This window comes from Heterocephalus glaber, unplaced genomic scaffold (assembly GCF_053883595.1).
Source record: "Heterocephalus glaber isolate CG9 unplaced genomic scaffold, H.glaber_assembly_v1.0 deba00001537, whole genome shotgun sequence".
NCBI classification, from domain to species: Eukaryota; Metazoa; Chordata; class Mammalia; order Rodentia; family Bathyergidae; genus Heterocephalus; species Heterocephalus glaber.
The window spans coordinates 299,768-404,896 of record NW_028258332.1 but is presented as its reverse complement, the minus strand read 5'-3'; the positions used below and the strand labels follow the sequence as shown (position 1 = coordinate 404,896).

The 105,129-nt window shown below is 53.5% G+C and overlaps 2 protein-coding genes across 7 annotated transcripts; one reads left to right on the top strand and one right to left on the bottom strand.

The window, feature by feature from the left end:
• The first annotated feature begins 27,778 nt into the window (after positions 1-27,778).
• On the top strand, positions 27,779-63,648 carry Slc9a3 (solute carrier family 9 member A3). Of its 5 annotated transcripts, none has more exons than XM_087189146.1 (17): positions 27,780-28,049; positions 49,916-50,218; positions 51,778-51,938; positions 53,298-53,376; positions 54,294-54,471; positions 55,216-55,436; positions 55,654-55,856; positions 56,185-56,274; positions 56,401-56,471; positions 57,489-57,618; positions 58,442-58,557; positions 59,162-59,291; positions 59,405-59,581; positions 59,695-59,767; positions 60,062-60,175; positions 61,634-61,952; positions 61,996-63,648. In XM_087189146.1, exons 1-16 carry the CDS (start codon positions 27,863-27,865, stop codon positions 61,933-61,935), a joined length of 2,535 nt encoding a protein of 844 aa, XP_087045272.1. In that variant the 5' UTR covers positions 27,780-27,862; the 3' UTR covers positions 61,936-61,952; positions 61,996-63,648. The 5 variants fall into 5 exon arrangements, with proteins under 5 accessions (XP_087045273.1, XP_087045272.1, XP_012927835.1 ...); XM_013072382.3 differs by lacking the exon at positions 61,996-63,648 and adding an exon at positions 60,459-60,702 and having other exon boundaries at positions 27,786-28,049; positions 61,634-61,772; XM_087189147.1 differs by having other exon boundaries at positions 27,779-28,049; positions 49,936-50,218; positions 61,634-63,648.
• Positions 63,649-66,736: 3,088 nt separating this feature from the next.
• Positions 66,737-102,347, bottom strand: Exoc3 (exocyst complex component 3). Of its 2 annotated transcripts, none has more exons than XM_004845109.4 (13): positions 102,229-102,347; positions 100,220-100,409; positions 87,037-87,256; positions 82,469-83,150; positions 79,681-79,798; positions 78,765-78,890; positions 77,556-77,656; positions 75,894-76,004; positions 75,669-75,819; positions 74,150-74,272; positions 68,482-68,643; positions 67,766-67,893; positions 66,737-67,010 (listed from the first exon to the last, which is right to left on the bottom strand). In XM_004845109.4, exons 2-13 carry the CDS (start codon positions 100,361-100,363, stop codon positions 66,839-66,841), a joined length of 2,238 nt encoding a protein of 745 aa, XP_004845166.1. In that variant the 5' UTR covers positions 100,364-100,409; positions 102,229-102,347; the 3' UTR covers positions 66,737-66,838. The 2 variants fall into 2 exon arrangements, with proteins under 2 accessions (XP_004845166.1, XP_004845167.1); XM_004845110.4 differs by having other exon boundaries at positions 101,979-102,268.
• Positions 102,348-105,129: the final 2,782 nt, after the last annotated feature.

The following is a 105,129-nucleotide window of genomic DNA, read 5'->3' as shown; positions in this document are numbered from 1 at the left end:
CTCCCAGGAGGGATCCATGAGGAGGAAGAACAAGGGTTGATGTTGGAGCCCAGCTCCAGCTGCCACCCTCCACAGGGGCTCACTGAACTCGGCGTGGGCCCTCGTGCCAGGAGCAAAGCCTGGTTTACTGGCTTGGCCACAGCAGTCTGTGTCCTTCCCATGGGACAGGGGTGGCTGAGCTGTAGGAACCGGCTGGATGGGCAATGAGACATCACTTGCCATGTGAGCCTGCACAGAGCCCAAGGGCCTCAGTAGTGCGATTATCCCCACAACCTCGTGCAGGTAGAAAACGCCCCATGACCTTGTTCCTGCAGAGGACCTGGCTCATGGCAGTGGAGGGTGAGGACTGTCCTGGGGCCCTGGTTTACCGCTGACCCACAGGAAGGCAGGAGGCCCTGGAAGCTCCAAAGTCATCAGTCAAAATCAGGGGAACAAGAAAGGGCATTTCCCACACCAGAGCAGAAGAGCTCAGTCCTTAAATACAAATGAAATTTCCTTGTGAAGCTGAACTCAGCAGAGAATGTGGTAGAGCTTGGGGTGGGAGATTGTCCTCCATGCCGTCGTGCAGTGAACTTCTCCCCGCCAGCCCCTTCCTGCGCCCACCCAAACGCTCACAGCCATGCCGTGCGATGCCAGGCAGGTCTCGGGCAGCCCCCAGACCCAGAGCAGTTGGGGTCCAGGCTTCAGGTAAGGGCACTCAAGCTGTGATTAAGGAGGTGGCTCCTGGCCCAGGACACCCAAGGCAGGAAGACACAGGGTCCCAGGAGGGGTGCCAGGCAGGAGGACCCGGCCAGCCCAGCCTGTGACCTCTGGCTCCCAGAACAGACAGATGTCGGCAGGAGAGCAGAGCCCCATGGTGGTGGGCAGGGACAGCGCACCAGTGTCTGCAAGGCATGGGGCCTGGAGTCCCCTGAAAGGCAGTGCAGGGCCTCGGAAGCCGGCTTCACCTGTCCCCTGACTCATGGGCTGGAAGAGAAAAGTCCTGAGATGCTGGGCCTCCAGTCTGCTGTGGGACCTGGGGAGGGCCGGTGGGAAGCTGCAGGATGGGTCCCATGAGGGCTGGGACGATCCTGATGCAATCATGATGTGGACAGAAGCCTCCCACATTGGGGGAGCAAAGTCAGAAGTGAGGGGACCTGGAGAGACGCTGAGGCAGGGGAGGGAATCCCAGCATCCGCAGACAGGGCCATCACACAGGACGGTCGCCAGGGGCGGTGGGGTCACCAAGGGGCTGAACGTGGGCACAGTGCTGGGGCCACCTGGTTCCTGTGTCCCCGCTGCCACCCACTGCCAGCTCCATTACTCATTCACGCTCCTATTGGCTGACAGTCCGGTTGTGTCCAGTGTCTGCTTGCAGCCAATGCCACTGCAAGTACTTTCTTGTATCTCACGGTGTATGTGGGCACAGCTTTTTCTTGGCTGGTGGAGTGGGATGAATTGTGGCCCTCAAAACTTGTAGGCGGAGTCCTGACCTCAGACCTTGGGAATGGGGCAGTTTGGAAGCCAGGCCTTGAGAGGGGGCTGAATGAGGTCCCTGGGGCGAGTCCTCATCCGCTCCGACTGGGGTCCTTCAAGCAGAGCTCACAGAGAAACAAGACCCTGCAAGGACACTGGCTCTGGCCAGGCCCTCCCACCAGGGTGTGGAGCACCCCTCTTTGCAATTCTTCCACTGGGTCAGTACTTTAAGGCTTCAGATTTTCCCAGTGCTCTGAGTTATCCAGTGCCTTTGACAGTTTAGTACGCGATTACACAGGTACAGAAGCAGAGAGAGCAGGGACGACTCCTGCACAGTTGGCAGTTCACGTGGCATCTGGTCCCACTGAGTGCAGCGTGATTTTAGAGTACAGACAATATCGCTTGTCTAGTTGGTGCTTCTCTGCCAATTTCAGTTTCTGCTTCTGCCTGATGAATGCAATGCTCTTGTCTTATGACTGCGTCTTCCACTTCACAGCCGCCTCTGTCCCTTCATCCCTGCTGCTGCATCTGCTTCATGATGTAGTGCAAGGTGTCCTCCTGCTTTGTGCCACCCTGTCCAGGCTTCTTCATGTCCTCCTACCCTGCTCTCATCTGGGCTGTCTTCCTCTGCCTACAGAATACCCTGCCCCGTATTTGTGTGTAGGGCAGGGAGGTCGGCACCAGAAGCATCTCGATTTCATCTTCTCATCTGCAGGATATTTTCAGTAGGACAGGGTTCTGGGTTGGGGGTTTCTTTCCTCTTGCCAGTTTTCAGACGTCACTGGATTCTTCTCTGAAAGTCAGCTGTTAGCCTTGCTTTGCTCTTTTGGGGATGAAATTCCCCCAAAACTTGTAAATTTAGTGCAATTCCAGTCAGAATCCCAATGAGGCTTTTTAAATAGATATTAACCAAGTAGTCCTAAAATTTACAACCCTAAAGTACAAAGAAGAGCCAGGATAAAGGCAACGAAGAGCAAGGCTGGGGAGATGGCCCAGCAGACCAACACGGTTCCTGTAGAATCAACACAGCAGACCAACACGGTTACTGCAGAATCAACAGCACACAAGGTTGCATTGGCTTGGGAAAAGGCAAGTTACAATATCACGTCCTCAATTCCAGCAAACAATTTGGATTATCTTTTTTATATTGAGTTGCAGAGTTTTGTTTTCCTGGACATACAGTAAATCTTTGATCAGCTTTTCAGGCTGTAAAGGCCTTCTTTAGGGGCTTTACCTTTCTTTCTTCTTTTTCATTTTCACAGTGCATTTTCTGGAAAGGAAACATTGGAAACTTGACACTAATTGACGTGTAACCTGTCCTTTCAGTCTTTAAATGTCCTCCCACGTGTCTTGCAGCTTGCCAGTCTCCCCCGAAGAGCTTTGCATTTGGTCCCTCAATTATAACCTAGTGGTGAAGCGTCTGAGATCTTGCACTCCGGACCTCGGCCCCCAGCCACCAGGACACAGGCATCGCAGGAGCCTTGCCCAGGCATCACAGACCTGAGTCTCCTGCCCTGCAAGGCCTGTCACTGGTGTACTCAGAGGCAGTCACCTCGAAGGGTGCAGGGCTCAGACCACCCCAGGAGGCCACCATGGATGGGGCACTTGTGTGTGAGCAAGTGTCTCGGGACCCTGCAGGTGACACCCCAGGTCCAGCATGAGGGGAGGGAGTGGGCACATGTCCCCACGGGCCTGGGCTCTCCGGGGCGAGCACACCCAGGCTCCCTGCCCCTGGGCTTCCGCCCTGCAGGGGAGAATCCTGCCCTGGGGTTGACATCAAGGACAGAAGGGTCCCCTCCCTATCATTTCCTTGAAACTAGATGAATGCCAACATCACAGGCACATCCTGTAACGTCAGAAGAGACTCCAAGGACCATCATCTTACTAATGGGAAAACTGAGGCCCAGTGCTCCCCAGACCCCAGTGAGGCAGCATGGGGCTCAAGGACAGGGCTCTGACCCCACGTTGTTTACAGATCCTCTTTTCCTTGGGGTCCTCTACACATGCGTATAGCATGATGTTTCATACATGCATACAGTGTGCCACACACCTCCCCTGCCCATCTGCCCACTTCTCAGCTTCTAGTACTCCTAATTGAGTTTTCTTAGTTGCTACATGTGAGAGAGAACGTGCTTACTTGACTTTCTGCATCTGACTTAGTTCACTTAACAATGTCCTTCAGCTCTATTCCATTTGCTGAAAATGATGGCATTTCATTTCTTTTATGGCTGAATGATAATCCGCTGTGCATATGCACATTTTCTTTACCCATTCATCTGTTGACAGGCACCTCAGTTGACTCCATAATCTTGGCTGTTGTAAACAGAGCAGCAGTAAACATGGAGTGTAAGTGTCTTTGGGGTGCCAATTCCATTTCCTGAGGATACACTCAGGCAAGGGGTAGTTGGATCATGTGGAAGTTTTAATTTTAGTCTTTTGAGGAGCTTTCATGTGGTCCTCCATAATGGCTGTGCTAATTTACATTCCCACCCGTAGTAATGTTAGGAATTGCTTTTCTTTTGCATCCTAATCAGTAGCACTTTTATGCACCAATAATGAACTTGCTGAGAAAGATCATGAAAACAATCCCATTTCCACTGCCAGTAACTAAAATAAAATAAATAAGAATAAATATAACCAAGGAAATAAAAGCTTTCTACAGTGAAAATTACAGCACATGGATGAAAGTAGACACTGAAGTACACACACACACACATACACACACACGCATGAAGACCTTCCATCTTCCCATATTCATGGGTTGAAAAAACTAATACTGGTAAAATGTTCATACTACCCAAAGCAGCTTACAGGTTTAATGTAATCCCCATTAAAATATCAGTTAATTCTTCACAGAATTAGAAACAAAGTCCTAAAATTCAAATGGAAGCAAAAGTCTCAGAATACAGTGACCTTAGCAAAAAGAACAAAGCTGGAGGCATTGCAATGCCTGCAAGCTATGGTAACCAAAGTGTCATGGAATTGGCATAAAATCAGACACAGATCAGTGGAACAAAGTAGAGATCCCAGACCTAAAGCCATACATCTATAGCAAATTCATTCTCAGAAAAGTGAAAAAAACATACGGTAGAGAAGGAGCAGCCTCTTTAATAAATAGTGCTGGGCAAACTGGATATTCACATGCAGAAGGTTAAAATGTGACCCTGTCTCTCAGCCTCAACAAAACCCAACGCAAAATAGATCAAACACCTAAATATAAGTCCTGAAACTAAAATTACTTGAAGAAAATGTAAGGGAAACAATTCAAGACATTGAAATGGCCCATGATTTCCTGAAGAGGACTCCAAAAGCACAGGTGGGGGTAAATAAATATTGACAAATGTATTACATCAAACTGAAAAGCTTCTACACGGGAAAGGAAACAATCAACAGACGGAAGAGATGCCTGCACAGTGGCAGACAAGTTCGGCCAGCTCTTCATCTGGCAGAGGCTGCTACCCAGAATACACAGGAGGCTCAACACACTAACAACTTACACAAGTAATCCAACTAAGAGACAGCAAGTGATCTAAACAGACACTTCTCAAAAGAAGAAATAGGATCGGCCAACAAATATTTGAAGAAATGCTCAAATCATTTGTCATCAGAGAAACACAAATCAAAAGTATGATGAGCTACCATCTCACCCGAGTGAGAATGACTATTAACAGAACAATAAAGATTCCTTTTCTGGAATCTCAGGATTGACTAGAGAACACGTTTCTTCAGAGAGTTGTTGTTGTAACCCCTTTGAAAGAAGTCATGAAAACAAAGACGACAATGTTCTTTAAAGAGAAGTTTGGAGAGAAGAACACATGGTTTCCAAGTTGAGGATTTGCGAAGGAATCACCTACCACGGGGGCCCCCACTAACTTCCTCCTCCCCAGGCCTGCATGGGGTGGGCCTGGCCTGGGCCTGGGCCTCCCCACAGAGACAGCCTGGCATTCCTGCCGCAGGAAGACACAGCACCAAGAAGAGAAAGCAGTGGCCATGGTGGGGAGCTGGAAGCTGCTGCAGGGTCCACCGCAGGCCAAGGAGCGGTGAAGTGAGCTATAGTAGGTTCCAAAACATTCCCGACAGAAAGAGTTTGCAGCTGTTAGACAGACAGATGCCAGCTAGAGACAAAGGTAGGCAGAGAGAGATAGGAACCCAGAGAGAGGATAGGTAGAAATGCATGACAGGCAGGAAGGTAGATGTCAGCTAGAAAGAGACATGGGAAGATATAGAAACCCAGAGAAAGACAGAGACAGACAGACATAAAAATAGAGGTGACAGGTAGGAGATAGATAAATGATGCTTAGAAAGATGGGAGAGTGTGCAGATGGACGCAGACAGGTGATAGATAATACCTGATAGATGGTAGATGGATGGGCAGACAGGGATAGACGACAGATGGACATAGACAATGACAGCTGTATCTCTCACATGCAAAACTTCCCAAGACATCTTGGAAAGTGCACATTGCAGAAAAATATGTCCCCCCATACACATATGGATGCCCGTGTCCACAAAGAGCAGATGGCAGCCTGTGGCCCCCAAGGACGGGGTCCTCCCTCTGTCAACTCTTCCACATGGAATTCCTTCTCTGCTTCTTTTTAAAGCCCAGGAGAGAGGCCATAAACCAAGCCAGTATTTTCCTGTTTCCAAGACTTGATGCCTGGAAAATGTTCACTCATTCTTGAAACGTTGACTGGGCCATGGAACAAGCCTAGATGAGAGGGCTGGACCCACCCTGAGCAGGGCCTGGAAGGTCAGACCCCTGCCTCGGTGCCCCAAGGTTATGCAGTGACCAGCGGGACCCAGTGCCCTGGCAAGGGTGCTCATTGTCCTAATGATTCCATTGAGAAGCCAGGAGCTGAGTCTTAACAAAGAAAACCACCAGACAAAGGACAGGAAAGGAAACACAGAGGGAGAGAGAACACAGACCACCGAGAACAGAGCAGACAGCAGCATGTGGCTACCAAGAATGTAGGCGTCCCCAGATAATGACACCCCAGCCCTGCCCAGACCTCAGCCCTGTCCCGACCTTGTCCCAGCCCCAGCAGAGTGAGGAAGAGGAAGAGAGGAGAAAGCAAGAGGGTAGTGGGAAGAACAATAGAACCCAGAGTTGGCTCTTTGGAAGGTGGACCACACACGAGCATGAAAAAAAGGGAAGACACAGATAATCACTGTCACCGGGGAACACAGTGGGTCCAGCAGAATTTAGGGTTAGAGACATGTTAGATACAGATATAGATATGTCTGTTAGCACACACACACACACACACACACACACACACACACACACACACACACACACACACTTCCTAGCAACGCATAAGCCTTCAATTAAGAAGACATTTGGGGGCCGGGGATTTAGCTCAGTGGCACGGTGCTTGCCTCGCAAGCGCAAGGTCCTGAGTTCGATCCCCCGTACCAAAAAAAAAAAAAGACACTTGGAATCCCAATACTTCTATAGCCACCAAAGAGATGGGCTCAGCGTCAGAGCCCCTGTGCCCTCTACAAGGTCTGGCAGACTGGTTGCCGCTGCCTCTTCCCTGTGGTCACAGAACAGTGGACATTCGAGCAGTCAGAACTGCGTGCCAGCTATGGAGGATGTGGAGAGAGAAGGGAAGTGCCCACATGTATCTGGCCAGGGGCGTGGTTTGGGCCAGCTGGTGTCCGGGCAGGCTAGGGGTCTCATTTCAGGGCTGGGGTCCAGGCAGCAGGGGTCTCCTTCTGAGGGTGAGGTTGAGGTACAGTCACGGTCTGGGCAGTGCTGGGGTGTCGTTAGCCGGGATCCGGACAGGGTAGAGGCTGACTAGAGACGGGGAAGTCTGTGTGTACCCTTGGCAGGGCCGTGGTCACGGCTTGACCCCGCAGGTGTGTGTTGAGGTCAGTCGCAGTCCCAGCGCTGAGCGCTTTCCTGAAGCTTTGGCCACAGGGCAGCTGAGGAGGCAGTGGCTGGCCAGCAGGGGGCAGGCGGCACCGGCCAGAGCCACAGCAGTGTCTCTCCCTGCAGCAGAGGGCTCCACCGTCCTAATCACTCATTGTCCTGGGAAAGTGTGTGCTCATTTTGTCTTTTCCTCTTTTTAAACTTTATCAAACAAGGACAAGAGGTCAGAATCCATCCAGAACCTCCCAGGAGGGGGCAATGCAGGGGTCACAACCCCTCAGCCCATCCCCCACCGTGGGGCAGAGGGCCCCCCCATCCTCACCAGGCTGCCAGTGGAGACATAGCCCAGCTCCAAGCCAAACTGGTGCCTGCCCAGTATCTTCCTCTCATGTCCAACATGTCCTGCTCCATGCCCATGTCTCTCGCATTCCTGGGTGGGGAGGTCATTTCAGGAGCAAGGACGCAGGTCAGTTGTAAAGGGAAAGGTCAAAGGGCTCCTGCCTCTGTCCTCCAAGTCCCTGTGTGGCTCCTGTGCCCCAAGGTGGACACATATCAGCCTCCCTGGGTCTCTGTCCTGAGGTGGAGGCCTCACCCAGGGCATCAGTACATGGCAGGACAGGAGGTAAAGCCCACTGTGAGCAGCTCAGGGGAGCCACTGGACCTCCTGCTTTTTGTCACAGGGCCCTGCCAGCTCTGAGGTCAGAGGTTTAGGGGGGATTCCAGATGCTCCTAGGACAGAGGCCTGGTGCACCCTCTGGAGTTGGTGGGTGCAGGCTGCTCTCCTGAAGAAGAGGATGCTCCTGGGGCCACACCCTCCAGGGGCTGCTGGCCCCTGACCTCCCAGGTGTGGCCCCACACACCTCTGGGGTCCTGTGCTAATTCTTGTCGGGAAGGCAGTGGCTTTGCCCAGGGCTGTGGATGCGGAAGCTGACTTCACAAAGGCCAAGGTCGCACAGCGGCAGCGCCCATGCCCAGGCCATTTGGACACTTGTCTGTGGTGACCTCCTCGGCACCCAGGCCTGGCTCACAGCTATGTCTTTCCTATTTATAGTTGTCTCATACTGTGTTGAGGATAATTTTATAACCGTCCTGAAATTCCCCTGGGAATAGGTAGGGGTGTGCACCCTAAATAAATAAAATGCTGTGTGATTTGGTGAAAGGTGAAGACTGTTTTATTCCCCCATCATAAAAGTGCTGCTGCAATCTGAGCGGAGCTTGAGAAGGGCCACCTCGTGGGGAGTTCGTGGACTCACCCAGCCCACCACGTCAGGTCCCAAGTACAGCGCTCAGCTGATTTGCACCGAGGCCCAGAGGAGCAGGAAAGGGCTAGAAACAGGAGAGGGAGGCACTGACTCCCATTCCCACATTTCTGACTCCTCCTTTGGGTGTCTGGCCAGCTCTGAGCTCGGCCCTTAAGGCAAATGCTCAGTGCAGACTGCCAAGGGCGGCATCTGCCTCTGCCCACAGTGCTGACTCCCTGGAGGCCATGTCGATGTCCACCTTGCCAGAGCCCAGCCGCTGGGCCTGTTCGTGCCCTGGCCAGCACAGCTCAGGGAAGGCTAGGCCCGTGCCCTCGGGCAGAACGAGCCGCGCCCAGGCTGTTGAGGGTGTCCGCACTGCCCTCCACGTTTTAATAAGAACTAATATAAAGTTTCTCACTCATCCATTCTTTATTTAACAGTTTTACTGGGTTGCAATTGACATACAATAAACTCCATAAAGTGTCAACTCGATGTTTTGATTTGGCTTCACCAGAGAAGCCACCGCCGTAAACACAGGGAACATTTTGGCTCCGACCCCTCCCTGGCCGTGGCCACCACACCTGCTGGTGGGCAGGGCGCTGACTTCTCTAACTATTATAGAAATGCAGGGTGCACCAGGGGTTTTTTCCTGCCTTGCCTGCCCTCATTGAACCATCATGTTGAGATCCCGCCAGGCCGTACGCCGCTTCTGCCCGAGCTCAGCCAAATCCCTCCCCAGCCCACACACCTGAGTGCTCCCCATCTTGGCTGGCCGATCATGCTGCCCCTCCAGCTCTCTGATTAGGATGGGCTGCACCTTTGTGTTTAAAGTGTGTCTCCAAGGGCGTGGAGAGTGGCCCTTGGTGTTTCCGATCTGATCACCTTTGCTTTCTGGTCGGGGTGTTTAGACCGCTGGTAGTTAGTGTGTCTGGGGATCAGCCTAGGCCTAAATAGTCCATTTTCCTATTTGCTTTCCGTTTGTCCCACCTGCCCTTTCTTCCCTTTTGGAGCTTTCCTAAGGTTCCTTTTCTCCCCTTTGGGTCTGACTGCACTCTTCTCTGTGCACACTGTGCTAATGTCACTCTTGGCTTCTGATGCATGTCTGGTTCATCCTGGTCTGCCCTCAAGCGGCAGCACAGTTAACCTTGCGACCCCGACTTCTCTCTCTTCTCTGGGCCTCTGAGTCCCTGTGGCATGCTCTTTCCAGAGGCTGTAGTCCCACAGTATGAAGTTACTTTCTTTCTACATCTTAGGGACCACTGTCCTACGCTGACTGGGTCCAATGTCTTAAAAATGTTTGTTTCAAATATTATTTCCGAGTTTGGGTTGGTGGTAACTCTGGTCCTTGTTACTTATCTTAGCTAGAAGGGGACCCAGCCAAAATAATGTGCTAAATAAAGTTTTTTAATAGCCCACTTTAATAAACAACTCATTTTCATTTGCTTGTGTACCATATGTTTGCACTGTTCATAATAAAGGCAGCTATAGGAAAGCAAGCTAACCAAAGTAAAACCTGCTTTGAATCGTCCTGTCCAGAGCTCTGTTGTGGCCAGATGGCATCTCTTCCCAGGTGGTTTTGTGCTTGTCTGTGTGTAATATTCCTCTCTGATTTAGTGACCACCACAGTATGCATATAAGGGTCCTGATTTTTTCCTAACATCACAAAGTGAGCGTTCATTGTGTCATTAAAATTCACAGTTATAGATTTGCTGGTCGCTAGGTCCTCACTTACTGGGCTCACACGCTGACCGTCTGGTCAGCAGAGCCGGAGTCAGGACTGGACCAGTGTGAAAGCAGGACTGAGACCAAGGGCCAGAGGCCCAGAGCAGACTCCGGTGTGTGGGGGCTGCCCCTCATGGAGGTGGCCTTGCAGGTCTGGGGGAGTGAGCACATCTCTACCCACAGCCACGTGACTGCCACTGGGTGCCTAGGAGCCCTGGCCTGGGCCGAGGTTCACTTCCTCTGTGGCATGAACAGCGTGCAGGATCACTAATGGGTCGCTAGACGACCTCTCTCCTCTGCCCAACAGACTCCACCCTCAGGGCTCGGCATGAGTCACCTCCTCCAGGAAGCTGCCCCTCACCCATGCCAGGTGCCTCCCTTTGGGTCCTTCGGGCTGCCCACAGCCTGGGAAGGCCCTGTATCAAGCTGCCATGTTCTTGGACCATGGGACTCTGACCTATTCCATTCATCTCTGGTCCCTAGCTCTGTCAAATCAGGATCCTGGTTGCTGCTGACTCTTAGCCTGGCCTGGGGACAGCAGCCTTTGCAGGGTCCTTAGAATGAGGGTCCCAGAATGAGGCCTAACCACAGAGACCTTAAGTGCATGACAGCATCTGGAACTCAAGCATCTCATGGAAAGTATGGGGCCGGGGATTTAGCTCAGTGGTTCTGCTGCCTGCCTCGCAAGCCTAAGGTCCCAAGTTCCATCCCCAGTACCAAAACCAAACAACAACAACCACAAAAAAACTGGAAAGTAGCACTTTCTCCTGAAAAGATGGTCCTGGCTGCTCAGGATCCGCTCACTGGTTCTGAACACAGTTGGCCCTTGTGTCCATATCCACAAGTTCCCGAACTCAGATCCACCAGCCTCAGGTCATTTGAAAACAAATTGTGTCTGTACTGAACATGGACAGGCATATTTCCTCATCATGATTCCCTGAACAATGGTCTAGCAACTATGTATGTAGTCTTCTGCACTGCACCGGGGCTCCTGAAGTCTAGAGATGATCTAAGGTGTACGGAGCCCGTGCGCAGGTCATATACAATACTCCAGGTGATACAGCAGGGATGTGGTGTTTGTGGATGCTAGTATCTGGGGGTCCCGGCTGGCTGAAGTTGGGGCTGAACTCGCCAGAAATGCCAAGAGCCCTGACTGCAGTAAGGTGTCTCTGTAAACTCTGTCAGGTGTCTCTGACTTCAGTAAGGTGTCTCTGTAAGGTGTCATCCCAGGTGGAGCACCGTGAGGCGCACTAAAGTCGGCAGAGAAGGCATCCGTACCCTGGCATAAATGGAAAATGCTCCAAGGGCACCAGGAAACAGCTCGTGGCTGGAGTGTGGCTGGTCCCCAGCTGGCTCTGCTCCAGCACCTATGTGTTCTGTTGAGTGAGATGGGGTTCATCTGCCATGCTTGGCAGATGCAGCCTGAGCCACAGAGCTGGGCCTTGTGGGACTGGGCCCTGGCATTGTCCAGCACCCAGCATGTCCAGCCCTCTTATCCATAAGAAGGCTCCCCAGGAGGCAGGATATTGGTTTAGCCTGACTGGTGAGCAGGTTGGCACCAGTGTGCACCTGGGCCTGCGCCCTGGGCAAAGAGCCAAACCAATTCCAGGGAACCCTGAGCCAGCAGCCCCAGTGGGCAGCAGTAAAAGTGGGTACCCAGGCCCAACCACTCCGTGGCCAGCCCTGGGGTTGTGCAGCTGACCTGAGTGTGCCCAGGCTGCTAATCCATGTCATCCAGACCCGCTGCACCTCCAGGAAGAGGCCATCTGCCCACAAGGGTCCAGGCCAAGACCTCATGAGGGGCCAGGCCCACTGCTGCCTTCCTACACTCCAGTGCCCTCTGTGGCTGTCCTGCTCATCAACCTACCCTCTTGCCAAGTCCTCCTCTGGCCTGCTGATGACTGACAGCGACCTCCAGCCACCCCTCACTGCTGAGCTGGGAACATGGAGGAGCCGGTGTGCTGAGAGAGAGGGGCCCTGCCTTGGGAGGATAAGGTACACGAGAGCCCCAGGTCAGCGGTCCAAACGTTCAGTCCCCAGAAAGACCCACACTCCAGTTAAAGGTCGCTGTCTCCTCTCCCCAGCCAGGCAGGTCCTGCAGCCCCTGGATCACCCTGGACAGCACCTCCTCCTTCTGAGCCCACCCTGGGGCTTCCTTCTGTCCGGCACAACTTTGGATACAAGACCCCCACCCGCGCCTGACTCTGGACAGGGGTAGAAGCAGGGTTCCTGCTCCCAGGGCTGGTGGAAGTGGAGACTTTGTCAGGAAGTCAGCGTGCTGTCCAAGAGGCAGGAATAACCGGGTGTCACAAAGTCCAACCCTGGCAATTCTGCGGGCTTTATGAGTAGGTGTGGCTGCCTCCTGCCTGCTCACCTCATCCTAAACTTACTTGGCTTTGGCCCTACACAGTGTCCCAGCCCAGAGGACGATCCTGAGTTCGAGAGCACCTGCTCTAGCGTCCAGTGGGGAAAAGGGCAGGGATGGGAAGGGCTGGCTAGGAAGACCCCGTGGGCTGGCCCAGGTGGCCCAGCGAGGGCTGTCTGTCACAGTGTGGCCCACAGCCAGCCACACCCAGGAGCTGGCCCTTCTGACCAGGCTCCCTAATGTCACTGTGGCCTTAAGCCTGACTCTCCTGATAAGCCCCGGCCCGCTGCTCAGCATCTTGATGGGAACAAAGTCACTTCCCCAGCCTCCTCCTCCTCCTCGGTACCTCCTCAACCACGGGGCTGGCATGGCAGGACCAGAGGCCAGAAGAGGATCCAGCCCCACAGGTGACGGGGCTATCGGCTTTGGCCCCCGGGGCTCCGGAAGCCCATGTGGGGCAGGGCTGGGCCCTGAGGCCCCACATTCCATTGCATGCATGGTCTCCACGGAAGGGAGAAGCCTGGCTTCCCTCAGTGCTACAGTAGAACTCCACCTTGCACCTCTATTTTGCCCTCCTTCCCCAGCCGTGGTGTCCAAATCCAGCAGCTCCACACAGATGAGGGAACCTTCCCTGACCATGGACCCTCCCTGACTGGGTCTTCATGTAACTGAGGATACCTCAGGGCATCCCTTGCCAGCTGAGCCACTAGAGTGGCTATTAGAAGACAAGCCTGCTCCTCCCTCCAGCTGTGGGGTTTGGGCACCACAAACCTGAGGAAACACACAGCAGCATCCTTAGGACGTGAGTGGCAGGAGCCAGCAGGACTGCAGGCATGGGTATCGCCCAGCACCTGGCCCGAGTGACGGCCCCATGGGTATGTGCCCTGCAGGCTATGTGATGGCTGGGACGGACTCGGGGAAGGGCTGGACAGGGCCTGGAGAGGTCACTTGCTAGAGCCTTGACCAAAGAGCCCTTGGGTGGCCATCACTGCCTGTATCCTGCCAAGGATACAGTCCCTTTAGTGGTGCTGAGCAGCTAGGAGGCCAGGATGTGGGACACACAGGGACTTCAGAGCGCCGGCACTGTTTGCTCACTGCCAGCCGTGCGATGTGCTAGGCTCGGAGGGCCGGAAACCGTGTCTGACCTCAGGTCAGCTGCAGGGTGCACCACCCTGCCTTCGACCTGTGTCAGTCATTTTAAAGCTGGTAAAATCTGAACGAGGTGAGGAAGTGGAAGTGAGGGACGCCGCCCTGGCCTAGGCTGCAGCTTCCTTCCCAACCCTTCACCTGCTCCCAGTGTCAACCCTGGCTGAAGATTACGGCAGATCTGACTTCCGGGTCTCCGTGAATTCCCGGCAGGAGTCCTGCTGGCGGGGAAGGCTGGCAGAGTGGTGTCCTTTGAGAACAGGTCTGGTTCCTGGAAGTTCTCTCTTTTTGGGGGGAGGGAGGTCCCTGGGAGCCTGCATGGGAAGTGGGGGCTGATTTTCTCAGTCTGTCCCAGACCCTCCTTCCCACATGCCCGCCCATGCAGGGCCCAAGACCTTGTTCCTCATGTGCTCCTGGACCCACTGGCTGGGGTGGAGCCAGGAATGGTAGGCTGAGGCATGGCACAGCCAGAGGTGCCTCTCTCCTCCATTGGCAGGGCCAAGGCCCAGGATGGCGGCAGGAGGATGACCTGGTCCTCCTGTATAACCTCTCCGCCTCCCTTACCAGGTGGGACAAGAGTGAGCCAGCAGCCACCCAGAGCTCCTGAGGGGCTTTGTCCCCAGCGTCCTGGGAAGCCAGGGGCCCTGAAGAAGTCATGCTCCTGCCACCTCCTCCGAAGCCAGCTGCCTCTGGCCCCTCTGATGGATTCCTCACCCCGCTGTGGGTTCCAACCCAGCTCCATCCCCTGAGCACCTGTGCCCCTGCTTTTCTCATTCCGGAGCATAGGAGCCTCTGGTCCCTGAACCTGGTCACCCTCCACTGCCCACTGTCCCTTCTGTGTCGCTCAGTGAGACCACTCGAGGGCAGTGGGCCTGGCAGGACACCAAGTACCCTGCATTCTACACACACTGGCTTTGTGCTGAGGGTCCCCGCCCCACCCCCGGCCCCCAGCAACCACTACGGAGCCACATGTCCTGTCCTGGACTTCGCTCCTCAAAGGACCCTAGGGAAATGAGGTCTTCTGGTGACCTGGGCAGCATCTTCCCCAGGCCTCTATGCACCTGGCCACAGCCTCACTGGCCTGTCCGCTGTGGGGCCTGTGTCCTGCTGACCCTCCAGCCCTCCATACTGTCATGCACCATTGTCCCACGAAGCAGTTGGCTCCTCACACACCCATGAGCCCTCCCTCGTGCTGTCCATTGGCCTGAGCTCGGCCCACCTGGCACCTGCCTCTACTCCTGGCCAAGCTGCCCTACAGAACAGCAGGCTGCTGCAGTGCCCCAGGCCACCCCCGCAAGGTGCTCTGGGGGCCCAGGAGCAGCAAGGTCTCTTGAGGGGCTAGGGTCCACTCAGGCTTGTGACTGTACCCCAAGGCCCATGCTGCTCCACCTGCAGCAGGAGGGAGGGACAGCGGGCTTCCTGGTGAGAGGCAGGTACCTGGCAGGGGTGAGCAGACTTGGGGCCCTTCGCTCCTCTAGTGGAGAGACAAAGTCTGCTGTTGCTGTTCACCAAGCAAGTACGGTGAGGCCCCATGGACCCTCCTGGAGAGCCGCAGCCAGTGCTGTGCTCCCACTGGCAACACGGCCTGTGACTGTGCCCTCAGGTTCCCCCCAATAGTGCGCAGACACCATGAGGACCGAGTGGAGAGATGCCCTTGGCCCTGTGCTGGTGCCGTCTGCTCTCGCTGACACCAGGACCCCACTGTGTGGGGCAGTGTCGAGCTCCGCCCAGGCCTGGCCGCACCCCTCCAGGCCCCAGACCCTGGAGACCTGGCACAGGGGTCTTCACCCAGGCAGCCAGTGGACCGCTTATCTGGCCAGGCAGGCTGGGTGCTCGGGCCAGGAACTTTCTGTTCAGATGTCCCCACACTTCCTCCAAGCCAGGTAGTGTCAACCCAGCAGTGACAAGCGGGGACACTGGCCCGAGGCAGGTTCGGATACAGGGGATGAGGGCATCTGCCCTCCTCCAATTTCCACACTTGGTGTCCCTCCCCTGAGGCCCCTGGACACCATGGTGGTCACCTGGGCAGTGGGCTCCTCCTATCTTGGGTCAGCCAGCCTATCGGCTCCCACCCAAGCCCCAGGAGCCTCTGTAGCAGCCTGGGTCCCAGGAGCTATCCCATCAGGCCCTCGAGCCACAGCACCCCGCAGAGCCAGGGGTGGCTTGGTGCCAGTGGTCTCTCTGCTCCACCTTCTCTCCCAGGCCGGCTCTGCCAAGGGCCTGGCACTGTGGGCAGCGACTCTCTGCCACAGCAGGGCTGCCGTGCTTATGGCCACTATGCCTGGCAGCTCTGTTACATATAAGGGTGCTGGGATGACCACAGGAAGGAGGACCCCAGGCCTTCGTGCTGTGGCTGGAAGGCCAGGAGGACCAAGGGTGCCCTTCTGCAGGAGGAGAGGGCTGGGAAGGAGGTGGAGGGCTGAGGTCCCATCCCAGGCAGGGAAGCGGCAGCGTGGACCTTCTGGTGTCTCTGGCAGGTCAGGAAATGGCAAGTGGAGGTGGAGGTGGAGGTGCAGGCTGGATGGTGCTGGCTGGCAGGGAGGGGACAGCTGCAGGTGGCCGCTGAGGGACACAGGCCGGAGGCCCAGCGTGTCAGGGCTTCTCTACTCAGGCAGGGGATGGGCAGTGGGCAGTGGAGACCCAGCCTGACCCTGAGTGGGGTCCCCTTGCTCCATGGCCCTCGGAGGGGGCTCCCTGAGAGTGGAGGGCCGGGTTGAGGAGGCCAGGTCTTCGGGGAGGGGCCCAGGAGAGTGGCCAGGCCTGGGAGGCCACTGTGGTGGCTGTGGTTGGAGCCCGCAGAGCCTTGTGCCATAAACATTAATTAGTGGAGTTAATGTATAATTCCAGGCCCTCAGTATCTCACCACGCCAGGGCTATTGTTCGATAAGGGTTTAATGAGGAGGAGAAGCACCGATAAGAGCCTCCTCTCCTTGGAGATGCCAAGGTCGCAGGGAGTGGGCTGGGGACCCCATGTGCACACAGGAGCCCTGCTGCAGGGGCCCTGGCACTCAGTGCTGCACCTGCCCCTCTAGGGGGAGGTGAGGTGGTGCTTCAGTCCGCATTTCCTTTTTTCTGGGTTTTTTTGGGTGTGTGGTTCTGGGATTGACCCAGGACCTTTGCAATGACCTAAACCCTTAGAACTCCCCCTTTTGGGCCGGGGCCTCGCTAAGTCACAAAGCTGCCAAGCTGGGCTCAGACTTGTGATCTTCCTGCCTTGGCCTCCCAGAGCGCTGTGATGAGCAGTGTCCACCTCCTGGGAGCTCCTCTGTTGTCGGAGAGTGGGGGTTAGCCTGCGCCTTTGACCACCAGGCTCCAGCGTGGCAAGAGCCCCCCTGCCCCACAGCAGTCTGCTCCTGGCTCATGGACAGCCAGCCCCCGAGAGGCAAGGCCGTGCTTCAAGCCACTGGCAAGAGGGCTGGGAGTTTTCTTCCTATGGGCAGTTGCGGCAGGGAGGGAGCAGAGGCAGGAATCTGCCCTGCCATAAACCAGGCCCTCCCAGCCCATCCTGGGAGTGCAGGAGATTCCAGGGCGCTTGGTGTTTAGGGGGCTGGGAGGCCAGGGCTCCGAGTGGGCGTGGACCTTCTGAGGGTGGAAAGGAACCGTCTCAGGTGAAGGACTGGGGTCTCTCCAGCCCTGTCCTCCACCCTCTTTGCTCCATGTGCACAGTGGCTTAGTGTCAAGCAGGAATCCTTGACCTCCTTCCTGGGGTCATAGGTAGAACCAGGGTGTGGTGCCCAGTCCCCTGCCGGGCACAGAGCCTCCAGATGAGGTCGGGCAGGAGGGAAGGGGAGGCTACGCCATCACAGGCCCATAGATGGTGCAAAGGAAGGGGCACCGGGTGCCACAGGGCCAGCTTGTTCCCAAGGGCCTGATCCAAGAACAAGGCCACAAGGCTCATGTCCCTGCCCCAGGGAACTCATGCCTGACATGAACATGCACCGGGCCAGCTGTTCTCCAACATCTGGTCCTTTAAAGGGCGGTGGCTGAGCCTCCCAGCCCTACCCTGCCGTCTCCTGGGCTCAGCAAAGCCTGCTGGAGACCAGGTGCCCCAGGCCAGCTTCCCACTGCCCACCCTCCTCCAGCCAACTACAGTCAGGATCTAGTGCCCTGCATCCCCCAATCCACACTGTGGCCGATGCCCAAGAGCCTGGAGCTCTGGGCACCCGTAGCGTTCATGGAAAGTGGCCAGGCTCTTCTGTGGTGACTTGGCATCACTTAGGAGAGGCTGCCTCTCCCTGCATGGCCGCCTCTCACCAGGCTTCAAGGGAGCCCCAGGCATTGGGTGGGTGAGCAAGCAGCCAGGCAGGCATGGAGGGAGCTGGATGTCCTATGTGGGTCTGGGGATGCTGCTCCAGGACACGGGTTGCTGGGTGCTCCACTCCACACATCCCTGCCCTGCTCCACAGGCACCCCCCGCCCCGTCACTCTGGGCTCTGGGGTCACTCAGGCCACCCTGGGCCTGTGGGCATGGGGTGCTGAGTCTGGGAAGATGATGAGATCGGTGAGTGGCTGGCTGCTAGCAGAATGCTGTCCCCTGGCCATCAGGTAAACAAACTGGTTTGCTGTTGGCACCGATACCTGCCCCAGCTGGCCTCAAGACCATGTAAGGGGTTGAGGGTGCTTTCCGGCTGAGGCCACAAATACAAAGGGCCTTTTCGTGCACCTGTGGACCCCCGGCCCCTGTCAGCAGCTAGCAAGGTTGTCATTCCCTGCCTGACAGACATGCGTGGTGGATCCCCCGCCCCACTCAGGCCCTCCTCTTAGTGAGCCATCTGCAGATTGGGAGGCAGCAGGGCTGGGGTGGGTGCAGGGCCACGGCCCTGGGCCAGCACCAAGGCCTTCAGCTTCCTTGCTTTAAAATGGGATTAGCAGCACCTGTGAGCTGGGTGGCCTGCTGCCTGCTGCGCACGTTCCCAGGGCTATCAGGTGAAGCCTGGGTGGAGACGCGCAGGGCCGGCTGCTATTTTTCTGGGTGTCTAACACCCAGTCTTTGGGTGGGGTAACTCAGAGGCAGAACAAAGAATACATTCAAGTGCAGGTGCCGTGCAGGGCGGCCCACGAGGCAGTCAGGGGCCCACGGTGGCCCAAGGGGGACTCAGTGACAGGTGCAGCTGGTCCTTCTGGAGGAGGAGGAGAAGCCCTGCCTGAGCTGGGAGGACAGCCGTGGGGCCCAGGATGTGGGGACACCCTCAGCAGGCGAGGGGTGTGGAGGCTTATGCCACCCTGCTGCACATGCTCTGGCACTTGGGGATGGGGAGGGAGGGCTGGGCTGGGCCGGGTGAGGAGCACTGTGCCAGGAGGAGCCGAGTGTGTGTGTGGGGGGGGCACTGCACACCCACATCCGAGTAAAACACCCTTGTGTTCACAGCAGCAGCATGAGGTTGGGTTTTGCAGATATTATTCCTGAAACCTAAACTCTCGGCTAGTGTTCCTGGCCGCCGGGCTGCTGGGCCTTCAGCGCTCACCTGGGTCCCCCCGGGGCTTGGCTGCCTGCTCAGGGAAGCACTCCTGCCGGAGCACAGTCTTCCTTCCACCTGCTCCCAGACAGGGCTTGAGGCCAGGTGGGCTGCTGGCGGGAGCGGCTCCCACACCCTCTCTGGGCCACTAAAAGATGACTCAGGTGGCACTGGCATCCTGATCCTTCCTCAGGATTACCCTCCATAAACCAGAGGCAGCTGCTGCTGGGAATAGTCAGGGGTTATGCCCAGCACAACCACATCGCCTTTACAGCCCAATTGACCTCAGATGCAGGGCTGGCCCAGGACAGCCTGTACCCTTGGGAGCATGTGGGTTTGAGTCCTGGAGGTCTGGGGCAGGGGCACAGCAGCCTTGGGAGGGCCTCTCCAGCCCGGGTCCCCACACCCAGCGCAGAGGAGCCTGGCATGGGGCCCTGCGGTCCTCAGTGATGGGTACGTGCCGTGTGCCCTCTCTGGCTGGCTTGACCTGAGCCAGCCTGTGAGTCCCAGCACAGCTCCCTTCTGGCACTGGAGCCCACCCCAGGCCCACGATGCCTCCCGTCAAAGTCGAGAAGAGCAGGTGACCGCCCTTCCATCCCCGCTGTGGTCTCTGAGAGCGAGGGCAGGGTTAGGCCAGGGCTCTGAGGCCCAAGGCTGTGGTCAGGAGGGACACCGAGTCCTTCCCCGGAGCCTCTGTGTCAGGGTCTGGCATGAGTGACCTTCCCATCTGAAAGGCTAATTTGTGCAAATGTGTGTTGAGTTCTGGCTGTCCGGACTTCCCCTTAGACAAGGGCAGGCGTTCCTTACAGTGAAACTTTTCCACTCTCTGGAGGGTGCCCCAGCGTCCTGCCCCTGCCTGTAAGCTCTTTCCAGACAGTCAGAGCCCTGGGCGGGAGGCAGAGTCCTGGGGGCGTCTGCGCCCTGTGTGCTAGGCCAGGCTTCCGGTCAGAGATCCTGCCTGGGGAAGCCTCCATCCCCACCGGAGCCCCCAAAGGCCAGCACATTCCCCACCCTCAGTGCACCGGGCTTTGGGGTAACCAGGTGCTGGCTGCACTGCGGTGGTTCCCAGCACCCCCATCGGCAAGGCAGCACAGGACGGGCTGCAGCTGTCCCGCCCGCTGCAGGCAGCCCTGCTCTCCAGGTGCCCTGGCTGGGCCTGCTGGAGCGACGAAGGAGGCACAGTCCTACAGCTCTCCCCTTGCTCAGGGGCTCTGCTGAAACCTGGGGCCTGCGTCAGCCCCAAAACCCACGGCGGTAAGGCCTTCCCACCGGAGGGTGCCATCCTGGCCCTCCTCCAACTCTCCCACCCTAGGCCTCAGCGGGGACAGTGCCGACGTCTCCACAGTGCATTGGCAGGAGAGGGAGCTTGTGCTGAGAATAAAACTGCCACTCTTTATGAAAAGCCCTGGATTCTCTGGAGAAGAGACGCCATCAGGAGTGAGCATGAGAACAAAGCTGTGCCCGCCCACCATGGCTGGGGCACGTCCTGCCTTTGAGGCTCCTGGCTCAGCTCAGGAGCAGGGTCTCTCCTCACATTGTGCTCCCTCTTGGTGGCGCCTCCTTAAATCCTACACACACACTGTGTTAAGCTTCAGACAAAGTCCACCGGCCTCTTCTGCTGGCCCATTGTCCTGCAGCCCTCAACCTGAGACCATTGATCTGTAGGCGAGGCAGCCCTGCCCTGGGTCCAGCAGCCCGGGCAGCCATCCTGAGGCCCTGTGCTGGCTGTGAGGGCTGCCTGTTACTCCTGTAGGCAGCCTGGGCTTAGGGATAGGCTGGCACCTGTCTTTGGCCATGCCAGGGTCTTGAGGACTCCCCAAGATGCACAGCTGGTGGATGCAGAGCAAGGCATCTGGGTCCATTGGAGACACTCACACCGGAGCACCATAGCCACGTGGGGGAACTGAGGTTCATGGGCACAAACAGATCTCCGAAAGGAAGCTCTGGGATGGGTGGATGCCATGGCCTCAGCCCTGCTCCAAGAGGGGCAGTCTCCTGACCAGAATGGAGTTAGGACTGGAGGAACAATCACCCAATGGATGAACCCCATCCCGAGGACAGAGGCTGGTCCAAGGTGACCTGGGAGGGCTGTGTGTGTCTGCCCGCCTCAGTGAGTGCTGGCCTGTGGGTGAGATGTGCATGCACCGTGTTTCAGAGAGGGATGGGGGTCAGAGCCTGGGTGCTCCTGAGACCCCCAGCTGCAGCGCCACAGCTCACCGGCCGCTGGGTAGTTCCAGGGCCTCACTGGCACACAGGGGACCGCGGCTGTGTCTGCACTCCACCCCAAGGTGGCCAGTGGGCAGGCGAGGGTGAGGACAGGCCCTCTGGGACAAGGCCTTTGCAAAGGTGAGGCTGCCAAACAGGCTGGTCTGGGGGGCTGTGGGGCCTAGGAGGAGGCCTGGGTGCCTCCCCGAGGGTGAGTGACCGCGGAGGCAGCCCCTGCTGCAGACTCCATGTGAACAATGCCTGCAATGCAGCCGTGCGGGTGCAGCCAGCCCAGAGGGTGGGAAGAGATGCACACTCCCCACCATTCTCTGGCATCCTTGCACCCAAGGGCCCGTCCAGGGCCAGTGCTGCACACAGACCCCAACACAGTCTAAAAATATTTGTTCAAGGGAAACAAACTATGAAAAAAAAATGCTTAGGGAAGTTAACCAAGTCTGAAAGGCAGGAGAAAGCATCCAACAACAGAGCCATCAGATTGAGGGACAGAACCGAGGGAGCTGCATCCTGGGCAGGGACACAGTGGGTGACAAGAAAGACACGTGCCCACTGCTCCCGTGAACAGGAGAGAGACCAGTGGCCATGTCCAGTCTTGGCATGTACAGACTGGCCTTTGTATGCCAGCGGTCAGGAATACCTACTGGACCCAGATGCAGTGGTACGTGCCTGAAATCCTAGCTGGAGCAGTCAGCTTTTTGTCCCTGAGAAATGATTTCTGAGACCCAAGACTTAAAGGAGGAGAGGTTCATTTGGCTCACAGTTTTAAACGGTTCAGTCTATAGTTGGCTGCTCCAAGGCAGGAACATTATGGTAGAAAGGCATGGAAGAGCAGAGCTGGTCAGTTCAAGGCAGTCAGGAAGCGGAGCAGGGGACCAGTGCCAGAGAGGAAAGGACCAGGGATAGATATCATCCCCAAGGCCACATTTCCCCTTTATTCCACCCAAACACACTCAAAAGTGTGATCCACCAGTCCCCTACCCAGCTCCCAAGTCCATCAAGTTGACATTCCAGCTTTATCATCACAACCCCACTTGGGAGGCTGAAACAGGCAGATTATGAGTTCAAGGCAAGATACAGATTGTCAGACTCAATAAGAAAACAAAACTTACACTTTAAACACAAAGGTAGATATTGGTTGAAAATAAAAGAATGAAAACTGATATCCTTACATGCACTGACCACAAGACAGTGGGCATGGGGTATTCCTGTCATAGACTCAGGCGGGAGACGATGAGAGGTGCAGGGCACTGCACAGAGACAGGGCCAAGAGAGCTGTGACATCACAGTCTTGCAGTGACATGAGCCTGACAACACAGCTTAGAACACAGAAAGCACAAGTGACTGTGGCTCAAGACACAAACAAAGCCCCTACCTTGGGATGGGGATTTCAACCTCTCTCCACTACTGAAATTCCTAGAATTGCAGATTGGAACCACAGCACCAAGCGACGCATGGAAATGGACCTGTACAGATCCTGATCCTGTGCCTGCAGAGTGTACACTCTCCCCTGGGCCAGATTTACCAAAGCAGGCCGTGGTCTTAACCACAACAAGCTTTTAAACAACAAGAAGGGTTGAAATTACACAGCACATGATCTCTGGCCATGCTAGAGTTGTGTTTGCTCTAGTAACAGAGAGAATGGGAAAATCTCCAGAGATTTGGAAACAAGTGTAAATTAAGCAACAGATTTCTGAATAACATACATTAAAGAGAAATCATAATAGAAGTCAGAAAATATTTTGAGCAGCAGGCGACGAAACCACTGAGTTAAATCCCCGGCCCACAGAAAATATTTTGAGCTGAACAACATTAAAAAACTGGAATGCACAAAACGAGTTACCAAAGGGAAATTTATAGTTTACTGGAAAAGCCAGATTTTTAAAACGGAGAAATGCTGAAAATCAATGACCCAAAAGTCCAGTTGAAGAAGCTAGGAAAAGAATATCAAAATAAAGACAAAGAAAGTAGAAGAAAGAAATAATAATGAAGTTCATTAAACAAAAGACAGAAATAATGTAGAAAAATCCACATTAGTAGAAAAAATAACAGAGAAAATCAATAAGAACAAAATCTGATTCTATGAAAAGATTAATAAAATTGATAGACCTCCAGCAATATTGGCCTTAAAAAGAGAGAATTTTTACCAAGGTGCAGAATAGAGATCTAGAAGTCAAAGACATAAAAGGGTATTAAAAGAATACTCCACAGCTTATGTCAATAAACTGGACAGCTTTGGTGTGAGGAGTAAACTCCTTGAAAAATGCGATTTGTCAAATCTGACAAAAAGAATGTGAAGTCAGGCATGATGGTGTGTGCCTGCAGTCCTAGCTGAGGCAGAAGGGTCACAAACTGAGGCCCAGCCTGGGCAATTTAGGGCCTTAGTGAGACTCTGTCCCAAAACGAAAACTAGAAAAAGGGCTGGAGATACAGCTCAGCGTGAAGGCCCTGGGTCCAATCCCTAGTACCAAAAACAGAAGGAAGAGGAAAATGGAAGGAAGGAAGGAGGTAAGGAAGGAAAGCAGGCAGGCAGGCAGACAGGCAGGCCTGAGCACTCTGATCTTTATTAAAGATATTAAATCCACGACATCTTTCCCAAGAGTGGGATGTGAATACCCACAGATGGTCTCACTGATTAATTCTTCCATTAATATCTAGCACAACTTTTGGTAGATTTTTTCCTAGTTGCTTCATATTTTTGATGCTATGTTAAATGGAATTTGAAATTAACTTTATTTTCTCAAACATTCATTAATAGCATATAGAAATGCAGTTGTTTGCAGGTTGATGTTGTAGCCACAACCATGCTAAATTCTTTGCCACTCTAACACAGTGCTGCTGCTCCGTGACAGGACACATCCTGGGAAAGGGACCCTTTGGCAAGTCTGTCCTTGTGCGAGCACTGTCCTCATCCCAGACTAGGCAGAGGTCACCAGGGATAAAACGTCACAGGCTACTGTAGTGTGTTGGACCCACTGTTCACTGTTCAGGGGCAGCTGCTGTGCCTACTGGGTTGTACTTTGTCAGAAGTTCTTTTGAGTCCAACACAGAGGCGATCTTATGTGCTAACCATTACTGTTGCTACTTCCTTTCCAACCTGCACACCGTGTAGTCTTTTTCTGCCTTAGTGGGTACAGCGTGGGCAGCAGGCACCTTGACATCCACTTGGTGAGAAGCTTTACTGTACCCACCAGTGACAGGGCCACTGTGGGTTTTGTGGGCTGATGGAATCTGCTAGACTCTGTTTGCTGATCTGAGGGGTGACAAATCCCTGGGGTCTTAAGGTCAGCGAGGCCTTCCTTCTTGGGTCAGCCCAGCTGGAGCGAAGCCTGCTGTCCCTCTCCTGAGAGTCTGGACTGGTGTGGTGTCCTATGTCTCCAGGCTCTGTCCTTTCCAGGGCTGGCTTAGGTAGAGGGCAGGGGCCACACTGCCCCAAGTCACTGGACCAGTGGGTCCCATCTTCCACAAGGCCCTCAGGCAAGGCCTCCCACAGCAGAGTCCACACTAGGCACTGCTATGGCTGGGAGACCCAAGCTCTTGGAGCTCTGTCCCTGGAGGGATGATGCCAGTGGCCCAGTGAGGGGGTACATAGATGCTGGGCTGGGGGCTGCAGCCCATGGCCTGGGTTCCTCCAGGAAGAGGAGTCCAGAAAGGAGGGGAGCTTCTTCTCTCTGAGGAGGGAGAGGCGTGCTGGAGAGGGGACATCCTGGGAAGATGCAGCCGTGGGACGCAGGTGGAGAGAGGACAGGTTGCATGGGAGGAGAGGCACAGGCAGTCAGTGGAGTCGGAGGAGTTACAGCGCAGAGGTCCCTTGTCCCCAAGGGCAGAAGGGCCAACAGGTGTGACCCCTGCAGGGCCAGGCAGCTGTGGGCACAAGAGCAGCGAGGGGTGGGTGCAGGCACAGGCTGGTGCTGAGCGAGAGCACACTGCCCAGCCCCACCTGGCCACTCTCAGCTCATGCATGGTCCCTGCACAGCTCAGCCCTGGTCCTGACCCCGACCTCCAGGCCAGGACAAGCTGCTGCTCAGACCCAGCCAACAATTCTGCCAAGGGCCTCACTGCTGCCCCTAGTGCAGCCCCGGGCCTAGGTAAAGGTGCACACTTTGGGATCGGGGGAAAGGGTTCCTGGGGCAGCATGGGCCCTGTGCCACCAGGTCCTGCACAGCTGCCTGAACGCTGGGCTCCAGGGCATCAGCAGGCAGGTGTGGAAGCGCTGGGACTCCGATAAACCTGCCCTTGGTGTTGGGGCGAGTCTGGAAGTGCAGCTCCCAGGCCTGATTCCCACAGTGCCCACCCCAGTGGGCCCCGGTGACCAGGTAGGGAACAGGGTGCACCCCTACTCAGTGTTAGAAGCGCAGGCCACACCTCCCCAAGAGAGGCTGGCACTGACTCTGTGGTTTAAAGATAGGAGGGGTCCAAGCACCCTAAAGTATTAAAAACTGACTTTCGACTCTCATACCTGTCAGCAAATGCCTACCTGTCTAAACTTTTGCCTCTTTATTCACAAACCATGCAAATGAAACAGAGACTCAGAAGCAAAAGTGGTAGACTGCATTTTTCCACTTCTACTTCCTTTGACGCACAGGTGCCTGTGGCAGGTCAGGCAGATGACCAGCATTTGGGGGCTGTAGGCTGGCTCCCCAGGGATGGCAGGCAAACCGTGCAATCGCACGGTGCCCTTCCCAGCTCCAGGGGGCGCTGTCACAAATCGCCTGCCTGCATACACGGCCTGGAGAGGGAGCAGGCATGGGGCTTCCCACCCAGCCCTCCAGCCTGGCCATGATGGGGTGAGTTGCACACCCTAGGCAGACTGTGGCCTGAAAGGGTGTCCTCACTCAGCCCACGCCTCCAGCCACCTCGGGCCAGGGTGCACACTGTTCTCTAGCCCTTGCCAAACACCCCACGGGCCCCTCTTGCCCACAACCTCGTGGGGGCTCTTTGCCACCCCCTTGTTCAGGCCCCCAGCCTGTGTCTCACTCAAGGCAACACTCTGCTCCCTGCCCTTTGAACTCCTGTGGTTCCCAGGGGCCCTGGTGCAGGTCCCAGGCCAGCTGACTCTGGGTGAACTTCCAGGGCAGGGTGACCGGAGGCTCTGGGCACAGCACAGTCCCTTCTTGTGCCCAGGGGCAGCTTCGCCAAGAGGACACCCCTCCTCCCGGACCCCAGGAGTTCAGGGAAAGAGCAGGGAGGCCATCTGGGCTGGAGTCAGTCTGCTCTCATCCAGCAGGTCTTCCTCTGGACTCGGGACAAGCGGGACCAGCTTGGACAGATGAGTTGGCAGCAGCCCCACCACCCAGGGCCACCCTGGTGGCTGCTCACACACATGTGCTGTGTCTCAGACCCTGTGCGGGCTCAGTCCAGCCCCTCTGCCACACAGGCCACTTCCTGTTGCTAGGAAACGGGAGCCACGGGGGAAAGCCACACACGTCAGCACTGTCCTCCTCGGACTCCTGGGAGCGCCACTGTGTGCTGAGACATCAGCAGATGCCCCACCTGCCTTCTGCCCACTTGTGTTTCATGGGTGCCCCTGGCTGTGGGCACTGCCCCAGCTCCAGGACGAGCCGCTCTCTCTGAGAACAGGTTCTCTGGGGAGGGCAGGCACGGCCAGACCAATCCAGCAGACGGCCTGGGTTTCAGAGCCAAGCTGAATGCCAGGGGAGTTGGTGCTCAGTGTCACAGCTGTGAGCCCGGGGGTCTGGGACAGGACATGGACTAGACTAAAAGGAGGAAGTCTGAGAGCCCAGGATCCATCCAGGTTGGAAGCGCCAGCTGGGGCCGGTGGGGGAGGCCAGTGGGGGAGTGAGGCTGGGAGCTGGGTCTTTCTCTGGGCCACCCAGGCTCTGTGGTAGAGGGTGGATTTGGAGTAGGAGGGGTACTTGCCTTGGGAAACCCGGGGGCGCAGGGAAGCCCCCAGTTTGCAGCCCTGACTAGGAGGCTTGGCTGGCAGAGGACGGAGACCTCAGGGGGCCCTGGGAAGGACATTCCAGGCCTGGGCTGGAGGTCCAGGGTCCCTGTGCCCTCTGGGCGCGGTGCGGGATAGGCAGCAGGTGGCCAAGGCAGGAGAGGGGATCCTGCCTGACTGCTGTCGCCCTGCTGGATGTGTCCTGGGAATCCCTGGGCCAGGAGCAGCCATGCAAAACAGCCAAGATCAGCCCACCCACCTCCCCCTCAGGGGGGACCCAGCCGCCCGGCCAGGCAACGCCTAACCCTGTGGGCTCGGACTGGCTCGCGACAGCTGGGCAGCTGCGCTGGGGCAGGCGAGCCCGAGCTCACGTGTGCACGGGGAGGGAGGAGGCCCCGCCCCAGGGCGGAGGGCTCAGGATTAAAGGCCACAGGCGGAGGCTGGCCGCAGTTTGGAGTCCAGTGGGGACACAAGGGGGTGATGTCTCGGCACACAGGCCCCCTGTGGGCTGTGCTGGCAGCGCTGGTGCTGCCACGGGCTGGGGCCATCGAGGAGGAGCCGAGTGGTGCCAGCCAGGGCTTCCAGATTGTCACCTTCAAGTGGCACCACGTCCAGGACCCATACATCATCATGCTCTGGATCCTCGTGGCCAGCTTGGCCAAAATCGGTGAGTGGTCGCTGTGGTCTCCGGCTTGCCCAGCCCCTGCCTTCCTTTCCTGTCCTTGGGGAGGGAGCCGGGTAGGACAAGGAGCAGGGACCTGGGGGTGGGGGACTGAAGGAAAGTTCCTGTGGCCAGGCCAGGGCAGGACGATCTCGCATGCCCTCAGCGTTCCAGCTCCTTGTCTGGGCCTGGGTCCCTGCCTGGGGCTGCCCCGCTGCACAGCTCCAGGCTTTTCATGCCCGGAGAGGGATGCACCACGGGGCACCCTGGGGTGACGCTGGTTTCAGAGTGAAAAAGAAAAAGGATGCTGCTCACAGCAAAATCCAGCGAAACCCTGCACACACCCACAGTTTCCCCTGACTGCCACTTCTGGCCTCCTTGACCTGGGCCAGGGAGTCAGAAAGTGGGGTGACAGGTCCTCCTGGCAAGGTGAGAGGAAGGTCAGCTTCCTTGGAGCTCAGGAGGATCAAAGTCGCAGAGTGTCCCAGGAGGTGGCAGCTTAAGAAGGGGGAGCCTGGCCTGAGATGTAGGGCCTGGGGCGGGAGGGGTCCCTTGTGGGGGCCCTGTGTCTGCAGCGGGACTGGGGAGCAGGTCCAAGGAACTCGGACACAGCCGGGCGCACCTGTGCCTGGCAGAGGAGGTGGCTTCCTGCTGCACCTACCCACCGTGTGCGCTCACACCTCTGCCCCTCCATCCCTTTCCTTCTACTCTGAATCTCTCAAAAGCTGTTTTGGACCTGTGTGCCTCCTGGCTCTGGGGTCTGTGCACTCCCCGGCCTGGCAGCCAGGGTTCCTTGCTGGGTCCCACTGGGCTTTGCAATGGGGCTGTGAGGGAGTTCAGCTGGGCCTTTACTTAAGCACAGCCAGCTTGGTCCTGGGGTTCAGGGACCCTTTTGTACAGCTCCTTGGTGTACAGTGGGTGTCTCCAGGTCAGGGGCACTGCTCTGCATCCACACCGGGGTGATGGTTCAGAACCCAGTATCTGGAAACCCTTGCACAGCCCAGGCACTGGCCAGCAGGTCAGCTGCACTCTGCCCTGGAAGCTGCCAGGTGGGTGCTGACCAGGGCTCTGCCTGCCGAGCGGGTTATTTACCAGGAAGAGTCCAGCCCTGTGGGTCTCTGGGCGCTGGGACTAGTCCTGAGAGGGGTATTGGTGATGTGCTGGCCCTCTGCGCTCCAGCTGTCCCTCATGGGCAGGTCGGGACGGCTGCAGGGTGCTCCAAGGACAGCACGCTAGCCCACCAGCCTGCTTACCCTGGAGGAGGGGTGGGCTCCAAGGTCTCCTTCCCAGGAGGCCACTTGTGGATCTCTCCCACGAATGGCGGCTTGGATGGGGCGAGGCCTCCCCGTGCTAAACAGGAAGCCTCTGTCCCGTCCGGCCTCTCTCCACTCCTCATCCTCAGCCACTGCTTGCCTCTGGGTCAAGGCCTGCTGAGCTGGCCCAGGCCTGCTTCTGAGTGCCCCCTTCCCACCCTGTGTTGCAGGCCTCACACGAATCTGCAGCCCACTCCATGCCTGGGTCCTCCCCTCCACCCCCGAGGCCCCTGATGGACCTCAGTCCACAGGCCCAATGACCAACCCCTGCTCAGAGACAGCCCAGCTGCCCCTGCTCATGCTCAGTCCCTAGCAGGAGTCCGAGGGATGGTCACAGACTGAAAGGTGCAGATGCCACCACCCATGCCCCCTCAGTGGCCCAGGACAGGAAGAGGGAGAGCCACGGTCCAGCTGTGGAGGGCTGAGACCTCACACCCAGCCCCTCCTCGAAGCTCCTTCTCCCCGGGGAAGCCTGGACTTGTTCAGACCCCTGCTGACTCCACCTGTCCCTCGGAGACCCCGGACGCCTCCATACACAGCTGACCTCAGGCCCCACCCCTCGATCCCCACCTGAGCCTCTGCCTCCCTGCCCCACACTCTGCTTCCTGAGCACAGGGTGGGAGGCGCCCCCCGGCCCCAAGACACAGCCCCCACTGGTCACCCCATTTCTCCAGGCCCTTTCAGCTTCACAGTGCCCACTCAGAAACTCTCCCAGCAGAAGGTCAGATTCACGTGGTCTTTCTGAATGTGTTGAGTGTCCCTAATGCCCGTGCCCAGCCTGTGGTTAAGGCAACCGGGTGGGGTGATTCCAGCCCTGGACACAAGGCAGTGGGCAGGTGTCCTGGGGTTGGGGACAGCACGGGCCAGGGGTGAAGATCAGGACCTTTGGTGGAGTTAGGTGGTGAGAGCTGTGTCCTCTGGCCATCCCAGGGCCCTGGACCCTGGGGCTGAGCCTGCAGAGGCACCTATCAACCTTGGCCTTGGCCTGGAAGGGTCAAGGTCACAGAGCCCTGAGCCTCCTAAGGCTGAGGACCAGGCTGGTGCGCAGCTCTGCAGGCCACCTCATGCTACGGCCACCCTGGGCAGGAGTCTCTGGGGGAATCCAGCCCACTCCAGGGAAGGTTGTGCTGGAGGGAGAGGGAGGCTGGAGCCTGGAGCTGAGCTAGGCCAGGGAGGCTGCAGGGAGGCCAGGGTGGAGGCCCAGTCACATCCCATGCAGGCTGCCAGGTCTTTAGCCACTGTCAGTGCTGTTCAGAGGGTGGGAGCTGGCCAGGCCTGGGCTCTGACCATGGCTCCGGCCTCCAGACAAGACAGTCCAGAGGCCCTGAGGATGGCCGTAGGGCAGAGTGGTCTCTACAGCAGGGCAGGGATAAAGCTGCCGCCCCTGGGGTTCCTGGGGAGACTTAGTAGGACAGGCCCCGGAAGTGCCCGGGCCACTGAACTGTGGCCTGAGTCCCACATGCAGTGCTCACTTCCCAGGTGGCTGCCGAGGGGAGGCTCAAGTCCAGCACGTCCCTTTTGTCAGCAGTGTTCACGGAGCCCTGAGTCACCAGAAGGGAAGGGATGAGGTGTGAGATGGGACCAGGGGAGGCAGCCCTGGACTGAAGTCTCCATGGGTGAGGGTGCCGGTGGTCCTGGCACCACCTGACACTGCTCTGCACCCTGGGGGCCTTTCTGCCGTCCTTCTGGCTTTTGTGGGGTCTGGCTTTTGGGTTTTGGCCCCACCCTGGACCCCTAGAGGGGATGACACAGCAGGGTCAGCAGCCACGAGGGGTCACTGTCCCCTGACTCCGAACCCAGCAGCTTCCTCCTCGGGGTCTTTCCGTGTGCTGGCGAGGCTCCCAGGAGCACAGCTCTGACCCCCAGTCCTCTGCTCCTAGCCCCACACTCCAGGCACCTCCAAGGCACCATCGGCATTTCCTTCTTGTTCTAGTCAGGTGTGGGAGGTCATGGCTTCCCTTCCTTCTTAGACGTGGGGTGGGCTTGGTTCTCCATGGTGGCTTCCCCAGGGTGCCCTGTGTCGCAGGTGTGACCTCTGTCCAGGCCCCTGCCCGGGACAAGGTTTTCTTCCAAGAACAGCCTCTGGTCAGTGCTGGGCATCCTGTGCTTGTGTTGCTGGACCATGGCAGGTGTGTGGGGCTAGAAGCAGAGGGTCAAGGTTTCTATTTCATGTGCCCTGGCTCTGGGGACAGGAGTGCTGTGATGCTCTGGCCCTGTCCTGCATCTCTTCTGGGCTCCGGGCACCCTTGCCATGTGGCCCACACTCTCTGCTATCCGACTGTCCTTGGAGGGAGGTAGGAGAGGACCCGGGTAAGCATGGCTTGGGAAGACCAAGGTGAGCCCAAGGTCCCCAGCGGACCTGCCTTCCAGGAGGTTGAGTCAGTGGGCCCTAGTGGACTCCAGGCTCAGGGAAGATAAGGCAGTGGGCTTGGAGCCGGGATATGCATAGAAGCCTGGAAGCCAGGGCTCTTCTGGGTCTGCATGGCAGGTGTGGAAGGTAAGACTTCTCCTCTCAGAGCTGGACATGAGCACAGGCTGTGAAGCTGAGGGGACTCTCGGGCCGAGGTGTCCGGGAGACAGGGCACCGGCAGTGGCGCCCTGCCCAGGTGGGCACCAGCACTAGCAGCATTGCTACCTCCTAGGGCTGTGGACTTGCTCCATCCCCAGCCTCGGAGCTTGGGGTGCATTTAGAATGGGGGGCGTCTACTGGCTGTGCCGTCTCCGAGTGCACATGGGTTCTTGGTGTGTGACTGGTGGGGATGCTCCGTCCCCTTTGTGCTCGGCCCTGCCTCGGAGCTCAGTACTTCCTGGGCACTGGGATGCTCTGGGCCAAGGGCTCCAGGGCACTTGGTCTCAGGGTCACAGGCCTCCTTGTGCCAGGCGTGGGCACTAGGGCTCGGGCCCGCCCTTCTCAGCCCTGGGGCCTCACCCGCTCTAGCTAGAGCCAAACTCCATCTCCTCAGTCCTGTGCTAAGGCCCCTGCCTGTCCCGTCCTCCTCACCAGCTCCCCTCCTGCACACCGTGAGCTCAGCCTCTCCAGCCTCCCAGCTCCAGGTCCTTCGGGAGGCCAGAGCCCAACTCAGGCCTGTCTGTCTGGCTCTGCCAGTGACTCCAGGTCTGCAGGCTGCTGAGAGCTGAGAGTGCGAGGGCACACGTCGGGGGCGGAGGGCGAGTAGATACGGGTGTGCGCTCTCCGCTGGGAGAGCAGGAGGCGTGGGCTGCACGGCCACGCTGCTGCTGTCCTGGCTCTTGGCTCCAGGAAGCACCTGGACACTTGGCCGGGATGGGAGCTCTGCTGTTCCTGTGCAGAAGAAATCCCACAGTCACCTGAGGGTCACACCTGCCTGTCACCCCTTTGCCACATCCTGGGGTGCCTTTCAGAGAACGGATCCTCAAACGAGGATTGTGACCCTGGCTCGAGCATTGTGGGTGTTGGTTCTGGGAGCAGCCACTGCCCCCGGGCTGCCCGAGGGTCACCAGGTCCCCCACCTGAAACCTGCTACCGCCTTAGCTCTGCCTCGGGAATGACATGGAGGCCTCCAGGACCGTCCTCTGGCCTCGGAGCTTCAGACAGCCTGAGTGGTCCCACCTAGTGCTCCTCCTGCGACACAGAAGCACAGGGTGTCATTTGGGGCTGGAATGGTTGCATTTGCTCTATCGATGCAGCCCTGGGCCCTAGAGTTGAATTTTCATTCAATAAATGTTCAGTGCCCACCACATGTCAGCCCTGCCAGGTAGCTTCAGGCAAAATAAACTGCAGTCACTGTGGGCACAACTGTCCTGAGGGTATGTGGACAGACATGCTCAGTGAACAGCACGGGGAACAGAGGAGGGTGCAACCCACCAGCCCCATGGGGAGGGAGAAGCACCTTTCGGGTCAAGACTAGCAGTGCAAAGATCCCAGGGTAGCATTGTGGAAGCATTTGAGGGTTGGGGGGGTAAAGTCAGAGTGGCCAGCAAGGTCCCTGACCACCCGTGTCCCGAGGAAGAAGGCCCCAGGGCTTCTGAGCTGAGAAACGTTGGCCCAGGTGGCTCTTAGGTGGCTCTGGCCACTGTGTGATGAGCAGGGCTGCTGGGTGGAGGACAGAGCTCAGAGAGCGGTCCTGAGGATGCAGAGCACAGGGCTCACCCTGCAGGGAGGTGGGGGCTGGGCTGCTTGTTCATCCTGATGAGTCAGGAAACGCTGGATTCACCACCCGCAGAGTGTACGAGCAAAGTCCATGGGCTGTGCTCTTCTTGGGAAAGGGCGTCATGCAGGCCGAATGGGGAGGTCAAAATGCCTGTGCCAGGCGCCTTTGGAAACGTGCTGCGAACGGGCATCACCAACTTGATGAGGCTGCTGGGAGACCTCACTGATGTGTGGTGCTGCTAGGGCCTGTGCTGCTCTTACAACTGTGCCCTTGGGTGTGACCACTGGCTCTGTCCCTGCTCCATGGCCTGCCATCCACCTCTATCATAGCCAGGACCACCATGGGCATGAGGCAGGGTGGGGGCAGCAGGGCTCATCCTGGTCACACAGGACACAGGTGTGGAGCAGGGGTGCGGACCGGACGTGGAAGGAGCCTGTGAGGCAGGCGGAGGAGCTGCAGGCGTGGAGAAAGACATGTGCTGTGTGCAGGCGCTGCAGACATGTGCCACACACACGGCTGCAGCAGGTGCAACTGTGGGCTGCACAACTGCTGCTTGTATAGCAGGTGTGTGATCGTGCAGGCGCGCGTACATTTGCACACGTCTGTGGGGGAGGGTGCTGTGCGTTTCCAGATGTGATTGTGTGCGTGTGCGATCTTGCGTGCACGTGTGTGCCTGTGCATGCGCCCGTGACTGTCTGCACCGGTGTACGGTGAACTTTCGCTCACACTGCCCTTGAGTGGTGGCGCTGCTGTCTGAGCCCATGGGCCGAAGCCCTTTGCCTGTGAGCTGGTGGACTGGGCCTGGGTTCCGGTCCTGGCCCTGGCCCTTCCCACAGCAGCTGCTGCCTCTTGGAGAGCTGTGGGCGAGGGGGGATTGGGCCCAGGCTGGGTGTGTAGGGCCCTGTTGGACGCTCACGTCAGGCCACCCGCACACATTCGGGCAGTGAGTGGCGTGGGGCAGCTGCTGTTACAGCCCCTCCACCCGAGCTGTCCCTTAATCCCAAGGGATGGCAGAAGCTCTGCCCGGCTCCAGGAGCTGAGCAGCAGGCCTGGGATTAGGTCAGCCCTGGGACCCTGGGCCCTCAATCTCTCCAGAGGTGGCTGGTGTCTGCAGTGAGTGCAGGCCCTGACCCCCACATTGGGACCTTCCTCCTTTGGGATCCTGCGGTGACACCACCTGGATCCCATTCCAGGCTGGGCCAGGTGCCTTGAGCAGGGCACACAGGGTCTGTCTCCGGGCCTCCCCCTCACCTGCAGACTGGAGCTGGGAGACCTGGGGTTCTGTGCCCCTGGGGCTGCTCCATGTACTTAGAATCCCAGCGGCGGGCCGGGGCCAGGACCAGACCCCAGACTTCACCTGCCCGGAGTAGGCTGGCCTGTGTCACAGGATCTGACAAGCTGGGAGGCTGGGCAGAGGCCTGTGTCTCCCAGAGCCTCTGGCTCCTCCCAGGCTGCCAGCCAGACCTGCGTGTCCCCCAAGTGAGGTGGGGGGTAGCTTGCAGGAACCGCACTGAAGCGCTGGGGTCTGTAAGCGTGGGGCTGCCCACCGCACAGCTGCCTACTCCCACGCCCAGGCAGACACTGGTGGGAGCCCTTGGGAGAGCTGGTGCCCCACAAGGGCACTGCTGGGTCCTCCAGGCTGGGCCTGGGGCTGTGCCCTACCTGGTCCCGCCTTTTCTGTGAACTGTTCTGCAGGTGTCCTGGTCCAGCTTGGCCCCTTGGCCCCCACCTGGGAAAGCCCTCGGTGCTGGCCAGGGTCCCCATCCCTGGTAGTTTCTGGGTTTGATCCTGGTCTTTCAAGAGCTGAAGGATAATTTTAGCGCAGGGAGAGCTGACAGGATGTCATCTGTCCTGCACAGGACCCAGTGCCTTCTCAAAGCGGAAACTGAGCCCACGGCTACAGCCTGCATAGCCTGGGCTCTTGTTCAGGCCAGGCGACCCCAGTCTGGGCTGTGATGTCACCCACAGAGGCCTCCAGGGCACAGCCCAGCACCAGCCCGGGGACCGAATAGGTCACCCAAATCCACAACAGGTGCCCATGGGCCCCCTCGAGGGGTCGCACAAGGCAGACTCACCCACACACCAGGCCAGGCTCCTGCATCTCGAGCACCAGGCAGTGGCTGTTGTCTTGTCTCTGTCCCAGGAAAGGTGAGGGTGCCCTCCCACAGGGCGCACCCTAGCTGCCACCCGGCCGCCACGGCTTCGTGGATGACGGTGCTTTTGCCACAAGTTGTGTGGAGGGGATGCGCCAGCCATGAGTGGGTGTGCACACTCGTGTGAGAGCACTGTGGTGCGTGTGCACGCACGATGTGGGGCGTGCCCGGGTGGGAAGCCCCAGGGAGGGCATGCTGCAGTCATGGGTCCCTCCTAGCAGCAGTGGTGGCTGAGGGCTGGGGACTCCATGGTCAGGACCCACGAGGCTGGCTGTAAGCATGGGCAGGCATGCTACCCGGGGCACCTGGTGACTGACCCGCAGCATCGCCTCCACCTGGCACTCTGCTCCACTCTGTCCCCTGAGGGGCTTCACGTTTCCCAAGAGCCTGGGCCCTGTGGAAGCCGTAGGTCCCAAGGGGGACATGGACAGAGTGACTCAGGTGGTCACCATGCCTGGGCCAGGCAGTGGGCACTGACCGCAGAGGTGAAGCCCCTCCTTCCTGGTGCCTCTCTGAGGGAAGAGGGCTCTGGAGAGCCCTGGCTTTGCGTTCACTGGAGCCACTCCATCTGAATTCGTGGGATGGGGCTTTGCTCTGCCCACAGTATGCAGGCGTTTCCTGCATGCTCATGTCCATGCCCACTGGTGTCCACCTGCCCACTTCCGGCTCTGGCTCAGCCTAAAAGGAAGGCCCTGGACACAGCCCACGTCTACCAGGCCTGTGTCAGATTCCCAGCCCTCCTGTCCCCTGGCGGCATCTGGCAGACTTGAGTTCCTGCTCTCTGGTTTGATCGCAGAGCAAACCCTCACCATCTCCTCCTATTATTTTCTGGGGAAATGTGGACCTTTCAATTGCTCTACTTTTGCGAAATCTGAGGGCGCAGCCAGCAAATTGAATTGGTCAGCAGTTGGTGATGGCCTGCAATTCCATCCTCAGTTCACAAGAGGCATCGTCAGCTGGTGCCCTCCGCCCCATCCTAGCACCTCTGCCCTCGTTCCTACTCCGGCTGGCCCCTCATGGCCCACCCCAGGGGAGCACTGGCTGTCTCAGTGGTGCTGCTTCTGAAAACAATCAGCGGACAGGGCTGAGGTTGGGGCTCTGTGGTGAGAGCTCTTGCCTAGCCTGTGGAGGCCCTGGCTTCCATTCCCAGCTCTGCAAATCAGAACAAAACATTGGGCCTAATTTTTCAGTAAAGCCTTAGATGTACAGAATGCACAGAATTCCCTGTGGCCACCGTGTCCCCCTGGCGTAAACGACTGGCATCAAAATAAGCTTTGTCATGTTCACAAATGTCTGAAGTTTGCCTTGATTCACGCCTGGCACCCAGCTGTCACTGGGACAGATGCACAAGGCAGGTGGCTGCTGCTGTCATGTCCACTGCCATGAGTCCACTGGGCTCCACCTGTGGGTGCTGACTTGCCTAAGCCCTGGCAGCCATGTGTCTTTCTCCTGTCCCCATAGCTTTGCCTTTTCCAGAACACTGTGGCATTGGAAGCACAATGTGCAGCCCTTGCGCCTGGCTTCCTTCACCAGGAGCAGGGGTTGAGTTCCTTTGCAGCTGCTTCTGCCTGGCGAGTGTTTCTTCCTGGCTCTATCACACCCCATGGTCTGCAGGAGCATGGCCCCCACCTGATGCTTCCTTGCCCTGGTGATCATGAACAAAGCTACCGAGCATCTGTGTGTGCAAATTCTCAGCTCCTCTGGGAAAAGCCGAGGAAGGTGATCCTGGATCGTGAGGTGGGGTGCACAGCCAAAGAACCTCCGCTGTTCGCACCAGCTGCAGACGAACTCTGCTGCCCATGCTCGCCAGGGCACAGTGTGGTGGTGACTGGGCCCTGGGCGCTCCAGGAGGCACACGGCGGCTTCACTGCTGTTCCAGCTGCGGGCCCTGGTGACACATGGCCAGAGGTCCTTTCTCTGCCCATTTGTGAATCTTTGGTGGTGGGTCTGCTTTGACATTGGGACCATTTTTGATTGAGTTGTCGCTTATTGGGCTTCAAGAGTTCTTTGTATATTTTTGCCTTTCTCAGATACGTGTTTTGCATATAGTTCCTCCCAGTCTGGGTTGTTTTCTATTCCCTAGCAGTGCCTTCTAGCCAGGCGCGGTGGTGCCTGTAGTCCTGGCACTCTGCGATGCTGAGACAAGAACACTGTGAGTTCAAGCCCAGACTGGGAAATTTAGTGACTGAGCAAGACCCGTTGCTAAATAAATCAGTAAGCAGCTGGGGCTGCAGCTCAGGGCCCTGGGTCCACTCCCCAGTACCACCCTCTTCCCAAATGAAGAAATAATGCCTTGGTAAAAGTTTTTAATTTTAATGATGCCCAATTTATCAATTCTTTCTTTTATGGATCATGGTTTTGGTGCTGTATCTAAAAACTCGTCACCAAACCCAAGGTCATTTAGATTTTTTTCAGTGTCACCTTCTAGAAGTTTTATGGCTTGCACTTTCTATCTAGGTCTTTGGTCTGTCCTGAGTTATATTTTAAGGAGTGGTGTAAGGTGGTGTCCTGGTCCACTTTTACACATGTGGATGTACCTAAGTTGCTCTGGCACCACCTGTTGCAAACCCTCTTCTCTCTTGAGTTTCTGTTGCTCCTTTGGGAAAGGCAGGCCTGCTGTGTAGCACGGGTTTGTTTCTGGGTTCTGCGTGTGTGTTCTTCCCTACACTTCACTGTCCCGATTCCCATAGCTGTATGGTCAGGCTCCAGGTCCTCATATTGGTTCCCAGCTTCCTTTCCTCCAAAGTTCTGAGTCGCCTAATGGGAGCTGTCACATTTTAGCATCAGTCGGTCAATGTCCACAAGGTGATTTACTGGTAGGGACTGTGTTGGCTGCAGATCAAATGGGGAAGAACTGACTTTTTTTTTTGGTACCGGGGATCGAACTCGGGACCTTGCGTTTGCGCAGCAGGCGGCGGAACCACTGAGCTAAATCCCCGGCCCGGAACTGACATTTTGGTAATACGTGACTTCTTATCCACGCACACGGGCTCTCTCTCTGTTCCAGTTCTTCCGTTTACTTAGTCAGAGCTTTCCAGCTTCCCTCTCATTCTCTCGCATAAGTTTCACTGACTTAAGCCTTTGCCTAGCTGTGCTAGGTGGCATTGGTTTTCAGATGCTTTAGTCTTCAGATCCTGCAGCTCACTCTGCAACCTGCCACTGTGGCCTGTTAGACCCAGGAGTCCTCTTGCTGGTCCTCAGGGCACAAGGCTGGCAGGAGCTGAGAGCCGTGCTACAGTCCAGCCCTCTCCGGCACATTGGATAGTGCAGGATGTTGCCATCAGGATCTCACCCGAGAGTAGGCGAGCAGATGCCCTTTTGTGGTGAGGCTGAGGGGACTTTGCTGTGAGCTTGTGGGATTGAAGTGCTGCCCATAGGAATGGGGTCTCTGGTCAGGGAAGGCCCAGCTGACTGGGCACAGATCTGGGGTGTGGGAGCTATGCAGGTCCCGGGGCACTGCAGTGCCCAGAGGAAGTGCGTGCTGCTGATGACTCTTCCACTCATCCACCCCGCCTTTCCAAATGCTTGCTCCTCTACATTTGCATCCCTTGCCTTGGGCCTTGTCGGGCTCCACCAGGCCTGATATTCCTGGACTGTGTCTGTCCCACCCACGGACAGGGGCCTTTGCTGACCTCCTCGGCATGTCGTGTCCCAGCTGGCCCCGCCTGCCAGGTGAGCTTTTTGAGCATCGCTAGTGTCCACTTTTCCTTCTTCACCATTGGCATTCCCAGACTGAGACTCAGCACTGCTGGGTTCCTGTTGAAAGAGGCCCCACCGCTGTCCGTGTCCCGCTCCCAGAGTGGCTAGGGTGGACTTGGGGGTCCATCTGTGTGCCCACCAGCTCCCGCCCAGGATCTCCGGCCCTGCTCCGGCTGCTGGCCCCTACGCAGTCTGGTGTTTCCTGCCAACCCTGGGCTCTGTGTTCCCAGCCACACACTTTCCCTGCAGCCCTGATGGCCCACAATTCCCCTCCTCCCCTAATGTTAATGACGGCGAACGCCCAGACCCCACAGATGGCTGTGGCTGAGGTGCCCCTGTTCTTTTGGAGATTTGAAATCCCCTGCCTGCCACCTGGCCCCACTCTGCCCCTGGGTGACCTGTTCTTGGTCCCCAGCTGACTTAGGGTCTGTCTCTTTTTATTTATCCCTGTGGTCCCAGGGATTGAACCCAGGGACTTTACACTGAGCTACATCCAAGCCCTTTTTTATTTTGAGACAGGGTCCTGATAAGTTGCCCAGGCAGGACTTGAATTTGCAGGCCTCCTACCTCACCCTCCCAGAGTGCTGGGATTACCCTCCCAAGGCTCCCTTCCCCTGAGGATTCCAGGATAGGCCCATGCCCTGTATGTGGCAAGGCCCTGAGAGCCGTGGGAGGTACGGTGGCCACGCTCAGTGGTGTGCAGACCAGGTGCCTTTGCTCTGGCCTCTGCTGTGTGCTGTCTGACCTGGGCCCTCCCCAGCCAGGCACCTGGCTGTGTAGTCTGGAAGCCCTGTGCCTTTCTCTCAAGTTTTCCTCAGCTATGCTTGCTTCATGTTTTTGGTTTCCTGCCTTTCTGCTTCAGGTGTGCTTTGGGCCATCCCCTGAGACCCCAGGGCTAGACTAGGCTGGGCTAGGTACCGAGGGCACCAAGCCCCATGGGAACCAGGCTGGGTCGTGTACTGGCCATGATGCCCATGGGAGGCAGGGACCCTAGCGCCTTTCACCCGCCTCCTGCTGGCCCAGGACAGAGGCCCAAAGACAAGGACAACAAGTGCCGCCCCTTTTGTTTTCTTCCGGTTGGAGAACAAAAGCTTCCCACCTGGGAGCAGGGGCTGGTTTTCATCCTCACGGCAGCCCAGAAAAGCGAGATTATCATCTTACGTGGGGGACCGAGTCCAAGGCATGAAAACACCCACTCCGAAGTGGCCCGGCAGGTCCCTGGGAGCAGCGAGCCTTCTGCACAGGGACTGTGGACTTCTGGTCCCACTGAGAGGGGCTGCCTGTGCCCTGCTGGCCCCAGGGGAGCCCCCCAACAAGGGAGTGGCAGCGGGGACTTTAAGGTCCTGGAGCTTGACCTTGGTGCATCAGAAGCAAAGCTGCCCGAGGTGTCCCTGTGAGGGCCCTGGGGCTCTGGTGCCACATGCATGTCACATTACTGCTCTGTGCCTAGGACACAGCTGTTGACAAAGTCCTGGCAGCAGGGATAGGCCAGGAACTCCCTCATGGTGGTACGGGTGGCCATGTGAGTGACACAGACCCTTACACACGGCCACCGTCTATCTGCACCAAGTCCTGAGGCACAGCAGCTTTGCTGGGACTCTTCACATGAAGTTTCAAGGTCAGCAGGGTTGAGAACTCCTCCCCAGAAACCCCTGCGCAAACCCTGCAGCTCTCCGAGCTTTCCCTTCCGCCAGCCCAGCCTGAGTGTGGATTTCACATGACTGGTGTCCTGGTGTCCAGGCTGGCCTGCTCCGTCGTGGCTCCTCTTCTGGGGTGGACACCCCACGCCCCTGACACTCAGGGCCCCACAGCAGGTGCTGGTCACTGTTGCCCGGCCTGCTGCCCTTTCCATACCATGTCAGGGCCGGGCTCCACTGGGCAGCTGCTGGGCCCCACGCGTGGCAGTGGCACGGAGGCCCCACAGCCTCCGTCTCTGTGCTTTCCTCATGGCGAGCCCCTCCTTGGCTCAGCCGCCCTGGACTCCACTCTCTCGTGCACTGACCCTGGGAGCCTGGTCTGAACCTGGGATTGAGCCTTTCTCCGTCAGAGGCCCCAGCCCTGATGTCCAGGTGATGACCCTGGTAGGAGCACTGTGGACAGGGTGTGACCTGCATGTCCAGAGGACAGGAGCTTCCCTGAGGACCCTGCTCTCGGCCAGAGGGACGCTGGGCCCACTCTGGCCACACCCATGGGTCACACTTGTCTCTTAGACCCCACCAGTGTCTAGGCTTTGGGTGCCCATGGGGCCCAGCATGGGGACCGTGGTGGCCCATGTCATGGGCTTAGGGAGGCCCCGACTAGCCAGTTGCTAACTCTCAAGGGCATGTCCCCTACAGTTGGCCCTGCAGGGCCTTGGGCCCAGTTATTCTGCGACACTACAGCACCCTGGGATGCTGCCAAACTCCAGGTGGTTGGTTTCCCTTGCTCTGGAGGAGAAACTGAGGCAGGGGAAGGGCAGATTACACTTCCTGGGATAGTACCTATGTGCACTCACACCGAGGTCAGGACTTAGCCTGTCCAGGGCCATAGCTTTGAGTCCTCATATTGCCCTGCCTTTGGGCAGTGTTTGGAAAGGTGTCCACACACCTGGAGACAGGATGGATCCCTAGGGCCGGAGCAGTACTGGAGGCCCAGCCACCCCAGGATGGGTGCATGCAGGACTTTGTCCCGTTGGCATGCAGCTCGGCAGGGCCTCTTAGGGTTGTTGATAAACCTGAGGGAAACAGAAGTGCTAAGTCTCTGTGATGAGCTAGAATACCTTTCATAATCCCTGCCTCTCAGTCATGGAGATCGCGTAAGGACAAGGCAGGAGAAGAGGAGACAGTGGACAGTGGAAATGCCAGGCTCCTGAGAAGCAGGGCATCTAGAGGGACAGTGCCAGGCCAGGGCCAGTCAGAACCTCCAGCCCCCAAGACAGACAACCTGCAGCCTGGGGCGAGTATCGAAAGGAGGTTTCCTGTGGGGCCTGATCCTTTCCTGCCCTTGATGGGGAACAGTGGGGCAGAAGGCTTTATTGGTAACTGGGACACCTTTCAGGACTTCAATTTTATCTTCAGTGATTGGACCACAGTGTGCCTGTGGAGTGACCTCTATATTTAACCTGCGTGGGGCATTCGGTTTCCCAAATCTATAAACTGATGCCTTGACTAAACTGAGGCCACTTTTGCCCGTGATTCCCTCAAAATGCCCTCTGCCTTCCCCACTCCTCCTCTCCTGGATACCACCTGCAGGTGCCAGGCCTCTTGATGCCCCACACACTGCCCACAGATTCAGTATTTTCAATTTTAAATCTGCTTTTCTGTCTGTGCTTCAGACTGAATTATTCTTGTTGCTCTGACTCCAGTTGGTGGTCTCTTCTCCCATTTCTAGGCTCCAAGTCTAGCCATTGAGTTTTCTTTTTCTTCAGACACTGCGTTCTTAAATTCTAGGCCTTCCACTGGCTCCTTTGACAGAACGTGTTAGGCTCTGGAAAAGAGGGCCCACGGGCTGACCCTGTTTCTACAGCAGCGTCTCACTGGGACACCACCTGCCGCCTGTGCCTGGGGTTCCGAGAACCCTGGCTGCGTGGGCACCCTTGTGAACTACACTGTGCAGCCCACACATCTACAGGGTGACTGCCTGCTCCTTAGAGAAATTCGCCAAGCCCTGTTCTAGTCCACAGCTGACACTGACCATTTAAATGAATGGTGTGTTTCCCTTTCCTTCCCCCGTGAGCACAGTTGTAGCAGCTGTGCTGAAGTCCTTACCTGCTAATTCTTGTCCAGGTTGGCTGAGGTCTCCATTGCTGACTGATGGGCTGGTCCCTTTCCTGTTTCTTCATGTGCCTGGCATCACTGATGGCATTCAGGGCATGGGATGGACAGTGGGGACTCCGCACACGGTCAAGTTCCTCTGGAAAGGATGAATCTGGGCAGTGGCTGCCATCTTACCAAGCAGCTGGCCAGAGTGGACAGCAGCCCAACAGTTGCAGCTGTGATCTCTGCTCTGTTCTTTCAGCTTCCATTGGGAGCCACAGACCTGCCCTGCTTCTCTGTAAGTCAACAGGGAATTACAGGGAGTGGCTGGAGATTTGCTGGCACATGGAACTCAGGACTCTCCGTTCTGGCTCTTTCCTCCCAGAGATCTGCCATCATTTATGGGGGTGGTCACCTGAGATGCTCTGCATCCAAGCAGCAGGAGCTGCATTCAGGAAAAGACAGTGGAGGAATGGGAGTCCCTTCTCAGGGTTGACTATCTTCTCTGTTCTCGATCCTTATCTGTCTGTGTTTACACATTTTCAGAGTACTTTCCTTGCTCTGGGCGAGGTGTGTAAAGGGAGCTCCTCCCCATCTCTTCCTGTGAATGAGACTGTAAAATCTCTGCCTCATTTTCATTAAGTCCCAGCCGTCACTTGGTCCTAGAAAGCAAACCTGGAGTCTTGCCGTGCTTTGTAAGTGGTGGCCATCAGGGCTCCTCTACTGAGGACATGTAGATGTGGGGTCACAGCTGCCCTGCTGTTCCCGGCCTCTGGGGTCACCACAGCCCCAAGCCCCTGTGCATCATTTCTCCTGAGGACCCAGGGCCTGTGTTGCTATGAACACACACAGTTGCCTGTGGCGTGGTCCCCTCTGTGTGCTGCTCCTCACACTGGGTCTGCACATGTGTGAGCATTCTTCCTCATTCAGTGGCACCTGGGACTCCTGCTGTGCCTGGAGTGGACCTCAGAACTCCAGGCTCTACCTCACCACATTCCCCCTGCTCTGCTAGGGAACAGAAGTGGGAGCCCCTGTGAGACCAGGTGGCTACCCAGCCCCAGCCCCCAGGTCTCAGGTCCCAGGCCTCCATCCCATAAGCCTCCCTGCCCAGTGGCACTTTTGTGGATGGCAGGGGTCACAGGGAAGCAGGGCATTGGGGCTGCACTTGGCCTGTTTGAGCAGCACCATCTGCAAATGTGAGAGGGGAGCTGAGTGGGACGAGGATGTGAATTAATCCAAGCAGTTGCTCGGTGGTTTCGGGGGAGGAGGTCCCACAGGCTCAGGAGGACGCACAGCACCTCCGCACAGCCCAAGGACCAGGGGCTGGGGTGAGGGCATCTCTGCTTCCCTGGGAAGTCTCCGTGGTTTCTCTCCAGTTTGAATGTGGATGAGTCCTGCCGGGTGTTGCGAGTGACCCGCAAGGGCACCTTCTGGATGTGGGTGCAGGGCTCACTCTGAGGGGCCAGGAGCCACTGCCTCGCTGTCCCGAAGGCGTGAGCCCAGCTTGCCCGGGACATCGGTCACATCTGTGAGGGCTGGGGACAGATGCCACTCGCCCCAGCTGGCACCAACACCCTCACTGCAGCCCTCGGGCGTGCTGAGTTGGCACAGCTGGGTCAGCGTGCAGAGCTCAGAGGGGTGGGTCTGCAGCATGCACTGGTCCAGGGGCATGAGCCAGCCTCATCCTGGCACGGTACAGAGGAACTCTCCTATCAGGGTGTGTCCATGTCTGTCTGTGCGGTCCCTGCATGTGGCCCTGTCTCTCTCTGTGTGTCCGTGTGTCACTCTGTGTGTGTGTGTGTGTGTGCTTGAACATGTCCGTGTGTCTTCTGCTAGCTGTGCCCACAGGTGTGACCAGCCTGCGTCCGCTGGACCTGCTCTCTGCCCTGCCCCCCTCCCATCCATTTGGCTCATTAGGCAGAGTCTGATTCTCAGAGGCTTCTCCATGTTAAAGTAAAACCAGGGGATTTACTGTGCCCTGCGTTTACGTGGACTCAGCTAAACTGGTTGTCACCTTGAGAGATCCTTGGTAGTGGGTGAGCAGACTGGGCGCAGTGAAACTCGGTGAGCTCCCTGCCTGGCCAGACACCTTCAGCCAGAGGGTTTGTAATTAGAGCTAAACCACCCTGTCCTCTTGTCACCATCTGCAACTGCACCATCCTGTGCTGAACTGCGGTGACTCTCAGCCCTGAGACCAACTCACTCCTGGGCTTGGATGTCTGTCCTCCCGTCGTGCTGTCTCATTGCTCCTGGCCTTGTCATCCCTGTCCCTCCATGCTTCCTTCGGTCCCCTGAAAGGCCGTCCCTGCTGGGGCCACTATCGCTGGTTTCTTCCAGGTCATAGTGGCTGCCTCAGTCCCTGCAGAGCACCTGAGACAATCGCTCAGCAGGTGGAAGGTTAACCTGGCTCACTTGGTCTGGCGGTTCCTGCCCTTGACTGCTGGCTCTGCCACTCTGGGGTGTGCTGGCACAGCATGGTGCAAGTGTGGTGGAGCAAACAGGTTCTCTCATGGCCATGGGTAAAAACAAAAGAATAGAGAGGGTCCCCTCGAGGCTCTGCCTCCTGTACCCCCTCAGCACTCCTCCAGGGCCTTGCCTTCACCCATGACCTTGGGGGACCCTCCAGGCCCAGCCCCAATATCTACCCCAGCCCACAGGGTTGACTTTCCCCAGAGACCTCAGTGGACTGAGACCTGGAGCGTAGACAGACTGGTAGCTGGAGCCTGCAGGCTGCGGGCTGAGGCAGCAGGTCCTCGTGGGTGCTTGCACTGTGCTGGCCATTCATGGCCCCAAGGCAGGGCCTAGCAAGGTGAGAGGGCTCTGTGTGCAGATCGGGACAGTCACAGGCACCCTGAAGGCCCGCATGACTAGAAATAGCAGTGACCAGTTCTGTGTGGAGAGGATGCCATCCATCTGTGTCCTGGACAGAGGGCACAGGACAGGTAGAGGCCTGATGTGCCCAGCAACCAGCAGCCCCCGACCCATGACCCCCAAACGCTGGATGGCAGCAAGTCAAAAGCAGCCCTGTGCCTGTGGCTGCCCCACCCACGAGGCTCTGCGCCCGGCTACAGGTTCTCAGCTGCAGGCCACCCGGCAGGAGCGGGCTCTGACTCCTGAAATGCCACCAGGCTCCCAATTGCTGAGCCATTAGCAGATGGCCACTTAACATCGCGGAGTCACCTCTTTAAGTATCTAATTACCATGTAAGTTGTGCGCTGGAGGCAGTCATGGGACTAGACTGCCCAGGCTGGGGGTGCCCCAAGGGTGCTAGCACCGAGACCTGCCCTGACTCAGAGCCGGGGGGGAGAGTTCGCACCATGGTGGCAGAGGCTTGGGAGGAAAGGCGGAGATGACGAGGCTCCAGAGGAGAGGCGCACACAGGGGCAGCTGTGTCCAGAGCCCCGGGATGCCCCGGGGAGGGGAGGAAGAGCAAAGCCTCGGCTGAGAGGGGCAGGACCACGGGGAGCCCCATGCTCAGTACTGGCCCATCCTGGGGTGAGAAGCTGTGTCTGATGCTCAGAAGGAAACAGAGAAACGAGCAGCACCACTGTGGAAGAGGCAGAACCCAGCTGGCAGACCCCTCCCCACAGTCCCTGGGTCCAGGCCACACGGGACCAGCCTGATCCGGAAGTGGCGTCAAGCCCATTTTCACAGATGGGACAGGGCCTGTGGTCAAGGACAGAGTTGAGGTTTATGGCTCCAGAGCAGAGATGCCAAGGTCAGAGGGGGCGGGACTTGGTGCACCCAAGAGAGCCTGACTCTGGTCAGAGGACTAGCAAAGAGGATGGACACACACAGGCCCCCACTGTCCTGCCACCCCCAGACATGTGGCAGCGGGAACAGTCATCAGGTAAGGTAGAGGTCTCAGCCCAGGAAGAGCCAGAGGAAGACGGAGGAGCTGCCAGGTCTACACATAAACAGCTCCGAAGAGCCAGAGAGGCAGGCCTCCCAGGCACAGACGGCGGCCAGGCCTCACTCGGTGCAGGAGGCCAGCTCCATCCCTGGAGATGCTGGTAGGCAGATGGGATGGCAAGGGGCTGAAGTACTCCACACTCCTGTCTACACTGCATTTGGACACCTGCCCTTCTTGGGAATCAAAAGAACCGATTATTTTTTTGTGGGTTTTCAGGGGCTACTTCTGAGCAAACACATTTGGTGGGGAGCCAGCCTACCCTCCATCCACCTGTGCTCCCGATGGATGACAACCTACAGGCATCAGCTGCCACACAGAAAACGACAAGGACCAATCAGTAGCATCCCATGTCCCTGGAGCTCCCGAAAGGCAGTGTTGTGCTGCTGCTTTGAGATGAGCCCAGCTCCACCCCCCCCCTGAACTTCCTGGCAGGGGTTGGAAGGGGTTGCAGCAAAGACCCGAGTCCTGCACAGACACCTGCACGGCTGTCTCCCAGAGGGGTCTGGGCTGGAGCTCAGAGGCGTCTGGTCCTTCCGCTGTCTAACCCATGGCATCAAGAGCAGGCTCGCCTAACCATGGGACCCTGAAGGAGGGTCAGGGCAGGGACCCAGCTGTCGCAAGTGTAAGTGACCCCTACCAGCCCAGGTGTGAAGAAAGGGCTGACATGGGACCACGGAGGACATCAGGGACATGGCCTGGCTCTGGGGCTCTGGGAATCAGGGACACTCAAGCTCGTGCATCCTCTGTCCAGGAGAAAGAAGCTGCCCCACCTTGGGGCATGCAGGAGCTTCGGAAGGGTGATGGCTTGGGGCAGGGCCTCAGCTGTTCTGAGCACAGCTGCAGACATGGAGCCCAGGGTCACGGTGTGGGAAGAACAGAGCACAGCACCACTGGGCCATCTCTGGACTTGATAAGGAATCAGGAGGCTTGGAGCAGGGAGTATGTTCTCTGGCCTCCCCCAGCCACGCTGCCCTGGGTTCAGGGTCCACAGCATGACTCCAGGTCTTAGGGTCCTGAATGCAGACTCCTGGGCAGGGTGCCACCTGAGTGTGTGAGCTCTCAGCTGCCTGTCCAGGGAGCGGCACTTGGGGCCCAGGATGGGGCTTCCTCTCCCAGAAGGTGGCGTCTCTCCTGCCAGCTGCGGGGAGGACCCTCAGGATTCCAGGAAACCAGCCCTCCGGGTTCACTGCAGCCTCCCTCATCCCAAGCAGGCACCGTCTGAGACACATTCCTCTCGCTTTGCCATTTGTCACCCACATGGCACTGGGCCCCAGTGTTTGAACTGGGTGGGGAAACAGCCTCCGTCGCTACAGGAAGGGCAGCCAGCACAGGGCACTGCCGGAAGCTGTGGGCCCTGCCTCTGCTGCCAGAGTTCCCAAGTCTGGAGTGGGGGCCACAGGTCAGAGCACGCCAGGCTGAGCCTCACCCAGGTGACAGGGCCAAAGGCTGTGGCAGTGCAGACACAGATTCCCCAGTGGCACCCTGCTCACCAGGCTCGGGAAGGTGGCCCTGGCATTTGATGTGGGGTTGTGTACAGGCAGCAGCTGCCAGGGGACCTCCCCAAGCGTCAGGGCCCTTCCCGGGCATCCATCCAGGCCTGGCAGTCACCTCCTGATGACACATGGAGAACCGGTCTGGAAGCCCAGTCCAGGCTGTCTGGGGAGGACGGGTGGGTCCTGGTGATTTAAGGGGAAAAAATGTCACTCCCAACCTGCTAGATGTCAGATACGAGTTCACGTTCCCCCAAATCGAAGAATGAATTTTTTTGTTTTGGGGGTTTTTTGGTACCGGGGATCCAACTCAGGACCTTGTGCTTGTGAGGCAGGCGTCGGCACCACTGAGCTAAATCCCCAGCCCTAAGAATGAATTTTAAGAAACAACTGAGGTCAAGAGTAGAAAAATTTATTGAAAGAGATAGCTTCTGAGAGACAGGAGAGGGCCTGAAAGTGGGTTGCTGCAGACCCCACTTCTCAGAAGAAGTTGTATAGAGCAAAATCACGAGGTGGGTATCATGATTAACCGATAAGATTGCAAGTATAGCTGCTTAGGTGATTCTGAACCAATGGGGAAGCAGATCACATAGCAAGTGCATATGGCAAGAACAAGGACCTTTTAGGAAGAGATGGATCAGGAGGTCCTGATCACCCCGCTGGGTGACTGATGTCTAGGTAGACTTGGATCAGGTGATACCAATTGCAGTATAATCTTTAATTTATTGCTTATTCCTCGGGGAGGCACGTAGGCCTGGTCAGCCAATCTTCTTTTTGGTACCGGGATCGAACTCAGGACCTTGTGCTTGCAAGCAGGCACCGGAACCACCGAGCTGAATCCCTGGCCCTGGTCATCCAATCTGTATCTTGAGGCCTGGTCTCCAACAGATGCACCTCCAGCCACAGTTGTGATGTGTTCTCTCCTCCTTCACTGACTCCCTCAAGGACCTAGCCCTGTCTGACTGCCTAGAATATTTCCACCTAACTCAGCTGTCCAGAATTCTGGGACCCACCCCGTGAACCCACCCCGTGAACCCACCGACCCCCACCTAGCCCCTCCCACAGATGGGGTCGCTCTGCTCCTCCTGCTGCTCTGGGCCCCGCTGGGGTCTCAGTGTCTCAGAACAACCTTCTTCTGAGACTCAAAAAAGCCGCGTCAGTAGTGAGACTTCAGTGCTCGCCACTGAGAGACACTGTGCCACACATTGGTAAGCTGGGGGAGTCACCCTCAAGTGTCCCCACCCCAGCGTATGCGCCAGCTTCAGGTGGGTGTCATCACCTCCACGCCCTTCCGGCTGCCTGAGTGGGGGGCAGGGCCAGGCTTCGCTGGTGCCTCAGGGCCCTGGAATGAAGATCTGGGCCTGCTCCCATGGGCGCAGCCCTGGGTCGCCCCGGCCCGCCCCTCCCTGCACAGCCCTGACCCCCCTCCCCCACCCGCAGTGTTCCACCTGTCCCACAAGGTCACCCGCATCGTGCCTGAGAGTGCGCTGCTCATCATGCTGGGCCTGGTGCTAGGGGGCATCGTCTGGGCAGCCGACCACATTGCCTCCTTCACGCTGACGCCCACGGTCTTCTTCTACTACCTGCTGCCCCCCATCGTGCTGGACGCCGGCTACTTCATGCCCAACCGGCTCTTCTTCGGCAACCTGGGCACCATCCTCCTGTATGCGGTCATTGGCACCGTGTGGAACGCAGCCACCACGGGCCTGTCGCTTTACGGGGTCTTCTGCAGTGGCCTGATGGGTAAGTCCCCACAGGGAGGCCAGCGTGCTGCACAGGTGGGAGCGCCAAGGAGGGTGGGGCCCGGTCTGCCCCAGGCTCCCTGCCGCGTCCTGAGGTTTGGTCAGTGTGGGAAATGGCCTCCAGACGGAGGAGACTGGACCGGGCATTGTCACTCTGGGCACATCTGTCCTTCTGGGCCATGTCCCCTTACAGGGCAGTCCCTCAAGTGCCCCTGCTGTCCAGACCGCCCAGAGACCACTAGGCAGTGAGCCTGGCGGGCGTGTGGGTTCCTGATCACAGGACACCCACAATGACGGCTGCCTCGGGGCTGGCTCAAGGACTCCCGGACCGATGTCCACAGCCCTGAGGGGGTGACATTTGGCCTCACCCCACAGACAAAACTGCCAGGTGCAGGCTGTGGAGTCCCAGGTTGAGTTGAGAGCAGAGAAGCCGAGGGGGCCGGCCAGCACGCCTGTGTCTGTGAGGCTCCACATCCTGCCTGGCAGACCCGGTGCCTGGCTTTTATGAAGCCAATGTCCTCATGATAAAAGGCACAGGTGCTAAGTTGCAAGCACCCTAGCAATGGCGAACATGTCCGTTCTGTAAGCTCCACGGCCTGTCCTGCCACAGTGTCCTGCAGGACAAGTGTCACTGTCATGCAGGTCTCACAGGAGAGGCAGGGCCGCTTCCCACGGTAGACACAGATGCGGGTGGCCTGGTCAGCCCTTGGGACACGGCTGGCCAAGGCTGGACACCAGCCGTCTCCTCTGGGAGGTGGTAGAGAGGGGCAGGCAGTGACCGGTCTCTGCAGACAGTGGTCAAGGCCTGGTGTACCCGCCATACCTGCTGCATCCACCACACCTACCTGGGAAGGGTCAACCTGAGCCGTGCAGAGGTCCCAGCAGTGGGCCAGGCTGCTGGTCTCCTCGCCTGGGGTAGGGAGGGGAGCACAGAGCCTGGCCTGCTTCCCACTGGGCCAAGCACTCCTGGCAGGGCCAAGTGGATGGACCATTTGTCCACACAAGGGCTGACTGCATTCCAGTGGGAACCAGCTGATTTCTAGCATATGCTGCAGGGTCCAGCAGGGTCCTGGAGCAACAGGCTGCCCGACCCGTGGGCATCTCACACCTGGCCTTGAATGCGTTTGTTTCTGGAAGGCCAGCAGGGCTGTGCGGCAGCAGGCAATGGTAGCACACTGTGACACTGGCTGGTGGCTCCTGGGCTTTGGGGTTCATAGGAATCTCAAGGTCCCCTGCCCTCCGTGCCCTTGGCCAGGGCACTAACCTCCCCGCCAGCCTTGCTCCTTAGCCCCAGGGGAGGGCAGTTCTGACCCAGCCCAGGAGGGAGAGCCCAGCTGCCTTGGCATCCTGGAGATGTCCAGCCTTGGGCTCTCTCTGGCTGTCCCTGAGGGTCCCCAGCCTCATCACTAGCCCACAGCCTGACAGCACAGGTGTCTCCCACTTTCCGCCGGGGCTGTGAGGTCTGGGACAGAGGCGGGGGACCCCATACCCTGGCTGGCTGGCTCTCATCCTGGGCAGGGCCCATGCTGGGCTCTCGCCCACGGCAGGCTTGACTTGCAGGCGACCTGCAGTCCGGGCTCCTGGACTTCCTGCTGTTCGGCAGCCTCATTGCCGCGGTGGACCCAGTGGCCGTGCTGGCGGTGTTCGAGGAGGTCCATGTCAATGAGGTCCTATTCATCATTGTCTTTGGGGAGTCGCTGCTGAACGATGCCGTGACCGTGGTGAGCAGCAGGGAGGCCCCGACCCCGAGGCAGTGTTTCAGTCACGGCTGTGAGGGGGCCTGGGACCTGGGGGCAGTGAGTGTCACTCTCGTCCCTGGGATCAGTAAGCAAGACCAAACGATCTGCCGTGCTCAGGCAGCCTTGCTCATCCGTGCAGCAGCCCAGCACGCCCCCTCACTGGCGGCACCGGCACGTAGGCGGACGGGCAGCCCGGCCTGTGCTCCCACCCGACGCAGAGTCTGATGCATCAGTCCTTGCCTTTCCTTCCCTTCTCACCATCGTGGACCCGTCCACCCAAGCCTTCGGGTCAGGCTACATGGCTGCTAGCCCGCAGTCACAGTCCCCACAGCGAGGGGTGTCGGTGGCAGCTCACACTTGGTTTTGCCCCTTCCTGACTTCAGGAAAGTAGATGAAGAAGCAACAAAATGTCAGAGGGATTGTATTGTCCGCTTGGGCTGCCAGAGGTTAAACCAGAGGCTCACTTCTCGCTGTCCTCGAGGCTGCAGTCTGAGGTCAGGGCACAGGGGCTGGCTCGTCCGTGTCTCTCCTGGGCATGTGGACACTGTCCCTTCCCCACGTCCTCACAGGGGCGTTCCCTCAGGTGTGTCTGTGGCCTGACCGCCTCTCCTCAGGACCACCCCATCGGGTTGGGCTAAGCCCACCCAGTGACCCTCCTTCACTCCGGTCATCTCTGCAGAGGCCTCACTGTCACACACAGGTGCACTTTAGATCCTGGGGTCAGGATCCAAGAAGTGAACTTAGGGGGCATATTCAGCCCCTCAAAGGAGTCAAGGAAGCCAAAGCTGTCGTTTCTGTGGGCTGTTTCCCCAGAGGCAGCTCCTCAGGCAGTGCGCGTTCTGTGCCATGAGCCGCAGGAGCCTAAACCTGAGGAGCAGCTGCTGCTCTTCACAGCAGTGAAGTCTCACTCCTGTCCCTAGCTTGTCCTCATGGGAGGAGAGAGTGGATGGGGGTGGGGGGACTTTGTAGATAGTGGACACAGGCCCTGGGGACGAGTGATGGCTCCTGAACACCTGCTTCCTGTACCCCCCACGTCAGGACAGGACAGTGCGGGACCCTGGATGCCTTCACGGCTCTCGGGGCAGCTGGGGACCCACTGAGACCCCAGGAATTCGGCCAGCAGCTCCTGTTGCCCAGTTGGCCATTTCTAGTGCCTTCTCTCACCCATTTACCCTTCTTGCTGCCCACCTTCTACCTTCTGCCCACTGATAGCCTTGCTTCTCAGGTCTGCACTGCCGCGGCTCCACACAAGGTCCAAGTCTGTGAGGCCAGGCACTGGGACGAGGAAGGGCCACCCCTGAGTTCAGGCTGACCAGATGTGTTATGTCTTCTGTCCCTCAGGTCCTGTACAGTGTGTTTGAGTCTTTCGTGACACTAGGTGGTGACAAGGTGACAGGTGTGGACTGCGTGAAGGGCATTGGTATGTAGCTGGCCGGCCCTGCCTGCCCACCCGCAGGCCTGTCCTCTGCCGCTCTGCGGCCCACAGCCCCAGCAGGAAAAGGAGTTCCCACCATGCCGCTGTGTTGGCCAGCTTTCTGTTATCAAGCAACAGAGTAACTGCGAGGAGGAGGTTTACTGGGCTCTTGATTTCAGTCCATGGTGGGCTGGTTCCAAGGTTAAACAGAATAGTGGAAGGACTCGGCAGAGGAGAGCTGCTCCTGTCATGGCAGCCAAGAAGCAGACAGGGAGGGCAGGGCAGGGCAGGGCAGGGCAGGGGAGGGGAGGGGAGCTTGGGACAAGTCACCCCATGCCCACCCCTTCCCCCCAGGCCCCTCCTAACAGCCTTCCAGCTATGAATCCATCGATGGGTTAATCAGCAGATGAGGTTAGCGTCCTGTGATCCAGTTACCTTCCAAATGCCTCACCTGCAAACATAGAGGACATGGGGAACTATTTGGATCAAACCATCACAGTTGCAGAATGGAGCACTGTGCATGCCCCCTTCCCAGACACCTCAAACACAGCGTGGGTCCTGAGGGGTCCTGGTGGCTTCCTGGGACGACAGTCATCCTGGGGCTCCAGGAAGGGACAGATGGACAGTGTTGGCCAACACAGGGCCTGGTTCTTGCCAACCCAGGCCACAGGGCTTCGTCTGAGTGATGTTTCCTAAATAGAGTCCGGGGCTCCCAGGGTCCAAAGTGCCAGCATCTCTTTCTGCCCCGGGGCTGGGCCCAAGATGGGACCCTCTCCCCAGAGAGCAGGGACTGGCCGGTTCCTGAGCGCTTGAGCCTCCGAAGGTGGTTGTCAGGCAACTCCCGTGAGGAGAGGCCCAGAAGGGCTGCCCACGCCCTGCACAACAGGCCATTCAGGCACCTCAGATGCATGCTGTCCCCCCAGTGTCCTTCTTCGTAGTGAGCCTGGGGGGCACGCTGGTGGGCGTGGTCTTCGCCTTCCTGCTGTCCCTGGTGACACGCTTCACCAAGCACGTGCGCATCATCGAGCCCGGCTTCGTCTTCGTCATCTCCTACCTGTCCTACCTCACGTCCGAGATGCTGTCCCTGTCGGCCATCCTAGCGTAAGTCCCCGGGTGTGCATGGAGCCCAGAGCTTGAGCAGCAGCCCTGCAGGCAGCTGGGCAGAGGCCAGAGACTCTGGGGCACCCCCTAGAAAGCGAGTATGGGCACAGTTCATGCCCAGCTATTCATACCCAGCTGCATGGCAGGGGACATGGGGTGGACCCACACTGCCCTTCTCGAGTGCGACCTTTAGGGCACACATTCCAGCTTCCTAGTCCCTGAGCTATGTGGACATTTATTGTGTGGGTTGAGGAATTTTATTTATTTAATTTTAAATAAGGACTGAGTGTTTCTGCAGAATTGTCTGCAGCTGCAGAGCCTGCGGGGGTGGGGTGGTCGGGGCCAGAGGGTTCACATGTGATCTGTGGCCCCCACCCATCCACTCAGGCATGCAGCCCTTTGCTCAGATAGGGCTCCCTTAAGGCTGACATGGCCCGGAAGATGCCAATGGCCTGTTGGGGCATGAACAGATGCAGAGGCTAGCGCCTGACAAACAGTAGCTGTGATTCTGGGTGCTCAGCCCCAGGCAGGGGGCAGAGGGCAGCAGAGAGTGCCTAGCTCAGGACATCAGCCCAGGGAAAGCCCAGTCCACACAGTGCAGGCCTGACCAGCGAGAGGATGTCGGTCCAGGATGCGGAGCCCTGTGGCCTCGCCAGGCTGAGAGATGGCAGGGCGGGACCTTCAGAAGGGTCCAGTCCCGAGTGCTGCCCACTGAACGGCAGCCTCATGGCCTCTCACCCCCAGAATCACCTTTTGTGGCATCTGCTGCCAGAAGTATGTGAAGGCCAACATCTCAGAGCAGTCGGCCACCACGGTGCGCTACACCATGAAGATGCTAGCCAGCGGGGCAGAGACCATCATCTTCATGTTCCTGGGCATCTCCGCTGTGGACCCCCTCATCTGGACCTGGAACACGGCCTTTGTGCTGCTCACGCTGCTGTTCATCTCAGTGTACCGGACCATCGGTGAAGACTGGGACAATTCAGGGATCATGGGTTTGGGGCCCAGGGCAGTACCCCAAAGACCAGCCTGGCCAGGAACCCTGATGAGTGCCCAGGCTTCTTCGAAGATGCCCACCATCCTCGAGATGAGGGTGTCACCTGGGGGACGGGGCCATTCAGGGCATGTGGCCACAGGCACAGGGGTAGGGGCTGCAGAGCTGAGCCTCCTTCCCCACTGCAGGTGTCATCCTGCAGACCTGGATCCTGAACCGGTACCGCATGGTGCAGCTGGAGCCCATCGACCAGGTGGTGATGTGCTACGGTGGCCTGAGAGGGGCTGTGGCCTATGCCCTGGTTGTGCTTCTAGACAAGAAGAAAGTCAAGGAGAAGAACCTGTTTGTCAGCACCACGCTGATCGTGGTCTTCTTCACGGTCATCTTCCAGGTGCAGCCTGGCTGCCGGGCTCTGCAGTGGCCCCTCCCTGCCCCCAGCCCTGTGGGACCAGTTTCCAGGCTCCAGATCTGAACTGGATTTTATAATTTTAGTAACTAGGAAGGTTTTGTAGGTTTTCATGTGGCCCCACAGGGGACGTGGCCCAGTTGTCCTGAGAATTGTTCCGGGCAGTGGATGCGCAGAGGCCCCGTTAACATTTCCCACTGTCGCACTGTTCCATGGGCCTGGACAGGGCCCACTGTGCCCTTGCTGGTGGCCTGGGGGCTGGGTGGGGCTCTCCCTAGCCGTGGGCCAGCGAGGCTGTCCGTCTGTCTCCCAGGGCCTGACCATCAAGCCCCTGGTACAGTGGCTGAAGGTGAAGAGGAGCGAGCAGAAGGAGCCCAAACTCAACGAGAAGCTGCATGGCCGGGTAGAGTGGGGATGCAGTGGAGGGAGGGAGGGCACCGCCTGCCACCTGCATGCCCCCTATGTGTCCCCTGCGCTCTGGGAGGCGAAGCTGTCCTGTGACCCTCTGGACATTCCTTTTCTCCAACAGGCTTTCGACCACATCCTCTCAGCCATAGAGGACATCTCAGGACAGATCGGACACAATTACCTCAGAGATAAGTAAGTGGCCTGAGTCGTCTGGACAAAACCTAGGCCAAAATGGGTACGGCTTGTGATGCACATTGGTCTCAGCTGTTGGTTTCCTGCTCTTTCAATTGGCGACCCTGAATCACAGAGCTAATAAGGGACACAGCGCCTAGACAGGGCCATATAGATCCCATTACTGTGACCCAAGGATCTCATGACTAACTTCTGGAGGACCCTCATTCAACCGGACCAGGGCCACCAGGTGAGCTGCCAGGGTCCTGGACCGGTACTGCCACTCGGGGGACACCTGGACAGGGCTGGTGTGCCCCAGACCTGCAGGTGCACACAGGTGAAGATGCTGACACCTGCAGAGGGGCTGGTGCTGTGGACACATCAAAGACACAGATCTTGTTCTGGGGGAAAGTGATGCCCTTACACTGTGGCTACTTAATTCCCAATTGCTAAATTATGTGGGAATTAAAAATCAGGAAAATAAATACTTCCTCCCCCAAATACAAGGGTGTGTTAGCATCCATCAGCATTAAAAATTATTTTGCCCATGAAATAATCTATTTCTATTTTATTATAAAATACACTTGACACTTAAAATTATGTGACTCCAATAAGGAATTAGAGTCACACATAGAGGCCCTGGTGTGTGAGATAATTGTCCATATTCCACCAGAGGCGACAAAGTTCATGTGAAGCCCGGGCATGCTGTCTCAGAGCGGGAACCCCAGCCCTGTCCTCATGCCACCCTCTGAGACTTATGTGGTCTTTGGAAACCTCACAAAGGCGCATGAGATGATGGTTTTCTTTGCATTCTCCTGATACCGCGGTCAAAGGGAACCAGAGTCGGGGGATGGCGCAGGAGGTGTGGCCAAAGTCACCGCGGGGGTCTCAGGACAGGAAACCCAGGACAGCAGGACAGTCTTGTACTGGGTGCAGCTCCAGAGGCCTCTGTCCACTCAATCCTATGTCCAGGGCTCTGTCTGTGTGGGGCAGGAGCGCCAGGCCATGAGAGCTGACCGTGTGACCGTCTGTCCCCAGGTGGTCCAACTTTGACAGGAAGGTCCTCAGCAAGGTCCTCATGAGAAGGTCAGCCCAAAAGTCTCGAGATCGGATTCTGAATGTTTTCCACGAGCTGAACCTGAAGGATGCAATTAGCTATGTGGCTGAGGTACAGGAATGTTCCATCTGCCCCTCTGCTGGAATCAGGGCCCTGGCCCTGTGGCAGCACCCAGGGTCTAATGCCACAAGCACTGCACCTGCCCATCCCAGCTTGTCCTCTGGGCTCAAGACGTGTGGGATGGGACACAGGCATTGCACGCAGGTCACCAAAGCTCCCAGCCCACCCCCATCCCTCATCACAGAGGATGAAAAGCCACCCCCACACACACACCACTGAGACATGTCCATGTCCCCTGGGCCCTGCAGCTCTGAAACCAAGCTCAGGCTTAGGTCCAGGCTGCCCAGGTGCAGAGCATCCTCAGCCTCAGGCCTCCTCTGGGGCAGAATTCACACAGAGGCAAACCCAGCCGCCTGGACGGGGACAGGAAGGGGCTTCTGGTGGCCTCTTCTTGCTGCTTCCTGTCTCTGGGGTGCTCCTCACCTCCATGCAGGTGCCTGGACACCAGGAAGGGCCCTGAGCCTCTGCCTGAGTCCTGGGGAGGGGTTGGGGAGAGATGACCCAACCACCACGCTACATTTTGACCCAAGTCCCTCCTGGGCCTGAGGGCTGCTGGGGCCGAGGCCACTGTCCGGATCCTCAGGTGTGGATCACGTTTCCCCCGACCCCCAAGGGCCTCCGGGAGCTCGTCCTCTGGGTGCTGTGGTCTGCCCTGGCTGGGGTGAACACTGGACAGGGTGAACTCGCCTCCCCTGGGCTCCATCTCTGTCTCCTGGAGCCCATGGGTCCCTGAACACCGGGACCAGGCCTGGCCTTCCAGTCAGAGGTGCCGCCTACCAGTCCTCCTTGGTGGCCAACCAGACACTTCTTGCAGGGAGAGCGCCGTGGGTCCCTGGCCTTCATCCGCTCCCCGAGCACTGACAACATGGTCAATGTGGACTTCAGCACACCACGGCCATCCACTGTGGAGGCCTCAGTCTCCTACCTCCTGTACGTGTCCCCAAAGCCACCCCTTGCCCATACCCCTTTTCCTTGTGCCCTGACCACCTCCTCCTGCAGGCCCTAAACGGGCGCTGGGGGTGGGACAGGGTGGAGAAAGGGTCCAGAAAGAGGGCGGGCACTGGCACCATACAGATGAACCTTTTGGAACAAGCAGCAAGGTCTCGTTCTTGTGAGGCACACGCAGGGGCAGTGGAGTAGGGCCAGCAGATGCAGGGGCCTGCGGCCTGACCATGTGTCACGGCCAGCAGACTGAAGTCCTGGACCAGGACAGGCCACCAAGGCAGGTCCTAGACTTCCATATGCTGGCCTGGCAGCTGATGGCCAGCTCTGGCCAGTCGCTGATGCAGGTCTGAGGCTGGGGAAAGCAGTGGGGAGGTGCTGCTGGGGTCCTAGGCAGGAATTTGGAGGGTGACTGGGAGGCACCTTAAACAGGAGGTGAGGAGGGTCCAATGGGGCCAGTCAAGTAAAGCTCCATACAGAGGAGCTAGGCAGGGCTCCAGGGGCCCAGGCGTCCAGGGGTCCAGGCCCAGTTAGGGTGAGGGACAGCAGCAATCCCCCAGCTCAGCTCCTGGCTCAGCATCTGACTGTGCAGGAGGGAGAACGTGAGTGCTGTGTGCCTGGACATGCAGTCCCTGGAGCAGCGTCGAAGGAGCATCCGTGACACAGAGGACATGGTCACCCACCACACGCTGCAGCAGTACCTGTACAAGCCGAGGCAGGAGGTAGGCTCAAGGTTGCACAGTCCCTCCCCTCTGCTGGGGTCCTCCTGTCCTCCAGACACAGGGGTCTGGGCTGCTTCTCCTGACCACCAGCCTGCCCTGTCACCCCTTCCCAGTACAAGCACATCTACAGCCGGCACAAGCTGACACCTAACGAGGCTGAGAAGCAGGACAAGGAGATCTTCCACAGGACCATGCGCAAGCGCCTGGAGTCCTTTAAGTCGGCTAAGCTGGGCATGAACCAGAACAAGAAGGCAGCCAAGCTGTACAAGAGGGAGCGTGCACAGAAGCGGGTGAGGGGCTGTGTAGGCAGAGCGAGGGGAGCAGAGTTAGGCAGGGTCAGAGGGGCGGGTGTGGGCTGGGCCTGAACGTGGGTGTATCTGTAAATGGCTGCACTTGTCCACAGAGGAACAGCAGCATCCCCAATGGGAAGCTGCCCATGGAGAGCCTGGCGCACAACTTCGCCATCAAGGAGAAAGGTAGGGTGTGGTGCGTGGGTCACAGGGCCAAGCCCTTTCCTCCTATCCTCCCTGGCCTAGCCACAAGGCGGCACCCTCCCCATCTCTTTCCCTTGCCCCTCGCACAGTGGAGCCAGGGGAACAGCAGGGGTGATTCTGCCTCCGCCCAGCCCACCCTAGTCCCTGGTCCCTGGGCTGCCCTGGCACTGCTGGGACAGCGCCACAATGACAACCCTCGGGCCACACGCGAGCTACCAAGGACCTGGGTCACTCTAGCCCCAGCCCAGTTCCCTCCTCTTGTTCCCTACCCCAAAGAGTTTGAACTTTTGGATGCCGAGGAGGCCCCAGACTATGAAGTTGAGGAGACCAGTGGGGGCATCGAGTTTCTGGCCAACGTCACAAAGGACACAGCCTCAGACTCCCCAGCAGGTGAGGGAGGCTGGGGAATGGGGGCTCCCTCAGTGCCTAAAGAGCCCCGGCCGGGTGCTGCTTCCTCCACCCTGTCAGCCTTCCCCAGGGCAGGTGGCTCCGCAGGCCAGGACTCTGCGCTCAAGGACAGGGAAGGAACGGGGTGCAGGCTGAAAGGCACTGGACCGGCAGGGCAGGTCCTGACCTCTGGTGGTAGTCACAGGAGTTGCCATCAGCCTGGACAGTGTGTTCCTTGTCCTGCCGGGGTTCCCGAGAGGCTAATGAGCACTGACCTCTTTCCTAGGAATTGAGAACCCTGTGTTCTCCCTGGATGAGCACCTGGACCCCAGCATCCTCGCCAGGGTGCCACCCTGGCTGTCCCCCGGGGAGACTGTGGTGCCCTCCCAGAGGGCTCGTGTGCAGATCCCCCAGTCTCCCAGCAACTTCCGCCGCCTGGCACCCTTCCGCCTCAGCAACAAGTCAGTGGACTCCTTCCTGCTGGCCGACAGCGAGGAGCGGCCCCACATCCTCCCTGAGTCCACACACATGTAACTGGTGCCCCACCCCTAACGCCTGTTCTCTCTGATGCTTCTTCCAGGGCTCTCCTGGACCCACACTCTCCAGCTCTCTCCAGTAGTTCTTCCTCCTCTAGATCCCAGCTTCCATCGGCTGCAGACTTCTTAGGGGATGCTGACAAACCAGTCTGTCTTTGCTTCTGCTTAGGACACAGGGATCCAGAGGCCATGAGGGCTTGTGTTTGCAGGTTGTCCTACTGAGAATTCACTTTCGGACTGTCAGCTGCATCACAGGGGCGTCTGTGGTCGGCCTGAATCTCACTCACTCCGCCCAGGAGCAAGGAGCAGGAAGGGGCCCTGGAAGGATCCAGGAGCAGGGGAACGCCCAGGACAGAGGCAGTGGGTCTTTTCTACCTCGTAGAGGCAGGGTGCGGGAAAGGTGCGGGAAGTCTCTGCCCATAAGCTGGCAGCAGCACCCTTTCTGGGGCTCCTGCAGAGCCCAACCCTGGAGGAGGTGAGAAGCCCGAAGAGCCCTCTAGCGGCAGGGTCTTAGTTATTCCAGGTTTTCCTTTTGAGTGCTCCAGGCAGGTGAAAGCGTTGTAGATGGGTGGGTCTGGCCCGCCTCAGGATTCAAGCCCGTTTCAAACGGAGGGAGTTTTTCTGCCTGGTGGACGCTGGCAGAGGCCGTGGGCCGTAGGCCCTTCACTGAGGCACTCCCTGGGCAGGGCCACTAGGACTTGGGGACCGTGCAGTCGGGTGCTCACTGCTGTCCTTCCGCCTGTCCCTGCTCTTCCTCTGGATCCGGCGTGCCCCTCCCCCGTGTCCTCTGTCCTTGGAGCGGGTGCGGCGTGCGCAGAGGGGTGGGCGCAGTCTCGGGCTGGCCTGGAGCGCGTCGCGGGGCACTGCAGGTATCCCCTCGTCCTGGACCCTGCGGTGCCTCGGCCTCACACCCTGTACCCCACAGGTGACACCGGCTCCGACACGCCACTGACCAGACCCTCGTCCCCGCGCCGGGGCCCGCCCGCTGTCCTGCAGCCCCCGCACCCAGCGATGTCACCACCCGCGAGCCCCGCCCAGTCCTCCCGCATGCCGGGGCCAGGGGCGCATGCGCGATCGGCGGCGGCGCGGCGCGTGCACAGCCGGCGCTCGTTTCAGCGGCCGCGTGCGCGCCGCCGCCCAGAACTGCGCAAATTGGCGTCGCTGCAGCCGCCCGGCCCAGCCGAGCTGCCGCCGCTGGCGCTAGAGCAGGAAGAGACGCCGCTGTGATCTGGAGGCCGTGCCAGGCGGAGCCATACCGACTGGGGACCCGGCGGCCAGGCGGACCAGGCTCCCGTCCCTGTCGGGCCACCGGGTCGCTAGCTTGTCCGGAGCCATCCGTCCTTGCGCACCTTTCGGTCTCGAGCGGTGGCCCGCGAGGCGGGGACATGGGCTCCGAGACACATCTGGCCCGTCACTACCATTGCTGGTTCTGTGATGCCCGTCGGCCTCTGGCTGGTGGCATCTGTTGCGTTGGTATCTCAGCTCCGACGGCCCAGCCTCGTCGTCCCTTGTCCGGGCCCTGGGCTTGCTCTCTGCAGACAAGGTCTCGACCGAGCTGACCCTACTGGCGTCGAGGGCCGACAGCTAGGCTGGACCACGGCTAGAGAGAGATCCCGAGGCAGCCTTGTCGGGAGCCACTGTGGGCTGCCCTGGGCCACCATGATCCCCACGGGGAAGGCCCAGGGCGGGGAGGAACCTGGGGCCTGAGCCTCCAAGGAGAGCATGGCCAAGCGACCTGTGCTTGTCCTGGACCTCCTCCCACTGTGCCCGGGACTCAGGCATGTGGCTTGGACAGCCCTACCGCTAGAGCTGTGAAAGGTGGGTCACCCCCAAGCCTCAAAACCCACGCTGAAGGTTGCCAAGGCAGCGCTCTCCTGCACCCATGTCATTGAGGAAGACCAGAGGGGCTGAAAGGGAGCAAGGGCCCTCCACGCTTTTCGAAAACCACTCCCAGCTCTGCTCAGGAAAACTGCTGCCACCTCAGGGTTGAGGCTGACAGCTCATTCTCAGGGGTCAGAGGGGTCGGCAGCACTTGGTGTTAATGCCACACAGTGAGTCCCAGACAGAAAAAGCACATGCTTTCCCCTTCACGACTTCACTGTTTAAAGGAACTAGTGAAAGCAGTCTGTTCAACACAAAAGGCCCTGGCTTCTGCCTCAGAGCTGCTCCTCCGACTGGAACCCATCTGCTGACACTGACATACAGGACCTCTGGTTTCCTGGCCCTGCTTTCCTTGCTTATAGATGAGACCAAGGCCAGCTGCAGTGCAACACAGCCAGCTGGTGCAACTCAGGAGCCTTACCTGGGGTGCTCTACAGCCAAGTGGCTTGCCTGCTCACACTGGGAGCTGCGTTAACCTGCCTAGGCCATGCATGAGACGTAGGGTCCAATTCCCACTGCAGGATCAGAAGCTGGGTCTGGGACAGTGGTTCAGGCAGCTCCTGGTTGCGCACACTGAGATACCAAAGCCAGCCGCCAGGCAGCAAATCTCAGACAGATGCCCCTTGATGCTCCATGCTGGTGTCTCTGAAGGGGCAGCCTCGTCTGGGCGGGTGTGAACTCCGAAGCTGGACACAGCTGCGGTGGAACCAGAGTTCAGACTAGAAAGCATTGCTCCCGGGAATCTACATTGCCCTCAGAGGGCAGTGTGGCCATTTCAGACAGGAGAACCCTGCTATTACTGTCACTTGTAAAACAGAACGTAAACAGTCTATGAATGTATTTCCTTAAGGAAGCCGTTGTAAAAATTTTTATTAGGAGGTTATCTATTTATGTAATACTGAACTTTGGCCTACTTTGTGGTACTGTAATGTACACAATTTAGAAAATTGCTATTTCTCTTCTGTAGTCTTCCTGAAAATAATTGTTACAGTGTTCATTGTACTGTATATATCACTCATCTATTACGAAAGGAAATTTAAAGAATTTCGTCCAATCAAATTGAGGTGGGTTTTATGAGTGATGAGCTGAGAGTGTAACTGGCCAAACCCTGGATTCTCATCACAAGTGATATGCCTTAAGGTCCCTCCGGACCCATGTGCCAGTGCCTGCACAGGGAGCCCATTACAGCCTCCAACACAGACTGCGTGACCATTTTTTTTTTTTTTTTTTTTTGTATTGGGAATTGAACTCAGGGCCTCCCACTTACCAGGCCGGTGCTGTGCTGCTGAGCTACATCCCAGGTCCAATTGACCAATTCTGTTAAAACATTTCAAGGCATTTTGGATGAAAACTTTGTAAATGAGAAACCCAAGATATAAGGATCAGTCTCCTGTAGGCAGGCGTCACTCTGTACTGAACTTAACGTTGACACAAACGTATTCCACGTTGACACAAACGTGTCCCACGCCGTCCGTGAGGAAGTCACCGGGCACAGCTGTGACGTGCTGGGCACAGTGGGTGCCACTGGTACAGATGGAGAAAGGTCAGCGCTACCTTGGAGCGAGCTGGGCAGTGACCAGGATGGGTGGTAGGGCAGCACCCACCAAGCCTGCATCCAGATAGATAAGGGGGCCTTGGCAGGTCGAGATGAGGATGTGGGGTAGCCAGGGGCTCTGAGCTGCCTCTCTGTGCCGGTGGAACCTCCAACAGGTCAGAAGTTAGGTCTACGTGGCAGAAATTATTGTTTACAATGCTTATGTTAAAATTGCACATCAGAGTCCCCAAACTGTTCATAAGAGGAGTCTAACTAGTGAATTCACAGTCATCTCAAAGCAATGAACCAGAATGTAACAACCCCAGTAGGAGGCTCACAAGGTCAGTCGTCCCGGAGGCCCGGGGATGAGAGCGATCCTCTGGTCTCTTCCAGCTCCACTGGCTGCTGGCATCTCAGGCATCTCAGACACTTCCCTCTAACTCTCTCTATGACCTGCATCCCCTCCCACTGTGTCCCCACATGCTGCAGTCATACCTGCTCTGATCCCATTTCTGAATAAGGTCCAGAGGTTAAGATCTCAGGCCTCTTTTCAGGGTGGGGGGTGCGATTTGGCCTACGGAGAAGTGGTGAGTAGTGGTAGCTGTTTCTCCACCTCCCTTTGGCTCTGTCTGCCGGTCCAGTCCACGTAGGGCAGCCATGGGGAGGCACCTTACCCACCATTGAGAACTGTGTCAGCAGAGGAAGGATGGAGGGCAGGGACACTGGGGTCCCTTTCTCCACATTCTCTGGAACTCACTGGATGGGACTGAGACCAAGGAACTCTTCTGCTGGCCTAGGGAGGAGGAACTGAGCCATGGAACTGGGGGCTGCAGGCAGCAAGGGCTACAATGCTTCCAGACCAGGCTTCTGGACAAGAACCCTTTACATGGCTTCTCCGGCAGCAGCTGCCTGGCCATGCTGTGCAGGAAGCAAACTCCAGCCTTCCTTGTGGGATGGGCCTGCCCAGGCCTGCACAGCAGTGCCCCCTCCTGAGCAGCTCGGAGGTGACCTAGCCCAGGGCTCTGCCAGGAAGTAGACAGTGCCCTTCCCACGGCTGCCAGCACATCTTGCCTCCAAATGTGCTCCAGTCTGGCCAGAGCCAGCACTCAGTCCTCATGGGCCCACAGTGACCATGGCCTACAACAGAGCACACAGGAGCAGAAGCCACAGGGAACGCTGCTGTCACCTGGATGTCCACACTGGGCCCTCCTTCCTGAGGTCTCCTGCAAGGAGGTTTGTACTGTACAGTAACTAATGATGGCTGGCATGGTGGGTTCCAGATCCCTCAAGTCACACCCACTGCAGGCTGACAGAGAGGACAAACAAGCAGCAGCTGGATGTCACCCGGGTGGCTCTGTCTCTTCTGAGACTCCTGGATCACTCTCCAATTTGCACTTAATTCCAGTCTGAGACAAAAGCCTATTAGTGAATTTTCCTTAGCTTGTGAGGATGAAATAAAAGAAGAACATCAACTCTGCCATCTCAAAGAGGGAGAGAAAACGTGACACTCATCCACACATGCTAAGTGGCCACATGGTATGCAGCCCACACCGCCCGTGGAAGATGTCCCGCAGCATCTGTCCTGCCACTCTCTCCACCTCTCACCTACTTGGGATCCAGAGGACGGGGTGACCCTTTGTGTGCACAGGGAGCCAGGGCAAAGGGACACCAGCTATGTCTTTCCTCTCATGGAGCTGCAGCACTGCTCTGTTGAACAGGCATGCAGAGTCTACAAGGACCCAGGGGTCACTGCTCATTCTGGGTGCCATTCTCTTAAGCAGCTTAAAGATTACTGAGCAGGACATGGTAGCGCACACCTGTAGTTCTCATTACTCAGGAGGCTGAGGCAGGCAAGACTGCAAGATCAAGGCCAGTCTGGGCAATTTTGTCTCAAAAGGGCTGGAGATGTAGGTCCATGGTAGAGCACTTGCCTAGCATGCACGATGCCCTAGGTTTAATCCACAGCACCACCGAAAACAACAAAAAAAGTTAAAGATAAATGAAAAATGATGCTACCATTGAAGGCAGATGCTATAGAGGCAAGGCTAAGTTAGAGAAGAATTATTTTAGGTATTGTGCATCACAAATAAGCATGACATACACATCTTGAAACATATTCCCAATATTCATTTCATATCCATTTCTACTGACATGCTCCTGGCGCTGCTCATCCTGGTGTCTGACACAGCTGGCACTACCCTGTGGGGCTCTGTTCACCTGGGTAGGCTCCCTGCATCCAGCAGGTGAGCTGTTCCTCTCTGATATGGACCAAGGTGCTGGCCTAGGGGCAGTCAGAAAAGCCAGGGTGGAACTGGGCCCAGCGACAGCAGCTTCTGAGAATGGAATGTCATCACTAGGCCGAAACCACCTGGCTTTTGCTTCTTTTCATCAGGTGGCAAAGGTCCTGCGTGTGTGTGCTGGGCAGATCAAGGCCCATGATGGAAGTAAGGGACACCCATTTCCCACAAGTGACTGAGAGGCTTTCCACAAAGATGTCCTCACGAAGCACGCTTACAGGAGGGTGGAAAATCCACAGAATCAGGCACCCAGAAGCCACCCCACGGCCCTCACCCACACACACTTGGGCACCTGAAAGGACAGGCAGGTTGTAGCTAAGACTACCAAAGGTGGCCCTGGAGAGGGACATCCACTTTAATACACTTCTGAAAGCAGGGACATGAAGCCACAGAGGACCACACACGAGCAGATGGCTGGCTACTTGAGGAGCTTCGCCACATTCAGACTGGGCACAACAATCTCCCTGAAGAGGGGCGCGTAGTCGGGGTTCGCCGGCGTGGGGCCCTGGTCCAGGGACTCGATGATGGTCTGCTTCATGTCCCGGCTGGCATCCCCGCGCATGGCTAGCAGGGCGCCGATGTGGTCATCCCTGTGGCAGAGGGACACATGCCATCAGCCCCCCCAGACACTCCGGCCTGATCCCCACAGAGCAGAACCCTGGGAGGTGCTGTGGATGTGCAGGCAAAAGGAACCATTTTCCTGGTTTTCTTACTGGGGCCTTTTCTCTACCCACCACCGCACAAGGCTTTAGACACTGCTCTGAGAATCCCTGGGTTCAAAGATGGCCCCTGCGGGGGTGACCCAGAGGGCTCTAAAGCTCACGCTTCCCCTCAGCAGAGATGAAGCAGCAAGGAGTGGGTTCAGACTGAGCTTGGCCATGCTCGTCCTTCAAGGAGGGGTAGAAGCCTGGGATAGAGTCACAAAGGCCAGGCCAAGCAAAGCCAAGCACTGTGGGCAGTGAGACAAAAGCGGCCCCTTCCCTCAGCCCAACATCAGGGACCCCAAGGTTACGAACATGGAAGGGTGTCCTGGCCATGCACGGCATATGGACTCCCTTCCTTAGGTCCTACAAGCATTGCAGGACAGAGCTTCCTAGGACCACCTGTCCAGGCTGCCCCCAGACCCCAACCCTCCCCTCCAAACTCACCACGGCCCACATGGCAGCTAGACTATGCCCCAGACACCTTTCCACTCAGACAGGTCTGCACGCACAGGAGGGCAGGCAGGACACTGCACAGAAGCCACACTGCCACCCTCACCTCCACGGCCATGGCCACCCTCTACCACACACTTAGCTCTTTCTAACTGGCTGGCAAGCGCACGAGGAAGATGTGCAGTGATTACCTGATGTCTGGATATTTGCTGACCAGAGTTGAAACCTCTAGGTAGAGTAGGGAAGGGTCTGTTAGCTTAATAACCTCTGCCACAGCGACAATCGTGTCACAGTACCCATCCACGTCTTCGCCAAACCCCTGGAAAACAGCAGAGGGGCAGCCTGCGGCTCTATTGCCTAGAGCAGGAGGATGGCTTCATCCTGACTCCCCAGTCCCCTTTCTGGCCAGTGCCCTGATTTTCTTGTGGACACCAAGACTCTGGAAGGGGGGCTACTCTAGGGCACGGCCTGACCCAGCCTTCCAATGGGCTTGGGCACCTGAAGTGAGGACCACTGGGCACAGCAGAGTGGGCCCTGGAGTCAGGTCACTGGGTAGCAACCAGGATCTCAGAACATAAGAGACAAGGGCAGAGAGTGGATAGGAAGGCAGGTATTGTGCCACAAAGCCATGGGCTGCTGCTAGAGAAATCAGAAGCCACTGCCAACAGCATGAGCCTCTTGGTAATGCACGTGTCATCCTCGGGGCCAGGTGGGCTCTGGACCCAGACCGTCCCTGACAGAGAACTAATCCTGACAGAGAACTAATCGGCTGCTGCTTCCTCCTGTGACTGGTTCCCCGCCCACCGACCTGCACATCCCAGGGTGGAAACCAAAACCCGGCCGTGCGACTACAGGATTCTGTGTCCACACAATTAGCCCTGGTGCCCTTAGCACGCCTGCAACTCACAGATGCCAGCTTCCGGAACAGGAAGCGCAGCTGCTCTGCCTCCCGGACCATCTTCTCAGCACCTTCCTTGCGCTCCTCAGGGCTCCGGAAAGAGATGCGCTTCTGCATGACAGCCCGTAGGTACTCCACTACCACGCGCCGGTGCGCCTCGGCCGTCATCCTCTGGGGAGAAACACATTCAGCTGCAGCTGTGCCGCCCTGGTGGGTGAGGATGGGCCCAATAATCCCAGTCTGAGGTGAGCAGCTGGACCACAGTGTTTCCATCAACACGGTGGGGGATTTTAGAGTGACTCTATTAAGTACCTTTGAGATGTCACTGTGAGCTTTTGGCTGCTCCCCACAACCCAGCAGGAAGGGTACCGGACACTGGCTGGGGATCCTGTGCTGATGTCTCCATTCTAGGCAGCAACAGAACTAAGTGTCCAGTGGAAGCTCACTTCCAACATCGCCTGAGTTGTTATAGGGGTGAAGTCACCCTGGGACGAGCCTCCAGCTGGCCCGAGTGACAGCCCTGTTGGGGCTGCTGACACTCCTGAGGTAGTTCTGTATCTCCTCTCCACCATCCCTGGGCATCTCAGACCACAGCCAGGCAAAGGTTCAGTGGGTGAACAGCCTGGTCCAGCCACCCGGCCTCATGGCCTGTGGGGCTCCCAGGCTCCCATGGGGAGCCCTCAAAGCAGCACCTTGCCCACCATGGGATGCAGATCTTGAGGAAGAGGAGCCAGGGAAGGTCCAGCAAGGAGGCAAACAAGGAGAGGAAACCCCTGGGCATGGGATGGCAAGGGGAAAAAGTGGAATTCATGGCAGGTAAACAAGCCAGTCGGAAGGGCTGGGCTCCCCCGACAGTTTGAGAGATCTCAACTATGCACGCACTGTGACAAGAACAGCAGCACATCAGCTCTTCCTACTGGTACCAAGCGGACCCACACACACCACCAGGCCTAAGGGTACACGTCCCACCACAGCGAGGGGACCTGAGAGGCCTTAGATATGGCAGAGGACACTAGCCCACAGCTAGAAAGCTGTGGACCGCACATAGAGCACTGGTGCGGGCAAGGGCAAAGGCCAAGGCCGCCTCAGGAGGTGGACACTGTCCCTAGAGGACCTCCTCCAGCATGGGCACGGCGGGAGGTCACAAATGCACAGAGACAGTGCCACAACAAACTCCATGTCAGCAAGTGGCACCTGTGTATCATGCTGGCACAAGACACCACACTCCAACATGGAGTGGTAGCTGCCCAGCCCAAGGCTGTCAGACAGTGACTAAGACCAACATACCAATACTTCAAAGGTTTCTTAAGAAAACCAAAAAGGGTTAACCATAGAAGAAAAGATACATTTAAGTACATTAAAAGTAAGGGCAGCTTTTCTCAAAAGAAACCATGAAGAGAAGTAGAAACTACTAATCTCCTCAGACTGCTTGACTCAGCCCACAGTGGGGGTCACACTGCACAGATTTACCCTCTGGTTCCAGAGGCAAACTTCAAGGACAGGTTGAGTGGGCTGGTTCCTCCGGGGCCTCTCCCCAGGCTGTCCTCCCAACTGCAACCTCGTCCTCACCCTCTAAGGACTCCTAAGGCCTGAAGCCTCCTCTCCCAATGGACGGGCCTCCTCACTGCTTTAGGAACACTGCCTCCCAGCACAGCCCCATTCTAGGAACAGGGGCCTGAGCTTCAACATTCTGAAGGAGACACAATTCAGCCACTCCCAGAAACAGACACAGAAGGGAAGAGGGCCAAAACACACACGGCCAGGCAGAAACTCATTTCAGAGCACAAACAAAAATCCTACAAATGAATCACAACTTTCAGATAGCCTGAACTGTGACAACACCTCACAAAAGAATTCCAAACGACCAATCAAATAGGGTGCTGGGCCCCATTAATAATGAGGGAGGTGCCCATTTAAATCATAGCAAGAGGCCTCCGGACACCACCAGTGACCACAAACAAGACACAGTGACTTGCTGCTGCCCAGAGCAGGCTCCATGCCTGGACACAGGCAGCATCTCCTGGCACTGCTGCAGTCCTGTGCCCGAGAGGGCCTTGCTGGGACACCCTGGGTGCATCCAGCACCATAGCGAGGAGGGGATGCAGAGATGCCCCGGGACCCCTTCCGCTGGTTGGACAGAATCATCTCACTGTATAAAGCTTGAAAACAGACACGACTACATTGTGTGCGTGTGTGTGTGTGTAGCATCCAGACCCTTTCACACTCTAGGCAAGCACTCTTTGCTGAGCCGCATCCCACCCACACACTCTTCTTAGAGAACACACAGGTAAACAATCACAACAAAAGGTGAGCGAACTCCTGTCCCAGAAGCCAGGACCTGGGGGAGGCAGGTACTGACCACACTGCAATCTCGATCCAGGTGCTGGTGACATGGGTGTCAGCTGAGAGTTACTCGTGATGATGACGGTCTCTGGTGCACTCACAAGAGAGCCGATCACAAGTGACCAGAGAGCACGCTGTTTGTGCTGGGAATGACAAGGAACCAGCCAGAGACATACGAAGAGTACCGACCGGAGAAGAAAGAGAAAGGCAGAGCGTCCTGAGACAGGACGAGCTGCATCCATCCACACCAAAGGAAACATCGCAGTTCCAGGGAGATTCTGCCAGGCTTCCCAGTGTAAACACCCTCCCAGACACAGCACAGGCAGACCTCCTCAGTCAGCTGTAAGGCCACTGCAACTTCAGTTACGAGCCCCAAGAAAAACCAAGACAGAAACCAGAAAGGGCACTGGACAACTAAACCCAGCAAGGTGTGAGTAGAGAGCCATCACCACCAAACTCAGAGCCACAGCCACAGCTTGAGGGACCCTGGCCAGTTCAAGGACAAAGAACTGCCACCATCTCTGCAGGTGCAGAAACAGAACTTAGCAAAGCAAAACCAGCGCGTGGCTCAATGTAAACCGAGCCTCTCACACCGGGCCTAGAAAGCGACGAGGAGGGCTCTCCACAACCTAAGGAATTGTGCTCACCAAAGCCTCGCAGCAAGCACCTGCTGTATGCCAAATGACAGGAAGCGACGTGAAGAGCAGGCAGCACCGAACACTTGGTGGCCCCTCATTTCGACTTAGGGTCCAGCAGATGTCTCTGCCCAGTATTTAAGTGGCAGAAGCTTCTGGACCCTCCATCATCCGGCGGTATTACATGAAAAGTAACAGGGCCTTGCTGAGTTCACTTCCAGCCAAGGCCACCTTGACTCCAACCAACTCTTCCCCCTCTGAGCTAAGCATTTGTTCTCTTCAGTAAAGAAATGCCGGTGGCCCTGCCTGTGACCCTTGGTATCGGCAGGCGTCCTGAGCCTGCCCGGCTCCCCTCCCTCCCTCCCTCCCTCCCTCCCTGTGATGCGTGAGCACTGGGTGTCCTTGCTGCCTTCGGTCTTTGCTGCCCAGAGCAGCGTGGATCAGCCCAAGACCCAGCTCCTTCTCTCAAGTCTGTGCTTCCGCTCTCTTCTTGTCTTTCTCAGCTTGTGTCACACTGTCTCACAGGAGACTGAGACCCACGGCAGGGGTCATCGACAATGTTCCCTGGCAGGAGTTTGTATCTGCCCGCATTTTCACAGGAAATAAACATGGACTGCACAAAGTACGGGCCACCTCAGAGGGGCACCCTTGCCAGCATGTGACGTGCCTTTGGGAGGAAGCTGCAGGACCCCAAAATGCCACATGACCACTACTTGCTGTGCCGCGCCATCTCACTCCTTGCAGAAGGCTGTGGGTTGGCTCTGGCCTCCACATCCCAACACACGCTGCGCTGACAGCAGAAACCATCCCTCCAGCGGGGGATGCCCAGCGCAAGTGCCCCACAGCATGTATGCAGGACATTTTCCACTCCACATTCAGGCAGGGAGGGAATCTGAAGGTGACCAAAGCAGAATGCAACACACGTGTATGCAAACACACACGTATACACCGGAATGCATACACATGAACACAAACATACAAGTATGTGTACAGACACAGGGGCACAATGCACATGCGCAAACACAATACATGCATACAAATCTACATGGATGTATAAATACTCCAGCACATACAACATGTGCACTTGTACATAACATACACTTAGTACCCCATGTACACAGCACACACATGTGCACACAATACATGCACAGGCATTGCACATGCACACAATACACATGGACACACAACATACCATATATATACACACAAACACATGCGCATTGCACACAATATACTCCTGTCCACATACAGCACATACGATACATGCAATGTACCCACACACCATTCATGTACATACAGCCTCTCTCTGGGCTCAAGGCCCTCCTGGGACCCAGGCAGAGGACAGATGTGACTCCACTACTAGGTGACAGCAGCCCCAGGGATTCTGCTTCCCTCAAGGTTACTCCCAGGGCCACTTCCTCTGAAGGCCCTCTGTAGCATGGGCCTAGCCCACAGGTACAGGTAGGTGGCTCATCCACATGGGGCAGTGAACACTAGACCTGCATCAGAAGCTGACACTTCAAAGGGTCTTGGATGGCCTGGGGTGGGAGAGGTGGTGACACTGGAGAGAGTATGCTGGCCCTGCTCACAAGCTGTTGAGTGGCACCTGAGGCCTCATGTCCCGGTGTCACTGAGGACCCACCAGCTGAGCCTAGACGCTGGCTCATCAGAACTGTCTGCATCTATGCTTTGGCTGAGGACTAGAGTTACAAGAACCTGGGGCTGTCTCTGCACCAGCTGCAAATACATCAAGGCCTGGAACACTTTGGCCAGAAGTTTGCTTTCACCATCCTAATAACTGGCCAGAGGCAGGGGCTGGTCCCAATGCCCCTCCATCTCTGACAGAAGCCTCCTGATGCCGTGAGTGGCCAAATTAGCTCATTCGATTTAAAGTGCCTTTCAGTGGCAAAGAACTAGAAGATCTTCCTTTAAAAATCAGGAACTGGACAAGGAAAAAGCACAAAAGGTGGAAGGATGAAGCTGGCATGCAACATCATAGGTGCAACAACTGCCCACATACAGCTCACAAAGGGGCTCAGGGACAGAGGGCTGTGGTCAATGAGGAAACTGCACAAAGTGCTGGGTGTGAGGCAGATCTCTCAAACCACTTCCCCCTGTAAACCAGAAACCAGTGGTCAGAAGCTAATCCTGAAAAGTAATACTAACACCAACAACCAAGGTGCTCAAGGCCTGGACAAAGAACAGTACAGATGTGGGGACACCACAATAGCCAGCCAAGAGTTCCCGTCCCCAGATGGTGTAGGCTCTGCATGCAGCAGGGTGATATGATATGTCCTTCCCTCTACTGGCAGCAGACTCCTGGGTGCCCACCGGGCCTGCACTACACAGCCAGGGACACTGGCCTTGGCCAGGAGCATGCTGGAGCATCTGAGAGGAGCTGCTGTTTCTCCTCACTTGCTTTTCTGGGGGTCTCTGGTGCCACCAACGTCCCTCACCCACAGAAGTCCCAGGTCTGTGGCCTGTCCTCCTCCACCCTCAGTGGAGGCTGAGTAGGTTCTGCGAAGGGCTGGAGAACACAATTGCTTCACCCAGGAGCCCCTGCCTCCTCTCTCCCATCACCAGACCACATGACACCAACACCACCTGCCTCCCCTGGGTCAGTTAGAACCACCCATGAGCTAAGCTGACAGTGAGTTCTAATGCAGATGTGAGGGAGGCTGCAGTGTGCTGTGCCTTACCTTTTTATACGGCCTTTTAATTTTGGCAAAATCATTGAAATAGTCTTCCACAGTGACACAGATGGTGTCCACAGCATTTGACCCTATCAGCCACTTCTTTGTCATTAGTTCGTTCAGATGTTGCTGAAAAGCACAGACAGGTCACAGAAATCACCACCTTGAGTGACACTATGCACATGAAACACAGATTCATACTACATACAACCTTTGTGATGAGCTTCACAAAGTAACAGGTCAGACATGCAAATAATTGTGCATGTATGCATTTTACCTTTAAAGGCAACATATATTTATTAAATATGGATACTCCATAATGTATTTACTCAGTTCTTTACTGATGGACATTTAAATATTTTTCATATTTTGCAATTTTAAATAGTACTCCAGTAAATTTGTGTATTTTTGCAAGGGAAATTAAAGTGGAACTCCTCAGTCAAAAAGTATACTAATTAGAACTCTGATAACTGTATTTCCAAACTGCCCTACAAAACTGTATCAATTCACCTCTACACAGAACACAAGAACACACGTTTTCTCTTGTGCCTTCAATATCTATTGGTGTCTGCTTTTAATTCTTGGCACATGCTAGGCAGCAAATAACTTTCAGTTTTAATTTCTGTTTCTTCAACAATCAATAAGACTGGGCTCCCTGTTTTGTATTCACGACTCTGGCATTTCTTTTTCCATGAAGAGGTCATTTATACATTTTGTTTTGGTACTGTCATTTTTACAAATTTAAAAATAATTCCAGGGCCAGGGATTTAGCTCAGTGGTTCCACTGCCTGCCTCGCAAGCTAAGGCCCCGAGTTTGATCCCCGGTACCAAAAATAAAAAAAAATTAAATAAAAATAATCCCCAAAGCAAATACTTCCTTCTTTTTTTTTTTTTAGGCCATTTTTTGAGAAAGTTTCAGGTACCTAACCTGTTCAGCACTGGACTCTTGTGAACACATGGACACTTGTGAGCCACAGCAAATGACCAAAATGACCCATTTCCAAAAGAACTGAAAGAAATGAGCCCTACTTGTTCATGAATGTTACTCTTCCATACAAGCATAAGGGATTGTCTGTACATGTGTGTGTGTTACATCATGGGATGTTACGGTTCCATATAACCATAAGGGATCCATGTTTGTACATGTGTGTGCATGTTGCATCATGGTACACTACTCCTTCATATAAGCATAAGGAATCCTTGTCTGTACATGTATATGTGTGTATTGTGTCTTTGTCCAATAGGGAGGCTGTCCAGGTGGTAGCGTGTGGGTTCCTCAACTGTACTTTGTGACGAGTTTCTACATACTTGCTCTATGTGGTAACCTACACCATGGCTGAATGTCTGATATTTACTGGGAGTCTCTACTGAGTTGTGCCTAGGGGCCTGGTATAATATGAAGCAGACAGAGGCCCTCTGCCTCTTGCTTCATATGGACACAGAGTACAGCTTAACTCATGCACAGCACCCACAGGCAGTACAGAGAGCCCTGGGCTCAGCCCTCAGGGGAAGAAGCCAGGCCCACCTCTAGGTCCAAGAAGACCTCCTCCAGCAGGCTGCTGCAGCCTTCCTTGGCAATGGTGTCTAGAATCCCATCCATACTTGGCTGGCTCAGACACATGCCTTCCTCTGCTTCATTTTTTAAGTACTTCTTCTTCAAACTGATGATTGATTCTCTGCAAGGAAACATCCTGAGTCAGGGGAGCAGCCTCATGGGTGCTGGCATTTGCCTCCTGCCCCACGAGCGTACTTAAAGGTCTGGCAGTTATTGATGATGGCGATCATGTACTGCACGTAGCAGTGCGGGTGCTGCCGGTTCCGCAGGTGCTCCTCTTTGTACAGCTGGGCCTCGTCTCTGTACCTGGGGACCATACATGTGTCAGTGGGGGGCACCATGCCTTCCCAGTGCCATGCTGACGTCAGCCTGACAGGGAGCCCACACTGCCACAACCAGACATATCTCTAAACATAAAGCATACTCATGAGTGGGCCACACTAACTGGAGAACAGAGAAGTTGACTGTTTTTCTGTGGTTTTTTTGGTACCAGGGATCGAACTCAGGTCCTTGCGCTTGCGCAGCAGGCAGTGAAACCACTGAGCTAAATCCCCGGCCCCAGAAGTTGATCATTTTAAGTGGATATTAAAGAATATGAAATAGATACCAAAACTACTTAGATTCTTGATATATCAAGAAAACAAACAACTGAGATACCACACACATTATTTTAGCTTATCTTGGAGATTCTCAACTAGAACTGGAAAGCAGAACAGTGAGCATTGTATATATTTTTAGATATTAAAAAGAGCTAACTGAAAACCGACAAAGGGAAAGAAACATTTATTTTGCCTCCGTTCAAGTGTGGTTCAGGTACCAACCAGCTGAGATTGGTCTGGGAAAGCTCCTTCTCACATAAATGAATAAGGACCTGGGCTGTAACCTATGGTGAGTGGACTGACAGGACTTGGGTCCTAAGCCTATGGATGCACTAACAGGACACATCCACACTCGGGATGTGACTCTGTGCAAGGATGGAGGAGACTCGGGACTCTGAGGCAAAGGGCACCTAAGCTGTCAGGGTAGAACCAACCAGTGTCCGCCAGGCTGCAATGTGGAGCACACCCATCAGTAAGCAAACAAGGAACTGGGCCAGTTTGGTCCCAGGGAAGATGGCAATCAGAGAACTAGCTAGGGACACCACAGGACCCTGGACACCACATCTTGCCCATCTTATCTGAAAAGGAGCCCAAAGACCGAAGGGTGGCCCTAGGTCAGCAGAGGCCTAAGAATGACAGGGAAGTCCATCTGTATGAGCTGATGGTGCCACAGTGAACAGCACAGAGCATAGGATGAGACTGCCATGATGTCCAGGCAGCAGAAAGGAAGGACAGGAGGGGCAGAGGACAGCAGGTCAGGCGAGGACAGTGGGCAAGAGGTTGTTTTGGGGTGAACATATTTTTTATACCATTCTTTCTCTTCTGTCTAGGTCTGAAAACCTTCATTACAAACAATCCAGAGGGAAAGGTCCACTGGGGCAGTCCCCCCACTCCCTGTCTGAGTCTGCCAAGAGGGCCCTCCCCTGGGAAGTGACTATTCTCCTGAGGGCTCGCCTCCCACCCCAGGAAGTTCTGGTGCTCACAGACAACTGTCCAGAGCAGCCAGCAACCTCCACATGGCCAGCATTTCTGACTGCACTGCCAAGGACTTCACAGCACCTCAGATCAGGGATCCCAAAGGGAATGGTGTAGTCCACTCAAAGGGACCCATCTGCATTTCTAAACAAAACAGGGGGACTCTCCAGGCTTATGTTTTAAAAACAGCACATTAGCATCAACACATTTTTGCTATTAATTATTAAGAACATAATTTCTAAGAACATAATTTCTAAATTATTACAATGGTAAAAATACATACCTACTTAGAAAAGAATTCATTTGCTGAAGACACAAAACCAGTACCTTTGATTTCAAATCTTCACTTATCTGAGCAGCAACTTGCAGATTCTGTTCAAACATCTGAAAGTTGAAGAACTTATAAATGCTGACACAATCTCACAAGAATACACATAGTTCAGGTTCCTCATTAATGAAACCCTGCCTGCTAACTGGGAATTATAAGTCCAAATTCCAAGAAAAAAGTGAAACTAGCTGAAAAATAAGAGGGTCAGTGAAATAAGCACTTTCCTCAGTGGGTAAGAATCCAGGGACACGATGTCCAGTCACCCACTGATGAGTTTCTACCAAGGGCTGCCCATTCTCTCAACGCATCCCTGATGCTAAGGTGAGGGAGGGTGGGAAGGGGATGGGCCTAGACCCCATGGGTGTCAGAGGCTGGGCTGGAAGTGGGTGATCTGAGCACCCAGCCTGCTCCTCAAAGTATTCATGACCAGCCACTGCCAAGGGCTTCAGGATGTGGCTTTCTAAGAATCAGGAGGCAGGCACACTGGAGCTGGAGGAGCCAGGACCCAGGAGACAGGGAAGGGTGGCACAGCCTAGCCCCCGGGTGCTGGTGGCAGGGTGTCAGAAAGGTGCAGAAAGGTGCAGGCCCCCTTTGCTGAGGAACGACACTGTCCTGCACACACCCACTGGCCTTGCCGTGCCTGCCTGGAGGCTCCCACCCTTGGCAGTGCTACGCAGAGCAGGAGAGAGGGGGGCACAGCAGGGGCAGGTGTAAAGGAGAGCCGGACCCTAGCACTCCGTCTAGTTAGTGTACAGGGAAGCCCTTCAACACGCTATGGGATCCCCCAGATTCTCCAGATGGAACTCAATTACACAGCATTCTGAAGGCAGATCTTGGCCATTTACAACAGGAGGAAATGTCAAAGAAGCAAACTCAGAATGGCAGAGTCATGCATAACCTATATATATGGAAGCAGGTCCCAGTTCAAACCCAAAGACTTCTTTGGGAAACTGAAGTGACCATAGGCAAAACTACTTGGTAAACAGAATCCTGGATCCTCAGTTTCTTCAACCCAGGAGAAACAGATGGCAAGAGAGCGAAACAGAAGGTTCTCATCAACTTTATGTCTACAAATGAAGAGTAAAGCATCTGTGGGCCTCAGTGAAACCAACAGATCCAACCAACCACCCAGGAGGTGACACCATGGGGGTCCAGAGCTCCTACCTGGAAGACAATGGCAGGCAGCGTTGTCTGGTAGTACCCATCCTGGTCGCCTTCCGGCTCCGTTTCTTTGCTCCAGTCCTTCTTATCCGTTTCCAGTGCTTTCCGCAGCCAGGCAATAATATTGGACTAGAGGTGTGGCACCATGAAGAAGAGAAAGGAGGACAGGCACTGCGTTATGCCCAACGCTCTTGCTACAGTGGCACATGCTGTCCAACCAGACGCACTGTAGCACACTGATACTTGCTCTCATGAGGAGGTGGGCAGGGCCCATACTAGACTCCAGGGACGTGGGACAAAACCCTCCCTGCAGGCAAAAGGGGAGAACGGACAGAAGGCCCTGTGGATGGCTAAGATGATGGGTGATGCAGCTGGACTAGTCAGATGCTCAGAGAGCAAGGCAGACAGCTGTGTGGCCAGGCCCAGGCCACCCAAGATAGACAATGCAGCCCATCAGCTCAGCCCCAACAGAAAACAATTCTCCAGCCCCCAGGGAGCCTCATGTGCAGGCCAGAACGCCACAGGGTCACTAGAGAGACACGCTGACCTTCCATCTTAATGAGACTGCCTGGTGATCACAAAACTGCGAACAGACCGGCCTCCCATGCCCCAAACTGTCAAACCCCCCTTCCTGGGGCTCAGTGTAAGAGCTCGGCAGGCAGCAGAACACAAGATCTGGACACCAGGGCCACACAAGCTGGCTCCCCCACCCTAGGAACTGCTGCTGCTGCGAACAGACGCCCAGACAGGCGCAGGCCCACAACCCCCTCTAACTGCAGACCCATGTGCCAAGTCCCCGAAACAGAGCCAGACAACTGCAGAGGCTGGCCCAGATGTCCCTAGGCCTTCTCTCCATAGCCCTGGCCATGCCCACTGTCCTACAGTCCCTGTCCCTGTGCAGTTCAGTGGCTCTACTCACAGTGAGCGTGGACATGTACGTGTCGAGCAGCTCAGAGACCACGCTAGGAGAGAGTAAAGGCTCCAGGGCATTGACGTCTACTTCTGGGGCCAGTTCCATGTTCCCCATCATCTCCACACTACAGTGAAAACCAGGTGTAAGTGGTGAACCTCAGGAAGAACAGTCTCAGGTAAGGTGATTTACGTGCAGATGTCCAATCCCCTTGGAAAACACTAGGCCAACATTCTACAACTCAGGCCCTCATCATGCAGTGTGCTGGCTGAGGGCTTGAGGGTCTTGGGGCCCCGGTGAAGTCACCTCATTGGCCAGGTGACCATGTGTGTCACCTTGACACTGGCCTTGTCCCTCTGTGCCAGTGGCTCAAATGCAGGTAAGAGTCATGATGCTGAGGCCCATCTGTCAAAGTCCCTGCATCTCTAGGGTCTCTCAAAAGCAGGAGGTACTGCTAGTCAGGCTTTATTAAGACCATACCCTGGGGAACGTGCCCCTGCAGTCACCATCACAACTCTGCAGAAGGATGCAGACCAGCATTATTCAAGGAAAATGGGTCAGCAAAAAAGCAAAGCTACATTCAGTCTACCATGCAGAAGGAAGGGAAATGTGAAGTAAGTTTCAGGGCAAAAATTTTCATGGGAAACAATGTCTGTGATTGTGGTTAGCTTCTTACAAAGTCTACAGAGTTTCACTGGGCAAGGTGGCCTTTATCTATAATCCCAGCTACTAGGGAGGCTAGGGCAAGAGGACTGCAAGTCTGAAGCCAGCCTGGGAAACTGAGGCTGGGGGTTCAGTTTAAAGGCCATAGATTCAATCCCAAGTTCCAAGAAGGAAAAGGTAGAGGAGGAAGAGGAAGAGACAATGACCATGTCTAGGGGTTGATTGCTCAGAAAACTCACATAGTACATTCTCTAAAAATGAATTTAGAATAACACTGAACAATATTATTACTAGCTAGTCAACCTTTAATATCCAAGGCCAGGCTTGGTAGTACATGCCTATAATTCAAACACTCTGGGAAGCTGAAGCAGGAGGATGGCAAGTTTGAGCCACACTGGGCAACTTAAACACTTAGCGTGATCTTGCCTCAAAATAAAAAATAAAAAAGACTGGAGCTTTAGTTCAATGAGAAGGCTCTGGAGTCGAGTCCAAATTCACATATATACCCCCCCCACACACACACACAGAAATCCAAGATATTCTACAAGTATTCAAGAACAACTCATTGAACCTCAGCATTTCTGTGCCAAGAAGCTCCATTCAGTGTGTAAGGAATTCCAGGGAGCAGTACAGATTCTCTGGAGACAGCCCAGCTTGAGGGACACACGTGGCAGAGAGCAAGGCTTGAGGGAACACATGTGGAATAGAGCCTGGATTAGGAACACACATGGGAGAGAGCCCGGACTGAGGGACTGTGTGGTCAGTACAAACAGACCTCCCAATGACAAGAAACCCTCACAGTGTGGCAGAGAAGTTATAACCCCAAGACACAGAACTGCACAAGCCTCACATATGCACTCCTCACTCTCCAGGGTTCAGAACTGGCACCAGGACCCAGGGCCTGGCCTTGAATCCTGCTCCCTACTTGCTCATGTACCCACGGAGATAGGTGATCATGGTTATCTCCCACCTCTGGTGGCTGTTAACACACACAACACACTGTACACTGCATTCCAGAGCACACACTAAGGTTAAGCTAAGAAACAAGGACCACTCTTCCTGATTTTGTTTCAAATTTTCTTTCTATCTTTCTGTATTAAAATGTATAAATTCTACTATAAGCAGTTACAAATAAATTACAAAACCACAAAAAATAATAAACCTCACTGCTAAGAAAAGGTTACTTTGTCTCATCACAGCAGCAGCAAGATGTGAAAAACATCACAAAAAAATTAGATTGTAGGGCCAGGGATGTAGCTCAGTGGTGCTGCACCTGCCTGGCAAGTGCAAGTCCTAAGTTCGATCCCCAATTCACCCCCAAAAAATTAGATGGTATTACTTAATACTGTTTCCTATTCACAGAACAATGCAAAGTTAGGTTATATTCCAACTACCTAATGTTACAGAATTTCAGCAGACCCTATCACTGGCTCAATTTTCAAATACTATGATACGAAGTGGCTCATGTTCCCTCATATGAAGGAACAAAATCTGATGCTAAAATGCAAAAGGACTACTGATTCTTCTGGAATTGTATTTACTTGTAATTGTCTTGTTTACGCATGAGCTGGCTCTCAGGTCCCTCTGTTGCCCAGGATCATCTCTTAGCTGCTCGGTCCAAGCATTCCTCTTGCCTCAGCCTCCTGAGTGCTGGGACTACAGGTACTGCTTCCCTGCACCTGGCTTGGAGCTCCTGACTTTGGAAAGGCTAACTGCCATGGGGAACTGGTAAGGAGAGTCAAAGCTGGCGGTCTCCTCATCAGCCCGGGGATGAGGTGAAGGTCACAGTACCTCCTGGAACCACATGCGCCCACCTGCAGAACAGGGAACACACACCTGCCACAGGGGATCATGCTGAAGAACCAAGTCCACAAACAGAAACAGCCTGACACAAAGTGCACACTCACAGGGCTCGAGGCGGAGAGCAGAGACACCACCACACCATCATCCAAACAAGGCCATGTCCAAACCAAAGCCTGGGCCTGACCTCCAGGTAAGTCCCCAACCAGTGGACGAGAACTATCTCCACAAACCAGAAAGCAAGGCCCACAGCTAGACTCAGGAGGCTGTGTGCAAACTGCCTATCAGTACGTTTGTGCGGTGGTTTCCACATAAAGAAGCATTCAGGATCTACCTCGTGTACGTGTTCAAGACCCATGTCAGTAAGCTCACGATCTCGTTGGCCTCCAGGTCCTCTGATGCTAGGTCCTGCATTCTTGTGCTCAGGGCCTGGTGGTACATGCTCAGGAGGTTTTTAAAGATCTCGTAATGTGGAGGGAAGCACTGAACCATCAGGTTTTTGGCAATGATGAGGTCATCCAGGACATACTTCCTTATGATTTCCAGGTGGCGCACAAGCCACATCTTGTCAGACTCCCTGGTATCTGCCTGTGTGCCCTCGATTCTAGTTGTCACGGTTCTGTCCAAGATGGAAAACATTTTCTCTTTCCAATTTTTGGGCCTCCCAGGAGGAACAAAGCCAGTTTGTTTTTTTCGGTCAAGTATACGCCTGTCAATTTTTTCCTCCCTTTCAATGATCCTGACCACAGAGACCAGCAAGGTGGGATCTCGGCGGACAGTGACCAGTGACCTCTGCAGCACCATCCACAGCTGCTTGGCCAGCTCATCAGAGAGCCCCTGTGTGCTGCCGAAGTAGCCGTGGATAAGGGTCATGTCTCGAGTGTTCCCACTGTCCATGCGGTACTGCTCACACATCAGTCCATCCCGAGAGCACTCCAAGTCCATCAGCTTCCGGTGTGCTTGCAGGAGAGCCCCTTGCTCGATCAGGTCCTGGGTCTCCCTCACAATCTCAGGCACTGCAGAAAAGGGACAAATCGGTACCATTAAAAAACACATCAGAGCCGGGAATTTAGCTCAGTGGTTTTGCCGCCTGCTGTGCAAGCACAGAGACCGGAGTTCAATCCCTAGTACCAAAAAAAAAAAAAAAAAAAAAAAAAAAACCCACATCAAAGGCTGTGTGTGAATTCTGGGAGACACCAAGCCTCTGTCTCCCTGACCATCTGCACTGGTGGAATCCATCTGGTGTGACTGTGTTGAACTCTAGAGTCTATTAAAGGCTGGCAACTCTCAGAGAAAGGCTTGGATCATAAATAGGGCTAATTCTGGTCAATACTAGCCCTCTGTACAGTACCCACTGCCCACCTCCACCACCACCCTGTGGCAAGCAGTTTTGTGATGCTCCTACAGCAGCTTGTGCCAGCTCTCAGGAGCCAGCGTGTGTTAAAAAGAACCCTGTCCTCCAAAGACAGGATGGGAGATCTGACTCCAGGGTCAGCACATTACTAGACTGAAATGCCCAATTTCCAAGTAAAAAAATCACAAGACATACTAAAAAGAAGAAAATGCTCCAGTTCAAAGGTAAAAAAAAAAAAAATCAAAGAAAACATCTCTGAAAAAGACCTGTTAGAAGTCTACCAGACTTTAAAACTACTTTTTAAAGATCCTCAAGGACTAAAGTGAGTTATGGAGAAAGTAAACAATACAATGCATAAACAAAAATGGGGACAGCCATAAAGAGATAGGGAACCTAAAAAGAAACCAAAAAGAAACTCTGGAAATGACAATACAACATCTGAAATGAAAAGTAGGGTTCAGAGCAGATTTGAGGAGGCTGGAGAAAGAAACAGAGACCATGAGGGGAAAACAACAGAAATTATCATGCATCAGGAATAGAAAGAAAAATGAAGAAAAGTGAACAGAGCCCACGAGTCCTTGTGGACCCACGAAGCAGACCAACAGACTGTGTGAGAGCTCCAGAGGAGAAGAGAGAATATTTGAAAGAATAATGGCTGGAAACTTCCAGGTCTGATGAAAGACATAAATATATTAAATATCCAGGAAGCTAAATGACCTCCCAAATGGGGCAAGCAAAGAGACAGACCCACATCAAGACACTATAGGGACCAGGGATTTAGCTCAATGGTTCTGCTGCCCACCTCGCAAGCGCAAGGTCCTGAGTTCGATCCCCGGTACCAAAAAAAAAAAAAGACACCATAAAATCAAACTTCTGCAAGACAAAGAGGAAATTCTGAAAGCAGTAAGAGAGAAGCAACTCATCATATACAAGGGCTCCTATGTACAGTAATATCTCTACACTTCTCATCAGGAAATTTGAAAGCCAGAAAGCAGAGGGCTAATGTAAAAAAGTGAAAAAGTCACTAAGAATCTTATACCTGCAAAACTTCCACCTAGAAAGAAGGGAGGGCTGAGAGTAGAGCTCAGTGGAAACCAGTCCGCCTAATATGCTCCCCACTGGGGAGCAGGAGACAAAAATCAGTGAGAGAGAAATTAAGACATTCCCAAATAACTGAAAGCTTGGAATAATGGGGGGAAATATATATATATATATATATAAATAAAATCTGACAGAAGTTAAGGCAGAAGGAGTTCTATGATAATATCTGGGGACTTCAATGCCACCTCTCAATAACAGATGGGACAGGCCAGGCATGGTGGCCCATGCCTGCGATCCCAGCATTCCCAGCATTCGGGAGGATCACTGTAAGCTCGAGGCCAGCCTGGATTACATAGCGAGTTCAAGGCCAGCCTCAACTACACAGTAAGACGCTGTCTCAAAACAAACATACAAAAAAACCCCAAATAAATAATGGATGGGACAGGTAAGCAGAAGGTAAGCAGGAAAACAGAGGACTTAGCAACTCAACAAACAATCCCACCTAAACCTAAACATGACATACAGGAGCAGCACCAAGACAGCAACACACCTTTCACAATCAGGCATTCTTCAGGACAGATTACATTTACATCACAAATTAAGTCTCAGAGTTTTTAAAAAGACAAATATACAAAGTATCTTCTCCAAATAAAACTTGAAATTAAAAAACAGTAATAGAAGGAAACCTGAAAAATCCACAAATTTGTGGAAATTAAACAACACTCTCAATAGGGCAAACAAATCCTGAGGAAAATTTAAAGATGAGTAAGAATGAAAATGAACGTGGGTGTAGCAGTGCACATCTGCAATCCCAGCATTCGGAGGGAGGAGGGAGGGAGGAGGGAGCATAAGGCAGGAGGATCTCAGCAAGGCCAGCCTGGGCTACATGGCAAGACCCTGTCTCAAAAAAAACCAAAACCAAAACAATAAAACAAACAAACAATGAAAATGAAAATGTAACATACCAAAACTTAAGGGATGCAGTAAAAAGCAGTGTTAAAATATGAAATGTTTATCTAGAAATGCTTTCATTAAAAAAAGATCTCAAGTCCAGGTCCTGAGTTTGATCCCCAGTACCAAAAAAAAAAGATCTCAAGGGGACGGTGATTTAGCTCAGTGGTGTTGCCGCCTGCCTAGCAACACAAGATCCAGAGTTTGATTCCCAGTACCGGAAAAAAAAAAGATTTCAAACCAACAATCTAATTTTACAACTTAAGGAGTTTTTAAAGGAGTGCCGTTTTATGCCAGAAGGAAGGAAATAATAAAGATTAGGGTAAGATAAACAAAACAGAGAACACAAAGGCAATTAAGAAAATCAAAATCAATGGAGAAAAGTGGGTTCTTTGAAAAGATCAATGAAATTGGCAAACCTTACTTTAGACGGACCAAGGGAAAAAATAGGGAAAGTCAAATTAATAAAATCAAAGTTGAAAATGGGAATATAACTATCTTCAGAAACTAAAAAACTGTAAGACACTACACTGAAAACTTGTTACACCAACAGACTGGAAAACGCAGGCGCAATAGACAAGTTTCCAGAAACACAAAGCCTACCAAGACTGAACCACAAATAAACAGAAAACTTGAATAGATCCACAGTTAGTAAGGAAACTGAATCAGTAATCAACAATCTCCCTACAAAAAAAAAGCCAGATAGGGTCGGGGATTTAGCTCAGTGCCATAGTGCCTGCCTGGCAAGCACAAGGTCCTGAGTTTGATCCCTGGTACCAAAAAACAAGAAAAGAAAAGCCAGACTGTATCTGTTGGACCCATTGGTAAATTCACTGAACATTCAGAGAGCTAACATCAATCCTTCTCAAACTGTCCCAGACTCCAGAGGAGGGAACACTTCCTGACTTGTGCTGTGAGGCCACCAAGCAGGGACAGCCGACACTGCCTGATGATGGGCTCTGGAGCACCCGCATCCCACTAGCTGGGGTTAGACAGATGGACTCTGGAAGTGCCAGTCCTCCACCTCCTTTCCCCGCTGGGTTCACTCCAGTCCACAGAGACTGAGACCACCCTGCCCCACCTGCGCTGTGTTCCCCACACCCACTTTCCCCAGCTTGAGGCCGGTGCTCTCCAAACCCTGTGCCTCAGGTTGGTCTCTCACCCCCACCTCTGTCCACTCCCCCAGGCCGCAGGCTCTCCAGGGGATGTGTGTGTGACTGCCTCTCTGCTGTTCCACTCATCCACAGCCACCTCTTTCCACCAGCACTGGCTTGGCTGTCCACTTCTGGGCTCTGTCCTGATACAGAACTACATGGTCCCACTGGCCTGCACCTCCCTAACATCTTGTCCACTCACATGCAGAGAAGCAGCTAAGTAGGCAGGAAGCAAGCTTATCCTCCACTCCAGGACAGCCTAAGACATGCACTGCACAAAAGTGCTGGATTTTCCTCTATAATACCTACACCGCTCCCCATGTCTGGAGGAAAAACAAGTGTGAACCATGGGAAGGTGCCATTCAGTGTTCTGGCAGCCCCCAGCCTGCAGTCTGCGCTCACCTGAGAAGATGTTCTTGAGGTTCTCCACAGCTGCGGCCAGCTGGCTGTGCTGAACGACGGCATCCTTCACATCTTTGAGGCTCTCAATGGTATTGATGCTTTGCCTCCAATCCTTGCTGACATCAGCCAGTGACTGCTGGATGTCTTTGACATCATTGAGAGCATTGTGGAGCTGGCTTAGGCCCGTACGCACCCCGTCCAGCTGTGACTGGATTGCAGCCTAAGGGGAGACACCATGCAGGTAAGCAAAGCTTGTGACAGCCACACACTGTCTCCTGAGGAACAAACCTTCCCCAGGAGGATCAAGTTCAGAAAGAACAATCTGAGAAGCAAGAAACAGTATCAGAAAAAAGAATAAACTTAAGAAGGATTTACTTGACTCCTGTGGTAACTTTTTCTTTTACTGCTGCCTGGGAACAGAACAATTACGCATTTTAAAGCTTCAATATGCTCCATGAACACGTGGCCCCACAGCCCCGCTGAATCCAAGGTCAGGCCCATGACCAACTCCACACCCATGGATTCTGTGCCCTGGCAATGGCTACTGCCAACTCTGAGCCAGCTCTGTGTTTTGTTTCCCCTCTGCATGGAGCTGCAGAACTGCAACCAACCCACGGACCTGATTTTGGACGAGGCCAAAGTCCAGAATAGAAGATTCTCATCAGATTCCACCTAATTTCTCTTGGGACATTGGAACTACTTCATTGTTACAAACAGTTCTGATAAGCACAGAGCCACAGACATGACTACCAAACAGACCTCATCAAAGAAGAGATGGACCGCCCTGCTGCCCCTGGGCCCCTAGAGCTTGCCACCAGACCACGCCGCACTGGCCACACGGTATCTGAATCCATGGGGGATGGGGGGTGGGGGGTGGGTGGGTAAAGGCCATGGTTATGAGCTCCAGAAGATAGACCAGAAGTGAACAACAGAGAGAGGCCTCTCTGAGGCTCCTCGATGAAAACTGAAGCCCACTAGGAAAGTGAAGAAAATCTCTACAATAAAGGCACACTGGACCACCATGGTTGGTAAGTTGGTGGGATCAGCACCTCCCATAGGAATTTGGACTCGCTCTGGGGGAAGGGCAGCTGAAACTTGCAGTAAAACCTTGCAGAGTTCAATCCTGCAAGAGGTCAGGGACCTCAACTTGGGCCTTATAGCTAGAAATCAGCCTGAATCTCAGTGGACTACAGCTGGCTTGCTAAGACTAATTGACTTAGATCTGCAAACTGCTGCCCATGTTGTCTACCGAGACAGCAGAGACATAACCTGAAAGAGGCTCAAGTCAAGAAGAGCCTGCAGTGAAGTATTTCAAGCCCTGAAAGAAAATAACCTCCAACCTAGACTGTTGTATCCTATAAAATTACTTTCAAAATTGATGGGGAAATTAGATACTTCCATGACAAAGAATACCAAACCAACACTCCAAACAATTCTAAACAATATCCTAGAAAAAGAAAATGAGGTTCACAACTCTATGAGGTCCAACAGAATGAAGCTATCAGTCATGGCAAGAAACTAAAAGGAAAGGGGGAAAAATAAAAAATAGAAGAGCCATCATGTTCTGGTACACTCAATGATAAATGTAAATGTCTTTTATACCTAAAATGTACCAATAAATATATATATTTTTTTTAAAAAGTGAAAAAAAAATAGAAGAGCCAACAACAGGAAAATATCATGACAAGGATGTCAATACATATCAATTATAACCACCAAAAGAAATAAATGGATTAAGAAGCAAAATCCAACAATATGCTGTATACAAAAAATATACTTAATTCAAAAAAAATTCATGGACTGAAAGTAAAAGGATGGAAAACAGTCCTCCATGCGACAGGAACCTGGAAAACTGGGGAAGCAATTCCTTTCACAATAGATCCAAAACAATAAATATCTAGGAATCAATCTAACAAAGGAAGAAAAAGACCTCTGCACTGAAAACTAGAGTACTCTGAAAAAAGTGATTGAAGAGGACATCAGAAAATGGAAGGATGTCCCTTGCTCCTGGGTGGGAACAACCACTATAGTAAAAATGGCCATACTTCCAAAGCTTCTATATAGATTCAATGCAATCCCAATTGAAATCCTAACAGTATATTTCACGGAACTAGAGAAAACAATCCAAAAATTCATTTGGAACCAGAAGAGAACTAGAATGGCAAAAGTAATTCCAAGCAACAAAGATCTGACAGGGGGTATCACAATCCCCAACATGAAACTATATACTACAAAGCCAATGTGATAAAAACAGCATGGTACTGGCAAAGAAACAGACCCGAGGATCAGTGGAATAGATCAGAAGATGCAGAAACAACTCCAGACACACTCAGCCACCTCATCTGTGACAAAGGAGCCAAACACCCTCACTAGAGGAAAGATAGCCTCTTTAATAAATGGTGCTGGAAAAACTGGATTTCAACCTGCCACAGATTAAAACAAGACCCATACCTATCACCATGCACTAAACTAAAACTGAAGTGGATCAAAGATCTAAATATTAAAACAGAAACACTAAACTTTCTGGAAGATAGGTTGAAGACATTGGCATAGGAAAAGACTTTATGAACAAAACCTCAGTAGCATGGGAACTAGCACAGAGAATCAACAACTGAAATCTCATCCTATTAAAAAGCTTCTGCACTGCAAGAGAAACCACCAACAGAGCTAAAAGACAATCTACAATGCAGGAAAAAAATTTTTACTAGCTGTTCCTCAGACAAAGGAGTACTATCTAGAATATATAAAGAACTTAAAAAATCAGCCCCACCCCAAATTTAAAGACCTAATTCAAAAATGGGCACCTGAAATGAGCAGACATTTCTCAGACAAAGAAAAGCACCAAATAAACATACAAAAAAATGTTCAACATCACTGGTCATCCAAGAGAGGCAGATGAAAACAACCCTGAGATTCCACCTCACTCCAAAAAGAATGGCTGCTGTTAAGACATCAACTAATAACAAATGCTGGTGGGGCTGTGGGGAGAAAGGAACCCTGCTCCATGGTTGGTGGGAGTGCAGACTGGCGCAACGACTGTGGCAAGCAACATGGAGATGCCTCAAAGAACCAGGATTAGAGGTCTCATTTGACTTAGCTATTTCCCTGCTGGGTATCTTCCCAAAAGAATTAAAAGAATCAGAAGGGTGGAGGGGGTGAAGGGAGGGCAGAGGAATGGGGAAAAAATAAGAACCAAGATACATCACGTGAGGATACAAAATCTCATTGATGAATGTAACTGTATTGTATGCCTAAAATGCACCAATAAACTTAATTTTTAAAAAATCGTGCCATAGTAATATATGTGCACCCATGTTTATAGCGGCACAGTTTGTAATAGCTAAAGCTTGGAAACAGCCCAAATGCCCATCAACTGGAAACTAACTACTCAGCCATAAAGAATGAGAAACTAGTCATTTACAGCTAAACAGATGCACATCGAGGCCATACTCTTCAGTGAAATAAATTAGACATGTAAATACTGAATAGTTTCTCTGGTGTGAGAAACTGAAAGTATAAATAAGAATCAAAATGAGGGCCAGGGATTTAGTCAGTGGTGACACCACCTGCCTTTCAAAAGGTCATGAGTTCAATCCCCAGGACCTAAATAAATAGAAATATCCCAGCCAAATTCTTCTTAAAAAAAAAAAAAGAAAATGTATAACAGATAATGTGAAACAGGAAGAAAAGGTCTAAAGGGGAGGAGGAAGTGGGAGGAGTAGGGGAAAGGAAAGAAGGGAAGGGAAAAAATATGAGAAAAGAACAAAATGGAAACAAAGTCTTTGTAAATAGGAAAGGGTGGAAGGGTTGAAGGGAGGGCAGGGGAATGGGGAAAAAAATAAGAACCAAGATACATCATGTAAAGGTACAACTTCCCAATGATGAATGTCATCATATTGTACACCTAAAATGTACCGATAAACTTAGTGGAAAAAAAAAAAAAAAGAGAATCAATGCCCAGTAGAAGTAAGCCTAGAAGAGTAGGCTGCTTCAGGAAGAAGTAACAGATGGGCCAGTAGTGCTAGCCCCCCAAAAAACACACGTTAGGGCTGGGGATTTAGCTCACTGGCACCGCACCAGCCTCGCAAGCACAAGGTCCTGAGTTCAATCCCTGGTACAGGAAAAAAGAAAGAAAAACACACGTTGGTGTAAAACAAAACAAGTACGGGGCTTTACTCTAATGGTGACTACTTCATGGTAGGATAAGAGTTGGAGAAAATAAGCAGTACAGCACCCACCATATTTTGAGTGAGTTTAATCAGGTGCCATTTTGGGAAGGGGTTGATCATGTGGGACTGAGCCACAGAACACCTATACTACAGCTTCACTCCAGGACTGAAGTTATTACCCTACCACAGTGACTGGGTGATAGTCAGCCATGGGAGACAGACTAAGAGGGTGAGGGCTAGACACAGATTTCCAGATATCCCCTGAGAAGTTCAAGCTCAGGGCAAGAAAGGACACTGGGCCTCCATTCTGTGGTGGGAGGTCTGCTTCAGGGGGTCTGGGTGGGACAGTTGCCATAGACTGGGGCTTACTACAAGGGGCCTCTCAAACAGAGAGATCACCACACAGACCCACAGGATTTAAGAGGGCAGAGAGGAATGTGATTTTCTGGATTCCAAAGACCACAGGTTCTGGAAGAACAATATCCACTCTGAAATACATAGGAATTTTTTTTCTCTTCTTTTGACCCAATTTTTTCTTTTTCTTCTAATGGGCTGTTTTGTGTTTTTTGGTGGTGTTTGTAGTTTTATCTTCCATTTTCTTTTTCTCTCCTTTATTATTATTTTGTTTATTCATTTGATTAGGTTCTTTTTTCCCTACTTTCTTCTTGCTTTCTTTCAATTTGTTCCCTTATTTTTTCCTTTTTTCCCTCTAGTTTTCTATTTATTATTTAACCTTTTCCTTGTTGTTGTTTTTCTGTTACTTTTAACTAACACTACTAATTTCCTTTTGCTCCTAAATAAGATCCTTTATCTCAATTTTATCACCTTCATCCATGTTCCTTGCTTAACTTTTCAAATTCTACTTTTTTCATGCTCATATTCCTCACAACCTCTATCTTTACTTGTATAATCATTAAGCTTTATGACTGTAGATAGTTAACTATTTCTTACTATGATTAATCACTGTTCTACTGTTAAATGGGGATAAAGCTGTTCTACTGAATAGATATTTACTGTATATCAATATCTGGTTTGTCTTAGATTTTATATTACAACTACAGATCTCTTTTGTAACGTTGAGGGTAGTATATTATTGCTTCTTAGGATTTGTCAATATCTATACTTGATGCTGCTGCTGTTGCTGATTTTACCACTTTTGCTAAGGTGATGTAGTTGTTGCTATCAATTGGTTTTCTCTATATGCTAATATCTGGATTGCTCAGGCATCACAAATAATAACCTATTCCCAAAGAACTGGGTACTGGACCAAATAGGCTGGAACCTCCCCTCTCAAATAAACAGAGGTGACTGGATCCTAAGACAGAAGCAAAAGGCCAATAGGTAGCTGCGCACAGAGGACATCTCTGAAAAGTAGACATTAACTAAAGAAGTCTCCATACTAGCAAAAAAGATACCCACTGTAATCACTATGCAATCCTCAGCACAGATAACAAAACAAAACCAAAAAAAAAAAAAAGAATAGAAACATGAAAAGCTCCTAGCCAGGAACGGTGGCCGCACACCCGTGATCCCAGCATTGAGGAGGCTGAGGTAGGAGGATCGCAGCAAGTTCAAGGTCAGCCTGAGCTACACCGTGAGTTCAAAGCCATCTTGAACTACACAGTGAAACCCTGTCTCAAAAAACAAAACAAAACAGCTCCCAACTCTCCCAAAGCCAATCCAGAGGCCACCAAGGAGGAAGAAATAAAAAGCCACAGAGCTAAAATATGTGAAATGGTAACAGTGGAGATAACAAAACAGATCAATAAGGTCTTTAACATATTCAAAGCAGATATAATAAAATCCTAAAAAACAAATGATCAATGAGTCCAGAAAAGTCACTAATAAAAAAAGTAGAGGAGCTAAAGAAAGAGATGCAAACTATGAATGCCCAGCATAGAAAAGAACTGGAGTTTATAAAATGTTCCACACAGAAATCCAGATTAAAAATTTTATTGAAAGTATGGACAGCAGAAGTAACCAATGTGAGGACAGAGTGTCAGATCTATAAGACAGAGCTGTGGTTGGTGATCAACTAATGAGGGACATCTTAAAAACCAAAGAGCATGAAAAATGGATCCAACAGCAGCTATATGATGCAAAATGACTAAGACTAACTGGAATTAATGAAAAATCAGAAAACACAGAGGGCATAAAAAACTGGTTTACAGAAGTAACAGCAGAAAACTTTCAAAACATGGAAAAAGAACTTAACCTACAGTTAAGTGAGGCATATAGAGTCCCAAATAGCCATGATCAGAAAAGAATCACCCCAAGAGACATCATAGTCAAAGTACCAGAAATCTAACACAAGAACAGACTCTTAAAAGCAATGAATCACTTATAAAGGAAAGCCCATCAGAACTACAGCAGACTTCTCAACACAGTCCTTCTCCTTAAAGTAAAGGAGAGCTTGGAGCGAAGTGTTTCAGGCCCTAAAAGACCGGAGTTCGATCCCTGGTACCAAAAAAAAAAAAAAAAGAAAGAAAACAACTTCTAACTCAGACATCAGCAAAAGTATCTTTCACAATTGACAGAGAAGATAGTTCCATGATAAAGAGCACCTAAAGAAATTCATGACAACCAAACAGCACTTCAAAAAATTCTCAAGGATGTCCTAGAAAGAGACAATGAAGCTAACAAGGCCAAAGCCTAATAGAATGAAGGCACCAGGCAGGGCAAACAATTAAGCAGAAGAGAAAGAAAGGGAATTAGCAGCAGGAAAAGAATACAATGACAGGAATAAGTCAATACTTATTGGTTTTAACCATCAATGTGAATGGTCTCAATTTGCCAATCAAAAGACACAGATTAGCAGAATGGATCTAGAAATATGGGGCCAAGGATTTAGCTCAGTGGTTTAGGACCAGAGTTCAATCTCCGGTACCAAAAAAACAAAAACAAAAAAAGAAATATGATCTAGGGCGGGGATTTAGCTCAGTGGTTCCAGCCCACCGGGCCTCGCCAAGCACAAGGTTCCAAGTTTGATCCCCGGTACCAAACAAAAAAAAAAAAAAAAGAAAGAAAGGAAGGAAGGAAGAAAAGAAGTATGATCCAACAACTGCTAAATACAAGAAATACATTTAATCCAAAAAGAAATTCATAGACTCAAAGTCAAAGGATAGAAAACAGTATTCCATGCAATGGGAATCTGAAAACAAGCAGGAGTAACTATCCTATTTTCAGAAAAATTGGACTTTAAGCCAAAACTGATCAGAAAAGGCAAAGAAGGTCAAAGAAGAACCATTCAACAGGAAGAGATAACAATTATAAACATATATGCACCAAACAATAGTGCATCCAATTTCATAAAACACTACTGGAAATGAAAGATCAGATGTCAGTACAATTATAGGAGGAGACTTTAATACCCCACTATCACAAATAGATCAAATAAAACAAACAAACAAAAAAATCAGAGTTGAACCTTCAAACAAATGGACTTAATAGATATAGTGTTCTACCCAACAACAGAATAAACATTCTTCTTGGCAGCACACAGAACTTTCTCCAAAACAGACTACATATTAGCAAATTAAGCATACTTAAATAAATGCAAAATAACTGAAATATTACCATGTATATTATCAGATCATAGAGCAATGAAACTAGATATCATGGCAAAAGAAACCATCAAAATTATGCAAACACATGGAAATGAAGCAACACAGTCTTAAATAATCAATGGGTCACAGAAGAAATTAAGAATTAAGAATTCCTATAATTAAACAATAATGCCAGTACAACATATCGGAATTTATGGGAATGAAAGCAGGCCTCAGAGGGAAGTTTATAGCTGTGAATGCCCACATCAGAAAAACAGAGCAAGATCCCAAATAAATAACTTAATTATGTACCTCAAGGTCCTACAGAAACAAGAATAATCTAAATCTAGAGCTAATATAAGGCAGGAAATTATAAAGATCAGAGCAGAAATTAATGATGTGGAGATTTAAAAAAATACAAAGAATCAATGAATCAAAGAGCTGGACAATCCCTTAGCCAACCTTACCAGAAAAAGTAAAGACACAAATCAATTCAACTAGAAATGAAAAAGGTGCAATCACGACAGACACTCCCAAAATCTAGAATATCATTACCAACTACTTCACAAACTGATACATCAATAAACTGGAGAACTCAGAAGAAATGGAGAGATGTCTAGATATGTATGAATTACCAAAACTGAACCAAAAAGACTTAAAAATCCAGAATAATCCACTAACAGGAAATGAAATTGAAGCAGCAATTTTTTTTAAAAAGTGATTTGTACATGGTTAGTTACAAATAAAACTGGTACTAACCCCTCCACCAAAAAAAACAAGAAAAGCCCATAACCTGAGGATTCACTGACAAATTCTACAAGAACTTCAGGGAAGATGAAATGTCAATACTCCTCAAATTCTCATGAAACTAAAAGAGAAGAAATACTCCCAAAGTCATTCCTGGAAGCTAGCATTACCCTGATTCCAAACCAGATAAGGATCCAAAAAAGAGAACTCCAGACCAAACACTAATGTACATAGATACAAAAATCCTCAACAAGATACTGGCAAACAGAATGCAACAAAAAGATCATACACCATGATCACGTAGGCTTTATCCCAGGGATGTAAAGGATGGTTCAACATGCACAAATCAATAAATGTAATTCATCAAATAAATAGAAGCAAGGACAAAAATCACATGATCGTCTCAATAAATGCAGAAAAAGCCTTTGACAAAATCCAACATCTATTCATGATTAAAGCTCTGAAGAAATAGGTATAGAAGAGCCAAATCTCAATCTGATGAAAGCCATTTATGACAAAACTACTGCCTACATTAAATGGGGAACAACTGAAAGCTTTCCTGCTAAAATAAGAAACAAGAGAAGATGCTGACTATCAACACTCCTGCTTAACATAGCCTTCAAAACATTAGAGTAATTAGGTAAGAGAAAGAAATAAAAGGGATATGTACAGAAAAGGAGAAAGTCAAAAGTATCATTACACAAGACCAAAAAACTCCATTAAAAGACTCCTAGAATAACCAAATCCAGCAATGTAGCAACATACAAAATCAACACATAAAAATCAGTAGCATTTCTATACACTAATAATGAACTCACTGAGAAAGAAATTAGGAAAATACCATTCACAGTAGCATCAAGAAAAATTAAATAGGAATTAACCTAATGAAGGAAGTGAAAGATCTCTACAATAAAAATTACATCATTCTGAAAGAAAGGAAATTGAAGAGGACATTAGAAAATGGAAAGAAGGGCCGGGGATTTAGCTCAGTGGTCCTGGCACCTGCCTTGCAAGCACAAGGTCCCAAGTTTGATTCCCGTTACCAAAAAAGAAAAGAAAATAGAAAGGTATCCCATGTTCCTAGATAGGCAAAACCGATATAGTCAAAATGGACACACTGTAGAGGTTTAATACAGTCTCAATCAAAATGCCATCAACATTTCTCACAGATCTAGAGAAAACAATCCAAAAATTCATATGGAACCAGAGATCCAGAATAGTAAAAGCAATTATGGGTAACAACAGCAAAGCAGGAGGCATCATAATCCCAGATATGGAGTTAATATTACAGAGGTACAGGAATAAAAACAGAAATGAGGATCAATGAAACAAAACAGAGAAAGTAGAAACAGCCCCAGACACATTCAACTATTTGATCTTTGACAAAGAGGCCAAAAACATACGCTGGAAGAAAGCCAGTCACTTTAATAAATGGTGCTGGGAAAACTGGATGACTACATGCTAGAGCTATATATTTTACTATGTACTAAACTAAAATCAAAATGGATCAAAGATCTAAATGTTAAAACAGAAACAATCTGCTGGACCATAAAACAGAAGAAACTCTTGAAAACATAGGCATAGGCAAGGACTTCCTGAACAGAACCCCAGTGGCACAATAATACCAAGAATCAACAAATGGGATCATATTAAATTAAAAAGTTTCTGCATCTCAAAGGAAACAAACTAGCAGAGTGCAGCATCAACCTATAGAATGGGAAAAAAATTGCTCCAGCTATTCCTCAGACAGAGGACTGACATCTAAATATATAAAGAACTCAAAACAAATTAGACTCGCCAAAATAAAAGACCTAATCAAAAACTGGGCAGCTCAAATGAACAGACACTTCTCAGAAGTACAAATGGCCAATAAATACATGAAAAAATATTCAACATCCCTGGCCATTAGATAAATGCAAATTAAAACAACACTGAGATACCACTTTAACCCAGAAAAATTGGCCATCATCAAAAAATCAGAAAATAACATATGCTGGACAGGCTGTAGGGTAAAAGGAGCTATTTTAAATTGTTGGTGAGAATGTAAATTAGTACAGACACTACAGAGATCAGTATGGAAATTCCTCAAAACAGTAAAACTAGAAATTCCATTTTACCCAGCTACTCACCTTCTAGGAATCTTCCTGAAAGAGTTAAAGACATATTACAGTAATACATGCATACCCATGTTTATAGCAGCACAATTTATAATAGCTAAATCTTAGAAACAGCCTATATGCCCATCAACAGATGAATGGATAAAGAAAATACAGTATTTGTATACAATGGAGTACTATCCTGCCATAAACAAGGGTAAACTTGAGTTGTTTGTAGGTAAATGGATGCACTTTGAGACCATAATGTTAAGTGAAATAAATCAGATACACAGTTTAAACATTGCATGGTTTCTCTTATGTGGGACTCAAACTGTAAAGTGCAAAATAAAAGATCAATAATAGGAAGTAGGGAGATTTTTTTCAAATGGAAAGGGGACTAAAAGATGGGGGGAAAGGGAAGGAAGGAAATCAATTAAAAAAAACATGAATAAAAAGTGGAAACAGAGCTTTTGCAAACAAGGAGGGAGTAAGAGTTGGAGGGAGCAGGAAAGGATGGGAGGGGGCTGGGACAAAAAAAGAACTGAGATATGTTACGCACATGCACAAACTCCCCATAATAAATCTGATCGTTACGTGCTACAAACATGCACTAATAATAATTTTTTTAAAAAAAGCTTCAACACAAAAACCTTGTAACATTCCCTGTCCAGCCTCACAGCCTAGTGATACCGGACACCACTGTGGGCATGCAGGGGGCTGGTGGCCACCCTAAATGGCATCTTCAGAAGAGCACCACCCATTGTCTCCCCTGGCACCTCTCGGTTTCCCAACAGGCCTTATCTAGGCAGAGAAACGGTCAGGACATCATCAGCTTGGGAATGGAGGCTCCTGCCATTTAGCTGACCAGACCCAGGTGGAGGACAGTGGCTGACCAGTACATTTGAGATTCAGATCAATTCCCTGAGCCAGCTGAAATGCCCACTACAGGTAGGTGCACAGAAAAACAGCAGCAAGTAGATGGCAAGCAAGGGCACACCAGGTAGCATGATCCATGTCAGGAGTAACTGCTATCCTCCTCTATATTATGTTCAGAAATATCTAACTATTGGTCCGGGGATTTAGCTCAGTGGTGCTGCACCTGCCTTGCGAGCTCAATCCCTGTTACCAATAAAAAAAGAAAAAAAAAAAAAGAAAAGAAATATCTAACTATCACCACAATTACTACTTGAGGTTTCTAATTCACTGCTACCGCTGACAACTGTTAATTAATCTCACAAGTTCTACAACAGATAAAAGTTCAGGCTAAAAATGCAGTTAAGGCCAGAGCCAGGTATACTAGGGAAGCTGAGGCAGGACTGCTCAGTTTGAGGCCACCCTGGGCTACATAGTGAGTTCAAGCCCAGCCTGAACTACATAGTGAGACCCTGTCTCAAAAAAAAAACAAAACAGTATTCGATCCCTGGTACCAAAAAAAAAAAAAAAAAAAAAAAATGCAGTAGGTCCAAACAATTGTTTAAACTAGCACAAAACTGCAGTCTGCAGATGCCTTGTTAATCCAAGTGAACACTCTTACGACTGCAGCAAGTCTACTGTCCCCTGGGGGCATTTGCATGGTTTTCAACAGGAAGAACTCACTGCTCATCAATTTGAGAACAACTTTCCTCAAAGGCAGTCTCTGATATGCCTAAAAGTATTCTGCTGTATGTCAACTATAGCCGGTTGTAGTTTTAACATCTTATAATTATACCAAATGTGTCTAATTTAATCACTTAACAGTTTATCCCAAGCATCACCCGGGTCATGTAGTTGCTTACAGACTGGCTATCCCAAGTGCTGCTTGGCAGGTGTCATCTCAACCAGTTGATTCTTGTATTGAATAAATTTGATAAAATCGTCATTTTTATATTTCCTGTTATCTTATAAAAATTAATGAAAAAATACAATTTTTGGCCATCCTGTATGTAAATAATCGGACTGAAAAGTAGTTAATAACATTTGACTTCATATCAGTGAAGTCAAAAGCCCTCGAAATCATATGGTGTATGCGTGTGTATGTGTGTGTCGGTCTGTCTGTCGGGTGCTGGGGCTCAAACCCAGGGCTTTGTGCAGCTAGGAGAGTGCTCTACCGCTGAATTACACTTTGCCTTTTTTTGTTCTTTTTTAATTTTTGAGATGGAGGTCTCGCCCACATTGCTCAGACTGGCCTCAAACACCTAAGCTCAAGCAATCCTCCTGCTTTAGCCTCCAGGGTGCTGGGCTACAGGCGAATATCACCATCATAGCCCTTCATAAAGACACCTTGCCTTGCTCTCCTCCACCAGAATGCCAGCATATGGTCAACCCACTACCATAGGTGTTGAAATGATGGAAACAGCACTTTCTTCAGTGGCACTCTGCAGAAGAGCTTTAAATAACAAGCAGGTATTGTTTTTAAAAGTTAAACTGACTCTTTCAGAGTACTGAAAAGGTTCCTGTGGTGTTTTCAATATCCTCAGTCTTCTCTGTAAATCTACATTTGGTAACAGATTGTTGGAAGGAACTGCTAAATAAGGTAAAGTGCAGCTCTATCTCCTCCCACTTTGTCACAAAGTCTAATTTAGCAAAATCACCACATAACATCAAGTAGAAACCAGAAACTCAGCACATGATATCAGAGGCCTCCTACCTTTAGTCTGGCCTCCACAGAGGCCTTCTTCCGAGCTTCTCTTCGGCGATACTGCTCCACTTTGTCCAGCTGGTCTGGGCGCTGGAGCATCCCAGCAACTCTCTGGACTGCTGTTGCTACCGCCTCCCGGTCTGTCTCCTTCATGGTTAGTGAGCAGGTGTGATGTGCCCACGTGTCATACCCCAGGCAGCTGTGTGCACAGGAGGAAGAGCATTAGGCAAGCAGAAACCTTGGCAGTAAACCTACCCTTCAACAGCCAAGTATGCACACTGAAAGGGTGTCCGAGATGCTTAATCCAGTAAACCTGAAACAAGGCTGAATTTGGATAATAAGATCCTTAACAAAATTACAAACCTTTGAGACTCAAGCACAGGAAAGTCTGACCTTAATGGAGAAGCGGGGTCATCTCACAGGCATGAGCTGTGGGCACAGAGGATGTCTACACTTCCCCAACCATTTCCCACATCATGTCCTCTCTACCGCACATCTCCCTGCTGTGCAGCCGAATTTTCCTTTCTGGAGCCTCCCCCAAAGTGTGGCCATGCCCACGGAGCAGCTGCATGAGGAAGCCTCAGCAAGACAAGAAGACACACATCCCTCACTTCCTATAGCAGACAAGCACAAGCCCTGTAACTGGACCCCCCAAAAAATAACCATTATTGGATATCAAAATTACCATTTCCAATCTTTAACATCCTTCAAAGCAAAGGTGAGAGGGTGGAAGGCTCATGATTCCTTTTGCTCAGATATGGTAAACGGAGCATAGATGCTTAGACACCAGGCTGCCTTACATCCCAGTGCCAACATTATCCTAGTTGTGGATCTGTTTGCTGAGTACTTGGCAAATGAGGGGACACAACCAACATTTGTGCCCTTTGATTTGTGCTATTTAACTTCCACTTTATAGACATGAAAAAGACCCACCTTCAAGAATTTTTCACTCCCCATTCCCACATTTTTAGAAAAACACTGAAATCCATGATGGGTTTCCAGTAAACAGTTCCTCCCTGTCTGTACACACTGCATCTCCCCTCACTTCTCTTTCAAATGGAACAATACTGCAACCACTATTTCTTCTATTTTTTCAGATTATGAAACCAGGTACACCAATGCAGAAAATCTGGGCAGGATAGAAAAACACAAAGATGCCAAACACTTCTAAGAGGGCTTGTTTTCTCCCAGTTCTTCTTTACATTCCTTTTTAAGTGCAGGTTCCACTGTGTGTACGACTTTGTGTTTGTTTTCTTGTTTTGCTTTGACATGTTATCTCAACATTTCCACTGACAATAAAATCGCTGGGATTCTGAATCATAGGCCTGGGTGTTAAACTCGACAAATGGATATCCTACTACTGCCGTGGACACACAGTAAGGTTGTCTGGCTACCTCAATGTTAGACTAAAGTCTGCCACCTCTCCTACCACCTTCTCTGGGAGGGCAGCGGGCAGCGGCACCCAGCCAACTAGCAAAGCACACCCAACAAAGCTTCCGCCAGAAACGAGAAAACAGAAAATCTGAAGGCAGAAAGCCTGAATGGCACAGGCTCTAATCACAGCCTTTAGACCACCAAATTTAGACGCTCTGAGCAGAGGCCGCGGTGTGCTTCCTTTGCAGAACCTTCCTTCAGAGCCACCCTACCGCGAGGACAGCGCGCACAGGGGACTCAGCGAGCGGGTCACCCCACAGGGAAGGGAACTCCACCGAGGGGACACCGAGCAGGGGAGGGGACACGGGGCCACTGGACAGGGATGGGGACCCACCGCGGGACACTCTCAAGGAAGCGGCTCCTACCGCGGGGACAGCGCTCAGAGAAGGGGAATCTCACGGCGGGGACACCCCACGGGCAAGGGGACCCCGCCGCAGGGCCGCCTCACAGGGAAGGACAGCTTCCAAAGTGGTCACCGCATATTGGCCCCGCTCCGTCTTCACCCTGCGGTCGCCCGGGAAGGAAAAAGGAAAGGGCCGGCGAGCTCCCCGAGGGACCAGCGGCATTCAGGGGACGAGCCTCACCGTCTGCACAGCCAGAACCACACAAGCCGACCGGAAGTGGGCGGCAACAAACACTTCCGTTTCCGGCGCCGGGCCGGAAGGGCGGAGGTGGACGCCGCTGAGGGTGGGGCGTGAGCCCGGCTGTGGACCTGGACTGGGGTCGCCGCTTTGGGATGAAGGACGTCAGGACCGGGTGCCCGCGCTGCTCTGGGACTGGTCCGGGCCTCCACGCCCTCTCCCCCGTGTTCTTGGCGGCCCCTGAGCACCTGCCCAACCCTGACCCTCCGCCCGTTCCTCCTGGCCTCTCCAGTACTTCGTGTGTTCCACTTCCGTCCTGTTCCAACACGGAGTGGGCCGTGCCGTAGCCCGGTGCTCCCCAAGACCCGCGGCTGGTGCAGGCAGGCATTCAGTGAGTGAATCAACAACGTGGGTAACAGGCCATAAACTGCCACCTACACAGACACCTGGAATCGAGGAATACAGACAGATCGGGACCCCGCAGGAGAGCTGCAGGGGGCCGAGCGGGGGCACCCTTCACGGGCAGGAGTGTCCCTGAGTTACTGCTCTGGAACTGGGCCTTAACTGGGCGAAAACAACAGGTGGTCAGCCACCAAGATTTCAGGATTTGTTGTGGGGACGCTTCTTGCCTTAACATGCCCACCGAAAAGGACATGGTCCGCTGTGTTACCAACTGCTAGATAGTACTGCACTTCTGGAAATCAGCCAGGGTGGTACAAAAAGAATGGTCTGAAGGTGGCAGGGAAGGGAGCTAGAGGAGAGGACCTCACACACACACAACCACGCACCCCCCACCAGCTGAGGGCAGTGCTTAAGTGCCACGCTCCTAAAGGAGTGCCAGTGCTCCTTAGAGGAGCTGGCCCCTCGCTTTGCGATTTCATCTTTACCTACTAACTTCTGAAAATGTAGCTACACATTGAGCAGTGGAGAAATGTAAAAAGTTAAAATTATGATTGAAATTAAAACTGTAAAGCGATTTGGGAGCTAATGCAAAAATGTTTGCCAAAATGAAGCATTGGGACTCTTACTCAAAATATGTCAGCATTTGATATTAAGAGACGCCTACTATCAAGGTCTGGTTGAGTTTGAAGTAGACCTCCCTAATAACTTCCTAAGTTCACCGGGCTGGTTAGAGTACATTACTGAAGGATTTAAGTTCTTTTTCATTACAACTTTTTAAAAGAGATTTAAAAATCTTTATTGATTTGTTTTTGTCAGACTAAATAATGGAATAACCTCCTGTGCCACACCCAGGAATATTTGATAGATATAATAAGCATCCTTTTAAATGCACAGGTGGGTTCCTATGCGATGACTAGAGCAGAGGAGGGAGGCAGAGTCTGCTGCCCTGGAGCAGGCTGGCGGAAATAAGTGAGAAACCCGGGGGCCCAGGTGTGGGTTTTTATAGGGGAGGAGGTTCAGGCTCCCAGCAGGTGGAGAGCAGACAGGGACTCTTGGATAATGCCCGTATACCCAAATGGGACATCCTCAGTGAAAGGCTGTTCCTAAAAACAGACAGCTTCTACATCCGGGGATGATCCGGAGGCTGGCCTGGCTCTGAGCTCAGATTCCCTGCAGAGTAAACCCAGGAAGCTTCTTGGGGCCCTCCTTAACCTGGACAAAACGGGGTGGGCGGTGCATCTGAAATCGGGGTCTAGTTCTGGGAGGACAGAGATTTTGGTGCAGCTTGATGTTGTCAGATGTGTACATTAAGAACATGGGAAGAATTGTAGCTTCCAAATAAAGAGAAGGAAGGGAGAGTGAAGGCAATTCTGGAGAGGGTAAGAGGACAGATCGTATGTGACTGAAAGCACAGCGTAAGAAGTAGAAAGATCCTCAGATAATCAGTACATAAAAGGATGAAAAACAATGAAATGGTTCTTTATAAGAGAACATCTAAAACATAAACAGAAGGGTTATGAGTGGAAGGGGTTAACACACCAGCTGTGAGCCCTGAGGAAGACTGTGGGGTGACATTATTATCAGACTGCATGGGTTTTGCTGGCAAAAGCCATGACTAGAGCCAATTATGAAGACACCAAACACATAAGCCATAAAGAAAAGGATAGTTTGCTATGCTGCAACTAAGCCAGGCATGGTGACATGCACCTGAAATCTCAGGACCCTGGGAAACTGAGCCAGGAGGACCAAAAGTTCAACCCCAGGCTGAGTAACTTAGAAACTTAGTGGCACCCTGTTTCAAACAAATAAATTTTTAAGGGGCTGAGGATGTAGCTCAGTGTGAAGTCCCTGGGCTCAAACCCTAGTACCACCAAAAACAAAAAAACAATAAAACCTACTACTGTATGATATAAGAAAAATATCCTTACATGCAAGAACAAGCCACAGGCAGAAAGAAAACACTGGAATATTTCTAACTGACCAGAGATTGCTATCTAGAATATAAAAACCCCTGCAAAGTAACCCCCAAGGGTAAACAAGTGCAGCAAGAATCCCGGCTCCAGGTGTAGAAACCTGGGGCAGTTGGTGTCCCTCTCAGCCCTGGCTCCATCCCTGCCCTGCTGGAGCTTTTGATTCACAAATGAGGCCTCTACCCAGGCCTGCCAGGTCCTGTCCAGAACTGTGCCTCCTGCCTTCCACATGTGTCCCTCCCTCCCTCTGCCCTTCAGCTCTAGCCATGCCTACCTCCCCCATGAAAGCACTCCCTAGTTCCTGGGCCACACCCACCTGCCCTTTTTTTGGTTACAGAATATATGCATTTGCTGTGGTTGGTAGTTGTCTGCACCCCTTCCATCATGCTCATGCACACATGAGTGGACACATGCACATGCACAGGTCTGGACACACCACAGCTCTGATCCATGCTTGTGCTCCCACATGTGTTTGCAGTGCACTCAGCAGGGACTCAACAGATGATGAATGAATGAATGAAGTACACATTTC

What these genes read in the sequence shown, in the direction of transcription:
- Slc9a3 (XM_087189146.1), top strand. Translation starts at nt 27,863, where the DNA reads ATGTCTCGGCACACAGGCCCCCTGTGGGCTGTGCTGGCAGCGCTGGTG. An exon ending in TGTACAAGCCGAGGCAGGAG is followed by an intron (nt 59,292 to 59,404) that starts GTAGGCTCAAGG and finishes ACCCCTTCCCAG; the next exon opens with TACAAGCACATCTACAGCCG. An exon ending in AGCCTCAGACTCCCCAGCAG is followed by an intron (nt 60,176 to 61,633) that starts GTGAGGGAGGCT and finishes TGTACCCCACAG; the next exon opens with GTGACACCGGCTCCGACACG.
- Exoc3 (XM_004845109.4), bottom strand. Translation starts at nt 100,363, where the DNA reads ATGAAGGAGACAGACCGGGAGGCGGTAGCAACAGCAGTCCAGAGAGTT. An exon ending in CGTACATGTCCACGCTCACT is followed by an intron (nt 78,891 to 79,680) that starts GTGAGTAGAGCC and finishes CCACACCTCTAG; the next exon opens with TCCAATATTATTGCCTGGCT. An exon ending in TTAAAAGGCCGTATAAAAAG is followed by an intron (nt 68,644 to 74,149) that starts GTAAGGCACAGC and finishes GTTTCTCCCCAG; the next exon opens with AGGATGACGGCCGAGGCGCA.